This window comes from Calypte anna, chromosome Z (genome assembly GCF_003957555.1).
Source record: "Calypte anna isolate BGI_N300 chromosome Z, bCalAnn1_v1.p, whole genome shotgun sequence".
Classification (NCBI taxonomy): domain Eukaryota; kingdom Metazoa; phylum Chordata; class Aves; order Apodiformes; family Trochilidae; genus Calypte; species Calypte anna.
In genome coordinates this window covers 32,535,634-32,679,812 of record NC_044274.1, presented here as the reverse complement: position 1 = coordinate 32,679,812, position 144,179 = coordinate 32,535,634, and the positions used below count along the sequence as shown (strand labels likewise).

At 37.7% G+C, this 144,179-nt stretch overlaps 1 protein-coding gene across 1 annotated transcript; it reads left to right on the top strand.

Annotated features, from left to right (window-relative positions):
• The first annotated feature begins 31,669 nt into the window (after positions 1-31,669).
• Positions 31,670-92,110, top strand: LRRC2 (leucine rich repeat containing 2). Its single transcript, XM_008505759.2, has 9 exons — positions 31,670-31,779; positions 38,546-38,688; positions 52,250-52,460; positions 55,953-56,109; positions 63,388-63,524; positions 84,806-84,951; positions 87,143-87,298; positions 89,002-89,138; positions 90,539-92,110. The coding sequence occupies exons 2-9, from the start codon at positions 38,564-38,566 to the stop codon at positions 90,586-90,588; spliced, it is 1,119 nt and encodes a 372-aa protein (XP_008503981.1). The 5' UTR covers positions 31,670-31,779; positions 38,546-38,563; the 3' UTR covers positions 90,589-92,110.
• The last annotated feature ends 52,069 nt before the right edge of the window (positions 92,111-144,179 follow it).

Below are 144,179 nucleotides of genomic sequence, written 5' to 3'. Positions count from 1 at the left end.
TATCTGTCCTATCCCTTCTTTATCTCTCTCTATCTCTCTCTGTCTCCACCTGAGCCGACCCCACTCTGGGGAGCTCTGTCCATTTCCACTGTGTGGGTGTAGCAATGTACCCACTCGATACTTGGTTTGTCCTCCACATCTAGGGAGCCAAGACCACTTTGTGAGAGGTGACAGTGCTGCATCCACCTCATGGGTGGCGACAGATACATAGAAAGAAATGGGAAAAAAATGTACACCTGACAAAGAAGAGTCTTGAGAAACCAAGATGGCAAAACCTGTGTGCTACGTACAGTACTGTTACATAGAATTAGTATCGTTTATTTGTCTGTTTTAGGTAAGTGGTGCTCAGACCACATAGGGCAATGCTAGCATGGGTGGTATTAATTCTACAGGCCTGTTTTTACCACAGGATTCTTCTGTGCTTCCATGAAGTTTTGAGAATATATGTTTGCTGGCGTGATGCTATTGTGTGACAACAGGGAGTGAATGTGAGCTTTACATTGCCTGTAAGGAGTGTTCAATCTGAGCATGAAACAACTCTATCCAACACATTAGTGAAACGTGAACTGTTATACAGCCTCCTGGCATCTACTCCCTGCATGTGAATTTGTACCAAAAACAAGGAAAGAAGATGCGTAAAAGATTTTGCAGAAGAGCTTATTTTTCAGTCTGATCACTTTCTCTCATCTAGTTTGCAGCATAGCCTCCCAAACATGTAAGGAGAATGTCTGAAAGAAAGATTGCTGTGGAGACTGGAGGAAAGAGAAGAGGTAATGGAAATATTGTAAGTTGTTATTGCTCCTGAAAGTGGACTTGAACCTTTGCTAGGAACTAAAGGACAGAAAAAAACCAGAAAGGCTCTTTTTTAAAAAAAAATTACAAAGATTTAAAAAACCCTCAGTTGATTATATTGTTTTAAATGCAAAATCCTGTATATCTGACTGTGTGTTTTACTCTGTTAGAAAATGTCCATTCCTGAGTGTCTATTTAGCCAAAAGAAGACTCATTTTTGGATGAAAAGTAAAATAATATTAAAATGCTCTGTTTGTATGCCAGGTTGGATGTCTGGGCTTGCATAGAGGTAGCCTCAGGCAACAGTTCTGCAAGTCTCACAATGAGGATTCAACCCTGTAATTATGGCTAGTGGAAATGTTGACAAACTTGAACAGGCCTGATGTTCACATGAAGTGCTGTGGTAATGTACCATTTTGACAGAGTATTGTTCAGGAACAGGGACTCACCTTCAAAAAAGTGAAATAACTTGACAGTTGTAGCCCTCAGCTGGGTTTGGATTCCTATTTTTTTTTGTGATTTAGCCTGAGGAGTGGACTTGGATTTTCACAAAAACTTAATTTTGGTGTCCTCACCAAAAGTCTCTTAGCTACTTTTGAAGTCCATCTCTGTTAATCTCATTCTGCCTTCCTCTGGGTTTTGTGTCTTGAAGATTTTCTGTCAATTAAAAAAGAGAAATAACTGCCTTGGCTCTTCCCTGATGCAAAGCAGGAATATGTTTGACATCTCAACATTTGCAGGACAAGGAGTCAGTTTTCTGCTCACCTCTGTCTAGAATGTAATTATGGCAGTTTTAATACCCTTAGTTTTACCTCTTATTGTTGATCTGTTTATTGACCCATGTCTGCTAGTTATTCTGTAAACACTGGCAAAGACACTGGTAGAAAATATCAGTTATTAGGTGGCGTAGTTTTTTTCTTTTTCAAAGGAGAAGGAAAGGAAGTTCTCAATGTTTCTACAGCACAAATCCAAACTCCTTCCATTCATTTCACAGTCCATAGCAAAACCTTTGCCTTCCATTTGGTAACAAAAATTTTCTAACTCTATTCTCCTATTCAAATTGGCTACAAAAAAATCTGCTGTGGACTAAAAAGTGAGAACCATTGTGGCATAAAGTCAAAAAATGTTATATGTCCATTTTCAAGTCAGAATGTAGGAAAAAGTCTAGCAAAAGACATGGCATTGACTGGAATTATTTCCATAATGTGTTTTGTTGTTGTTTTTGTTGTTGTTTTGTTGTGTTTTTTTTCAGTTATCACAATTGTTAGCTACATTGCTGAATGGCTACAGAAATCAGGGTTGGAAAGGGAGTAAGATATAGTCACTTAGACTGTGGGCTTACATCTGATGAGAATTTTTTGCCACATCTAGGCCATTTCTGACTGCCATTTCTGATATCAAAGCATGTCTGGCATCCAGGGCATACATAGCAGAGTACTTAGATTTGTTCTGTTTAAGATTGTTTTGTGCATAATCAAGTGGGTTACAGGAAGATTGTCTTCGACAAGCACCTTGGCAGATTGTTTCTTCTGCATGAGGAAAAATAATCACCTAGCTCTATTTTCATTTACTTTCTTTGTGGTTGTTAAAACTAGTGATCATGATTTTACTCTGCAGGTGTATGCAGTCATGACAGACACTTGATACTTAAGAGTTCTTTTAAAGGGTTACTCCAAGTCAGCTCCTCCCACAGAGTCTAACTGGTGGTATAGGAGACTTTTAATTTTTTATCTCATTTTATTCTGATAAAAATGATACCTGATAAAAATGCAGACAAAAGGTATTATATCATTAATAGCTGGCAATACCATGTCAACCTGCTCATATTTATGTTGGAAGGGAAGAGCTTTGATACAAGCAGTGTGTTGCAGTCACAATGAGCCAAACAGAAAGAGGCCAGGTCACACCCAGGGACATTATTTCCAGGAATAGTCTTTTTTGATCTTAGTTTGAGGTTGCTTCCAGTTCTTTTGTCTAATTCGTAAGTGCAGATATGGGAGAGAGGCAAAGTGTAGTGCAACACTGCAGTATTATTTAGCAGCTGTGCATGAAGAAGGACAAGGTTGTGTCCTCTTTGTGCTGGGGCTACATCTGGCCCTGATTTTGGGCAAAGTCAAGAATGATGCCTCAGCTGTGAATTGTGGGACAGTTACAGACACCAGTCCAATGTGTGCTTGGAGTCATTGTAGCTCAGGTTTTCACTCACTGTACGAGGGCATGAAAAATTCTGAAAATAAAACAAGTCTTTGAACTTTTTTTCTGAAACCACATGATAAAATGTAGAATGAAAATGAAAAACAACAGAAGCTGTCAGGAAACGTAAGTGATGATATTTGGTTGGATGTTTAGAAAAAGAGTTTAAAGAAAAGCCTACAGGCAACGGAATGAAATCTAATCTGTTTCCTTCTGCAGCACCTCTGGATTGGAATGTAATCTCTATTAGGGCTATATTATTTTCCAGGGGTGGAGTCTTATAACTAGCTCTTGTTATTTTGTTTATTTTGCAACTACTAGGCCTCTTTTTTCCCACCATGAAAGAGCTCCCAGTTGTGTGTTTTGGTGAGTGTGCATGCACATAATCTCACGGAGTTTTAATGTTATTAAACTTCTAAAATTTTAACATCCAGGTTCAGTTCACATTTGCATCTGGATATTTGGAAAGGGGTGGGGGAAAAAGCTTCCTTGAAGTTAGGGCTTCTTATTTTACAGTTTTTTTCCTTTTGAAAATGTTGTTTAGACACAAAATATGACAGACAGCCTGAGGATAGGGGGAAGAAGGAAATTTAACTATCTTGTTAGAAATATGAAAAGCTTCTGTTTGAATCGCATCATGCAATTTCACTTCCATAGTCTATAGATTACTTTGAGGTTGTGGTTTTGTTTTGCTCTTCCAGTATATAAAGAAAACAAACTACAAAGTCTTGGAACTTCTTCAAGACTAGTTTTTTTTGGGTTTGTGGGTTTTTTTGTTGGTTTTTTTTTTTCCTAAGCAAATGTGTTTGGGACAAGTAGTGAACACTGGCTCCAGAACAAAGCAGGGTTTGGTTTGTAGTGGCCTTTCATTCTTGCCCCTTCAGCTCCTGGGCTACTTTTCATAAGTGACAGTCTGAGCTGAGAGGGAGACTAGGATGAATACGAAGAGGACAAAAGCAGGAGACAAGCTGCTCTTTGCATATCTTGTAAATGCCTTTCTTAGCCCTTAAGCCTGGTCTGTCCTGCCAAATCTTATCTTTCGACTTGTCTTTTATTGAAATGACCTACATGCCATACTTGGGTGCTCAGTGTTAAAACCTGAATTAAACTGGCTGCCAGGTTCTCCATCCATGCAGTTCTATACAGCCAGTGTTTTGTAAAGCATTTTACTCTAAGCCATGATTTCCTTGAAAGTGGGAACATCAAAAATTTTAGGGCTGATTAATTATATTTTCTTTTCCGAGATTAAATAGATATAAAATTGACATTGCCTTGGATAATTTAGTACTTACTGTAAGATACAGGCAGACTATATGTAAACTACAACGTAAACATTATGGAATTGCAAATTATTATTTTTTTCTCCAAGGAGAAGTGAACTTCATACTCACTGCAAAATCAGAACAAGTATCTATGTGATTGCTGTGAAACAGCTACCATGTGATTACATGTTACGCTGCTCTTAGGGCTCCACACATCCTAGTGTGGGAAATCACATCAGATAACCATTGTGAGCATAAAATGTCTGGGACACACTAGCTGGTCTGTGTGGAAGGTATATAGAATAAAAGTTCCCTGTATCATATACAGGTAAAGGATAATGGATTTGAGTTTGTGTGTGTCAAGGATTTCCGTACCTCACAGAATCCTGTCAGTTCAATTGCACCAGCTGGGGTAGTTATGAAATATTCAACAAAATTCTCAAAGCCTGCAGCACTAGTTTTGCCCCTCACAGACAAAGGTTCTGCTTGAGTATCTCTTCTAGCTGAACATTACCCCAGAAACTCATCTGTTGGGGTTGCCACACCAGCTCCTGCTTGAGCCTGAGCTGCTGCCTTGCCTAGTGGAAGGTCTAAGATTCCCTTGATGCAGTGAAACAGTTGAAGGGCTTTCTGTTAAATGCTTGTAGAAACAACAAAGTCTGTGTTAACAATGTGAAAGGATCACTGGATCTGGGGTGTGCCAGGGCGACATCAAGGTGAAGAAGCTGTAAGGTTATTAAAAGGTTATTAAAAGCCACAGAAGAGAAAAATGTCCGTTTTCCACTTTCCTTTCTTGACAGTTTGAAGGCAATGATTTGTTCCTATTTGTCTCTGTAAGAGTAGGATGAGACACTGTATGACTGTGAGGCAAAAAGAAAAATAACTCACCTTTTAAAGGCTAGAGAGTACTGAGGGACTTTAATACTCTTCTGCTTAATTAGATCCTGTAAGTGACACATACAGCTTAGATGTTCAGAGTACTTTTGTATCTTACCCTGCTTGTGTCTCATGAGCTGCCAGATTCAATGCAATTGGTCTGTGGGACTTCAGTTCACTTTCTATATGAATATTTTATTGATAAGAGTTTTTATACTACAGTTTTAGACGGTAGATTATTGAAGACATGTATTCCAGCCCAAGGCAATTTAAAATCATGTCTCCTAGATCTGGTGAGCATGAACTATATGCTGTAAGGCTAAATTCACAGCAGAGAGTAGGTCTAAACTGATAAACTACTCTTTTGAAGCTATGTCCGAGGTATCAAAAAGCCCCACTTGGGCTTATAGAGATCAGGAGGCATAAATCTGTACTTCTTGTGCAGGGACAAATATTTGCATTTTTTATCTCTTCTTTGTCTCTGTAAATCAGAAATAAATCTGCAAATAGATACTGATTGCTCAGATATTTGCTTTGAAAATGAGTGCACTAACACCAGAGTACAAGATAGTGTAACTCTAGTTTCTCTCTAGTCTGGTACCCTTTTGTGCTGGCACAGCTTCAGTAACAGCAATAAAAGATGCCCTTGCTGATACCTCAGCTTTAATATGGTCTTTACAGTACTCAGCTTGGGATTGAGAGAGATGAAAAGGAGTTGCTCAAACTGAAAAACAGATTTTCTACTTCTAGATGAGCAGCTGTTTGTATAAAGATGGATATCAGCTCAGAATCAGAATATTTTTTTTAATTCAGTAAACTGAAGAGCTATTATGAGTTGATTCCTTGTTGTGCACTTGTTTTAGCTATGCACACGAAGGGATTGAGAACATAATTGAAACTTGATTTAGGTAGTTTCGTCTATGAATAATGATAAGGAAATCAACAGCAGGTAACCTACCTTATGGATTATAACTCTTCTTTACATGTTTAATTTTTCATATTCAGTATTTAATGCCAGCATGTGTGTATCCATAATATTGTTGTATATTAATCTTCCTAGAAAAGAGCCTATCTTCAACAAAACAGAATATCTCTAGTCAGTTAACATATTCCATGGTCTCAACTGCCTTGGTTGACTTCTGTAGAAATTATTTGGTGTCAAAGAGTGGAAAAGATGTGGAATGACCATCCTTATACCCATGCATCTGCTGAAATCTATCTGAATACAACTGAATACAAATGCTGTTTTGGTCTTTGATGAAAAAAATCAGCAAAAAGCTTTTGCAGAGATCTTTCTCCTCTTTGCTTTAGGTCAAAACCCACTTTTTTTTTTTTTTTTTTAAGGTTTAAGTAAATATGCTTTATAATATTCCACTAGCACTTTAAGAAATTTGCTTTCTCTATTGTTTTACATATACAGACTTACTCGGGCAAAATCTTCTTGTGGCTAGATCACATTGTTCTTATCCTGTCTAAGAAAACTGAAATTCTGAATTTCTCATTTATTCATTTTGGTGGATTTTGTGAATATCTTACATGGAAGTAAATTCTTGGGCTGTTTATGAGATATAAAAAAGCACTGTAACTAATAGAAATTTTTTAATATATAAAGACTCATATTCTCCTTTTTTGTTTGTGTCTGGCCTGAATACTGAAATTAATGTCATCTGTCTGGATTCACTATGCCAGCTTTATAGCTCCAATCTCTGAAAAACTAATTAGAAGGATGAAGTAGACAACCACTTTATTAACTGTAACTATCTTATATTTATATGTGTTGAAGGAAATGTTGGTTGAAGTGGAATTCAGCATTTGAGTCTTTTTCATTTTCAGTTCATTGCCCGAAGGAGAAGAGCTGAATGCATGATGATAGGATATGTGTGATAGTTGCAAAATTCAGGAGACACAAAGGACGAGAAGGCAGTTTAAGCTGGAAAAGTTAGTCTTTATCTACCAAGTATTAAAAAAAAAATAAATTGTCACTATGCACCTTTCACAGTCCTTGAAAGGTATTTAAAGAGCTGTGAAATCATCAGGCACAATCAACACGGATTCACAAAGAGAAAGTCCTGTTTAACAAATTCTTCTACAAAAAAAGTCATTCATCTAGTTAATGAAAGGAAGGCTGTGGCTGTCATTTGTAAGGACCTTTGTAAGACTTTTGATACTTCCCTTCAATGCATCTTTCTGAACAAGTTGTCCAGTCATAAGATGAACAGGTACATGGTGCACTGAGTGAAGAACTGACTGAAAAGCAGAGCTCAAAGGATTGTAATGAATGGGGCTACATATTGCTGGTCTGTCAGGGCTCAATTCTGAGGTCCATTCTGTTTGTGTTTATCAACAGTCTGGATGCAGAAGTGACAGGTTTCCTAGAGATGTTGTCAATGTCCTGTGTTTGTCAGTGCCTCAAAAAGAGGCCTTTGGACAATGCCCTTAACAACATACTTTCACTTTTGTCAGCTCTGAATTGGTCAGGCAGTTGGACTTGTTGATCATTGTAGGCCCCTTCCAACTGGAACAGTTCTATCCTAAATAAATGACTGTGAAAGCTGCTGAATAGAATGAAGCCAAAGAGTGGCTTTCTGACATTGCAGCTTCTGGAAGGTGTTGCATCTTTGGAAACCATTGCTGTATTGATCACTGCCAATGCTTTCTCTTGCACGATTTCAGCAACCATCCCTTCGTGGGCTCGTGACATTTGTGCTCTGGATTGTGACCACTCGGGTCTTGAAGACCTCCAGTCTCAGGGATCCCACAACCTGTCTGGAAAACCCATGCCTGTGCTTCATGATCCTCACAGGGATTTTACTTTTGATTCCATATCTCCAGCCTGAAGCTCTCCAGTTTCAGGAGATGCCGTCATCTCTCACCTTCCCACCAGGCAGTGATGGAATAAGCCTGTCCTCATCCCCTTAGTCAGATGCCTTAGAAAGATGCCTTTCTCTTAGTCACTGGTGTGTGATGTGAAGTGCCCCAGTGCCTTTCTCTGCTCTTTGCTGAACCAGCCCCACAGACCCTCCTTGTCTTCCCTGGGTCCCACTGGTTTGTTGACCTCTCTCCTGTTCGCAACCCCAAAGTGGGCATAGTGCCTGGAGAAGGACTGCTGGGTGGTGAGCAGAGGGATTCAACCTTGTGCTTTCTGGGCAAGGGACAAAGGTAGAAGACTCCCCAGAAGGAGCCAGGTGCTGTCTGTGACTCCACCATGGGAGAGAGTAAGGGGACACAGATCATGGCTACCATGATTATGGTTATGATTACGATTATGATTATGATGGAGCATGCCATCACTCTGTCATTATTTGCCATCTACCAGGCAGGAAGTGCTCACTGTCACCCATGAGTTCCAACATGCTTGGGACACCTCAATGCTGGGCTGCTGAAGGAGTGCCCAGGCATCCTGTGGGTGGCCTCCAGCCCCTGAATAGAATGAACTATTTCCAGAACCATCCAGTACAGTCCTCTGTCCACCAGAGGCTGGAGGAGATGTTCACAGACACAAAGCTGCCAGACCAGGTGCTAGAGGTTTCCATGCAGCCACCCCTCTGCACCTGTTGCAATCCTTATGGAGCAAGAAAAGACTGAGGATGAGCCAGGGGAGACTGTGACTGGGCCATCCACTTCCAGACAGGGCAGTGAATTGTCTCCTGTGGGGACATAGTGACCTTCAGAGGAGGGTGGGCAGCTCTGAGGACTCTCCAGCCAACAGGAGACTAATACTGTGTCCCTGACCCTGGAGTGTATGTTGGGAAATAGCCAAACCAGGACTTGGCCATCAGCTGGGATGTGCAGCAGCCTGCTCCTCTGGTCCAATTATCCAATAAAATAAATGTATGAAAACTGCAGAGAAAGCAGGGAATGTCTCAATGTTACTAACACTTCAGGTCACAATGCTATTCTTGCTCTTTTTTTCTGAAATGCATGTGATGTTAATGCTGATGGGCCTCCCTGGAGATGAGTGCTTCCTAGCTTCAGGCCTGTGTCCCTGCAGCTGATCCTGGGGCAGATGTTTCCAGATAGAGCATTCTCCAGAACCAGCCATTTCATCTCTCATCAGCCTAGTTTCATCCTCTTCTTTCCCTCACCCTCTGATGGTCTAGCCTAAATTTTTAAGTGTTTTCTTGTTGCAATCACTTTGGTGAGGGGTGTGATTTCCTGGTATAAATCCTTGTATCAGTGTGCACATACACTGCAGTAAAGATACCTCATAGCATAGGATTTCCCAGGAACAATTATAAAGCTTTTTTGTTTACTGTTTTAATATGATCTGCCTTATGTCACTTGTACTCCTTTAGCCTACCAGCCTAGGTAACACATGAATAATAACAAATTCATTAATATGGCATCTCTTTCAAATCTAAAAAATGAATTATAATGGCTCTTATAAGAAGAACTGCTTTTTCAGAAAGCCTGGACCAATTCATAAGGAGGTATTTAGAGTGATAGAACTTACAAAACCTCAGCATATATTCCTTTTTCTCATTCTGGAAGAAAAGATGAATGGGAGGGAAAGCCTTCTCTCTGTTTACAAAATAAATAATACATTGCTGTGAGCTTTAAAAAAATACTTCCAGTCTTAAAAAGGTCAAGCAAACAATTTATACTAAGTCTTCACCTCTGCATTAGCAGTTCAAGGTGATCAGTCAGTCTCTTCAAGCAGGCAATTAACTCATAAGATTGATGGTATTGTCTGTAGGACAGTCTTGGAAAAGGTGCCACTCATTAACAGAAAAAATTGTAATTACCCATTAGAAAGAAAAATAACCCCATAAAAAATTATTACATAGCATGTAATTCATCTACAATGAAAAAATGAGGATGTTGAAGACAGTAGCCAAGGTTTGCAGAGAGGGGGTTAAGTTTAAACATATGGGGAAAAACTTGTCACAAACTGTCCCGTGAGCTTGCAGCCTGGCACCAGCTCCTGCTGTGCACAGCAGGCGTTTCCCGTCCAGGCCATAGCTTATACTCACAAGACACAGAAGATCACAAGACACACTCACAAGATCGGAATTTCTCCCAATCCCTCCTTGAGGAACACCTATTACCTCTGGTTTTGTCAAGAGGATATAGATTCATCCTGAAAAGGGATTGAAAAAAGTCCACAAAACCAACAAAAATGCAGTCACAGAGTCAATATTAAAGATGCTGTTCCTGACTTTTGCTAGCAAGAAAACTCACCCCAAAACCCCAAGTAAGCACACAAAAACCTACCAAAGCACTGTGAAGATTTTTCTTAGAAGTGCGGAAGAGAGAAAAATATACTGCAGGTGTAATCACACCAGCGAAATGCTCCTTTTTTTTTACACCTTAAGTGTCAGCAAAATCTGTACTTGTATTCCGAGCTACCCCAGTAGAGAGAAAAAGCAACACAAAATCCATGGTGTTGGTCAGAGTTGCAGTGGAAAAGTTGATAGATAACTGCTGAAGGTAATTTTGTATTGATGGTAAAACTCACAGGTCAAAGTGAGGAATGTCTGATAGAGTTTTTTCCATTAGACCTGTAGTACCAAAGTCCCTGTCAGCACTGTGCTGCTGTTGGATGTCTTCGCAGTCACTTATTAATTCTTATAATATCGGAGTTTTATTGTCTTACAGTTTCTAGGTGTTTGTGGTTAATATCTGTCTCTGTGATACTTTCTGGAGAAGAATAAAGAGAAGTGAGCTTTGGCCCAGACTTTGGCTTTGAAGTTATTTTTGTTCTGTTCAGACTTGGGACTCACAAAGGTTAGATTTGGTTTTAGGTATTAGCTGGCATTCCTCCAAGTTTTGGTCTAGTTTATCAAAACATAATGAAGACCCTTAAGAGATGCATCATAGTGAGAACTTCCTGCTACAGCTATGTCTCCTGGAAGAAATCTCTTAAGGAAGACTTACCATCACCCTTTCCCTGGAAGCTGCTTTTCTTTGGTTTAAATCAGTGATGCTATTAGTAATTGGGTTATTTCAAGTCTCAGTGTTCAGTGCAAGGTTGCCTGTAGTACACTGGTGCTGTTTTCTTCTTTCATCTACTGCCATTCAACATCTGGAAGTTGAGTCTGAACCTATAGTGGTATCTGTGTGCCTCTGTGTCAGTGTGTCTGCTCCTTTTTCATATGCATCCACTAAAAAAAAAAGGAACAACTGGAGATACAATGCACCATAGTATTTTACAGGTTTTGGCCTACTTTATCCTTTAACCTACTTTGGGGGTAACCCAAAGGCATTCACAAGTCATAATTTTCCTCCTGAACTGAAGAACAATTAATGCCTAATCATCAAAGAGAATCTGGACCTAATTTTCCATATGATGCAGACAGGTTATTGAACTTTTCAGCTCACCTGCTCAAAAGATTGAGTCTGATATCTATTAATGGGGAGTGGTAGTTTCTTTTTAATATACCTCAACTTTTCTGTTACGAACACCAGAATTGCAAGTGAGCAACCCCCAGTGGTGCTTATGTGTGCAAGGTGAGATAACTGAACAGCTCAGGAAAGGGCCACAAAGCATGGTCATATAGACAGCCCGTTCCACCAGGTAAGGTGCCTGTACCTAACATTTTGGTTTAGGCCCCATTTTTAATTTAAAGCTTCACTTGACTGCTTTAAACAGAAGACTGATTTCATAGACAGATTTTCAGTGTTTCACAGCAGCAGTTTATTAGCCTATTTAGATGGTATCTATGCTGATAGTGAGAGTAAAAAATAGAAGGGAAACTGGGAGAGAAAGAGAAGTCAAGAAACTCAAAAGCTTCTTAAAACTTTGGTATGTTTTTTTTATGACAGCACCATAAATAAGGGTTATATTGTCCCACAAGTTAATAAAGCCAGCTAATGTGAGGAAATCCTGTAAAGACAGCCATGTATTAGCACATATTGAATAAGGCTAGTGCCTAGATAATACAAAATTATTAGCAAATGTTATACATTTCTCTAGTGATACCTTGTCACAGACTAACTGTATCTCTTGAGACAACTGTGCTTGCAATAAAACTAATATTCCTTAATTAAAAAGACCTGTAGGTTGCATTTTCCAGATTTTTACTGATGACATTAAGTGTAAACCTCTTTCAGTAATTAAATTTCCCTCAGGCTCCTAGTTTAACAGCCATTGCTCTAGGGTAGGTGTAGTGTTTTCTTCAAAAGTATGCATCATTCTGGAGCTACTTTGTCTCTGAATTTTAGTTTCACAGCTTTAAAATAATGACAAATTTTTGATTTATGACTCATTTATCTTTTTTGCCTGATACACATTATCATTGTCCCACCAGTGGTGGGATTTGTTTCTACTCTCTTAATATTGGACCTGTCTTTATGGGATCTCCATGTTTTTTGTAGACCGAGGAGATGGTCTACAGCATAAATGTGAAATGTGCTAATTTGCAGGCAATCCCTTCAATCAGTAGTTTAGGGATCTGTTGGAATTTGGGGATCAGAGTGCTTCCACAATAGATATTTTTAGCTATATTTTGCCATTGCTTTGATGGATACAAAGGCTGGCCATCCTATAGCTCTGCAGCAGAAGGGAATTTGTTTTTCATGGAAAACTACAGCCTATTAACAATTGTGACCACAAGTTATTGCCCATTACATCTGATCTTAGAAGAGACTGCCTGTGTACACACAAGGAAAAATCTGAATCATTGAACTATGCAGATCAGGGCCACACTGAGATAAAAATCAACCATGTTTTAAATTCTGCAGATCAGCAAAAATGTTCAGCAAGTGTCATGCTTTAAAAATGCTTTTGTATAGAAGACATTATTAAAACACAAGATAGGTATCAACTCTTCAAGGAGTAACGGGAAAAATGAGACTCTAAAGATTTTTTTTTTTAATTAAAAGTGCAAACATTTTACTTCTAGTAAGAGGTTAACGATTTAAGGGAGGGTCTGGGAAAAATATTATCATCTTTGTTTTGCCTTGAAGTACAGAAATTGAGGTAGATAAAATAGCAGGTTATAACACAATTAAATTTGTGATTCTTCCATTGCTGTTGTCTGACCATAGAAAAAGACATGTAAATGCTGGGAAGTCTAAAATAAGAGACTAAGTGATACTCGAATAACTGGCAGAAATAGTGAAAGGAAAACTTATAAGGTGCAAGGAATAATCACCTCAGTTATCTGGAGAACAGTCATAAGAAAAGACACCTACTTGCTTGGTAAAAAGGGTTTAATAACTAGTTATTGGAACAATTTAAATGGATACTGCATTACTTAATTTTTTATTTTAACTTTTGAGTTAGTCACCAAAACTAATGTCATGCTGTAGAGTCTTTCCTAAAAAGACATTCTGTTTTACTTTGCAGTGATGGAGAGGAAAAAACCCCCACAACAACAGCTCTTAAAATATTCTTTTCATTTCAAGTAGGATAATTTGGAGAATGAGAGACATAACATGAAGAGAGACATGTCTATATGAAAAATCTATAGATATTTAAGGGAACAAATATATTATCTGTATATCTGCAAATCCCCTCCCTGCTTTTTCTCACACAGAAGCGTGAAGATCCCTGGATAGTGACTTGAGGGCTAGTGAGAGGTGGATTGATTTGTCTTCCATGGTGGTGGAAGATTCCTGCAGGCACAGAAAAGCACAGCTTTATAAGGAAGATCTCCGTTCAGTTCACGGGAATGCTAGAACAGCCGAGAGAAGCTGATATTGCAAGTTAGATTCTGAAACCATTTCTGTTAAAATAGTAAAACCCAACTCTGAAATCTCATTTGTGACGCCAAAGACAAATTGAAATGTTCTGGTCTGCATGTAGGGCAGAGCAGAAGCACTGTGAAAAAGACACAGTTGTATTCTGTTGGTAACATCCTGAGAAAGTATTTTCCTAATCCTCCATCCTTACTTTCCTTTGCAAGCGTAAATCAAAAGGAGGAATTTCAGCAGAGAACATGCACATTTTCTTCTATTCAGAAACCTTTTCAACCCTTTGGAATGCATTTCTGGCGGGCACTCAGGAGCACGAAATTTGAAAGGAGCTGTGAATAGCTCCTAATAGTTGCATTCAGAAGAGAGAAACTAGTGGAAGCTAGAAAAGCTAGAGCAGCAGTTTGTTCTTTACCTAGTAGGCAGAAGTCAGATTTTTGGACTTCAGGGTGGCTTATTGAAATAATCTTTTTTAAAACTGATTTTTCCTTTTTTTCGTGGTGTTTAAAAGGTTTTTAAAAATTTAACTGAGATCTGTGATTTAGCATTTTCCCCCTCAACTAGAGTTGCCTTCTGGTATGAGGTTTTTCTGAGATGCTTTTAGAAATGTTTGGTGTCCTAGTCTGATGCTTATGTCAGACAGTTTCTGCAACCTAAAAATTCAGGACCCTGCTTAGTGATAAAAAGCATACTATATATATGCTGTCTCAGCCTCTGAAGCTAATTTTTCTTACCATGGTCATCTTGAAATACGTGTGATCATATGCTGAGTCCTACAAACACTGATACAGAGAGGAGTTAGTTTCTTTCTATCGTGGCTAACAGTGTCACAGCCTCTGTTAAGCATAGAAAAATACAGTGCTCTTAAAATGAGCCTCTAGGTAAACCAGTAGAACATGGACAAGTTTTAAAAATTTCATTTATGTTTTTCATTTTTGAGTCACAGTATCAGCCACAGAAGAGTTCAAGACATTCACAAAGAACTGCCCAAGATACAAGTTCTTCATTTTTACAGAAAAGTTTAACAAATTTAACAGCTTCCTGTGAAATTTTGTTAAAAGCAGTGTTATACTGCTAAATCCTGCCTTCACTTATGCACAAAGGGATTTTACATCTGCCACCATCAGAGAATTATAGCAATGTACCTTCAACCATACTGAAATAGAATGAACTAAGAAAACAAAAGAAAGAGATTTTTAAACAAAGAAATATTGGAAATGTCTGTTGTACAAGGACTACATTGCTTTTAGGTATTTTTCATCCTGTCCTGAGCCACAGGGCAGGACAATCAGATGACCTTTTGATGTTCTGCCTTCCCTGTTTTTTTATAGCTCTGTAGTTGCTTGATATTCTCTGAGCAGAAGCCAAGAAACAGGATTGTCCTTCAGTACTATTTTTTCCTCATATTACTTCCTAACACAGATTAAAGTCAGGGTGAAAGGAGAAAATGGCCCTGTAAAACCATTTTTAGTAAAAAATCATCCCAGTCTGTAGTGCTTGGGGAGATATATTAATTTATTGCCAGCTTCACTTTGGCAAGGGTAGTGAGAAAAGTTGTATTTTTTTCAAGTAAGAGTGCACATAAAAAATGGTTTTGAAGTTATAACTTTGGGATATTACCAAATTTTAAAAATATAATTAATAGGCTAAAGTTGGTTCCCCTGTTCTCCCTACAAAACCAAGTCTCTTGTAATACAGAAGAAGGTTATTTTCAAAGCACAGCATGTACAGTTCATTTCCCACACAACTTGTAATTTTAAAAAAATATTTGCTTTAAGTGATTGGAAAGGAGGCTCTTTGAAACAGCAAGCTGTTCTTGGTTTCCAGTGTGAAACACTTCTAACAACTTCAAGTAGAGACTGGTGTATACATAGCAAGGTTACACATTTGAAGTGTCATAAGTATTAGTCCTCTTTTATTGTAGGTTTTCTAAAGTGAGAAAACTTACAAGAAGCAGAAACACTTTACTAGAAGAATGATCCCAGAAATCCTGAGCACTTATATTAGAATGATTTTGAAAGAGCAGGTCATCTACGTTAGGGATTAAAGCAAAGCAAGTATGGCGATCAAAGAAAACTTAAGAAATTAAATACAAATGGACCACTTAGTTGTTTAATAACCAGTGGAGGAGGAACGGTATATGCTCACAGACAACTAGTAGAAGAGGGAGAGATAATAGTCACTAAGGTAGTTAATGTGAATTATTCAGCCATGTTACCACAATTCCTGTGGCAGAAAGATTGCATCAGTGCATATTTCTCAATTTTTGGATAGCATACAAACTTACAATCTGTGAGGCCAAGGATGTGATGTGCCTTTGAAAATATACTTGTTCCATTAATTGACACCAGGAAGAATCCAAAATATCTCAGGTGTATTTGTATTTGAAAGCAACTGCCTCTGTCCAGTAGTGTGGATGTCTTCTGTTGTGCTCCTGCTTTTAAAAAATGAAACTAAACTAATAGAGAAGAAAAAAAAAAAAAAAAAAAAAGAAAAAAAAAGTTAACTATTTTCAAATCTTCCCTAGCATTCTGACAATGAAATTTTTTTTCTAGTTGCCAGTCCCAGCTCCATTGTGTCAGAGAGCAAAAGCAGAACCTAAACAAAGCTAAGACACAAAAGGGTGGTAAGTAGGGGTGTGAAGTCTAAGTTGTGATATAGGTGGAGGAACCCCTCAAAGCAGGTATATATACGATTTAAAAAAATATAGTCAAAATAAGTTCAAGTGAACTAAATTCAGACCACTGGAAAAACAGTAAAATATTTTCTCTTCAGATAGTAAAAAAAACCTGTCAGAAACAATGACAGCTATAAAGAGGCTCTTGACCTTTCCTGGTCTAGTCAGGAGGCTCTTACTCATTGTTCTGTAGTCTTTCAAAACCAAGGAAGAAATATCAACATATTCTGTTATCAAGTCCCTGTAGCCACTGCATAACATTGTCTGTTTCAAGAACAGATCATTGTGAGAAGTTCAAGCAGCTTACTATGTTTTGTCCTGTAAGACTTAAAAGCTATTACTTCTACTTTTCTACTTTTCTGCAAGACAGTCAATAAGCAATTGAAAGGCAATTATCACCTGTTTTCCCCAAATCCCACCGTGACTATCTCCACTAAAGCTCACCTGAGTGAACATATGTCACAGTAGATACAGGGTGCCCGTGCCTATTTCTGCCATGTACTGTCCCAGTACTGCATGCATTCTGCAGCAGGTATTGGAGGCAGATGAGATTTCACTGGTTTATGTGTGATGGGGATTTATTTATATCTGTGCATTCAGAATCATGCTAGGAACATTCTGGAAAACCATCAGGTAGTGCAGAAAAATTTTCTGTGAACGAAGAAAACCCACTGCAGTACATTTAGGAGAATATCTAATTAAAAACTGAAACACTGCATCAGTGAATTGAATGATTTCTCATTTATAAAAGAATTCCTAATTACACTGTCTAGGATATTTGAAAGTGGTTGAGAAGACAATTCTGAAAATCCATCCAATTCCTTCCTTCCCAAATAAGGGCTATGGCCATTATTGTTTTGTAGTACTGGCTAGCAAACAGTAATTATTATTTAAATGATTTAGTATTTAATATATGAGTTTGATTTAAAAATGAATGAGTAATAATATGTATCTTAATAAAATTATTTAATTTTAATTATTAATATACTTATAATTATTTAATATTAAATATTAAATAGAACCTGGCTGCTACAAACTAGCATGTCTTCAGTCCTGTCAAAACATCAAGAAATCACAATATCCATAGGTAGTCTTAAGGATCTGCCAAGCCAATACAGAATCAAAAGCCTTGCATTGTGAATCCTGTCTTCTGTGCAGGTAGGTGCCTATCTCAAGGAAATTTGCACCTGTGAAGTTTAAATCTGAACAAACCATCAGGTGAATCATGCAGGTGTCCATGGCTCTTTAACTTAAGTAATTAAAGCTAATAGGGCACTGAAAATTATACATAAATTGTCTTGTCAAAGGGCCCAGACCTTTGAAAGAAGTACTGTGAGAACAGCCATTTATGCACTCATTTTGCAACAGAAGGGCACAACACAGGGTGAACATGATGGAGAATAAAGGGCTAGAAGTGGTATTTCCATTAAGGAAATATTACCATTTCATATGGGGGCTAATAATTAGCCAGTTCCACTACTCTTGAAATTATTGGCACACCCTTGGGTAACTATTGTTGCTGTTTTACATACACCATCATCTGCAGCTATTTGGGATGGCTTTCACAGAAATTGTGCAGTATCCTGGGCACACAACAGAATAATTATACTGCAGTATATGGAAAAACAAGAACCTCTTTTTCTCATGTGCAGAATTATGTGAGCAGAGTGCAAAATAACTTGCTATGTAAATTGGAAAAATGGGACCTTAAAGGCTAAGTATAAATAGATTATTACTAAAATTTTACTCTGGGCTACCGACATTCCTTGTATGCTTATGCATTTACCTGGTTTTAATATAAAGGAAAAAGAGAAATGGACAGGAAGAGCTAGCAATATCTCTTTCAGAATGTACTGAGAAATATCTTCAAGTCCTAAACTCCCTTGTAGCACTTCAGTAGTTTTTTTCTTACTTTCTTTTCCTAGTTTCAGCTTCTTGGTGTTAAATTGAACTGGCAGTGTTACAGGCCATTTAATTCAATTCTTGCAGAGCTGCAAAAGTGTGAAGCTGCCAATGAAGAGTCAATGAGGAGGCAGTAATAGCAATTATCAATTCCTCTGAAAAAATGCCCAGAGTTTTCCAGATTTGTGAACCTTTCTAGGTTTGATTGAAAAGGGATTTATGTTGTTATTATTATTATTTTTTAAATTTGGGTATGAATAAAAGGCCCAGCTTGTGTGGGCTTGTAAGTTACAACCCTTCAGACAGGTTTGCACTTGAATGCACTTAATTTTTGTATTATGAACTATGATTTCAAACAACTAAATCAGTTTTTTACTTGACTTATTCATACTACCTTGCACGTTGTTCACGTCATTTCACCTTTGTTCCAGAACTGGAAGAGGCTATTCTTCTACAGTGAAGCCAGCATGTTGGTTATGACATTGCTCATATTGAAAATACAGTAGGTCCCTGGTGTACAAAGGACTGCAGAGATTTTTTCTTCGCTTTGTATTGCTTGCTATTGATGTGATGCAGTTCTTTCTAGATTAGGCAGGGCACACCATGCTGTTATACAGGGAGTATATAAGATGGTCCTGTCCAGCTGACCAGTGATCAGCTTGTAGTCACTGGCTGATCATGGACTCCCATCCTTTGAGACAGAAAATATGTTGAACAGAAGGTAAAAAAATATCATTGTTGAGCCTGTGACTTGAATTGGCTCAGCTGATACCAGGTTGAGTTTTTCTTGGTCAAAAGCAGGGAAGGTGGGAAGGGGATTTGGAAAAGGACAGAATGGGAAGCATGGCTTGTGTTGCTGTCAGCAAGCTCAGTCAGCTCACCACCAGCCGAGCTATCCCATTGTCCGGGGGCACAGTTGGCTAAATAAATAAACATGAAATGTTGAATCATAAAAAATGGGTCAGAAATATCACAGCCTCTCCTATCTGCAAAGCGATGATAATCTACGATTATTAAGATCCCCCACTGAGAATGTCAGCTCAAGGACAACAGTATTTTTCTTATGGGTCATATCTGAAAAGATATATTGCCATTTTACATTATCCTGATAGGCATTAAAAAATGGGTGTGTTCTGATCTCACTGGAACTATGTAAGTTAGATTTCCAACTATGTAAACTGGAATATAATAAGCAATGTTTTTCTCTGAATGTTTTCTGTCTTTTTTAGGAAACGATTTATATAGGGTGCCATGAATTAATCAAATATATAATAACTTAGGGATCCTGCAAATCTACATCTTGCCAGGATATGAATCCAGGCAAAACACTATGTCAGTAAACATATGCTGATTTTCTTATTTGGGTAACTGTAAATACACAAATTTAATTCCTAGGAAGTAATTAGGACACATAGTGTTAAGTAATACTGAGTTATATATATAGTGAAGTAACATGATTCCAGGGAATAAAGTGAATTCTTTCTCTTCCAATAATGTGCTAAACATTTATGACCTAAACCAAAACTAACAGTCTTTTTTCACCTTCCATCGCTGCTTCCTTTTTTAAGAAAAGTAGTTTCACACCATTCTGAACCATTCTGAGCTGCTACTGATGGGGCAAACATCCTCCTGCCTTTTTTTCTTTCCATTCTCAGCTGAGCAGCCCAGTTGTACTGGTATGTGTTAGATCCAGAAACCCTATACAGAACTCATTTGTTTCTCAGAAAGCTATTTACACATTTTTATGGAAAAGTTTTCTTCTGAATTAGGAAGTTGACACAGAGGATAGATGATAGCCAGAGACAGCACAAGGTAAATTGTGGGAGTGCCCAGATGGGAGAAGGGAAGAAACTAGGACTTAGGATCCGCAACTCATTCACTCCTAATGAAGTCATGCCTTAAACCCTGCATTCAGACTTTGAGTATATGTCATCATAAAGAAATAGGGCCTGCAGACACCTGCATATGTCACTCAGGCTTTAGGCCTGCATTGAGAAGCTGCTGTGGGGTATACTGTTCTGTTCCATAACAGATCATTGAAGACGCAGGAAAAAGTGAATTTGGCTCCCAAAATTCAGCACTAGTAAATTACTAGTCCTGGGACCAGGAACAAATAGGGAAATAATAGTTCACAAGGTATGCTACAGATACATTGGTCAGAAATCACTTAGAGCAAAGCAAACTTAAAACAAATCCTTCCAATGTCGGCTATTTAGCTGATGATCACTGCAGAGGATAAGCACATCACAACAGGTGGTTCTCACTGGCCTTTGCTGGAACTTGTTTAAGATATGGTTGTCCACACTTAAGTCAAACCTACTAATACTTATAGTTGAGTCAGTATTAGAAATATAGAATTTAAACACCTATGCGCAGTCGCCTCACAGATGCCAAAAAATATTTGGGGCTTTTTTGAAGACCCCAAAATTTGCTCAGTAGGGTTAAGGCATTAGCTCTCTTGTCAGAAGTGCAAATGAATTGTTTTTGTTTATCCTGGACTGTGCTGAGGCTTCAGTTACCCAAAAGCTGAGGTAAATTGGCTTTGCCATGGTCCTCTTTACCTAGAGTTGTGCTTGTGTGGGACACCTGCTTTCTGCAGCTGCTCACTTGAGACTGAGGTTTGCCAGGTGGGGAGCTAACTAGACAGAAAGTAACACTGTAAAGAGATGAATTTTTTTTCTCCAGATGCCTTAGCTCCCCAAAATTGCTATCTCTGGAACAATGCAAGTATTAGTGCCAGCAGAAGAGAAGGGTGGAGGTACATGTCCAGACCAGAGAAAAAGGTAAAATGACTGAGGCAGGGCTGGTAGATTTTTTTTCTTTTTCTGGAAGGTTTTATCACAACTTCTTTGACTTCTGTCTTGTATTAAGGGATGCACATAGTCCTCCTCTAGGGAACCATTGAAAAAGTGCCTTTTCACCTTTTAAAAAAAACGTTTATTTTTTATTTTATTCTTTTATTCTATTTTATATCTTCTTCATTATTTGCTTGTAATACAGGTCTCAAATCTGTGAAATAAAGTCTTCCATTTAGCCTTATCAGAGCTAATGAAAACCAAGTTAAAACAATTTACCTGACAGTCGATGATGGTCAGAAAACAACATATTAGATCCCTTTCTTTTTTGGCACCCACTGCTTGTGGGTACAGGGTAAAATGCTGCTTAAGTATTTTTTTCTCTTTGCGTACAGAGAAATGTGGGTTTGTTTAATTGTTTTGTTTTCTACACAGTTTATATTTTCCCTAGTTATTTTAGTCCCATGTTGTTTGATAATTATTGCAGAGTTAAGGTATCTGAAAGAGATATCCTTAACTCAGTTCATGTGAGTCAGTGATGTGCAAGCCTCTGAACATGCCAGCAGTCTGTCCCAGCATAAAATGACCAAGTAATTACAGGCAGGACACAAGGAGGGGACTCCTCACCTTCAAATAGATGAGATGCTGGAACCTCTTTTTCAATAACACTGGTGGATTTTGATTAGCTGGTTAAAAACACCATCTGATTGGTGTTTGCAGACCAAATTCAGAAGGTCCTGGGGCTTAAAAGACCTTCTTAAAAGATGTTTTCATCATGGTTGCTATATACACAGAACTGCTTGAATAATGCCTCCTCTTTTTGGGTTATTTGGTATTTCTTGTCATTTTTATATGCTTTTTTGAATATATGTATTAGACACCTGTAATTTTGTTGCTGCAGATCATAATGTCTTACAGTTCTAATATAGTAGTACATTATATGTTGTTTGAAATATTAAAAACATAGCAAAATATTTCCAATAAAATATTACCTGATTTTAAACTTTCTGTGAAATTATTGCCAGCTGTACTTATGAATTAATTGTATTAGGATCTTTTCCACCTCAGACATTTATCTATAAATCTTTAATACAGCTATTAAAGCTGTGCTAAAGGTTGAGTTTATTAAAACTTCCCTTCCAAATCAAAATGACGAAGTTTGGACTTAATGGGATAGTTCATTTAAACAAATTAAACGCTATTTAAACTGCTTTTAAAAAATCATTACATTCTCCTAGGTTAATTATTTTAAAATTATTTAATCTGTATGAATTGACCAGACAGAGCAAGGGTCCTTCATCCTTTCTTACAATTCATCATCTTCTGTGGTAAACTGCTTTTTCTCTACCTGTAATTACCTTCTGTAATTGCCACTGCCCCTTCTTTTAATGTTTATGTGACAGATTGAAGGATAATATATATTTAGTGGTTGTAGATTATTTGCTTCTGTTGACAACACAAAACTCAGCTGCTTAAAGCTGTATTGTTAATGGATAGCACTGCCATTAGTGCACTGCTAGGACAGAACTGACTAATGTGGAGCTTGCATCTGCATGGCTGGTGAGATCTTCAGATATATTTTCCATCTGGAGAGTATGGCACACAGATAGTGGTGGGTCTGAGTGGGAACAGTAATAATTACTACATCTGACTGGGCAGGGGAACCCAGAAAAGGGTGCTAGGACCAGTGCCCGTAGTCATCCTTGAACCAAAGCACCTGCCAAGCCAAATCCTTGTTCTTCCGCAGCTGAGTGATGGGACTCTTGGAATTGGGTGTCACCTCCACCCAGGGGTGTACTGTTCCCAGAGTTCTTCAGGCCCTCATCTCTCGATGGCATGGGAATACATATCTTGTGGCTTTTGGCCATGTGAAGATTTACAGGCTACATGGTAAACAAACTTGGTGACTGTCCTTGCAGAACACAGTCTCTTTTGCCAGAAGCTGTACTCCATTCCTTCTAAATATCTGATTCAATGGCATCCACCTTCTGTTAACTACCCCCTGGAGTCTTGGGTACAAGAGATGCCTGACTCTCTGGATGAATTACCTTATAAATATTAATGTGTTCTAAGAATGTTCATAAAATTAAAACTGCTTCTTACCCACCTCTAGGATTCAATTACTATTTTTTAAATTTGTATTTATTTATTTATTTATTTATTCCTTTTAAGTTAAAACCCAGTGCTCTGTACGAATTAGAATCCCTAACAACCCATCAGACTGGAACAATTAAGTTATTTCTCTTCCTTTCAGAGTTCTTCTTGAAGTGTTCATAGCTTCAATATTAGCATGATATCGTTTGAGGCTGAACTTCCATTCAGTGGGATTTCATTCAGCTTTCTCTGTAGTATAGAGCAGAAAATAAATCACAAAGAGAAGGTCTACAGAATTTGCTTAACTCTGATGGTACAAGAGCTAGCTTTTAATCATGACTAAACTGAGCTTTATTGAACTGATTTGAGCTAGCTTCTTATGTCTCATTTTGAAGCTAGAAATCATGTTTGTCTGATGGCCCTCTTGTCTGGGATGCAAGCACAGGAAATTCACCTGAACAGTTGTTTTCATATTTACTAGGTCATGGGAGTGTCATATAAATTTCATCAATACTCGGCTGCATGACCCTGCATTGAGAAGTTACTCAGCAATTTTTTCATGGTGCTTATCTGAAATTAGTTCTGTTGGAAAAGATCATGCCCAGATTGCCACTTCCTCTGCTAAGAGATTATAAATATGGATCAAAACTCCCTTTGGGTCTATTTTACCTATACATTTATGCTAAGAATTTAACAAAAGCTCAAAAACATTGTGTAGGTAGGGAAGAGGTGGCTGGCTGCATATGAACAAGAAACAAGTTTTAGAAACTCTCCAGGTAATTTTTAGTATTTAAGCCACCAGTGTTACATCTTCTTTGTAATATACTCTGTCTTCTGGCTCATGAGTAGTCCAAGAGGTGGCTCCCGAGTCAGCAAAACATTAAAAATACCTGGGGTTTATGTAAATTGGACTTGGTGCTAATCAATCTCAAAATACTGTCTGCAAACATTCTTCAAAATGCCTTCATTGTCTGCTCTTAAACCAGCACAGCTGGTGGGAGGCAGTCTATAGATGGCATAGCAGTGTTTGCCAGCCTGTTGGGTAATCTTTGGTCATGAGTCAGAATCCCGAAGTACATTGTGAATCTTCAGTTCCACTTCCTTTGATTAACTAGACATCAGAATGGCAATAAGAAATCAAATTACACCCTTTTCCCTCTAAAGACAGGCGGGGGCACCTGGCACCCCAGGGCAGATTTGTTTTCTGATGTCTCAGCTTTTCCTCACTTGCTGACCTGACACATGTGACAGCCTCATAATTTGTCATTAGGAAGCTAAAATGACCTTTTGTCTGATTTTTAAATATTATTTGGTGTTGCTGTTCCTTCATTTAAGTTTATTGCCCTGGGGGTAGAGGCTGTGCAAATGCAGAAATGAAGTCTTTATTTTCCTACTTGCTTTTTTGTCTTCTTGTGACAAATAGTTGCAAGCATGAGGCATTTTAAAAATGCTTACAAGGCATGCTGGCTACACAAAAACATTAACTATCATAGATTGCTTATTAGAAAACTTTCTACCTTACTAGCAATAGATCATGGATTAAAAATATGTTTCTTCATTAGATGACAGAGATAGCCTCTCTCTCTTTTCTGTCTCTAGCTAGTACTTATATATGGTGTTCCTCCAGCAAAATTACTGCTTGTAGTGTAGTAATAGAGACATAGATCTCTTTGTACTGTATATTGTACAGTGGGACTACAATTTGGTCTTCTGGGACAAGGCAGTCATGTCAGAACAGTACATGTTCTAATAATGTATTCTTGCATGTATTCTGCAAAATGGAGTGCCAAAGCAAATTTATTTTCAAGGCTCTGTGTGATACATATAAATAAAGGAAAAAGCATATATTTGTATTCATCTCTCTGCAGCAGTATTGGTGAGGGCAGAAATTCCTCAGGAGTCAATGTTGACGAGCCAGGTGTCCTTATAATTTGGACAGTAGATGGCACCATTTGCTTCATTCCTAAAAAGATCCCGTTGCTATGGTTTTGTAATGCATCAGGTCATAGCTGGCTCAGAGTAGGAAAATTTCTTCGATTTTCTTCAGCATACCACAGTAGAGTGAAAAGGGGCATGAGTCCTAATCTGTAGTGATCTACAGTGTGATACTGTCTTTACAGGGCCAGCAAGTTGCCTGGTCCTCTCTGACATACTACCTGAATAGGGTGCCATGGCAGGGTATTTCATTTAATAGTTCAGTGATCTGTTTGCCCCTGTACTCTGGGTGGACAAAAGCAACCCTGAAGGGAGTTGAGTTTTCCTGTGTTTCCCCTTCTTCTTCTAAGTTTAACTGTCCCTGGAAAACAATGGGGTTTATACCCCTCAATAGTGCCCTTTTATACCTTAATGAAGATATGTGCCTCTGCAAAGAGCTTGTGCTGCTTCACTGACTTGCTTAGGGTGGATGGATAGCTATGGTCCTCTCCCTTTAATGACACATCTAATGAAACTGTCTATTGAGCCTGGTTCCTACCAAAGAACCTCCTGTTCTCAGCAATTGTTCACCAATCAAAAGTAACATTCATCTCATTTCTGTTCATTCTTACCAGTAGGCTACTTTGCCTGTAATTTGTTGAACAATTAAATGCAATAAGAGAATAATATATAACATGCCTGCTATTGTGCTCAGAAAGCCCTTTTTAAATGAAGTGATTCAGTTCAAATCAAGTACAAGAGTAAACAGCTATAAAGGTGACTGAAGTTGAGTAAAACTGGGCTTTCATTTACATCTTTGTGCATCTTTCACATTAAGACATAATAATCAAATGATAAAATTGAGATTATTATTGCTACTGACATGGTTTAATCTTGGGATCCCTCGTAAACTTGTTAATGACCTGCTGGGAAGAAGTCATGCAGTTATAGATCTTTTTTCTGCTCAAAGAGGCTGGCAAAGTCTGTGGAGCCTTATACAGATCTTGATTTTAAGTACTATATTTCTTGCTCGCAGTGTCTGCAGAATCCTTAACATACTCATAGGCATTTTTTCTGTCATAATTTTAAGGTCCTTGCCCATTTACTGGAAGGCCATTTAATTCTGGATAAACAACCTCAATGAGCTGAAATTGTTTTAAAAACATTCATGAAATGGCAGAGACAACTCTATACATACCTTGTAGTTCTTTGAGAGTTGTTAATCCCAGATCATTTGGGAGCTGTAACTCTGGCAGATTTGCCTACGATATCAACAGGATCCCTGATGAAGTCACTAAACAGCAACAAGCTTTTTATCAACCTCACAAAAAACCCTATAAACTGAACCATAAACCAAGCCTACTGAAGTACTTGTGATTTTCTGTGAGTTAATGTCTGCACAAGAGGTGGGACAGTGAGATGGCGTGACTCACAGCCCAGAAGTACAAACATTGCCTGAGACCTTGCCCATCACACTAGTGCTTGCAGCACATTTCAGAACAATTGTCTCTTGTCTGTAGCTCTGTCAGAAGTTTGATTTATGGATTCTTCAGTATTGTTGCTGTTATTCTGAGAGAGCTGGCAGATGTTATTTTCAGGCCACTCTCCACCATCTTTGAGATGTTATGGAGGTCAGGAGAGGAGCCTGAGGACTGGAAAAGGGCTAATGTCACTCCAGTTTTCAAAAAGGGCAAGAAGGAGGACCCAGGTAATGACAGGCTGGTTAGTCTCACCTCTGTCCCTGGTAAGGTGTTGGAAAAAATAATTCTGAACATCATCACAAAACAGGTGAAAGCAAAGAATGTAATTGGGAAGAGTCAGCATGGATTCACTCAAGGGAAATCAAGCTTGACCAACTTCATCAAGGAAACTCAAGAAGTGTGGGCTAGATGAGTGGGCAGTGAGGTAGATTGAGAGCTGGCTGTGTGACAGAACACAGATCAGTGATCAATGGAACAGGGTAGAGTTGGAGGCTGGTAACCAGTGGTGTCCCCCAGAGGTCAGTACTCAATCCAGTTTTGTTCAGCATGTTCATCAATGATGTGGACAAGGGGACAGAGTGTATCCTCAACAAGTTTGCTGATGATAAAAAGCTTAGAGGGGTGGCTGACACTATGGAGAGCTTTGCTTCTATCCAGCATGGGCAGAGAAGAACCTGATGAGGTCTAACAGGAGCAAGTGTAGGGTCCTGCACCTGGGGATGAAGAACCCCAAGTACCAATATAGGTTAGGGGTGGACCTGCTGGAAAGCAATATGGAGAAGAAGGATCAGGTGTACTGATAGATAGTAGATAATCCTTGAGCCAGCAGTGTGCCCTTGCTGCCAGGAAGGCCACTGGAATCCTGGGTTGTATAAAGAAGAGTGTGGCCAGTAGGCTGAGGGAGGTCATTGTTCCCCTCTACTCTGTCCTGGTGAGGCCACAGTTGGAACAGTTCATCCAGTTCTGGGCTCCCCAGTTCAAGAGAGACAGGGAACTACTGGAAAAAGTCCAGTGGAGAGCAACAAAGATGACTGGGGGATTGGAGCATCTCTTATGAGGAAAGGCTGAGAGAGCCAGGACTCTTTAGTCTGGAGAAGGCTGAGAGGAGACCTTATCAATGTATAGAAGTATCTAATGGGTGGGTGCAAGGAAGATGGAGATGGACTCTTCTCAGTAGTTCCCAGTGACAGGACAAACGGCAATGGGCACAAGCTGGAGCACAGGAAGTTTCATTTAAACATAGGAAAAAACTTTTTTACTATAAGGGTGACAAGGCACTGGCACAGGCTTCCCAGGGAGGTTGTGGTGTCCCCTTCTCTGTAGGGATTCAAAACCCACCTGCATGCAGTCCTGTGTAATGTGCTCTAGGTGATCCTGCATTAGTGGGAGAGTTGGACTAGATGATCTCTAGAGGTCTTTTTCAACTGATAATTCTATGATTCTGTGTTTCTAGAGCTATGACAGCTCTTGACTGAAGGCCACATGGATAGCATGAAAACAAAGCCACAAGCTGAAGTGGACACTTTGCTCAGCTTCTGATAAATTATGATAGCAAGTTATATCTGCTCTTTAGCCTTACTTTTTGTAAGTCTTCTCTTAGATTTTGCTTTGTTGTGCTTGTGGTAAATATGTCTCTAAAAACTGTTCATTTCCATGTGTTTCCTTTCAGTGGGTGTTTCAATGACAGCTATGCTAAATTAACTTCTGTTAGAAGGAAGTCTTTCTTTTCTGAAGTGTCTGAAGACCCACCCATACTTGAGCCTGCATTATCCAGATGATCACCTGAATGTCTGAAGTCTGACCTTTGTTCAGTTGCATATTATTATCCATAGCAGAACAATCAACGAAGAGAGAACAGAAAAATAAGCATATCTATTGCAATTGTATGTCTATACCAATAATTTATTCAGTAATTGTGTTGGTACTAACTTTGTTGCCTTTACTTTGCAAGTTTTCTATAAAGTTTTCTGGCAGACCAGAAGAGATTGTTTAAGCAGAACGACTGTGGTAGAGGTAGAGCAAAAGTGGAAAAAATATATATCCCTTGGTTTATTTGTTAATATTCAACTCTAGGTTACCTCAGTCAGAATATCTGAATTGTGGATTTATCGGTATCGTGTGTAGAGGATGAACTGTCTTAGGATAGTAGCAGGATTAGATCAATACAGTGATTCATGACCAAAGGCTGTGTTGTTTTCAGGGAGAGCTCATCACTGGAAGCAATATAGCTGCTGTCTCATGGAGCAGCTTGTTTCACACTGTGACAGCTGGGGTATTTTTACATGTTGTTTCCAAGACTGGGATGCCAGGGGTTTCAATGCAGGCTCCATCTACATTTGGCAATAGCTCCAGGCTGGTGAGGCTGATAAGCTCCAACAGCCAAAATGGACCTGTCCCTTGATGAAATGACTTTTTTGGTACCGCTTCCCATGCCTTGGTCTTCATCCAGGAAGCTGATTCAGTGGACTGCAGTGTCAAGTGAGTACATAGGCCCTGGCTGGTCTACTGAGTCAACTGGATGAGGAGCATTTCCCAGGGGAGCATTGCAGCAGGTGTGCAGTGCCATTTCTGTGACTCTGCTGAGGCCATTTTGGCCAGATTAACACTGTCACTGTGCATTGGGATGCAGTATGTAGTATGTATGCAAAGAATACCTTTGAGAGAATTAGCCTTCTGTCAACCAAACATAGCTCAGATTTGTTCAAGCCTGCCAATAAGTTTGACTGGATGCAAACAAGCCTTCTGTTTGCTCAATGGCCTATGCTGTCTACTGTTCCCTTGATTGTGGTGTTATCCGTACCATACAAGCTTTTCCCACTGCTTGTTAATATAGCAGCTCCCCTGTTAATTCCAAGTGTGGATTGTGTTTTGACTGGATTTGTACAACCTTGGATGCAAGATACTCATTGAATGAAGATGGTTTTGGATACACTTTTAGACATTAACTTATCTTAGGAAATTTTCTTTTTCCTAAGGCTTTTTTTTGGTGTGTGTAAAGTACACTGATAGACACCTCTAAAAAAATTATCTATTCTGTTTCTCTGTGTCTTCTCAGTCACTTTTATACCTTCTCAAAAGTTCTCATACCCTTCCTAAGTTGTTCTTCCTTTATTGGTGTCTTCACAGGACAGACTTTTCTTTTTCTTTTTAAGTGATATCTATCTCACAATTTTTTTTTCTTTTTTTTCTTTTTTTTTCTTTTTCTCATTCCCTTCACAGCACACATCCCAAGTCTCTCCATCTTGTGGATAGGCTGTGGTTCTAATTTGAAGACTGGCTGATCTATGACTCATTAGGTAGGGTCAAGGAAGTAACTGCAAGGTCAGCTTTCTGTTGCTTAAACACTTCTCAGTATTTCAAGATTTAAAGAGCACAAGAACTATTGCATGCCTTAGCCAAATATCAAAGCCTGTACAGAAACCGATCATCAAGAAACAGTGAGATGGAGATTCCATATTTCTTAATATTTTTATTGCTAATGAAGGATTATTTCATGTTACTGTGTTCAGAGCAAAACTAAAGCAACAGTCTTCTAAACCATGTACAAAGAAGGCAGAAATAAGGTATGTGTTTTTGATGACACAAAAGATGTATTTTTTCCATTCTAAAGTACTAATTTCACTGTCAGCTCTTGTAGCTTAAGTCTGCTATGAATTACCTGCTACAGGAAACCCAGGTAACTATTTGGCAAAACTGTGTATGTTGGAGGGGCAGACATATCAAACAATAAAAATATCTGAGACCAGTCAGATGTGGTAGTGGTGATGAACACACTTTTTACTACTGATGTTTGTGAGCAATAAGGTGACCAAACAGTAAGGACTTTTGATGCAGATCCTTCAGGCATGTGACCATACTTCAAAACAGTCATCATCAAAAAAGATCAAAGTGAAATTGCTATCTCCTTCAGGCTTGAAGACACAGTTAAAAATTTAAATCCACATCTTATGGTTTTCCTTCTTTTCCTCTTCCATTGATAACCAATTTGGTAGGATTTCAGTGAGGGCACTGGAAATAGAGCAATGTAAAATGAGTATATGAAGTCTCAGCCAAGCCCAGCTGCTGTAATTAATGCTCATAGTTACTGGCAGTTATGAGTGACAAACAAAAATAGCTGAAAAATGCCATTTCATTTATATCAGAAAATTAAGTAGAATTTTAATTGAAAAACTTTTTTTAAAGAAAATTAAAACAAAAGCAGTTTTTGGACAGGTTTCCAGTGAAAAACTATTTTTTTGGAAACATTGAACCCAAGATCTTGCATTAAACCCACTTTCTTTCTCTGGTTAGGTGTAAATCAGTAATTTTTAAACAAAGAATGATTTTCTAATGAGTAATGAATGGACTTATTTAATCAAAGCTACAACCAGAAAATTTTAGGCATTCATGCTAAATTGTCAGGGTCCCCAGGGCCCTGCCCTCATCTGCTCTCACCTCATCCTCTCTCATCCTTCCTCTGGCCCAAGGCCTTCCCCATCTGCCCATGGCCCAGGACACCACATCAGCCCCCTGGGGTCATAAGAGGGGGTGGTCTGAAGCAGGGATGGTCTGCGGTTCCCCCTTACCAGGCCATGGGGCAGTACTAACATCAAGCAGGAATACTGCCATCAGTCCCAAGATGTGGGGATAAAAAGTGATCCACCATCAGCAAGTGAGAGCAGAATTTGCTGCAAATCAGTCACTCATGGCAACTGCATTGTGAGCGTGTGTGTGCATATTTTTCTATTTATTTCTCACCCTTGCATGGACCTGGGGAGGAAGAGATAGTCTATACAAGAGGAAGCGTACTATGTTTATTTTTTTAATCTTCTAGCCCTTTTCTGAGAAAAATGCAGAAGCGTGAGTAATACTAGCTATGTCACACTTTCTTGGTGTAAATGAGATGCTGCCCTGGTGTTGTTGTTTCTCATCCCATGTTGAGTCATGCAGTGTAGATACTTTATCCTGCCTGTGTCTCTGCTGTTAGACTGCAGATCATGTTATCACTTTATAAATATAGCATATTAGTACATTTGGAAGTCTAGTCACGCTGAGGGGTTCAAACAGGTCTGGCTGTCCATGAGCTATGCTGCTGCTATAAACAGCCTCAGAGTCCCAAATTGAATAACCACAGAACACATTCAGGAGCACTGGACACTCGTGTTCTCTAGTAGTAGGTAAGTGACAGTTTTGCTGATTATTACATTTCTCCAGATACGTGGGGTCAAGGTGGCAAGTGGTAGTGAAAGTGAGAAGTCATTATCTGGTCTTGGTTGCTGCTACCTTGTTGTGGATTTTTAAATGCTAATGTAGGTGGAAAAAGTAGCTGAAACACCAAGCTTTAGTTCCAAGTGATGTGTTTGCTGGAAACCTTTAAATATAGTGAGAGTCATCCCGTATATTTGTTCCTCTAAATAGATTTACACCTGTGACAAATCCAAACTTTATAATTTTAGAAAGCTTTCCAGTCTTACTCCATGACTTAGTTGTAATAAGCTCTTGCTATTACATCTCAAGGACATATGCTGCTGTGGGAACGATTTTCAATTAAAAAATGGTTGGAGAGGTTGGTCATTTATCTTTTTGTCTGTCAAGATTTAGAGTGGAATTTAAAAAGAGTTATAGAACATCATCTTCTGAAGACCACTTACAGCTAACCTAAATGGTATAGGAAAACTAGCCTGCTAAATCTTTTGTGAACAAAGCCTATAATTTAAAGCCAAATATTGCCATTATTGTTGTTGTTGTTGCTACTGTAAGTATTTATATGCTGTCTGTCTCTGACATGTTGCTTAAAGATACCTACCAACTCTCTTTTTCTCGATAGTAGCTAACTGAGCACCATTTCCAGGATCAGTGATGAATAGTTATACACATTAGCCAGACAGGGAGATCCTACCAGAGAGTTTCATCCACTTTGCTCTTCTCAGACAGAAGATGGGAGTGGAGAACTAACTCTAAGGAGGATATCCATGCCAGATCTGTCTCCTCTCCACAGTCATGAGAAGCTTTTCTGGGAAAGGCAAAAACCACAGCTGTGGTGAGGGAAGAAAACTAATAAAACATAGATGCCACCTCATGACCGTGTGGTGGGGTTTAGAGCATTTGAGCCAAAGTAATTTGCCTGCTGAAGTAGCTGAAAGCTGCATCTTCTCTTGTTTATCTAAATTGTCTGCTGTATCTTCTTAAATACCATAATTTGACTATTTAGTAACTGGATATGAGCACTTTACATTTTACTCATGATATGAACAAATTATCTTGAATCTAACACTGGAGTATACTAAGAGGCTTGATGCCATAGGTCAGACATGTTTTTTGTTCTGCAAGAGGAAGATGGAAGGTGATAGGACTAGATTTTTAGATAAATACATTGAAAATTGGATGTTTAGGAGCAAAAGGAAGTTGTCAAAACTTTGAGGGTCTTTGGCTAGCCTCAGTTAGGACAGAGAGACTAAAATAACATTTATGATGCTGTCATCCACATAGATAACTTCAGAGGCTGGACCTAGTATTCAAAATATAACAGTAGCCTGACTTCTTGGGGATGGTCCAGGTGCACCAGCCTTAAGACAAATGAGAATAAGTGTCGGAAACTTTATGCTAAAAAAAGCAAGTCTGAGAAACCTGAGACTGTAATTTTATGCTTAGTTAAGATAATCTAACTCTATATGAAAACCTCAGTGTTTTCTTTAATGGCAGTGAGTGCAATTTTATTTGCCATGGGTCTTTATATGAGTAATTAAGTAGGGTCACTCCAATCAATTTTTAGCACATGCTTTGGTTTTCCCAGGACTCTGCTGTCTGACACCTAAGACAATTTTTTCAGTTGCTGACCATGGTTACATCCATAGATTTAACCACCTTTAAAAATATGTAATACACTTTTCAACTTGCTCTTGTTTCTTTGACAAGAAACAACTTTAAAATACATGTCCATTTCGAATATATCAGCCCACTCCCAGTCTTATGAGAATTAGGCCTCTCTCCCACCCAGCTTACACCCAGCTAAAAAAAAAAAAAAAAAAAAAAAATTTATGTCACAGATGCACAGACTTCAGTCCAGTATTTCATTAGCTACATTGTCAGTGGAAGAATCACTTTGAATAATTAATCAGCTCACTGAAGTGCTGGGGGAATACATCTGTAACAAATCCCCTTGCATATGTAACATCTATCATGCTTGATGACAAACATATTAGTGCTACAAGAGTTGAGGAAGTATAAGGAATATTGTAATTCAGCTGCTAATTAATCCATAATTAAAGACCTAATTAATGAATAACCTTATGAAAAATTGTCTAAAAACCTTGATGTGAAGACTGCAGTGGTAAAGAGGAATCTTGTTTGTGAGACTGCTTAATTTACATTTAGAATACAAACTGATTAATGAAAACTGTCAATAAGATACTGTGCTGCATCATTAGACAATTAGAAATATGCACCTAAAAATGTGTGGAAAGCAAACTCAGCCTTTGCATGACTGTATTCATATATATTTTTAATTTTGTGATGTTCGTAGTTATTTCAACCAGAAGTATAAGCTCAGGTTAAAAAAAGCTAGAAAAGAAATATTTTCTTTCTTATGTCTAGTATGCAATCAATGCAAAGTTATTTATTAGTGTGTGAGAGAAGCTAATGTTAGGTTTTGTTCTTAAAAGGTTCTTTTATGAAATAACTAAAGCAGAAAAGTCCAAAAGATTTTGATTCATCAGAGCATCCAGGATTAAGCCCTGCGATATACAAAGATGCTAATTTCTGAAATTAACTTCAGTGGAAGCTGAAATAATTAATAGCTTGAAAGTGTCACTGTCTGTCTGTGCCTGTTTATCTAGGAGCTGGCTGGCTGAGACTGTGCTCTTGAGAGAGCAGAGGGAAATATTTTGAACTCCCAAAACATCTGGGCTCGTATCCAGGTGTCAGGACTGTTTTCTCTAGCCCTGGATCAGCTTGTTCCTTTCCTCTTCTATTTATTTCATGGTGCAGCTGCATTTGCTGCATCGCTGTGGACCCAGGCCTTCAATGGGGGAATGGCTGTGATCCACAGTTTGGGTGTCCCATCTCGGGTACTCTCCAGGACCCAGCTGTCACATACATGCATGTATGAACTGAACCACAATCTCATTTGGATCCCTGATGTGAAACTGACTGTCAAAACTGCACATTCAGCAAGCCTAGTGACAGATAAACCAGCCAAATTAACAGTTAGGATAATTCCCCACTGGTGTAGAGCAACAGGGGATTGTGAGTGGCACAATCAAGACTAGGAAGGGAGAAGCATCTTCCCACTTTGCAGTCCCCTCCCACTTGCTGAGTGGCACAAAGACACACTACCCCACTTTCAAGCTGTGCACAGTTAGCACAATATAGTTGTATACTACGAACATTGTCACAATTTCTGTTGCTCTTTCAATCACAGCGTGTTTCTGTAATTTAATCTTTCCTTCATCACAAAAAATGTGTTCAATTGCTATCCAAATGTCAAGCTTCCTTTGAATTATTTAAAAACTTGTGAGATAAATGACTTGATAATTCTGAAGCACAGTGTGAACAGGCTTATTTCCTAGGAAATTAGTTGCAGGATTGGTAGGAAATATGCTCACCCACATTTTCCCCAATGAAATCCTGTCAGTAATATTAATAAAATGCAGTAGGTATCCCACAGTGATTAGCTAAAAGAAAAAGGACCCAAGTGAACAAGGCTGTTAAACAAACTGGAGAAACAAAATATTAATAATTTGGTAATTCATGTAAAGCAGCAACTGAAATTATGCTCAATGCTGTTGTGGGCAGCCAGGCCCCATATGAACTCAGGTGTCCAGTAAGAAAGACTTGTACTACCTGCATCTGCAGTATCAAAACTATGTTGTCTGTCCTGCAGGCTCAGGAGAAGACACAGATCTTGATGTACAAAATACACAGTCCACAGGGAAGTTTTGGGCTGCATCTCATCATCGGGAAAATGGTACCATCCAAACTCTGTGAAATCTATGTTGCGTCATTATGCTTAATATTCATGTCCATTTAAAAAAATATAATATGGGTTAAATCAACAGGACTGTTGAGGTTATTGGGTGACCTTCCTGTAATTTTAGATAGCAACACATTTTCATGTTTGCCTTGATGAATATTTCTAAAGCCTTAGTCACCTGGATTAGTCACGCCTTAGTCACATCAGGATTTCTGGTGTTGCTCCTTCTGAAGAGATTAGTCCTGAGGAGTCACGATTGATGCCTTTCACCTCCTACCCAAGTTTCTCCTCTGCTTGCTTTTTACTATTAAAGTAGTAAATTTTTTTACTGTTATTTAAAGTATTAAAGAAAACCCATGATGCACAGCAGCCTAATCCAGTATGTGGATAAAAGCTGTATGAACTTTTCCAAACTGTGTGTCCAATAAATCAGTGTATCAATAAAGAATAGATCATTTAACCTGAAAGACACAAAGGTAAGGAACAAGTCAAGGGAAGAAAACACTTCCACAGTTTATTCAGATTTTGTGTTGATTAAGGCCATCTAGTTCCAACAAAGGTCAAGTGTCCAGCTGCCACTTCACTGTCAGTTATTTGGCTCCTGCAATAGCCCTTCTATCTAAACACGTTGCTATGAATAGGTCTATTAAAACAAATTAGATCCTTCAAGGTGACTGCTGGTTTGAAGCCTCTGTGAGGGAGTGGTCACTGGGTTTCTTGATCTGGGGAGCAGAGTAATTTTATGTGGTGAATAGTTCCTTGAAAATTATTAGTGAATATGCTTTAGAAAGATGCAGCTGATTATAGATAAGCCTTTCCACTGAGAGTAAGGTCACCATTCTCATTACACTGATATTAATGGAGTTTTGACTCAGCTGTTGTCAGCAGTAGGTTCTAGATAGGTAGAGAACTATTTTTGCCGCATTGGTGAGTGATAAAAGATAAAAAAGCAATGGGAGCAACTTTATGAACAGAACAGGCAGCAGTTTATATAAACATTCTAAGATACAGAAGGCTATGTAATAGAAAAATATTGTCTCTGACCAGCTCCTATACTGGTATTTAGAAGTATTTGTGAAAATGTTTCTTACTGAGACAATAGGTAATGTGGACATGTAGAAACCTTTCCTCTTGATCTACCTAAACATAGTCTTTTCTAGTCCATGCTGCACATTTTCCGGAGGACATGGGCATTTCACTGGCTCAGAAATAATTATTACTTTTTGTGTTACATATTACAGAGATGTATAGGTGAAAATAAGTAAAAGAGAAAAGTGATAGTTATGCAGTTCCAAGAGGAAAAATGAAGATTGGAGAATAATTTCATCTTCCTCCTCAATAATACAACAGAAGGGCAGATAATAAATAGCTGCAACTGAAGGATGTAGAGCTTGGAGAAAACTTTCAAAGAAAGGGAAGAAGAAAAAGTAATAGATACAATCTTGAAAACACCCAATGAAGGAAGCACTGGTCATATTTCAAGATTGCTTTTGAAATGATCAGTAAATAGTCCACCAGGGTTGTCTTCTGTCCTTTACTTATTTGAAGATTATGAATGGTATAATAAATGTGGTACCTAATGAAACCTCAAAAAAAGTTTAAATAACTTATTTTCCCTTTTTTTTTTTTCAGTTTTATTTTCATAAAAGCAAGACTTTTTAAAAAGCTTACAGCTCATATTTTATAAAACTTACTTTCAGTGGTCAAGCTCAAGTGTCATGCGTGCTAAAGGCAGTAAGAGATTTGTCATGGAATTGAGCAGGGAAAACACTCCTGCAAGACACATTTCTGTGGTTTTAATGCAATGTGGAAAGCATGGTAAATTAAAATCCAGATCATCCTGATTCTTAACTGCACAGGATCTAATACATTGATACTAAGCCTTTGATTGTTGGAATGTAATTCCTCACATACTTTATCACTACTGTAGGTAAGTTTTCTTTGCTACAGGGCTGATCACAAAATCACAGAATGCTAAGGGTTGGAAGAGCCCACTTAGTCCAACCCAGCTGCCAAAGCAGGGTCACCTAGGGCATGCCACACAGGAACACATTCAGGCAGGTTTTGAAAGTCTCTAGAGAAGGAGACTCCACAACCTCTCTGGGCAGTCTGTTCCAGTGCTCCATCATCCTCATTGTGAAAAAGATTTTTCTTATGTTTACATGGAACCTCCTATACTCCAACTTGCACTCGTTATGCCTTGTCCTGTCATTGGTCAACACTGAGAAGAGCCTGCTCTCATCTTCCTGACACTCACCCTTATCATATTTGTAAACATTAATGAGGTTGCCCCTCAGTCTTCTCCAAACTAAAGAGACCCAGATCCCTCAGCCTTTCTTCATAAGGGAAATGTTCCATTTCTTTAATCATCTGTGTGACTCTGCACTGGACTCTCTCAGGCAGTTCCCTGTCCTTCTTGAGCTGAGTCTTTCAATGCCTTTCATGCTGTTCACTTATGTGAACACTGAAAATTACCAAATTCCACTGGAACAAGATAACTTGGATGCATAAAGATCAATACATGAGAACCCAAGATTAAGTACTTATGCATGATTTACAACAAGTAAATTCTTTATGAGCTCTCTTCTTACTAATGTAACTAATACATGCATTGTTACAAATAAAAAGTCTTTACGGTTATTTCCATCAGTGTTACTTAATCAAATTGATATTTCTTTGCAACAATCTCCTAATCTTGGAAAGTGAAGAAAAAGTTCAAGGAGTAAAAAAATGTCAACATTTTGCTGTTGCCATATATTTTCTGTAGAAGTCAACTGTATGCCATACATTTATTGGCTACTGCCAGCACAAAGCCCTAGACAAATTAAATAAGATGGGAAGCATAGTATGATAACATTTCTTATGACTTAATTTTTGCTTTTGCAGATAAGTTTATTGAAACATGATTACATAGTTCCTTATTCTTTTCATTATTACATTCCTGAAGTGTTTATGATGTCTTGTTCTTGCAGGAGAACCTTAATATCAGTATGGGGCATCAGGTGGTAATATTTGACTTTTCTCTCATAAGAGGACTGTGGGAAACTCGAGTTAAGAAGAATAAAGAACGGCAGAGGAAAGAGAAAGAAAGATTAGAAAAAAGCTCATTGGAGAAGTAAGCCAACTTTTCTGCTGTTCATTTCAACAGAATCCATTATTAGTATCAATTAACAGTGTCATCTACTAAATGTTACTATATGATTCAGATTTTATTTTTGGGGTGATTTATTATCTCTTTTCCTCAGATGACTGTAAGATCCATGCAGAACAAACTGCTTGTATTTCATTAGCCACTGCTCTTTCCTATGTCAGTTGTGATTTACTAATGGTGTATTTTACTTGTCTGGTGTATAGATTTAATTTGAAGAGCAATATAATGCATTTTATACCTTTCAATTCTTTATATGCTATAAAAAACTTTCCTTTTTTGTGGAATTCATGAAAACATGCTAATAAAATTCATTAGTAAGAAATTCTTTAGGTCTTTTTGTTGAATTGACAGGAAAAACAAAAGGAATTAAATAAAAAAAAAGGTGGACAAAATTGCTTCTTGAATAGGAGAGAGAGAGGATAGAATATAGAAATTATCAGAGGATTTCTTTTCTTGTTCACATATTACAAAGACTCTTGATTATAATGCTTACATCCACTAATCATATTATTGTTTTATTATATTTAATTTATGGTTTCTTTAAGCAATATTTTGGTTTCTATATGTTCCTTCCCATTACAGACAGTGAAATTTTATATTGTACTGGTAATATCCTTCTCTTCAAAACATCCATAGTCACAATCTTGGTTCTCTTGTCTCTACACAAACCCTGCATTACAAGTCATAATCCTAACAAACAAAATCTTGTCTTTTAAGTTAAAATCTTTAGCAAGGAGTTTATTTCTTGAATGTGAGTGATCAATATTTCGTCCAATGAAATTAATAGCAAATTTCTTGTCCATTTGTAGAATGTGTAAAGATGGTAGCATAGTGGTCAAGATCAGAAAAATACTAATGATAAAATGAAAAACTCAGCTAGAAGAAAAATCTTCTCTTTTATGAGGTGTGCAGTGACCACTGCCTTTGGGTCCTTAGGTCCAAAAGATCAGATCACAAGTTATTTCTTAGTTGCTTTTCAGTGGTTCCAAAAGCTGGTCCAGAAACTTGACAAGATTTTGCTTGAAAGCATAGATAAAACTGTAAATGTAATTAAATGCTTAGTAGAAATAATATTTCCCTATAGAAACACATTTCATTATTTTAGGGAGTGTTGTGTGTTACCAAATTCTGCTATTTTCCTCAGAGACTAAAATTTTACCACTGCCAGTCACTTCCACTGAAATTGATACAAGTACTTAATGTCAAATCACAGTAGGAAAGCATTTTTGCAAATTCTCGTAACAAACAATTGTCATACCAAAAAGACATTCAAAGAAAGCGTTTTCTGAACTGAGTATATTTACTTTAGCCAACAGCCAGAGTGAGTTCCCAAATAGTTTTGAAGTTAATGGTTTCTCTGCAAATATACGTGTGTAACAAACGAGTTTGGTTTGGAATATGGCCTGCTGAGGCTGCTTTCCTTTTTCTTTTTTACTTCATGTGGGGTCAGTAAGCAGTCACATGTAAGATATTTCTCTTTTTTGGCTGAAGATTTTCTAAGAGTTAACACCTCACAAATTATTGCAAAGCTTGGGCTATATTTGCATTAATGATGAGGTCTGGTAAAGATCAATGGAATTTACAGTTCTAGAACATACTTTTAAGAAACTGGCCAGTGAGAGCAGATTCTGGAGATCAGCCTGCTGAGAATATCGTGAGAGAATCATGTCTGGCTCTGAGATACTTGTATCAGGTCATTTTGGATAGAATTAATTCAGTTCGCTTTCTACTTTGGTTTTGTGGGACTGTGGGAGTACTGCAGTTTAAGGAACCCCTGCTTGTGGTGGGCACATAAAAACCAGCACCTGAATATAAAAAAGAAACAGTCCAGTGCTGTGTAAAAGTAATTTCATTTTGTGTCATGTCCTTTGTCTCATCAGGAAAACCCATTCTAAATCTCCCATGAAACACAAACTGTTACAAAAAATGTACACAGTTCCATAGTTGACCACATATTTATGAAAGTCTGTATTATGGAAAGAAGTTCATGTTTACAGTACTGTTTTATATTTGATCTTTTAATTCTGGTTTTGGTGAACAATCTTGCATCTTGATATTCTGAGTGCTGGCAAACAAGCTTGATGCAATATAATTTTCCTCATTATTTTTTCCTTTCTACTTTTCCTTTTTGTTGGAAAGGGAATGAGCCTGATAGTTAACAGTTAGATTTTTTTCTGAAGAACTGCAACATGTTTGTCTTCTGTGTGAAGAGCAAGTAAGGTAAAAATTGAAGGCTGACAAATTAAGCATAGAAGTCAGGAAATGCCAGGGCTGTTTGCCCTGACTAGCTATATGTGCTGTGAAATGGAACAACCTTCCATGTCCACCAATCAAACATGCAGCAAAGATGGAAGTTTATTCAGTCACCTCTTCCAGTATGTCTCTTCTCCAAAATTTTCCTCTCAAAGTCTGGCTAACTAAACTTGTATATATCACTTTGCTGAGCTATGTACTTCCTGAACATTAAAAGTGAAAAGAAAACTTACACCCTACAGATGAAAAATACCTTTCTCCTGAGAGTTTGTATGTTTGTTTAATAAAATAATTTGTAACTAAGTTTTTCTGAGGATTATTTTATTTCTCCCACTCAATGCCCAATTCAGAACTTTTTCTAAGCAAGAACTAAACTCAAGATGGGAGTCCTTAACCTCTAACACAAATTATAGCCAGCAAGTCAAAAGTAGATCTGTAGCATTAATAAACATTTCAGTTATTTGCTTTTGTTCCTAAGCATTTAATATAATGCACATAGGTGTGCTGTAAGATAAAATCTGCTGCTTAGCCTCAATTCTTAATAACCCATGGAAAATCCAAGCAGAGGGTACTGAAATTAAATAAGTCCAATTCAATTTGAAGAAAATGTTACATCCCCATGAGGAATATTAGTCTGGGCTGAGCTCCAGTTTAACTGTGCTGCTCTTAAAAAATACCATAGGATTATTTACTTATCCTGTGTGGCTGGTGACTCTGATTTAAACATCATCCAGGAGTACCAGATGGTGTGGCAATGTAGTATCGTGGCTATTTCTGCTGTACTTGTTTAGAGAAAACAGTGCCATCAAAGGAAACATCCTTTACATAAGAAACAGCATTTCCTCAAGACTGCTCAATCAGATGTTGAGCATCACGAAACTGCTTATGGAAGAATCCTTCAAAGTAACTTGAATGTCTCTGAAATCCTTAGTAATGCAAACTTGTTGTTTTCCAAGCTGGTTCCTTCTTCAAAGGGTTCAACTATTGAATTTATTGTGCAGTAATTCTTTGCATCAGGTTGATTAGATTTGTTGTTTTGCAGGAGACTAAATTGCCAAGTAAGAAAATCCCATATCCTCAGAAGGAAATTTTTATAGTAAATATTTTTATTATATGTTGTTAAATCTCTTTTCTACAGATATACTCCAATAGTGAAATAATGTTTGGGGAATGATTAACTGACGATAAGCTCAGAACTAATCAAAATGGAAATACTTGAAAATTCCATTTCCCTGGTGATCCAGTTTCATATCTATAGTGTATTACCTTGAAAGCTTCCTGAAAAACAGCAATGTATTGGGAAATAACTTGCCAGAATTAATGTTTCCTCTATACCATTTACAGTTTGCTTTAGTGACAGGTGTACTTTTGTGTTAGAGATACAAAGGTATGAAAAATAACATTTTTTTTGACCAATATAAGCAGCATTCAATCAGCCTTTTTAAAAATTATTTCAACAATTTTTTCCATGATTAAACTGGAAATACTGGAATAGCTAGAGGGGTTGGAATCTTATATCTCACCTGGGACTTATTATTATCTAGAAATTTCACTTTTTTTTTTTGTTTAAACTCCCACCTAAATTATGCTTTCCTAGCCTAACACCTACTTTTTGAATACTGAAAATGTCAGTTGATTCCTTAATATGACAGCAACTGTTTGATTAAACTTTGGAGGAAGATCAAAATATTTTATTGCTGAAAAGTAATAAAAAAATAAACTTCAGGAGGGCTACAATTTTGTAATCAACTTATTTGTTCTTCATATGTGTTCCTGGAATATCAGGAGCCTTTAAGGTGCCAAGACCAGAAATATAATGTACCTAAAGGTAAATTACTATTATATTTAAAGGTTTGTGTCGATTTCCTTGTTTATTTGCTTGCTGCATTGGTTTAGATGACTTTCCTGTCTTTCCTTATGATTCATTCAATAGACTACAGATACCACATAGAATCATAGAATGTTAAGGGTTGGAAGGGACCTCCAGAGATCATCAAGTTCAGCTCTTTCCCACTAAACCAGGATCATGTAGAGGACAGTACACAGAAATGCATCCAAGTGCGTTTTGAAAGTCTACAAAGGAGACTCCACAACCTCTCTGGGCTGCTGGTTCCAATGCTCCATCACCCTCACAGTAAAGAAGTTTCTCTTCATAGAATCATAGAATTTTCAGGCTTTGAAGAGACCTTTAAGATCATCCAGTTCCAATCCCCCTGCCATGGGCAGGGACACCTCCCACTGGATCAGGTTGCTCAGAGCCCTGTCCAGCCTGGCCTTAAAAACTTCCAGGAATGGTGCCACCTCTCTGGGCAACCTGTTCCAGTGCTTCACCACCCTTATGGTTAAGAATTTATTTCCAACATCTAATCTAAGTCTACCCTCTTCTAGTTTGAATCCATTCCCCCTAGCCCTATCACCACCTGACATCCTATAAAGTCCCTCACCAGCTTTCTTATAGACTCCCTTCAGATAGTGGAAGGCTGCAATAAAGTCTCCTCAGAGCCTTCTCCTCTCCAGACTGAATAACCCCAACTCTCTCAGTCTGGCTTTGTAGGAGAGGTGCTCCTGCCCTCTGACCATCCTCATGGCCATTCTCTGGACACCCTCCAGCATGTCCATGTCCCTCCTGTGAAAGGGGCTCCAGAACTGGATGCAGTACTCCAGGTGGGGTCTCAGGAGAGCAGAGTAGAGGGGAAGAATCACTTCCCTGGACCTGCTGGCCATGCTTCTTTTGATGTAGCCAATGATCTGGTTGGCTTTCTGGGCTACAAGTGTACACTACACTGATGGCTTGTGTCGAACTTCTCATCCACCAGCACCCCCAAGTCCTTTTCGTCAGGGCTGCTCTCAAGCAGTCACTGCCTAGCCTATTCAGTGCTTGGGATTGCCTCAACCCAGATGCAGGACCTTGCACTTGGTCTTCATGAGTTGAACTTCATGAGGCTGGCATGGACCCACCTTTCCAGTCTGTTAAGGTCCCTCTGGATGGCATCCCTTCCCTCCAATGTGTAAGCTGCACCACACACAGTGGTGTCAACAGTGAACTCGCTGAAGGTGCTCTCAGTGCCACTGTCCGTGTCACCAACAAAGATGTTAAACGGGACCAGTCCAAATATTGATCCTTCAGGGACTCCACTTGTCACTGGCCTCCACTTGGACATGAATGCATTGACAGCCACTCTTTGGATGAGGCCATCAAGCCAGTTCTTAATCCACTGAGTGGTTCATCAATCAAACCCATATTTTACCACATGACATCCCCAGACTATCATGTGGGACTGTGTTAAAGGCTTTGCTCAGGTCCAGAGAAATGATGTTGCTTGCTCTTCCCTTGTCTATGGATGTTGTGACCTTTTCATAAGAGGCCAGAAGGTTTGTCAGGAATGATTTGCCCTTGGTGAATCTGTGTTTAGATCAATCAATCAGACCCAATCAACTCTTCATTACTCTTCATAATTATTCTGCTCCAGCAGTGCCTCCGGAAGCATCTGCTCCATGATCTTACTGGGAACAGAAGTGACACTGACCAGCCTATAATTCCCTGAATCCTCCTCCTTTCCTTTTTGAAAATGAGGTTAGGTTTCTCCTTTTCCAGCCAGTGTGGTCTTCACCAGACTGCCATGACTTTTGGCAGTTTATAATAGACAGCAGTTTAGAAAACACATCTGTCAGTTCTGTTAGTACCAGTGAGTCCCATGGACTTGTACACTGTCAGGTTCTTCAGATGGTCATGAATCTGATCTTCACTTTTCTCAAGGATAAACAGCCCCTGTTCTCTCAATTGTTCTTCATAGCAGAGATGTTCAAGTCTCTCAATCATTCTCATAGCTCTCTGTTGGACACACTTCAGTAGTTTCCTCTCTCTATTGAACTGGGGAGCCCAAAACTGGATGCACTATTCTAGGTGTGGTCTCACCAGGGCAGAATAGAAAGGCAGGAGAACCTCCCTTGATCTTCTGGACTCACTTTTCCTGATGCACCTTGGGATACCATTGGCCCTCTTGACTACAAGGGCAGATCATCGACCAGCAGAGAATTTACTGTCCACTAGGACTCCAAGATCTTTCTCCATGGAGCTGCTTTCCAGCAGGATGCCCCCTAATCTGTACTGGTGGTTGGTGTTATCCCTACCCAGGTGCAGGACTCTACGCTTGCCCTTATTGAAATTAATGATGTTGACCTTTGCCCAACTCTCCAGCCTGTCCAGATCTTGTTGGATAGCAGCCACACCTTCTGTGTATCAGCCACCCCTCCCAGATTTGTATCATTAGAAAACTTGCTGAGGTTACACTTCATCCCCTCATCCAGGTCATTGTTGAATACTGAACAAAACTGGACCCCGTACTGATCCCTGGGTAACACCACTGGCCTCTCACCTCTAGCTTGACTTTGTGACAATGAACACAACCCTCTGGGATCTGTCTTGAGCCAGTTACCAATGTGCATCACATTCCAATTGTCTGTTACATATTTCTTGAGTTTTGTTATTAGGATGTTATGTTTTGACCATGTCAAAGGCTTTATTGACATCAAGGTATATAACATCCACTGCTCTCCCTTCATCTACCCATTTGGTCATTCCTTTGTAGAAGGACATCAGGCTGATCAAACAAGATTTCACCTTAGTATATCCATCTTGACTACTACTGATAGCATTTCCTTTCAAGTAGTTAGAGATGGCCTCCAGAATGAGCTGTTCCATCATGTTTCCAAGGATGGAGGTGAGGTTGACTGGTCTGTTGTTGCCTGGGACTTCCTTCTTGCCCTTTTTGAAGACTGGAGTGACACTGGCTTTCTTCCAGTCCACAGGCACCTCTCCCATTCTCCATGATTTTTCAAAAGTAGCATCAGCCAGCTCTCTCAGCACATGTGGATGCATCCCAGGGGGGCCCATGGATTTGTGTGTTTTCAGTTTATCCAAGCGATCTCTAAACCAATCCATGCTGAGCAGTGGAGAGTCTTCCTCCTTCTAGTTATGGCCCCTTACTTCTAGTGACTGGTTTTCCTGAGGACTGGTTTTTTTATTAAGACTGAGGCAAAATCTTTTTCTCTTTGATGTATTTGAAGAAACTCTTCTTATTTTCTTTCACTTCCCTATCCAGAGGAAGTTCCACCACATATATGGTAGAAATTCCACTTCATTTGAGGGCTGCCACCAAAGGAAGACTTAAGATGTTACTCATTTTCATAAAGACACTTTAAGAAGTATTATCATCTCAGTTTTTGAACAATAACAGGGTTGAGTGACAACTGTGTAACAGACTACATTACTTTGGCTTGATCTCAATTGTAACCTGCAATTTGCCACTTGGGAATCTTTGCTTAATGATAACAACTTCATACAAGTCACACCTCCACAACAGGAAGGCTCCTATTCATTCATTTGTTTAGTGCGTATCCCAAGGACACAAGCTGGGATTTTAAATTGTTAAACTCTCTGTATTTAGGATCTATCAGGCTTTTATGAATAAAATTGTTCTGTACAAAATTACGAGTGTTTGTTGCTCCATCATTAACTCACTTTCCATCTCTTCAAAATGTTCTTCTACATGGTACTTAGCCTGGTGACCATTAAGTAGGCATTCTTCAAAAGCTTAACAGAGTGTGTTGCTGTCATTTAATGTTTAAGTAAAGCAGATATTTGACACAGGATTTCCTCATCAATGCATGATATTAGTGTTAAATTTCTAACCAGATTTAATTGACAAACACAAGAAGAACAAACCAGGGCCCAAAGGCAGTTGGTCTAGGAAGGATTTAGTCCCACCAGTGTGCTCTGTTTGTTTCCTGAAATGTCTGTATGCTAATGCACGCAGCATGGGGAATAAGCAAGAAGAGTTAGAGGTCAGTGTACGGGCTAAGGGTTATGATCTGGTAGCGATAACAGAGACATGGTGGGATAGGTCACATGACTGGAATGTGGCCATGGATGGTTATGTGCTTTTTCGGAAAGATAGGGTGGGGAAGCGAGGTGGTGGAGTTGCTCTTTATGTGAGAGAGCAACTAGAATGTGTTGAGTTTTGTGCAGGGGCTGATGAGGGGCAAGTTGAAAGTCTGTGGGTAAGAATTAAGGGGCAGGCTGGTGTGGGTGACACAGTTGTGGGGGTCTACTACAGACCTCCTGATCAAGGCGAAGAGGTTGATGAGGCCTTCTACAGGCAGCTGAAAGCAGCCTCACAACTTCAGTCCCTAGTCCTCATGGGGGATTTTAACTACCCTGATATCTGCTGGTTGACTCACACAGCCAGCCTTTCACAGTCTAGGAGGTTCCTCCAGTGCATTGATGATAACTTCTTAATGCAGATGGTGGACAAGCCGACTAGAAGAGGAGCGCTGCTGGATCTTATACTAACCAACAAGGAGGGCCTTGTCGAAGAAGTGGTGGTCAATGGCAGCCTTGGCTGCAGTGATCATGAGATGGTAGAGTTCAGGATCCTGTGTGGAAGGAACAGAATACCCAGTAGGACCAAAACCCTGGACTTCCACAGGGCAAACTTTGGCCTCCTCAATCAACTGTTAAGAGAAATCCCATGGGACAGGGTGTTAGAAGATAAAGGGGCTCAAGATAGCTGGTCAATATTCAACGACCACTATTTGCAAGCACAGGATCAGAGCATCCCTATGGTTAGGAAATCTAGTAAGGGAGCTAGGAGACCAGCATGGTTAAAAAAGGAACTGCTGGGAAAACTTAAGTGGAAAAGGAAAATCTACAGATCATGGAAGGGGGGGCTGGTCACTTGGGAGGAATACAGGACTGTCGTCAGAGGATGTAGGGAGGCAATTAGGAAAGCTAAGGCCTCCTTGGAACTTAACCTTGCAAGTCAGGTTAAGGATAATAGAAAGGGCTTTTTCAAATACATAGCTAGTAAAACTAACGCTAGAGGCAATATTGGCCCACTAAGGGATGAGATGGGAGCCCTGGTGACAGAGGATATAAAGAAGGCAGAGGTGCTGAACGCCTTCTTTGCCTCTGTCTTTACTCCTGCAGGGTTTCCACATGAGCTCCAGATTCATTTAGCCCCAGAAGTAGTCAAGATAGATAAGGAATTTGATGTAGTAGATGAGGATTGGGTTAGGGATCAGCTGAGTAATCTGGACATCCATAAGTCGATGGGTCCCGATGGAATGCATCCAAGGGTGCTGAGGGAGCTGGCGGAGGTCATTGCTAGGCCACTCTCCATCATCTTCAGTAAGTCATGGGTAACAGGAGAGGTGCCTGAGGACTGGAGGATAGCAAATGTCACTCCAGTCTACAAGAAGGGCAAGAAGGAGGACCCGGGTAACTATAGACCGGTCAGCCTCACCTCCATCCCTGGAAAGGTGATGGAACAACTTGTTCTTGTCACTATCTCCAGGCATATCAAGGACATGGGGGTCATCAAGAGCAGTCAGCATGGTTTTATCAAGGGTAAATCATGTTTGACTAACCTCATAGCCTTCTATGAGGAAATTACTAGGTGGATAGATGATGGAAGAGCGGTAGATGTGGTTTATCTTGATTTCAGTAAAGCATTTGACACCGTCTCTCACAGCATCCTTGTAGATAAGTTGACCAAGTATGGGTTTGGTGATCAGGTAGTGAGGTGGATCAGGAACTGGTTGAAAGGAAGGAGTCAGAGAGTTGTAGTCAATGGGGCAGAATCTGGTTGGAGGTGTGTGACTAGTGGAGTCCCTCAGGGGTCGGTACTGGGACCGGTGTTGTTCAATATCTTCATCAACGACTTGGATGAAGGTATAGAGTGTACCCTCAGCAAGTTTGCTGATGACACTAAGCTGGGAGGAGTGGCTGACACACCGGAAGGCCGTGCTGCCATTCAGAGAGACTTAGACAGGCTGGAGAGTTGGGCAGAGAGAAACATGATGAAGTTCAACAAGGGGAAGTGTAGAGTTTTGCATTTGGGGAAGAACAACACAATGTCCCAGTATAGGTTGGGGGCTGACCTGCTGGAGAGCAGTGTAGGTGAAAGAGACCTGGGGGTCCTGGTAGACAAGAGGATGACCATGAGCCAGCAATGTGCCCTTGTGGCCAAGAAGGCCAATGGCATCCTGGGGTGCATTAGAAAGGGTGTGATTAGTAGGTCAAGAGAGGTTCTCCTCCCCCTCTATTCTGCATTGGTGAGGCCGCACCTGGAGTATTGTGTCCAGTTCTGGGCCCCTCAGTTCAAGAAGGACAGGGAAGTGCTTGAAAGAGTCCAGCGCAGAGCTACTAAGATGATTAAGGGAGTGGAACATCTCCCTTATGAGGAAAGGCTGAGGGAGCTGGGTCTCTTTAGTTTGGAGAAAAGGAGACTGAGGGGTGACCTCATCAATGTTTTCAAATATGTAAGGAGTGAGTGTCAGGGAGATGGAGTTAGGCTTTTCTCAGTGATGACCAGTGATAGGACAAGGGGTAATGGGTGTAAATTGGAGCATAGGAGGTTCAAGTTGAATATTCGAAAAAATTTTTTTACTGTAAGGGTGACAGAGCCCTGGAACAGGCTGCCCAGGGGGGTCGTGGAGTCTCCTTCACTGGAGACATTCAAAACCCGCTTGGACACGTTCCTGCACGATGTACTCTAGGTGGCCCTGCTCTGGAAGGGGGGTTTGGACTAGATGATCTTTCGAGGTCCCTTCTAACCCCTAGGATTCTATGATTCTATGATTCTATGATTCTATAATTACTAATGTCTGTTTGAGGTCAGTATTTCACTGATTGAGATGTTAAAGCTGTTTGTTATGTGCATTTTCTTTTTATTTGGCTAACAATGTATCATGACGTCTTGAGATTTGAGTTTTGTATGTGCTATCAGTAAAGTGGCAGAGAGCAATTAATCCTCACATCTTTAATGGAGCTCCCTTCTTGCCATTTGCTCTGTTCCTTGTTGTGAGAGAGTAAAATTATGTACCTTAGACATCTTCTCTCATGTTCCTGGGGTCTACCTGACAGAGCCAGCACTGAGATGCAGTAGAGCGACTCAGTGTCTTACTTTTTTAATAAAAATTTAGACTTTTTGACCTCTTCTTATCATTTGTTAAGTTTCTAGTAGTCTGATAATTTATGAGGGGAAAAAGTAATTTTTGTACGTGAGTGATGAGCACCGAATAAAAAAAAATTTTTTTGAGACAAACTTTCTCAGTTCATTGAATTACACGCAGATATAAAATATTTATTGCTTTGGTATAAAAAGAAAAATTCTGTAGAAATTAGAGGGCAGTAATGCAGTTTCACAGAGGGATAGGGAAGCTGTGAGGACTGGAGGAGGATTTGAGTAACAGCACTACAACTGTGCTAAGAAAAGATAGAATTAGAAGGTTTTAGAAAAAAACCCAAAACTACAGTGCCTGCCTTTTTAGGTTTAAAGTTTAATGTTTTATTTCTTTGGAATTCAATTAATTTTGTTTTTCCTCTGCCCACTTCACCTCACATAGTAACAAAGAGATTTTACAGCTCATTAGCTGTACTGTTAGATTAGTTTTGGAAACAAGATGAGCAGGTGGATTGGGTCTGTTTATGGTTTTTGTTTGTTTTTTTTTTTATATAGAATATGAAAGTATTGTTTTCCAACTTTTTCTAGTGATCTCTTGTTATTGCATTGTGTGTTTTTTGTTCCTTAGTGGTCTCTGGAGTTCAAATGGCAGATTGAGTAGACAAGATCAACAGTAAAAATTAAACTAGCTCATGTGTCAAAGCACCTGAAAGAGGTGTTTCAACTTTCCTGTCTGCTAATATGGAAAATTCTGTCATCTACATGCTTCCAGGCTGTAGGAATACCCTTTGGTAGGGCTGCTTAGGTGTCTCTCCCTCTGTAACCAGAAGTATCAGATGCAGCATGTTGAAGTATAACAAAATGATGTAAGGAGCTCTGGCAGCCCTAACCTATTTTCTTGCCTTTGGTATATCAAGTAACTTCAGAAAAGACATTTTGAGGTGTTTTGTGGTGGTGGTGTACCCTTTCTTGACTGTACTGTTTCAGTAGCTGAATGTGAGCTGAATGTGGTGGTTTTTTTGCCTGTCTGTCCAGTATTTTCTTCCCTATTAATTTGCATGTCACATCTTGTTGTTGTGTAAAACCAATCTATAATTAGACACTGAGATATTTACACAAAATACATAAATTTTCATTTTCACGCCTCTTCTATTGACACTTTAAATTTCAGAAAGTCTTCCATTTGACTACTTCTTGTACCTAAATGTGTAACTGATTTCTTGCACGTCGCTTAAAAACAAGCATTCTGTTTTGTGTGTCATAGCTTTAACATCTTAGCATTTTAGAGAAAGTACTTACCTGGAAATATGTGTATAGGTTTTCTTACTTCCTACTTGAAATTTAAAACTTGCATCAGATTTTCTTTTTAGGACATGACATTTTCTTCTTTCTCTGGGAAGGAACATTTTCTTGATGTTTGTGACCTTCTTCACCTACCAGTTTTCTTCCAGTCTTAAGCATGAAATTTCTGCCCAAAAGAGATTACTTAAATGAATCTTGTATACCACCAGAATCTAGAATTCAAAGTATAGAGATCAGATTAGGGTGCAAGGAGCTCTACAGAGTTTTATTTAATATAAGGAAGTCTTGCTTCAGTTAATCAACCTGTTCCTTAATTGACTAAGCTGAAACAAATCTCTCTTAAATTAAAGCATATGCTTTTGGCAATGCTTAATTATGGCAAATTGAATTTGCACCTAAAATTGTATGGGTAAAAGCTTGCTCTGGAGGTGAGCCTAAAGTTACACTGAAATTGAGTCTGAAAATTAGTTGGCATGCAATAACTTCAACCTTTATCTCCACCTTCTCAAAAAATATTGGAAGATAATGTGTAAAAAATTAAAATATATCATCACACTTGAACAAAAAAGGGGAGGGAAAAGGGAGTATTTCTAACTTTTCACTTCCTAAAATGACTCTTTTTCAACTGGAAAGTTTTGTGTGTGTCAGAAAGTCTTACGAATATGTTCTGTGAGAACATATTTCCTAATTTATTGAAATAAAAGGCATCACTTATGCTGTTTTTTGTCTTCCTTCCTTCCTTCCTTCCTTCCTTCCTTCCTTCCTTCCTTCCTTCCTTCCTTCCTTCCTTCCTGCCTGCCTGCCTGCCTGCCTGCCTGCCTGCCTTCCTGCCTTCCTGCCTTCCTTCCTGCCTTCCTTCCTGCCTTCCTTCCTGCCTTCCTTCCTGCCTTCCTGCCTTCCTGCCTTCCTTCCTTTCCTCAAAACATCAGTTTCATGATTATACTTACTTGTACAATTAAGACTTATTTGCCATTTCACGTGACCCCTTTTTGGCACTATTTCAGGATAAAACAGGAATGGAACTTCGTATTAGAGTGCCAGAAGAAAGGCATTCCTCAATCAAAATACCTCAAGAATGGCTTTGTAGACACCAATGAGAAGATCTTTGACAGTTATGGAAAGACTCCTCCTGTCCAGAAAAGGCGTGCTTTGTTAGATGAAGCAAATAAGGAAAAAAACAAGTTTATTTTTCAGCTTTCTGGAGAGCAGTGGACGGTAAATATAACAGAAGATGTTTTATTGTTTGGGTAGCGTAGCACCATAGCTTTTAATTCCACAAAAATTCTTTTGCCACTGTGTATGCTATTGGTGCTTTTTCACACAGTGCAAAAAGCATTTCCTATTTTACTGTGAAGTAGTGGGTTAGTTTTCAAATATGATTATTTTAAATTCTCTAATGATACTTGTAATTTAGCCCTCTGAAATATTTTGATATTAGAAATTATATCGCAATAAGGTATCTTCCTCTGACATTCCCAATGGATGAAAGAAGATGAAAATAATATTCATCTTTGTTGTCTTGTGGATGTCTTCCACTACTCAGAGATGTGTCCCCTGCTCTAATGGTATGATAACAATTTTCTGAAGCTCTGTTCAAATGAAGATTAATATTAGCATCAGTCCACAGTGGTCTTGCTGAAAAAAAACCCCATTTTTTACTTGAAGTTGTGTTTTATATGTAATAGATGTTTGAAAATGAGCTCTCAATTAATTCTGTTTTCAAATTCTGCAAAAGGTGGATCAGAGATGGTGTGAAGATTACTAGAGGTGTTACAGCTTTGACTGAAATGTGGTTTGAATGTACACTACTTTATTAATGAGAAAGTGAAACTAGGATTTTTACCTTTATTTAGTTTATAATTTTGAAATAATTTTTTGATATTTTAATTACAAAAAAATGCAAGTTAAATGTTAACCAAGTGGCTAAACTTTACTAAAACAATTATTTTGATCCACCTGAATCACTTATTTGTCTCAGATTTGATCTTGAATATGAAGACATTTTCCAGTTTTGGGTTTTTTTCCTGGCTTTAGTCCTTTTCTGAATGAACATAAAGTTGATGAAATTTTAGAAAGATAGAAAGCCCTGGTTCCCATCCTTCTTTAGTAAGGACGCTGCTTCTTCAGCTGATGTCAACCATTCATGGGATAGTACTGAGTGCTTGAGAGATATTATGCTTTATCTTTCAAGAAGCTTGGATATTTCTAATGATGTTAAATCTGTATAGTTTTTTATTGCATACTTTCCTATTCTGTAAACTTTTTAGGTATGTTAGGAGACAAAAAAGGAAAATTACAGCTCCTTAGACACTGACTTAATAGCAAACGGCAAATACTTTCATCAGGGAGGAGAGATCTGCATGTTGCTTATTCTTTTCTGTCAAACCTTTAACATTTTGTTTTGTCAGCTTGAACAAGGCTTTATATTAGGAGGTAAAATCAAACATAAGTAATTTGCTCTGTTTTTCATAGAATTTAATTTCAGTTTGACATGCTGATTATTTTTAAGATATGTCAGTGTTCTTTTATGTGCATTGTAGTGCCATGAGCAGTATTCTCCATATCATATGTTCACTGTGACCATCTCATACATTCACTGAACCTCCTAAATTATTTTAAAAATTTGAACTCTACTTGATAAAGTTATAAAGGAAGTGTATTTCTCCTTAGTGTAAAAATATCATTAAAATTTTACTGGTTATAAAAATCATATAATGTTTTAAAAATTTTTTAAATTTTAATCTTGAATGCTGCTTCTAAACCAAAAAATGAATCAGAAATGACACTCTCTTCCCTTATTACTCTCTCACAAAAATGTGCACCTAGGTAAAATTAATTTGCAGACTATTACAACCAAAGATTCACAAGATAGAAATTTGAATGTTAAAAGATCTCTTGTCATGTGGCAATTTTCTCGGAGATGTCTGTATGTTCTGTAGCTGGAACCTGTCATGTCATTTGCAGTTTAGTTTTCCTAATGAGTTCATGAGTTGAAGGTCTGGAAAATAAAGGAGAAATAGGAGATGGGATTGCCTATGCAGTTATACAAGCACACAACCAGCTTGGTTTGCTGCTGTCTGGCCACTTGCTGTTGTCAGCAGCAGACAGCACAACCCTGGGAAGTGTCCATTTGGGAACTGGCTGCTGAATTTACTCTGTCTTTTGCTTTCAGCTGATAAGTATTTCTATTATGTTTCCCCTTTCCTCTCATCAGCAAAGCTGTAATATATCCTCTAGACAGTTGATAGCTAAATCTGAGTAGGTTGCTGGTATGAATTACAGATTAAATTTTGAGAAATGGGCTTGCTTCTGGGTTGTTGTTTTCTCTTTCTGGACACCATGAAGTTAAGTCTAACAGAGTAAGCCCCAGTCCGTGTAAGGATTTTTTAAGATCAAAGCAAGTGGCTTTACCACAAACCTTCCCATAGGTCCCAATGCAAAGGCTCTCACTGGATACTTCAGCGGCTAATGAACTGAGTCTACAAATAAAATAATTATGCTATTTGAAATATTGCAGTCAATTTCAATGGTAGCTTGTATTGGGCACTGACCAGTGCCTAGGCTATCTAGATGGCAAAAACATAGACATGGTACAAAGATGTTATTATCTTATATTCCATGTCCATACAGCATAACAGTAAATCTGGTCCACTGATTGAGTATGAGGCTAAAAATGAAATGAATAAAACACTCCAGCATATAATGGCATAGCTTGGACAATTATTTTGAAAATCACCTGGACAATGCTCTCTGGAAAATCACCTTGAATCTCTTTCTGAGAACCTTTGTAAGGGAAAAAATCCTAGTAGGAAGAACAAACATCCAGTGTATCCTTGATTAGAATTAGATATTTTAATTTAGCTAAGAGTCAAGTAGCACTATTCCTAGTTCAGAAGTTAAGAATTAATAGAAAGCAAAATGCGTTACTCTTGTTAATGTCTTGGGGGATCTATGTAATCTAGAAGGAAAAAACATGGGTTATGTCAATGTCATATGTATAAAAAATAGTGATTCTTACTGTATTGTATTCTTAATGCAGAGGAACCAAATTTAGAAGTTATAAAAGTAAAGGAAAAAAGATTACATAATATTTTTTATGGAGCAAAGTTAGTGATAACACTTCATCCAAGTTATTTGAAAAAGAAACTTTCAGAAGGGATATGTGTGCAACTTATCCAAAATATTTCTATTTCTTGGACTGTGTTTTATCTTCACAATTTTGAAATGTTGGCAGGTATTAAGAATGTACTCACACCTTTTTTTCTTTTTTTTTAATGTAGCAAACCCTAGTTATTCTCCATACATCCACTCCTTCTGTTCCCATGTTGCTTTTTACTCCATTTTGATGTGTGAAATAAAGCACTGAAATGTGTTTTAAAAAAAAAACAAACTCTAGCTGGGAAAAACAGGTATTATAGACAAGACCACACAGATAGAGTGATTCAGATAGGTTTCAGATTTAAAACAAAATGATTGCATTAGCAGTTAAAAAATGATGATATGGTGACAGACATTTGCAATGGTCCTCAAAAATAAATACCTACTATGAGGATTCGACAAATTGCTGTTTTACATGAAGATAATTAAGGCAAAGTGTTAAGATTTAAAGATTTGGCCAGGGAATATTTTTTCCCTGTATTTAGATACACGGTGGAAAAGAACTCTAATGTTATGCTTTATATTTATCTGTTCTTATTTCATTAAAAGGAATTTCCAGATTCTCTGAAAGAACAGACCTATCTGAAAGAATGGCATGTGAACAATACATCGATACAAACCATTCCAGGCTACATTGCATTATTTCAAGATCTGAGAGTACTGGAACTGTCAAAAAATCAAATCAACCATCTTCCAGTGGAAATTGGTAAGTTGTTTCAAGATATTCAGCTATCTGTACTTACATGGTTTAAATATATTTTATGGGAATGAGCATCTATGCATATTCTTATTAATTTACTGATAACTGACTTCACACTTGTTTCCTGTGAACCATTATGTCTAAATTTTTACAGTTCTCTGACTTTAACTATACTTACTGAATTGTATGCATTACCATGTGTATAGCATGGATAAAATATGGTAAAAAAATGACACATTTTTGTTATCAGATTATGAGGCATTTATTGACTGTATTCAAGTAGATGGAGAGTTCTTTTGCAACCATGTTTTACTTTCCTTAAAGGTTAAAAAAAATAGAAGTATTGCAGAATTGTAAACCTCAAACAAGGCAAACTGAAACATAAATTGTAGTAGAATGGAGCAATATAAAAAGTTGCATGAAATCCACCTTTTGAATTTTATGAGTACAGGAATGTTCCCCATTTAATAAAGCTCTATAACCAACATGACAATTGAGTTTTTAGAGAAAAAAATTCTTAAGTTACATACCTTCGCTACTTTAAGCTTCATAACAAAAATTTTAGTCTTTGCCTCTCCTATGTTTTCTGATCTTACAATATAAAAAGTTTGTTTGAAAGTCTGTAATGGTTTGAGAGAGATTTGCTGGTTTTAGAAGGAAGAGTGTTGCTGTAAACAGTGGTATATTTGAGAGTTAAAGATACTGAGTTCACTATAAGGCCCCTGTAGCCAAGTCCATGAGCCTAGGTGTACTAATTTCTCAGCTGTTATTTTTAAATGTAATGCAAAGCTTCCCCAATCACTGGTGTGCCTTATGTACACTAAGAGCTAACAGCTGGGAAAAAAAAAAAAAAAGAATAAAATCACCAGCTCTATAGTTATCATAGGGTCAACGAGGAAAAACACCAAAATAGAGAGCATCCTGATACCTAGTAATTCTTGCTAGACATCCTTGCCCATTTCTACTGTATTGGTAGAGTAACAATAGTGCTTCTGATTTTTTTTACTAACATATTTTACACAGAAAACTTCCCATTGACTGAGATATATTTCAACCTGTCAGCTAGTATACTAACAAATCATAAAGAAGACACAAGTAGGAGATAATAGGTATAAACACTGTTTTGCCAGCACATTGTGAAACTCAGATAGTTGAGTGAGTTTCATGTACATACACCTACAAAATAGTGTGGTTACCTCAGACCATTACACATAAGTTTTTATGTGTTCATTGCTTAACAATTGAGACAGGTAATTGCTAAGAAATTTTTTCTTTATTCTTGTAATAGTGTGCATCACTGCTGAAAATAATTCCCAAGAAAAAAGTGATTATGAATGCTAATAATGCCTTTTTCAGAATTAAGGCCCAAACCCATTGTTCTAGCGTAACCAATTCAGCTATATCACACCTTTCTTTGGAAATTAGTTTCAATTGCTTCAAGTAGCAATTGCTGTTCTTTCAATTGTGCTTAGATGATGTGATTTCTGTTCAGCAGTAACTTTAATGTTATTCCCATTTATTGACTTTCCCTCCACCATGCTCATCCCTCTAGCTTATACCCACAATATTAATTTCTTCCTTTCAGTGTTTTTTATGGATTTTTTATGTAACTGACTGGAAGGGCAAGTGAGTTTTAGAAAACTGCTGTAGGTCCTGCCTCAGACTCAATGTTATAGCACTCAACATCCTCCTCTTAACAGTGAAATATTGTTGAGAATTTTTTTTATTCAAGATTCGTTAAGTGAGAGTGGGCGTGACTGTGCTAAACAATCATGTGTAGAAACCTGGATATGAACATTTACTTTTGCGATACTGCATAACCAAATTAACAAGTTTGGTTATCTGTAGATAGTTTTTGTATAAAAAATTCTTCATCATAGCAGTAATTCTAGCTTATCTATACAGATAGGCTGTACAAAGATTTGATAATATAATTTAAAAGGAAATAGTAAAAAAAAAGCCACTCTGGGCTTTTTTTGTTGTTGTTCAATTAAACTGAGCAGTTAAGCACTTTTTCTAGAACTACAGGTTATGTCCTGTGTTGACAAACTACATACTAGTAATTCAATGGAGCTGCCATTGTTGTTATGACATAAATTGCAGAGAACTGTTTATCTTAATTTTTATAATGCTCTTTTGTTGAGGAGATATGTGAGGAGGTATATTTGCTATGCTATTCTTTCTATGCTTTTCTTTTAATGTACTATATGCCTACAGATATCTACACTAATGTGTATTGGAAATGCTTATTATTTTCAAATTTTGAAATAAAATGTGTTATTGTGAAAGGTCTTGGGTAATCTGAAGTCTTTGGATTCTTCAGTATGAGTCCTCTCAGACTTTAGTTAACTAGCTGCTTTTCACAGGGAAAATAATCAGTATGGATTTGGTTTGGGAATTCTGTCTAAGCAAGGAGTAAGGACTGGGTGCTAACTCAGAAAACAAGGTCTCTAGAAAGGTTCAGTTCTAAGGTATTCATCATTTTCTGTTGTATTTACAAAACAAGAGCAAACAGGCAAATATCACAGCTGAAACATACTTCAGAGTAAAAGTTGGCAGTGAAATTTATGCTGTTCAGTCTTTAATCTTCAGATGGAATTGGAACCAAGTTTAGAACAACAAATCATCCAGCAGAGTCTAAACTGATGATCCATGTTGGGACTACTGTTGATTCTCACAAGAAGGCTTTAGAGATGTGAAAGAGCAGTGGATGATAAGGATATTTTCACTGAAAAAAAGTATTGCTGCAGTGGCAGTCTCTGGACTAAAATATCTGCAGGAATTGAAGTTCATGTTCCTGATGTTCATGTTTGACTCGCTTTGGAAGGGAATGCTCTACTCTGACTCAGAGAAAAGAAAGACTTAAATCCATTTGCAGATATTACAGGACACTCTGGGCGAAAATCACCTGTGCACCTCAACAGATCAAATTTGAATTAGAAGATAGATGGGATTACTTCTGATTTTTTTTTTTTTTTTTTGAGTAGCAAATATTTTAATGGGAAACAGATAAAAATAAAAATTGTTGTCTGTCTTAGAGCTGTGAGGTTAGGTTTTTCCAGGAATAATAAAAAATGATTAGGAGGCATGTAACTGGTGGATTTCTTTGACAGTGTCTTCTGAGTGAGTTTGAAATTCTGTCTCTAGATGCATGGTTACAGAACAGTCTATATGTATCAGTAAGTGCTAGTACATTACTAGTTGTTATAACTAAAAGTACCCAAATGACTGCGTTCCCAGATCAGCATAGTAATTAGCGAACTGCATTTTCAAGTGATCTCAAAGTTTTTGTGCTGGTATCAGATAGCTGTATCAGGACTTTCTGTCCCATAAATAATTAATTAAAAATCTCAAAGAGCTGTTAATAAAATCTTTGTATCTCATTATGTTCTCTCACATCTCTGAAATGCCGAATATTTAAGAGGAAAATAATTGTGCTTTTGAGACATATTTTAATAAGAAATCTCAGGGATTTTTTTGGGTCTTTTTTCTACTTCACAGTATAAAATTCCATTTGTCCGTGCCATTAATCCAGGTTCCTAGAACTCAGAGGGGAACACTATAAAGCATACAGTTTTCAATTTTGTATTACTTCTAGACATCTGAAATAGCTCTTGCTATTAAGATTCCTGGTGTGCTGATGTGGGAGTTTCCAAGAATCTTAGTTTAAATGAAGTCTAGTTTTGAGGAGTTTCAGACTCATTGCTTACCCTTGCTATTTATTTACTATTGAAAGCTATCATTCCAATAGCTCAATCTTGTATACAACTGAAGAAAATTTTGATTAGATTTCCAATTTGAAGGGGAAGTATTAAAAACCTCTGATGCAAATTTTAAGTTTGCCAATTGCTTTAAGGCTAGTTGCTCAAAAGATAATTTGCTCATACTGGAAGAGTTGGTAAGCTCCTCGAAATTTAATCCTTGGTTACTTCATAAAAAAGTACACAATTGTACTTATTGGACCAACCAGAGAGGAAACAATATTTTTATTACTCTGGTTAAGCTATCAAAAAGGCAGTATTATATGAAAAGGTAATGAAAATATTCTACTTTAATTAATTTCAACATCATTGGGTCTTGCAGATTCCAGTATCTTATTAAGCTGAGTTTCTTGAAAGCATTTAACGAGTGTCATTGGTTACTAATCTCAAACTGTGAGCACTACCATGGAAACTATTCATTACATAAATTATTTTTGCCAGAAGACTCATACGTATTGACATTTTGTGTTATTTAACTACATTACATTATATTGTTATCACCAAACTTTGCAGTTTATTTCTCAACTTCCTTATGCAAAAAGTCTTTAGAAAGTCTTCATCCTTTCTTTACTTGGATGTTTTAAACAGAAGTTTTAAAAAAATAAGTTTATTCTTTAACTGTTACTTGTAAGCTTGAACAGCAAAATCTCCTTTCAGATGAATCAAAGGCAACATCAGAGATTCAACAGAGGAGGCTGGAAATACAAGACAGTTTGTCTTGAACAGTAGGAAGCTGCTATCAGATTTTTGTAGATCAGTGAAAATCTTTGCATTTTACTCATTTATACAAACAGATCTGTATTTGCATTAAATTGGGCCTTTGTAATCTCATATGTATTTTACCTCTGACACCTTGTTAGGAACACTAACGTAGGTTTATCTAAATAGTGAAGTTGCATAATTAGTATGTATTATTAGCATGCTAGACTGTGCATCAGAAATTATAGAGTTTAATTACTCCTTTAAATTTTTTAAGAAGTAATGAATTAAAAATTTAAACCAGGAAGAAATGCTGTCTTAGGCAAGAACTGTGGCACTGCAGATCCCAGGGAAGCTGTGTATTTCATTACTGATCCTACTGCTTCTCCTTGGAAAACAGACATGTTTTAGCTGTTTAACTCCCTAATTTGCATTTTTTTTAGAACTGAAAATTCAGTGCCATTAAGCATAGTTAACAAACTTGTTGTAACAATAATGGTTTTATTATTACTACTTTGAACTGAGAATTGTTCTTGAATATTACTTAAAGGAATTGGTGAAAAAGTAGGTATTACACAGAACTGCAAGTTTACTCCCTATAGGCAGACCTCAGTAAATCGTATCCCACACATCTGTTTTTGTCCTGAGTTTGTTATCAGAATAAATGCAGTTGCAAGACTCATGTTTTTCCAAGTAATTTTTGTAACCTTAGCCACAGCAATTACTGGAAATTGACTACACTTCTGTCAGATTAGAGAAAGGTTATATTTGAGAATACAAAATATCTTGCATCTTCTAATTGCTTTTTCATACCTGCAAGGTGGGACAAGCTATATTGTGAACATTGACACATATATTAGAGATTACGAAAGGAGAAAAAAATCTTGAAAAGCATGGTTTTGTAAGGCACAAAAATCAGAAATTGCAGTTGACATTGTCTCTATCACTCTTCCCAAAAATACTGTTAAATTTTTTGTAATGTTTTTATTGTAAGAATTCTATTCCGTGTCTCCTTGGGTGATGCATGAGAAGAGTTAGACAAGAAGATGACTAGGATGTCACTTAGTTGGACAGGAGATGCATTGTCTACATTAGTTCTTAAGCTACTATTTGAACTGAGAGGTAGAAATTTCAGTGGGTGAAAAGTTAGTAAATACATTTGTTGTGGGTTAACATTTACAGGCACCTAAACCTCATGCAGCTTACTCAGCCTGCTGAATTCTCTTTGAATATCCCACAGCAGAATGAGGACAGAATTGGAAGGGAAAAAGTGGGAAACCTAATGCATTAAGATGAAGACAGTTTAGTAAGTGAATAAAAACAGACAAGCAGACAAGCAAACAAACAAGTCAGGCAAAAGCTCACCATCAGTTGACCAGTGCCCAGTCAGTCCCTGAGCAACAACCACCCTGGATAAATCCTCCCCATTGCTGCCCACCCACTCCCATCTTTTACTGATGAACATGCTATTGTATATATTCCCCTGACCCCTGTCATCATCTTGCCTACCCCAAGGTAAGTCACTGGGGCAGCAAAGGGAGAAGCAGAGGTGGCTTTCATGCTGTATCAGCTCTGTTCAGCAACAGCAAAAGCACTGGTGTTTTATCACCATTGTTTGGTCACAAATCAAAACTATAGCAGAGTACAGACTGCTATGAAGAAAATTCATTCCAGTCCAGACAGACTCAGTACTGTATCTTGCTGCCAAAACGAATGACAAAACATTCCAAATAAGTAGTTTCTTTTTCATTCCAAGGGGTTTTGCTCTGCTTCACTGAGGGGTTAATTGAACAAGAAATTAATTTGTGATCCTGTGATTCTCTATTGTATTTTAAAACATTTCTGCTTTAGTGGTTGTTGTGTTGCAACAAGATGTAAGTTGACGCTCGTGCCACTTGGTGTGTGGCAAATTTTCATTTGTCTACATCATGAAAATAAACTTGCTGAGGCTTCATCATGGGTAGGCTAAATTTTTATAATTTTATGGGCTTAAAAATCCAGAAATAAGTTTGTTCACACATTTACACCGTTATGTTGTTCTCATTACTCTCTTGTCACCAGGCCTGGTGAGCAGGACATTTATGTACTGCCAAAACAATGCCTGTTTCAGTCTCACAGAAAGTGGTCCTTCTGATATTTTAACAAAAAGAGCACTCTACAATGAAGATTACACAATGTTTTAACCAAAGAAACACAAAGTACCTCATCACTAAATGTAGCCTAGGACATTATAAGTGCCTTAAAATTAAGCTGGCGAAGTTGATATGTTTCAATAAAGAAAATAGTGAAACAAATGCACACATTAATAACCTTTTATAATCAAAATTATGTTATGATGGACGCCAAAGACAGAATTCTTGATTCAGTAAGTTTAGTAGGAGTTAATCCCAATTCATTGTTAATTTGTTAATTCCAAATTAACAGGTTCTATAGCAAATACTCCAATGATAGTCATCTAGTAAGCAAGCTTTCTAAAGTGCCCTAATATAAAGCCCACTTCTCCATTTCTAACTGAGGTTATTAGGTATTTTACCACTGATGGTAGAATCAAGGTTTTTCCAAGTCTTTGGTCCATCCTTTCAAAATTTTATCAAACCATGTTTGATTATGGGAAGCCCATATGAGTGCAACACAGTACTTTTACCCCTCCCAAGGTCAGTGATCATTGCAAAAAAATATTAATTAATCTTACCCATTCTCACATTAAGGAGATTTTTCTTCTCTAAACTAAGTATGTGTTTTAAATTTGCTTTCTCCCCTTATCATTTACTTTTTATTATATAGGTTTTTTAGTACACTGATTTTAATTATTTTTCCCTCACAGGATGCTTAAAAAACCTGAAAGTGCTCAATGTGAGTTTTAATAACCTGAGTTCAGTCCCTCCAGAACTGGGTGACTGTGAGAATCTGGAAAAGCTGGATTTATCTGGAAATATGGAAATAACAGAGCTCCCATTTGAAGTAAGAAAACAAGCTGTTTCTTCCATCCTTTTTATTTGGATTATAAGGTATTTTATCACAGTCTTAAAATATTTTCTTAACAGATAAAATGGGACTCCTTGCAGCTTTTAGCAGTAATGTTCTAGTAGTAATATCACTGAAAATGCCTTAACAGCACTTAAATGGAACAAAGCTTCTTTGTTTTGGCTTTCAAACAACTAAATTTGGTTTGCATTTATTCTGACATATGAAGGAGGACATGATCCCAATGGGCATTTGACTAGTTTTGATAAGAAGAGGGTTGCAGATAACTATTTTCTGTGAAAGTAAAGTGCATCTTGGCAGCCAAATTCACACACTAATCTTCATTTGTTCCCAGTGCCTGTTTTCCTTTCAAAAGAGTATGGAGAGGTCTATAAACAACACTGCATGTTGCTGTGAGCGTAAATATCTCTCTGAAAGGGATATTATATGTGAGGCATCACATGAATATATAATGAAGATTGAGGAAAGGACTCCCAGGCATGCATCAACATTGTTTCTTGTGTTAGATGCACAACTGCACTCTGCCACTGTTGCTCTGAAACTTACTGTTCATAAAGAAATTAAACCAATGGCTGGTGCCTCTCTAGTTTCATATGCCACCAGTGTGTTGCAGGTTCTTAATATCTTGATTCCTGGCTGATGAAGAAGGACCCGGGAAACTACAGGCCCGTCAGCCTGACCTCAGTGCCTGGCAGGGTCATGGAACAGATCATCCTCAGTGCAATCACACAGCACCTGCAGGACGGGCAAGGGATCAGACCCAGCCAGCACGGGTTTAGGAAGGGCAGATCCTGTCTGACCAACCTGATCTCCTTTTATGATCAGGTGACCCGTCTGGTGGATGAGGGGAAGGCGGTGGATGTGGTCTACCTGGATTTCAGCAAAGCCTTTGACACCGTCCCCCATAGCATTCTCCTGAAAAAGCTGTCAGCCCACAGCTTGGACAGGAGCACCCTGTGCTGGGTTAGGAACTGGCTGGAGGGCCGGGCCCAGAGAGTGGTGGTGAACGGGGCTGCATCCAGTTGGCGGCCGGTCACTAGTGGTGTCCCCCAGGGATCAGTATTGGGCCCAGTTCTGTTTAATATCTTTATTGACGACTTAGACGAAGGGATTGAGTCCATCATCAGCAAGTTCGCAGATGACACCAAGCTGGGAGGAAGTGTGGACCAACTCGAAGGCAGGAGGGCTCTGCAGAGGGACCTGGACAGACTGGAGAGTTGGGCCGATTCCAACGGGATGAGGTTCAACACGGCCAAGTGCCGGGTCCTGCACTTTGGCCACAACAACCCCATGCAGTGCTACAGGCTGGGGACAGAGTGGCTGGAGAGCAGCCAGGCGGAAAGGGACCTGGGAGTCTGCATCGACAAGAGACTGAACATGAGCCAGCAGTGTGCCCAGGTGGCCAAGAAGGCCAATGGCATCCTGGCCTGTATCAAAAACAGCGTCACCAGCAGGTCCAGGGAGGTGATTCTTCCCCTGTACTCAGCGCTGGTTAGGCCACACCTTGAGTACTGTGTTCAGTTCTGGGCCCCTCAGTTTAAGAAGGATGTAGAGGTCCTGGAGCAGGTCCAAAGGAGGGCAACCAGGCTGGTGAAGGGACTCGAGCACAGGCCCTATGAGGAGAGGCTGAGAGAGCTGGGACTGTTCAGCCTGAAGAAGAGGAGGCTCAGGGGAGACCTCATTGCTGTCTACAACTACCTGAAAGGAGGCTGTAGCGAGGTGGGAACTAGACTCTTTTCACAGACGACCTTCAACAAGACAAGAGGACACAGTCTTAAGTTGTGCCAGGGGAGGTTTAGGTTAGATATTAGAAAGAATTTCTTCACGGAGAGGGTGATTAGGCTATGGAATGGACTGCCCGGTGAGGTGGTAGATTCTCCGTCCCTGGAGACATTTAAAAAAAGACTGGATGTGGCACTCAGTGCCATGGTCTAGCAACTGCTCCGGTCGGTCAAGGGTTGGACTAGATGATCTCTGAGGTCCCTTCCAACCCGGCTAATTCTATGATTCTATGATTCTATGAGTGGGTGGAGCTTTAGGGAGAAACTTCATGCTCTTTATTGATTCCTACTTTTTCTCTAAACGTGTAACAGGTGATTTAAAGGCAAAGTTGCAGTGGGATAAAGTCATGTGGAACCTGGTTTAGCCATGCTTGTGTTCTGTTCTGAAGAAACACAAACAGCAATTAAACTCTGCTTCTGACTTTTCCCTGTAAGGTAGTTTATCTGAAATCAATTATTAAGGAATTATGTGAAGGAAATGGAAACAAAGGGTGAACATTAGCTTTTCATCATAAGTAAACACTGTTATAAACTCCTCCAGAAAACAAAGATAGGGTATAAGCCAGATAAAACTTATTGGTAAAAAAAGAACCATAGTGAAATCAGAAAATAGATCCTGAACAGGCAATAGAATTGATCAAAAGCATCTAGGAAAAGTAATTATTTTCAAACATGTGGACAAGTATAGTGAATTTAGCTCCAATCTTTGTTACATTAAAATCAATTAATATATTCCCAGTTGTTTATAAATGCCTTGTAGTGTAAAGGCATATCTATGTCTACACTTTGTGTGTACCCTTTGCATGTAAGCTAAACTGTGAATGGAAGTCTTTCCAGGGCTGAGTCCTAAAATTCCATCATTTCTCTTGGAAAGCTTGAAAATTTTGTTCCCTTCTGGCAGTCTCTTATCCAGTGGGACTGAAAGCCACTAGAACACAGTGTAGTCTACTGAGTAATGGTTCATTTACAATCTACAGAAATAAATTTGTAGCTGTGTGAATGACTTTATATAACAGCCAAAACTGGAAGGAACATCTTGTCAGCAATAGTCTAAAATGTCAAAAATTGAAATACTGGCATTTTCTATTATGTTTCCTTGTTTTTCTGGAGGCCAGCCCTTAATTTATACTTGCAGTGACCTGGGAGGCAGGGTATACAAAACTCCTCTTCAGTTTATAAAATTAGTTTCCCAGAATCAACATTTCAAGGGCAACTTTGGAAGCTGAACATAAAATTTAGGGAACACATTTGTCAAATGATTTAAAATGCTGCAAAGTGTTTGGCTTTTACTGCATTCAATTTACCTGATGTCATTCAGAGCAATTGCATCAGTATCTGATGTTTGGTTCTCAGATGGGCAAAAAGCAGAAGTTGCTGGTAGGTAACTATTTAATGAATTAAAATATTGAGTTAGTCTGAACAATCTAAAAGGGGAAAACAGAAAGTCACTGTGAAGTGTTGTGTTGGCCTAGCCTGTACCAGCAGCTGAATGTCCACTCATTTGCTCAGTCCCTCCCCCTCAGCATGACATCAGGAGGAAGAAAGGAGAGAAAACTCATGGGATGAGACAAAAGACAAGAAGATGTTTACCGTTTACTGCTGTAGGTAAACCAGACTGTATGTGGGGAGACTAATTTAATATTTCCCTATGTAAATTTGGGTAGTGAGAAACAAAGATATTAAATGAACATCTTTCTTTCCACCCCTCTCAAAGTCAACTTTGCTCCTTCACTCCAGACTCCTCTATGAGTTCTGAGGCTAGGTACCTCTAGCTGTTTGTCCTATTCCACATTTTAACTCTACTCCATCATGGATTGTCCGTCGGCTTCTCCAGCATTATCTAACTGCAACCGTGTGGGTCTTCCATAAGCCATGGTGTGGAGATCTTCTCCACCATGGAACTCCTCCTCATCATCATTCATGGAGACTGTTAATACCACTGCTCTTTCTCTTTTTATTCTCTCCTACTTTGATGGTTTTTCACCTTTCCTAAAAAAATTTTTTCAAGCTGCACGTTGCATTTGGCTGAGGGACTTGGATGTGTCCTGTGATGTGTTCATTGGTGTCTGCTTGAATTAACTCTGTCTGGTATGAGGCAGCTCCTCATCTCTTCCTACAGAGGCCAACTTGCAGCTCACATGCTGCCAGCATCTTGTTGTGGACACCAAATACAGGACTTATGTTTACAAGTTACACAGATTAGATCAACTACTACGTAAAACAGTTACTGCTAACATCTATGAATCCAATGAAATGCTGACAGGGGTTGGTCGTCAGTCTCCTTTGCTGCATGTTCCATAAACTGAAGAGTGCAATTGAGCAAGTAGCATGTCAGCTCTGTTTGGTAGATGAATGGTATGCCTTTATGACATGATGAAAAAAAGAGAGAAAACTTGGCAACTGATACACAAAATAATGTAGAGAGTTGCTAAAAATGTTTTCTGATTATCATCTTTTAGGAAGATCGATTTTTTTTTCATTTTGCAATCCTTAGAAGTTTCTTCTGGGAAAGTTAAAGAAATGCATAAGAACAGCAACAGTAGTTTCCTGTGTAAAACAAACCTGAAAGAAATAAAGGCACTTCAGCAAAGTAGAAATGATCAAAGTCTAATTGTACCTTGGTTTTGTACATAGGATAATGGCCAGACACTCAGTGATAACATGTATGAAAATACATGCAAAGAGTTTGATAACATGCCTGTAATTCAGTCAAGAATTTTTGACAGACCCATAAATGTTTATGAGATCATCAGAACTTTGAGGCTGAATAACATCTTCAGGAACCAGTCTTCCTGTTCCCTATGTATCCATTTTCTTTATGACAGGAGCAAAAATCCCAGAATAACCTGAAGCTTTTAGTTTACTTGGTTATTTAGTTGAGAACATTTATTTAGAAGAACAGCAGGGTTTTTGTTTGATATTTTTTGTTTTTATTTTTTTTCTCTAAATACACACAAAATATTACATTATGAGGTAATTCAGGGGGAGAAATCTGAATGCTATGGAGAACAAAACCATGTGACTGTAATTGCAGAAGTGGTAGAAGGTTTATTACATAAAACCAAACAGTGCCACCAGATACCATTTTGAAAAAGTTTCTAATTTGTGCAGACAGATAACATATATATCTATAATTTTTTTCTGTCGTAATGTTTCTGCTCCTGTATTTGTTAGTCAGACAAATAAGTTCACAGACTATTATGGTGTTAGTTCCTTTAATTTTTTTTGAAAAAAAGGAAACTTCAGGAAAGACAAGGTGCTAAGCAGCTTTATTTTGTACTACATTGCAAGTAAAGGAGAATTGTTAAATAGGTTTCCAGCATGTATGCTGACTATACTTCTTGCCTTCTTAATCTACAAATTTCATTTTTAATTCAGCTGTTTTAAGCTGAAATAGGTTATGATTGGGATGGTCCAGCACATCTGAAGTCCTTTGGACCTTCGTTCTCTAATAGATTGAATATCTGGTACCCACATTTTTCATTGTGTGGGAAAAAATATAACCCAAATCATATCTTTCTTACTGGTCTAATGAGGTCTGTTTCATGGATTGTCTGTATCAGTCTACTAGGAACATTGATATGTGGTATCTGGACTTTTGTCAGAATTTCTATTTGGGTGTGCTTTGGAGCCATGCTCTTTAGTGACACATTTTGTGCCATAGCATCAGGAGGCAAGCACACTGATCACTTGTTAGTTCATTTACTGTAGAAGGCTTTTCCCCTGTTTTTGAAGACCACTTGCAGCATGCTGTAAATCACCTCTCTGAATCTCAAAGTGAGATAATCTCATGCTCCATTAAAAAAATAAATACGATTTTTTACTTTACAAAGGTTTAGAATTTTATATCATTCCATAATATGCCTAAGGAAGAGCAAACTGGTTCAATGCCTGTTTTAAAACTTACTTTTATCTCTTCTACTGTTGGATGTCCATCACTTTTAGATATTGAAATGTTCTTTTTAATGTCCATACTAGATGAGTATTAGTTGCCAAGTAAGCCCTTTGGAAAGAATACTTATGAATCTGCAGTTGAATTCAAATCCATTATGGACAAATTTTTAAGTGAAGAATGTCCATCTCTGGACATCATTGAAAGTATAAATTGAAATAAAATGTAAATGTTAGAGAGGGCAACCTATGTGGCATTACATTTATGCAGTCAGTTTCTAATAGATACTTCTAGACCTCAGTAACCAGGCTCAGCACGGGAAGGTGCTCTGTGAAGTTTAGTTCTCAATCTTCTCTGAGATGATACATATAGCATATGTATCACTATAGCTTGTAAGACTCCTTTGTGAAGGTGAATTTGTTCCTCTAGGTAATATGTTCAGGAGAGGCATGGCTTGTATGCTACTGTGTTAGTCCCTCACCTAGCATAGTGAGATTATACTGGATACCATATATATGGAGCTCTAGAGAGAAGGAAAAGGATGAATAAGTGAATTTTGTTTTTGAACTTTTTGTACCTTCTCTGTGAATTTAAGAACAAGTATGATGCTGCTATTTGTATTTTAACTGTTGGAGAGAGTTCCTATTGCTGTTTGCATAAATGTTATGCAATTAATTGGCTTTTCTAGAAATATAAATGGCATTATAAATGTGTTTTCTGAAATAAGTTTTCTTAAAAAGACCTGCTCTGGCCTTATTTTGTGGTGTACTTACTTCAAAAGGTATTGCTTTCTACAGTTATTTACTGAATCACTTAATTAACATTTACTGTGAGTGGCAGAATACCTGCTTTGTGCTGATATTTCAGAGATAAAACTTTGCTATTTTGAGGACCAATTCTTCTTCCATACTATAAACTACTGCTAATAATCCTATAACAACCAGCAGTATATATATATATATGTGACTTGGAAGAAGTTTAATGAGATGAGAGGGAAGAAATTCTCATTTTCTGCTCTCTAAAGTCTGGGATGGCACATGGTGTCAGTCACAGGACAGGAAAGTCACTCCAGACTGACAGCAGCAAGAAAGAAATAGAGATAGATGTCTCTGTAATGATAATAAATGTAAAGAGGTTTTGCAGAGCCATTTTGCTTTGAGCAGTGTTCAGTACCACATCTGAACAGTCCCAGCAAGTGATCTGAAATGTTTTCTGTATTCTGTGTGGGATCTGGGTAGTGCAAAGTGAAGGAATGAGATAGAGTTTGGCATATGAAGTCATACTCAGTCAAAGAAAAAGTATAGGTATTATGCATGCTTTCCATATTGATCCTTTATAAACTGATCCTTGAAGTTCAGAGAATTGTCAAGGGTATGCTTTCTGTCTGTTTTAGCACACTGTTTTCAATAGGTCAATTATAAGCTTGTTTTGTGTTTCTGATGCATGGAAAGTTTCAGCTAAGTCCTGATATAAGTAAGTCCTGGGGAGATCTGAAAATCATAAAATCATAGAATAGTTTGAGTTGGGAGGGACATATAAAGGTCATATAGTCCAATCCCTGTGCCATGGACATCTTCCACTGCACAAAGTTGTTCAGAGCCCCATTCAGCTCACCTTGATTGTGTCTAGGGATGGGGTATCTACAAACTCTGGTAAACTCATTCCAATTTTTTACCATCCTCTTGTGAAAAAAAAAAAAAAAGTCTTTATATATAGTTTAAATCTACCCTTTGTTACTTAAAAAGAATTACCCTTGTCTTATCTGTATAGGTCTCTCTGAAAAGTCTGCTGCCGTCATTCTTATAAACCTCTTTAGCACTGAAAGGCTGCAATAGTTTTTCCCTGGAGCCTTCTCATCTCTAGGCTTATCAACCCCAATAGTCTCAGCCTCCCCTCATGGGACAGGAGTTCAATCCTCTGATCATTTCTGTGGCCCTTCTCTGGACCCAGTCCAACAGGGCCATGTGTTTCCTGTGCTGAGGACTCCAGAGCTGAACCCAGCTCTCCGGGTGGGCTCTCAGAGGAGTAGAGCAAAAGGGATGAATTAATTCCCTTGAGCTGCTGGCCACACTTTTTTGTTGCATGGGTATGGTTGGTTTTCTTGGCTGCCAGTAAACAATGCCAGTTTTTCATCCACCTGTACTCCCAAGATCTTCTCCACAGAGCTGCTCTCACCCCCTTCATCCCCAGCCTGTACTGCTATTAAGGATTGTCCAGACCTATGTGCAGAACCTTACACTGGGCCTCATCAGACTTGAGCTTGCTGAGGTCCCTCTGGATATTCTCCTGTCCCTCAATCATGTCAACCACACTACTGAGCTCGCTGTCATCTGTAAACTTGCTGAGTGTACACTTGATCCCACTGTCTCTATGTCCCTAATGAAGATATTAAAACAGTGCTGGTCCTAATATGGTCCCCTGAGGGACACCACTCATCCCATCCATCACCACTCTTCCCCATCTATCAAAAAATACATCCATCAAATCTTTAAGTCTCTAGTTAAGAGAGAAGGGTGTTGTGGGGAACTGTGTCAAAAGCTTTACAGAAGTCCAGAGACATGACACACAGAGATCTTCCCCCAACCAATGATGTAGACACTCCATCATAGAAGGGCACTTGGTTGGTCAGGCAGGACTTGCCCTTGATAAAGCCATGCTGGCTCTGTTGAATCACCTCCCTCCATGTCCTCCATGTGCTTTAGCATGTCTTCTAGAAGGATCTGTTTCATGATCCTCCCAGGCATTGAAGTGAGGCTGACAGGTCACTAGCTCCCAGTTTTTCTCTTTCTAGCCTTTTTAAAAATTGGTGCAATGTTTCCCTTTTTCCAGACACCAGGGACTTCACCTGACTGCCATGACTTTTAAAAATCACTTAGAGTGGCCTGGCAACTGCTTCAGCCAGTTCCCTCTGGGATCTGGGAAGTATCTCATCAGGTCCCGTAGGTTTATGAAAGTTCATGTTCCCTGGGTGGTCATGAACCTGATCTTCTTTTACTAGGGAAGACGGAAGCAAAAAAGTTGTTGACTACCTCAGCCTTTTTTCATCCACTCTTACCAGCTTGCCAGTCATATTCATCAGAGTGGCAGTGATTCCTTTGACCTTTTTTTTTCTGGCTGACATACCTGTAGAAGCCTTTATTACTCTCTGCATCCCTTACCAAGTTCAGCTCCAGCCACACCTTGGCCTTCCTGACCCCATCCTTACACAAGTGGACAGTATCCCTATTCTTTCCGAGGATACTTGTCTCTGCTCCTGCTGCCTGTGCAGTTCCTTCTTGCCCTTTGGTCTGACCAATAAGTCTCAACTCATCCAGGCCAGTCTCTTGACTTCCTTGCCTGATTTTTTACACCTGGAGATCAAGAACTCTTGTGCGCTATGGAAAATGTCCAAAAAGATCTGCCTGCTCTGTTCTGCTGCTTTTGCCCTGTTATAGGGAATATAATAATAATGCCCCTGCTCCTTTTGCAGGGAATATAATAATAATTAGTTGTCTCTTACATTTCTTAGTAATGTTTGCATGTATGCCCATAAAAAACAAAATATGATATAATTAGTGATTTGTTACATTCTAACCATTAGTCTGGTAAAATTTTCAAACACAGCAGTATCCAGAATAGGCATACATGATTTTTATACATTGATTCAATTTCAAAGGTGTTATGAAATGGATATTTAATAGCTGGAATGTTTTCAGACTCTTTTGTTCTAGTTCTGTTTGTCAACCAGTCCTATTCAGCAGAGTAAAATATTTAGCAGGAAGACCAGAGATAGAAGCTCTTTGCAGGTGTGAAAAGACTTCAAACATGGCCCCACTGGGCATTCCGATGTAATTTTGTCTTTGTGTTCTGTGGTTCATTCCTCCCAAATCCTTTGCTAGGTTTACATGCAGGACATGAACAGTCTCAGTAGAAGTGTTAAATGAACACTTCCAAATCTGCTTTTTTCCCTTGCAAATTTTTTAAATGTATGTAATGATTATAATATGAAAAACACATTTGAGGAAAGTAGAGGAGATTAATTTCCATGGGCTTTTGCTAGCTGGACACGAGAGTAATGCACCCTTAACTCCTTTTTCCTTTCAATGGAATTACAAAGGACCTGTAAAATTTTCACCTTGTAGGATTTTTGGAGGTTACAAGGGAGTCAAATACTGGAATTTTTAAAAACTGAATTTTATTTCTATGGAGTTTTGGGGACAAAAAAGTGGAAAGGAATGGTGAACTAAAGGGTTTAACTTGGTATGGAGAAGACAGCAGCATTAAGCTAACCTCTTGTGAAATGCTCCGGTTTAAATCACTGGCAAAATTCCAGTTGACTTTAATCAGACCAGCATTTCTGTAAGTACATTTCACAGTCTCAGAAATGTTTTTCCAATTGCTTGTCATGAGCACGTTTTTGTTAAACAGGATTGTCTTGCCCTTCTCTACTTCTTTACACAGTATTTGTGTTCTCTGAATGAGCTTAGTGCTCATGACAAGCTGCTTTCTGGCACAGTTGGCCAAAGTGCTGTCAATCCATGCAAAGCAACAGCTGCTTTATGAAACTGGTAGAAGCTGAAACATCAAACATAGCAGGAGGGGTGTGAAACCCAAAAGAGCAGGTGCAAAGGTGTTAGGTGACAGAGGAGATTCATGGAGGCTTTATTGATGCAGGACCTCTCATAAATATTCTAATTGACAAGGGGCTAAAGAAAGCCATGGGTCTATGTTAGGAAACAGTATTATGCAGTTAGGTACAGAAAGATGTCAGTTGATCTATGTCTTGACACTGTCCTTCCAAAGTCTACTAATTAATAGACCATCACTTAAAAAACCCCTCTACTATCAGGGCAAGTCAGCAGCTAATAATAACAACCCACTTCACTGGAGAACTGATCCATGCAGAAAAACAAGCTCTGGTGCCAATGACCTTTCCTTTACATTTCATAAATTCAATAAAAGTAGCATCACCTCTCATGGTCTGATTGTTTTTGGTTTTTTTTTTTTATATAGTAGGGAATGACAGAGAAGCAGTCTTAACATAGAATGCAAGACTTAACAAGGACCATACAGGTACAATGTGAACACTACAACATTGCTATGTTTTTACAAAAAACATGAATCCCATAGTAAAAGAATTCAGTGATAGCAATAAATATTTAGTACTGTTCCTGCCCTGTTTTCTCTGAAAACAATTCAAAATCCCAGAGTCCAACAATTAAACAGACTTTCAAAATCCCCTTTATTTATCATCTGTACATCAGTGAGACAATCTCGGATTTTATGTAACTACTGAACAAAAGTTGAGACAAGAACATATAGAAAGAACCATCATATTTAAATGTTACCTAAAAGAACATCATCTCTAGTGCCCACATATATGGTTTGATGAGAGTTAGAAAGGTGTTGTAGTTGAAGAGCGAGAGGTATTTGTTATTCCATAATGTCCAGCTAATGAGAGGTATTATTTAGTCTGTAAGAAGAATAAAGTTTTAAAGTTTAACTGAAGGTAATTAATTTAATTTATTATTGAATATACTCCTGTCAGCTGCTAACTAATTAAAGCAGTTAATTCAACAGTCCTTCACAGCTGTAAACAACACTGACAGTGATTTTTATTCATCATCATTGATCAGTGGGAAAGGCATAGCGACAATACCCAGCCCTATCTATTGAAAGCAGGTATCATCCTGTTTTGCTTTTTTTTTTTTTTTTTTGTGTCTTACGTAGAGTTCATGCAGTGCTAGAGTTCTCTGCTCTAGCAGTGCTGGACAAAACAGTGTAGAATTTTCGCCCACCATGAAGTGAAAGTGATGCTGAAGATGTAAGGAAATTCAGTGGATGAGAGGGCCCAGTGGTTCCTGTTTTTATTATTGAAGAGGTGCCAGCTCACAAATTCGGGCCTCTGTCATGCATCTGAACTGCAGCACAAAGCATGATGAGTTTCAGGTTAAGAAATTAATGGCTGGATAACTCAAAACAAATTTTAAAAAAAACAGGTGTCTCTTTACTTGCTGCTTAGGCAATCTGACTAATTCATATTTGTGGCTTGTCATAGAAGTGATTGCTACCATGGAGTTTAGGAGTGGGTAATTTTATGGTTAATAAAAACACAGCTTGTAAAGGTTGGAGTGACTTCATGCTTTATAGTGTAAACATAGCTTTGTAGAAATAAAATTTCCCAACTCCTGCTTATCTTATACCTTATAAAATTTATCCTTGTAGGTTTTTTTCTTACTGTGTGTTTTTAATTTATTTTGTTTGCTTCACCATCATCTGTGTTACTCTAGCCACATCAGCCACATCAACCAATTGCTTTCTGGCCTACTCTGAGTTGATGCTGTTAATCCTGGTCTACCAAATTCCTAGATGCAAAATTTGAGACTGCACCAGTTGACATGGTCAGTGTGGATACTGGGTATATATATGGTCAATACCTACTTATGTGTAGATTTTATGTGAAGAATTTTTATGGTAGTAAGACATAAGTTTCCCTGACTATACCTAATATATGATACATGATTATGTGGCTACTGGACTGGGGAGATTATTCATGGGTAGGCTGCTACAGAGAACTATGACTCCTAGCTGCAGTCCTGTCATGTGGTATACACTGGCTGCCAAGCTTTTTTGAGGCTATTATTTTGTCTCATCTTGAAATACAGAGTTCAGCAGTTCAAAGTTATATCTGATCTATGTGATCATGTTGGCAGAGAGGCTGCAATGACTTAGAAGATAAATGTGACAGGATCACAGGTGGGTATCACCATTTCATGGTTTACTGTTGTTTTCCGTCTTTGTTGCTGGTGTTTGGTTTATTTTTGGCTGGCTCCAGGTCTACAGGATTCTATACACAAAATGGTCTTTGAAATGCTGGTTAGAGACATTAAAAAAGTTGACTAGACTCAAGGACCTAAAATGATGCTTCAGAATTGTAGAATGATGGAGTACATTTTTTTTTATTAAAACATGGAAGAAATTAGGAAATTATACAAAATATAGAGCAACTTAAATCCTCACTAATTACCATAATAAAAGAAACTCTTTATAAGTGCATCAGACTTTTCTTGATACATACCTGGACTGACCCTTAGGGTGTCAAAATTAGAAATCAGGAATCCTGGATTATATATTCTCTGACATATTTATTGACCTTGGTAAGTGACTTCTTGCCAATAAGTTTCTCTTCTCCCGTCTGCTTATCCTGGCAATTCATGATACTAAAACTGCAGAGGAGACATCTCTCAATATCTGTTTTTACAGCATAGCATCAGAGAGCTTTATTTGTAGGTCTGCATTGTCTGGCAGTCATGACCATACACTGCTAAGTCAACTTTCATCAGTTTTCATCTTTGAGATCCCAATAAACAAGTCTTCAATATACACCTACTAGAAAACGAGTGAGCTGTTTGTGACATGTTCTGAGGGTGAAAAAATCTGAACCATGGTTACTTGAACTGTTCAATAAAAATAGACGTTTTCATTATTAGTGTAAATGCCAAGTTCCTTTGGATTTTGCGAAGTTCCTACACTGAAAAACATGTAATTGTTGAAATTCTATTGGTATAGAAATTCTAATGGTATAGAAATTTCATTTTTTCAGGAAGTGCAATGCTTTTTTGTTATGTTGTTGATGTGTTGTGAAAAAAGAGTCACCATGAATTTACCATTTCTTGCTCAACTCTTCTAATTCTTACAGTCTTTCCAAAGCTTGATTTTGGTCTTTCATAACTACCGAAAAACAAATAATTAACAGAAATAATAAAGTCCTCCCATTCTGTTAATGACTGTTCTTACTTTCTGAATACCATCTACTGTTGCACTTTTTCTTGAAAAAAATTGACAAGAAATATGGTGCTTTGTATCTAGGTGGACAATTATTTTATTTGTTGGCAAGTAATTTTAGTTTTAATCATTGTTTATCACATTACATATACACCCAACTATTTAGTCACTTTTTTTGAACATTAATGCATACTGAACACAAGACTTTCACAGAATTATATACAGTCACTTTCTTAATCTATACATCTTTTCCCAGGGTTCAGTCAGTTTAAGAAGTGGGTGTACTTAATCTTCTGGTATTATCTTGTACTTCTCCATATTAGATTGTATTTGAAGTTGTAAATCTTGACAGTTTTAGATGTATGTTGCTAATAATGAATGTTACTTCTTCTAAGTATTTGTTCAGCAATCATAATTTCCTTTGTTATATTTATGTTTCTGTATGCTCATAGTATTTCATAGGGATTAGTAAAATGTTACGTTAGCAGAAAATTTTAGCAAGCATTGCACATGATACATACAAATATGCAGAAGTTTTTTGGTGCAAAATTAGTAGAGGAAAACATATCTCCAACAGAAATGTGTAACAAAACAAAGAAAAGTTGTTGTACACAATCTGAAAGGGACTGGGTAGCAAAATACTTGTTTGGAAGATATAGGACTTTGATATAGGATGTAGAAGAAAATGTGTATCATCTTACCCTGTTTCAGTACCATTAAACCTGATTCTACAAAATTTACCTTTTGAGTAGGTATGCATGGGCAGGCCAGATGACTGATTCTGTTAAATATCTTTTTCTTCTTTGTGAGAAACAGAACAAAATTTATCAATTCAGGGAACATTATGGACCAAGGCCTCAGCTGTATTTGTTTCTATCTCTTTCCAAGATACTCTAAGTTGGTGGAAGTGCTTCTGACATAATTTCTGACTAGACACTTGCCTGAAATACCTATATATAGCTTTTTGGAACCTGGACAGATGTTTTCTATCATGGCAATTTTTATTTATTTATTTTTAAAAAAAGTTTCAACAAGCACTTCATTAGTTCATAAGGAAAGGAAAAAACTAAACTAAACGAACTCCGAACAACAAGCAAACAAGAAAAAAAACTTTTTTTTTTTCTATAAAAAAACAGGTGACTTTTATAGGCTTGCTTTTTTCTCATCCATGAGGCAATACCAAAGATATTTTCCAGTATCTGAAGTGAGCCTACAAGAAAGCTGGGGTAGGGCTTCTTGCATGGGTGTGTAGTGAGGGGACAAGGGGAAACAGTTTCAGACTTGAAGACGGGAGATTTAGGCTAGACATTAGGAAAAAATTCTTTCCTGTGAGAGCGGTGAGATGCTAAAAAAGGTTTCCCAAGGAAGTTGTGGCTGCCCCCTCCCTGAAAGTGTTCAAGGCCAGGTTGGATGGGGCCCTGAGCAGCCTGATCTAGTGGGAGGTGTCTCTGACTATGCAGAGGGGCTGGAACTAGGTGTTCTTTAAGGCCATTATATGATTACATGAAAAAGCACATGTCTGTGTGGTATTACTGGGGAGCTTCAGTGTGTCCGATGTCTGTGCCACGTGTCTGAAAACTTTTCTTGTAAAATGAGTCATGAAAGCCCAGCTTCATTACAAGCTTTCATAAGTAACTACATGAACAGGTATTCACATACGTTTTTGTTAGTAGAAACTTAGTAAGAGAAGTAATAATGTAATACCTTAAATTACTTGGGCATGCTCAGGTTATGTGAACACAACCTGGATAGAGTACTGTAAAATAATAATGAAGCACTAAAAACTGGAAGAAATCATCGTCTTGTGATCCTTGTTGCAACAACAAGTTCTTAGTGACTAAATGCCTATTCATGCAAAAAACCTGTCCATTGTTTGTAACACATATGTGCCATTCCTCGGCTTTCTTGTCAAGATCAGGAAAAGATCTCGCCATATCTGAATCTTTTAGTGATATTAGCTGTATTTCCAATTTTTACATGTTTGTATCAGAGTGAGACATGAAACCTCCTTGAAATATTGTTATGTTATGGAAAAAATATAATCCTTTGTGATTATGACCTCAGAATTTTCCTGCTAGTTAGGTTACAACCTAATAGAAAGTATATGTAAAAAAACCCCAACAAATACCACAGTGGCCAAGAATCTTGTGCATTTGTGTTTTTGGTGAAATTACTCTGTGCCAAAGCAAAAAGAAGCTCTACCATTTCTGTTTGAAAAGCAAAAAAAAACCCATGGAGATATTTATTTCTAGTATCATAGGAAGTAGCCTGCAAACTTTCAGATGTCTGCTGCTGAAGTCAGAATTTCTTTTTACCCTCAATATTCTGTCTCCAAGTTGCATTCACAAACATGATGATTTCTGGTTGAAGTTCCATGAAATTATTGTTTCCAGGTTTATCAAACTACATCTGTTCATTCTGATGTAGAAAAATGTTGTCATGGTCATCACCACATGTATGGATAAGTGATTTCATCATCAGTGATCAACATGGTGCTACTATAATAGGTCAGAGCCATAAGACCATTTTCTTAGTTTCACCTGAAAGCACAGGTTTTTTTGTTTATTTTTCTTTGTCAGTACTATCTTGGTAGATGGTTGTCTTATATCATCTCTTCAAATATCCTTAATACATTTTCCTTTCAAATAAAAGGTACTATTTTATTGATGTCAAATGAAACCATCATCCAATGAGCTATTTTTAATGTCATCTTTATAGTATCTTTTTTTGAGGTGCTACCGAATAAAATTTCCTTCCTTTTTGGGTATTTTCTCCTTGCCCAATTTTGGCAAATAGTGATTTACTCAGGGTTTCAGAATTAATAGACAGTTTTTAATATCAGAAGAATAGCTTCCCAGGCTAGTGTATCATCATGGCAAAACAGAATTATTGTATGTGTTCAAATTGTAATTAAGGTGGCCCCATTTGAATAGTGCCTCTTCAATTACTGTTGCAACTTGGAGCAGAAATTTTTTGCTTTGTCTCTATGCTGTTGTGAAAGCAAGCACTTTTGGTCATCTCTTGGGGAAAGAACAGAGTGTATTTTAAAAGATTCTTTCGGTATTTCCAAAAGACACTTCTTATCCAGACATTCCAGAGAGGTCAGTTAATGCTTGTGTGCTACTGACATTGCTACTTGTCTTCTTCTAATGGTTTTAGTTAAAGCATATGAAGAATATGCAACCAAATGAGGTGCTGGTGTTGATGAAAAACCTATTAGTGACTTTTGGGAAAGCCTAGTTTTCCCTTCTAATGTGTCTCTTTAGTTTACAAGTTTTTGAGATTTGAAGAGGAGACAACTATATGATGACAAAGTGCAACATTATATGCAGACTTGTGTATAGCTGCAGCAGCAATACTATGAAAATTTAATTTAACTAATCCACATACATGTTTTGAGACAGCAGACTTATTTTGCCTTTATGCCAGGAAATAATTAATCTTACTTAACTTCATGCATGTGACTCATGAAGTTTAAACACATGATCCGCATTCTTGGGGATTTTAACTGTGTTAAGATAGTCCTGCTCTTATTGATGTGTGGTTCTTCAGTCACCTGTGAATAATCAGGTACCTGATATATTTGTGAATGTTGTGTATGCAACCAGCTTTCTTATTTTCAGACCTTATGAAAGGCTTGTCTATGCAAAAAACTGCTCTAATAAAAAACAAAGTTCCTTTCTATGAACTTTTTATGTTTAGATCATTATAACTATTATTACCCTGTTAGACTTTAAACATTAGGTGTTTGAATGATGGCAGTGCTCCATAGGCGAATAATGCTGAACTTTTAACTCAAGTAAAGAGTTTAGCATCATAATAACAATGTCTATTTGTGGATTAACTCTGTGAAAGATTTAGCATTTTAGCATTGCAAAACGAGAATAATGACATTTGAGTGAAAACTTGCTTTCACAGACATTTCTTGGATTTAGCTTATCATCACCCAATGAAGTGCTGCTTGAAGTCATGCATTTTAATGCTTCAGAGGGTTTTGTCATAAAACGTTTGAACGAGTACCGTGTTACTAAGAAGCTGGGCTGACTGTTAAATGCCTTTGCATCCTCAGGTTTTAGAGTCCAGTTTGGAAGTCCAGCGGTGGGCTGGGTTACAAATAAACAAGTGTATCTTCATGAAATATATCCTCTGCCTCTAAAGATTCCTTTAATCAGTGCTTTTATCAAAAAATGTCAATGAGATAACATTAAAGGCTACACTTGAAACTCTGTGAAAGAAAAACTATTTGATTTGAATGCATGAGATAGAAGTGGACAACTGTGCAGTTTGCACTGAGGGTGCTCCTTTTTCATATATACCATACAGTTTTCAGCAAGCTAATGAGATGTTAAGTGACAATCTGTGCATTTTGGAAGACAACATACAGGACAACCTGATCCTAGTGAAGTATAAATTTTCTTTGAATGCATTGAGTGTGAAATTGGCAAAGGCTCAGTTGCAATGTATTAATGGACGTTTCCAGGTTAATCTTCTCTATGTTTTGCCATACACTAACTTTGATGGGATGCCTTCTCTCTCACAGAATATTTACATATAATTGAAAATTACAGTATTTTTGAGGTAAGGCTTGATATGACTTTACATCTATTCATAAGTTGGTGCTGAGTAGTAGGCAACTCATTATAAATTTACCTGCAACATTATTGATAAATATCTCATGGCAAAAAGCAGAACAGAAATGAAAACACTCATTAAACAAATAACTTCGTCAGACCAGGACACGATGTCCTTCTCTTTCACCTGAAGGTTTAATTGTCAGGGGGAAAGAGAAGCAGCGAAGTTCTACAGTATTATTTGGAATATTTATATGAACAAAATTACTAGGATAAGCAAAATACGGCAGCTAGCAAATAGAAATTATAACAGTGATTAAATGTAAGGATCACAGAAGGTGGATTGAGGTAACTAGGCTGCCAAATACAGCTATATTTTAAAGTGGAACTTGCATAAAGCCTTTATATTGATTGGTTCAAAATCATGTAATAGAGGAAAATAAAAAAATCAATAAGAATCCAAAATAAATTATAATGTAAAAATTATAAGCTAGCCATGCTTTTTTGAAAATGAAATGTGAAAAAAGATTCAAAAAATCTATCAGTTCTTCAAGAAGAAACAAAATATACAAGGTTTTCTTCAGAAACATAGAGATGCCATAATTTCCAATGCATTATATATTATAGATGTTTGTTGGTAACACATCAGAGACAGATTTAATACTGCATTTGGTTCCAAAATACTACATAAAATGGACAAGTTTTATAAAATATTACCCTGAAAGAGCAAGTACTGAGGGTTTGCAGCTTACATAATATAATCAGGGCTCCATATATTCTGTGTCATACTGAACTAAACTTTATATCATAAGAGTCCACGGCCTTATATTCTAGTGAATTTTTATGGGAGTACAAACTGATCTAAACAAGTATTAAAACAATTTATTTTCAATACTACATGAAAAATGGCAGAAACATCTTTGCTTACAAAAAATACTACTGCTATATTAATATTGCTTTTAATATTTAACATAATAAAGCACTTTGAGGAAAACATGTAAAACTGGTTTCTGCTGTTTAAGAAATACCATTTTGCCACCTAGTATTAAAGCTACCAAGTTGTTTAAGTATGCTAGGCAATTTCATGTGAAAGAAAAGTGTTTAGGAATTTGGAATAAGAGTGATGTCTGCATATATTAAAATAATCTGCCACTCCATTTTTACAGACTGTGGGTTTTCTTCTTTGGGTATGGACTTGGATGGCATTTAAGCCTATGGGATATTATTTGAATATTCTGCCTGCCTTGGTTTAATATGGTTCCTCTTGTAGAGAGTTTGCTGAAATAAATGTATCAGCTGTGTTGAAAATTGTTCTGAGTGAGGAAAAATATGAAATATTTGCTTGGGACTTGGAACTGTGACAATAATTTGAAACCACCAAGTAAACACAGTGTAAAGGTTACAACAGTTTTCTCTGTTCTCTCACTGCAACAATCTATAAGAGTCACTCTGCTTTTCTTGTTCTAGTGGAGGTTCCCTTTTTCTTGGAAAAAAAACAAACAACTGACCTGGAACATTTAAGAACGTTTGACTTTTTCTTGGAAAAAAACCAAACAACTGACCTGGAACATTATAGAAAAGAATGTTCATTGCTAGTCTTCAGTTCTCAAAATAACAAAATTATTTGGAAGTGAGAAGCATCAGAATGAAGAGTGTGCTTGCCTGTTCTGAATCAGGAGTGCAGTTTCCACAGTAATGCCTCATCAAAGTTGTTAGAATGAAGTTGTGGGCAGATTTCAAAATTTTATCTTTCACTTAAGAAACCATGAGCCTCTAATGTGTTTTTTATAGAGAAGCTTAATTGTGTTGTCATTTGTAATACAATAACATCAGTAAGTTTTCCTGAAAAGATTTCCTCAAATTTAAAGGTCTGGCAGCAATATGAGGTTATATCTAGAAAAAACAAAACCCCACCCCAGTCCTGTCCTCCCTGCCTCACCCTCCACCAAAAAAAAAAAAAAAAAAAAAAAAAAAGAAAAGAAAAAAAAAGGTACAAAAATCCCAAATCAGGCTGTGGCACAGCACCAAACTGTGAATGTGAGCACTTCAAGTGGCAGTGGCCAAATTAAGATGAAAAGCTGGTGGTTATACAATATGTCAACATGTAGAAATTTGGCTATAAAATGTAGCAAAACAGGATTTGAATCTTAGTAAATAATTAAAAAAAAAAGCCTTTTCAAGGATTTAGAATTTTTAAAATTATTTTCTAATTTTTATTGCAATATATGTCATTGCTTGCATTTCGGTCACCTTGAAAGTGGAAAACACATTTAGTTTGGAGATTTTGATTCTAATTATTTTCTACATAGTAAGAAACCTTCAGGCAAAGAACCAATTAAGTTTTTTTGCTATTTTCTTTTTTGTATCAGGGTCTATAGAACTATATTGTAACGGTGACATATAAGTAGAACAGCAGAGAAATAATTTACATTCTAAAGTACTTTTCTTTGGTTAACATTTATACTCCTTTAACATTCACTTTAGTTAACTGCATGGTTTTATTCACACTGATATTGTGAATAATTGATTCAGTATTCAGAGAGCTTTATGTAACAAACTTACCTTTTTTAACAGGTACATTTTACATTTATAGTTAGCCTTCATTGTGCTAAAGGTTTATTACTTAAAATACGTAATTCTTTTGAAAACTATACAAATAAAAAGCTCCGGCATAACATATTATTTATTCCATCTGGATTATTATGGAAGATGTATTTTTGAAGCTCTTTGAAAAATGTGCCAGATTTTCTGCTGGATTAAACTGTCAGTTTCATGTTCTGGGTGTCTCTTAGCAACACACTCTCATTGAGTAATAGAGTTATAGCAAAAGAAGTTTACATTTTTTTCTTATGGGAATTTTAAAAACTCTGATTTTGAGAATAGCCACCTGGCATCTTTTATTTGCCAAAACTATCTTCTGTCACTTCAGAGCTTAGTTCACATGTAACCCAGAAAGGAACCAAGTCATTGTTAAGTTTCAGCCTCACTGAGATCTGAAACTTTGGATTTTTTAGAATGAAAAATTCATTTAATACCATGACTGTATTGATGAACATTTTGGGAAATAGTTATTTCTGATACCCTTTTTTCCTATAAAATGATGACTAAGAGGTAAGACTAGAAAAAGATGAGTTAAAAAATCATGAAGTACATATTTTTTCCAAGCTTTTTGAGAAGAATAAGAATATATGTTGAATGAAATGTCTTCTTGTACTTGCAAAATATAACTAAAATAAAGCTTCTTTTTAGCTCAGTAACCTGAAACAAGTCACGGTTATGGACATGTCAGCAAACAAGTTCTATTCTATTCCAATCTGTGTTCTCCGGATGTCTAATTTGCAGTGGTTGGATGTTAGCAGCAACAACCTGAAAGAGCTCCCAGAAGATATAGACAGGTAAATGATGTTTTAATTAATTGATAGTCTCATGAATTATAAAGTAAATCTAGAAAATAACAGGTTTTCAAGGGACACAATTAATGAAAAACCACATGAAAATTTCACATTGGGAAATATATCAGATAATTTTGTGTGTAAACTTTACTGTTATTATTACGGATTAGGTCAGAGAACAGAAACAGTATTTTCTATCTCATTGATGGCAGATTGCAAACTCAGCACCTCTACAGTACAGTTCACTAATTATATTTTGTTTTGTATTCATAATAATTTTTCATTACACCTAGGCATTATTATTTGGGAAGTTCATGGCTAATACTTTACCCCATTTCTAGCAAAGGTGAATTACCATATGGAATTGGCAGCAGTGTCTTTCTGGAAGGTAGATGGGGTAGAGAGAAAGATGAACAAAAGTGTATGTAAATTTCTGAAAGAGCCTTGCAGATTTTGGCAGGATAGCAGAATAATATTGGTAAGATTAAAAAAAACAAAACAAAACACAACAAACAAAGAAACAAAAACCAACCAACCAAACAAAAAAACCAAAAGAAAAAAACCCAACAAAACAAAACAGAAAACAACTGGCAGTCCATCGTTTCTGTTCAGAAATATATGTGTGTGCACACATGCACTCACTCTATCAATTTAGGAATCCATTAGAACAAGTTTTAAAAAAATCTTTCTGATCCCTTTAATGGGATTTAAAAGCCTGAGAAAGCACTTTTTACTCTCTCTGGAGTCCTATTTTCACTTGTACAAAACTTTACTTAGCCATAAGTAAACCAGAACGTATAATTAAAGTTCATTAGATAAAAATGTGGATTTTTTTATTGCTTTGAGAAAAGAGATCCCCGAGGAAAAAGAAACCTCACAGAAAACTCATTCAACCCTAAATTTCACAAAATTTTGTTTTTGCAAGAAGACTTTTCTGGGACACTGTGTAATCATTGATTTCTCTGACAGCAGGGCTGAATTTATATTTAATTTGTATTAGTAATTCACATGCTCTAACCATAAGAGCATAAATCTGCATTTTTTTTTCTGTGGTATCTGAGCAGAGATTTTATTAACTTCAAAAAGCTTCTAAGAAGGTATTTCTCTTTGAGGGAAGCTAACTCACTCAACTTAAGGATATTTTTCCCCCTGTAACCTATATATATTTCTCCACCTCCAAAATATTCCTTTTCTAGATTTCAGCATTTCCATTTTGTAACGAGGTGCCAGCCTTGATACTAAACCACCATTATCAGACACGTCAAGAAAAGGCTTTCTTTGGTTGGCTTATCTCTTTCATGTGCATTATGAAGACTAGAATATGTCATGTGCTTCCAGTAAGCTGATACTCTTATTCAGACCCAGTTTCAATGTCTGCAGTGGCAAAGAGTCTTAGTCAGCTGTGTGTTGAATAAAAAAAAAATGAGCTGCAAGTAAACTTCATTGCTTGATATTTTTCCCTGAATTCAAACCAAAAATACTGGTTGATAAGCAGTAGCCTACTATGATGTTTTAGGAATGGACCTTTCTGGTCAAATGCGACAAACATGTTTCATCAGTGTGGTATGCTTTTTGTCTTTTACCTGCGCCAAGGAATAAGTGCTCATCCAGAAATTACTATTGTATTAGAAAAGGCTAGTGGAAATAAAGCAAAAGAAGCCTTCCTCCATAAAACATTGTAATCAAATTGATTTCAGTGGGACAGCTTGCAAGAACTATATGACCAGGAGCTGATCTTTTTCTTGGTCCCCATAGTACTAATTACTAGTGAAAAACAATAGGTAGGAATATACTGCCTAGCATGACATAGCTAGCTCATAGAAATCAGCATATGGGCATATGAGGTGTGAGTTCATGCCCCTTATTTCTCACTAGTTCCAGGATACACATGGTAAAGTTTTATATCATATTCTGCCACCATCTTCTGTATGAAAGCACGGTAATTTTTTGGAACCTTTTTTCTTGGGCATGCTTATGAGTAACTGTCAGATATGTGCTATTAATATCTATAATATTGAATCATAACTGGAGATGTCCCTTAAAGTTGATGACAATTTGTGAAAACTGAAAGCCAAAGATATTGCATGTAATTTTTTCTATTACACAAGATTAATCCGTACTGGTCTTTTGGATAGGTGCTGTAGTCTAGTGTTCTAGATATTTAAAGTTATCTTAATCTTTTACATTTTTACAGGTTAGATCAACTTCAGACCCTTCTCCTACAGAAAAACAGGCTGACTTATCTTCCACGAGCTCTGGTCAATATGACAAAGCTCAGTTTGCTTGTAGTCAGTGGTGATGACCTGACTGAGATACCCACAGATGTGTGTGAGTCAACCACAGGTTTGAAGTAAGTAAAAGTGAGAGAAGAAGGAATATGTTTCTAAGAGGATAAGGTGTTTCTTCTGCACCCAGGAGAAATATTTTCACAGGCATCAGGTTCTACCATACCTGACTGTATGTCTGAAATTCTGACCCAATTTATATCAGAGCCTTAAGAAGACACTGGAGAAATAGGAAAATGCAGAGAAGCTTTCTGCTTTTTGAAAAATCTGCAAGAGATTTTTGTCTGCAGGGCCCCTACATCTTAGATCTGTATGCCTAAACTGCTGTTCTTATGCAGAGCTGGTCATAGTTGCTCTATGTGGAGTTACAAAGTAGTATGGAAGTAAGGTGTTGATAAGCTCAGTGATGTCAAAAACATGCTGCTGGGAGTGGGAGACATGGCTGGCTAAAAGTTTAAGTAGTGTAAGATGAGTTTGGTAGAGCATATATTTTTATTTTGAAACAGCACTTTGTAGCTGGTGATGGGATAAGACTAAAAGGCCTTTTAGTCTGCATTTAAAATTATCTTACATTTCTGCTGATGGTGTTCAGGCCTTTGATAATGAAACCATTTGACATCCTATACAGCATCTGTCTGGGATGGAGTTAACTCTCCCCGTAACACCCCTAATAGTGTTGGGCTTTGTATTTGTAGCTAGAAAGATGCTTATAACACAAAAATGCTTTTGAATATGTTTGAGCAGTGCTCCCATAACCCTCCCACAAAAAGACCAATAGGCTGAGGAGGAGAAAGAAGTTGGGAGGGGTCATAGCTAGGATGGATGACTGAAACTGACCAGAGGGATCTTCCACAGCATTTGTTGTCATGGTAGCAATAAAAGGTGAGAAGGGAGGTGGGGTTTGTTTGTGTCTGGATATTGCCTGCTGATGAGAAGTAGAGATTGTCTTTTTTTTTTTTCTTCTTTCTTTCCACAAATGTTTTTTGCTTTTCTTCATTAAGATGTCTTTATCTCAACCTATTAATTTTTCCTCCCATATTCTCTATGTGTCCTGCTGAGGGGGGAGTGTAAGAGCTGCTTGGTGGGCACCTGGCCAAGTAAGGTTAACTGACCACAGACTCAAAGCAATTAATAACATTTTATAAATTCATATGATTTGTCAGAACATTAGTTCCTTTGAAAGTAACAATTTCATTGATTTTTTCCTCCTTCTTGGAGAAAAAAAAATCTCATAATCAGAGAGTCACAGAATGTTGCACAATCAAGTCTTTTATGTAGCCATGTAGGTTTTTGTCTGCAAAGTGTAGTTTTAGGAAATTTGCAAAAAATGCCACAATGCAAATCCATTATGCATTATAAAAGAGAAGTAACATAGCAACAACTGAAAAAATTGACATAAATATTGTTGGCTAAGTGCTTTTGGCAAAATTCCAGGTTGCTAGACAATATTCTTAGGATGGAGTTCATACTGCTCAGAAACAAATATGACATTAAAACGTAATTTGTTAGAAGTCCCATAATAAAGAAATATACCTGTTATTGCAAATGATTTATTTAGAGATGAAGAGATGAATCCAATCATTTTTATATGGAAAGTGTAGTATAGAAAAGGTGCCATGCTAACAATGCCTTAATGCAAAAACTGAGCTAATGTTCTTTATGTTTCCCCTTCTGGATGAAGTAGCAATTTATAGAATGTCATTAAAGTTGACCAGTGATGCACAGAAGCCTATTTCACATATTCACGTCTTTATATTTTTTTTTTCAGATTCATAAGTCTCAAGGACAGCCCAGTTGAGACTATTGTATGTGAAGACACTGAAGAAATTATAGAAAGTCAACGTGAACGGGAACAGATTGAGAAACAGTTTATGAAAGCATACATTGAAGACCTAAAGGAGAGAGGTAAGTGTTAACTCACAGTAAACTTCCTGCTATCTTGGATAAAAGTACACACATTGGGAACTGTAATTTTTTAAGAGAACAAGCAATATATCCCTAAGCTGTAATTCTCTGTTATGATATTAAATAAAATTTAAAAATGCAAATGTCAAACATGCTTTTTTAAAACTTTGAGCCCTAACTAAAACACTTGATACTGAAAATATGTATACAAAATTAATGGTGTGTTTGATACATGCATTAACATTTAAACTGAATGGTAATGCATACAATGTTTATCATTGTTCTCCAGATTTACTTAAATCTCTTTGGATTAGCATTATAGATTTTTAATTACTTCAGAAGTGCTTCTTTACCTTGAAAAAACCACCTTGAATATATGAAATGCTTGTTGAACTGATAGAACACTCTTTAACAGTGTATTTCTATCAATGTAGCAATCTTTCTATCACAGCATTAGTATCACTGCTTTTGTCTTTATTGCACAGTGTCTGACAGTTTACATATTACCTTATTTTGCTATTCTATCTTATATTTACTGTAGTAAAGTAATTGTCTTTCTCTTGAATCATCTTTAGCAAAATGTGTTAGGAAAAGGAAAACGTTCTCTGAGCCAAAATAGCCTATAGAATTTGTTTAAATTTCAAGAGTTTGTGTGTAGAATGAGTTTTTAAAGAGTGAATCTTATGGTATCTTTTCATTCCTTGCATTACATGTAAGTGTTTTGTATATTGGCCCTACAAGACCTAGTAGAAGAATAACATAAAAGAAGTAACATAAAAATCTTCCAATACTGGACTATTGTTCTTTGAAGTCCTTCAGCTGAAATCTTTCAAGCTGTACAATTCTAAAGTGAAGTCTGCTATGAATGTCTATTATATTCTTACAACAGTAAAAACAATGGCTAAAATGGAGAGTAGGAATGAAGGAAAACCTGAGATCATAATTAGGCTACAGGGATTGCCATGAAATATGTAGTGCTGGAGTTGTATGTAGATACTTGTGAAATGCAGATAATGGCTGAAAGGATGCTTGAAATCTACATTTGACCTTGCCAAGCACAGGCCAGCTTTGTACTCCTTTGAGGCAATGCACCTCAGAGATACTTTTCCTTGCCTTCCTAGACAAAATTTTTCTCTGCTTTTTATGATGCGGTTGGACCCTGAACCCCTCTTGGATTTCCTCTTTCCAAACTCTAGTGCTATAGATTATGTCAATAGCAGCTTTTGAATAGCAGACTGAAGAAGGAATAACTTCTTTATAATATGAGCCAACTGAATTTCTGGAAGATAGTACAGAGACCACTTGTACCTTTGAAATAAAATCAAACCTAGGTGTTTCTAGCAAAGTTCTCCATTTATTTGTGCTGAAGTCTGAGGCGTATTTTTTTCCTTTTCTCACAGATTCCGTTCCTTCCTACACTACGAAAGTATTATTCAGTCTTCAGCTCTGAAGATCAAAAATCTCCAAATCACTAGCAAATATCTAAATAACATTATTTATGTCCACCTGAATAGAAAACACTGGAAACAATAGACAGCCAGAAGCACTTCAAAATCACCATGAGTTTTTCTTCTTTGTTCATGTAGCTGCTTCCAGTAACAACAGATAAAACAAGGAGCAGTAGAGCCTTCGTAAGATGCGTTTTCACATTTTAAATCAACATACTTTCAAGTCCACAGCAACAGCCACTACATATAGACCTGCTGGAAGTAAATATTCACTGTAATAAAATGGGGAAAGATTACCGTAGAATGTTTATAATTTAGAATGTGACCTGTTGTACTCTTAAGACCAAATAGCACATTTATTTCTTTGCAATGTCTAAAGTGCAAACATGCACATAGTGGTTTGCATTTACTTCTTTTCTTCAAGAAAATTGTCCTCCTCAGGACCTCTAGTTTAGTCTCAACAGATTTAGATATAGAAACCTTAGCAATAGTCTAAACTATTACCTGTTTGCAAATTCAAGTACCACAGTGACTGAACATCGTGTTAGGAAGTTTTAGAATACAGCAGTATACCAAAGAGGATTTTAAGGACTGAGCAGCATGAGAAAACAATATCATCACAATGATGCTAAAGGTCTTCCACCAATGGTTTCAGAATATAAGACTTTGTGGGCACTTATTAAAATTTTCCAACTTGTATTAATTTGCTGGATAAAAAGTTATGATGCTTGCTATTTAATAATCTGTCTATAAATAATTATGTAAGTGTATATACTGTAGAGTTTCAGAAATCTAGTTTCAAATGTATTTTTTTGTTAAATAAACCAGTATTTTTTGATTTAAAAAGATTTAAAACTTTTGGAACTTAGACTTTACTACTAGACTTGAATTACAGAATGCAAACATTCCTGAGCTTGGGAATGCATTTAGGGAAATTGATGTTTGCATCTTGCTTTTTCATTATAGATGAGCTATGTACAGTTCTTGGGGTGGAGTGTCAGTTAAGCCAGTCATATTTAAAAAGCAAAGCAATAGGGGATATTGTTCTAAAAAATTTCATATAAAAACTACTGCTTCTGACACTGTCTTTCCTTTTTAAATTTTTAGCATTTAGCATTCATTCTTTTGACATGAGACAATTTTTTAATATTATGTGTTATTTATTCCAGTTACACTACTCTCCAAAATTAAATCCTCTTGAGTTGCTCTCTAGGTTTTAATGCTGATTGTAAACAAGTCCTGGAACAAGAAGACAGTTGCAAAAAACTCCAAGAAAACTTAACATAAATCCAAACCAGAATAGTGAAATGACTACATTGTGTTTGTTTGTTTTTTTTATTTTTAATTTTTTTAATTTTTTAATTATTATTATGAAGATATTGAAAATTTGTAAAACAGTGGAAATCAAAGTGGTCTTACAGAAAACAGGCTAGCTGAAGATACCCTAACTTTATTTTAGTGAACTTATAAATTTGGTTGACTAGGTATTGATATCAATGTAATAAACTTCTATAAGATATTAGATATGGCATTGCTTGAAATCTGTTTCAGGAGTTCTGTTGTGGTCTAACATGCTCCATGGAAAATCGTAGGAATTGTAATCACAATTTCAGTATTTTGGGAGTGGAGATGTCCATTATGGGAGTTTGACTTTAGAAAAAAACAGTGGGTGCAAACATATTTAACTAAACAAAGGTTTGCAGTGCAAATTCTAGGGTAAAAAAGTAGTCATTTAACACTGCTTCTAGTCTTACTTGAAAGATGTTGTTCACAGATAAAAGCGATGCAGATAAATAGGGGAACATTCAGAAAAAAAACAATAGCATAAACAGAAAGCATTTTTAAAGTCTGTTGAACAGTAAGTAAGTTTGTTTGCTTGTTGGTGTTTGCCAATGAGCAATCACAGTCTAGAAACAGGATTTTTTTATTGCAGTTTATGAATCTCAGGAAGAAGACTAAAATTTAAATTCACAGATTTGAGCCAGAAACAAAAGGCCTGTTTTTCAGAGTAATCATGGGACAAATCAGAAAACACCAATAAACTTGCAGTCACTAACAATGTGTCCAGATCAACATTTTCTTTAAAAAATGCTGTAGCAATTAAACCATGTATGGTTTAATGGAAACTGCAAAAGTGAGTAAGATAAGTTTTTATTTTCTTCTTTTTCCTTGTTCTGCATTGTTTTGACCTTTTTTTAAGTATGGAAAAGTATAAGCTAGGAATATTAACTTATAATCAAAGCAAATAACTCAAAATTTATTCACGAGTTCTTATATATACACCAATCATGTATCAGATGTTGGTTTAAGATTTGTGTTTAACACCATAGGAAGAAAAATGATAAACAGTGCTTTTTTCTTGATGATGTAACTTGATTTCAATAGCTGTTAGGAACTTGTCATCACCCAAACATTGGGGTGTGGCACTGTCACATCTCAAAAGCGAGGACAGCTCCCCAGATGTGGGGGCCAAACAAAATGTCACATCCCATGGAGTGGACACAGGTTGGGTTCGCCAGAGTGGGGGTCAACACAGGAAGATTCAGACTGGACTCCCTCAGAGAAGAGCCTGGGTGTGGCTGGGCCCAATCCTTCTCCTCCTCTAATTAATTTACTTTTAACTACCCATTCAGTGAGATTAACTCTGGGAATTCTCTGAGCAGTACTCAGGAGTAAGATTATTACCCAGGAGGTTTGTACAAAAACACAACTTCACTGAAAAGTGAGTAAGACTATAAAGCATGTGAAATTACTACTAGCAGAATTATAAAGGAAGGTACGTTCAAAGCAATGGTTTACAATTTAGCAAAACTTAAGAGGGTTGTCAAAAGAACAGGTTACAACTAACAAAGCTTAACGAAGCAACAGGGAGTAAAACTTAACAAAGTTAGAAACTATATTACCCTCATGTGTTGAGATAAGGTTAGAGACACAGGGAGAGAGAGAGAGAGAGAGAGAGAAAGAGAAAGAGAAAAAGAGAAAGAGAAAGAGAAAGAAGAGGTAGAGATGATATCACAGCCCTTGGATCCAGTGTTGATCTTGGTAGGAAGTTGTGATCCTTGGATGGCGGGCACGCATCCAGCATTTCAAGTGTGCCTCTTTTATGCTGCCCGACCCCACCATTTTGGGGGGAGAGCGTTGGCATGTCTTGCAAAGCCAGGTGTTCAGACGGGATGACATAGCAATAACTCTTATTTCTACACATGCACCCTCTCCAGTGGCCTTACCCGGGGCACACACAAGATGTCACTCTGCCTCCGCAGGGTGCAGGTTGCCTGTCCCTGTCCCTTACGGAATAAGGACAGTGTCCTGCCTGTCAGGGTGGCCATCAAACACAGCTCCCCTTGCAAGGACAGTGTTCAGCTTATCGGGATGACCACTAAAGGAGGGGCTGGTCCTGTCAGAATAGGGCCCTGCTTAGCAGGATGGTTACCCAAATGAGGGTCTCTCCTTGAGAGAACAGAGTCCAGATGGCTATCGAATGAGGCCTCCACCTGAGCACAATGTACACTTTGTCAGGGAGGCTTTTTTGAGACAAATATTTTTGGGGGGATTCTACAGAGCTGATGCATGAATTATTTTTGTTCAGACTAACTCCTACTTCTTAGAGCACAGGAAAAGATTGGAAAGTGGTGGTTTAGGTTTTTTTGGTTGGTTGGTTCGTTGTTTTTTTATTTATTATTTTGAGGCCTTATTTTAATGAATCCCAATAAATGGAAGAACTGTAACCCGGCATAACTCTGGTTATGTACCTCTTGGATAATTTGTCTATATATTAAACAGGAAGTCTCCCATAATTTCAATAGCTGAATCTGATACTTGGGCTGATTCCAGCTGTGACTACATGCTATCCAATAGTTCACTTTCTTCTTCATTTCATTGATCCATTAACAGGTATGGGTGTTGTGTAGTGTAAATAAAGAACCCTCATGGTGTTTTCATTATGTGTTGACTGGCATTAATATGAAAGGATCATTACCACCTCTTACCTGTCCCTGGAATTTTCTGCTTTCTTTTTGCCAACTGCAACATAACTTGTTGAAGTTCAGCAAAATCTTGGTAAATATACCTTCCATATCTAAAAGCAATTACCTCTTAAACATATTGCCTCTGCTATGTTCAGAGCTTCTATTTTCCATTAATCCTTCCAGCCTTTTCCTACAAGCAAGTGACATTTATAAAATAATTATATTAGCTGTCAAAACATGGTGAATAGATCTGTAAGGAAATATATCAGTTCAGAGAACTAAAATAAGTTTTAGGCTATACAAGAGCAATGTTTGAATCCAGATTTACATAGACGACATGACATTTTCTTTTTCATTAGTTACCCAGGGCCAGAAAAGTTGAGTCTGACTCAGTCTTTGGCCCTGTGTGTTCTGTAATGACATAAAAGAATATGCTTAGAAAAAACAATGTGTTATACTATAGGAACTTAATGTGACCAATACTTGTGGTGCTCCTCTGAGCTACTGAGTTGCTGCCTGCAGCTGAGACATGCCAAATATTTTGTGTGAACTCTAGTTGCAGAATTTCACGCAGAGGAACACCACAAAATATTTCTTTCAGACTTCCTACACTTTCTTTTTCTCTAACTCCCTTATATATGTAATAACTGAAAAATCAAAAGTTCATATTAGAAATCTTTTCCCAAATTAAAGAAAATACCAATGTGTAGGTCTCAAAAGCTTGTTGGTCACCTGATACTGACAATCTGCTAAACAAAGTTGTTCCTGAATCAGTTGTGGTAATCAGCTTTTGGCACATTCTATGTGTTCAGCAAATAGTGTATGCTGTTTCTCTTAACAGAGAAATGAGAGGTTCTATTTATAGAACCTGAGAGGTTTTATTTATACCTCTTTTGTCTTCTGACTGTCTGCTATTTGATGGCCTAGGTAAGATACTAAGTTAACACTCTGATATCTGTTACCTAGGCACTCCTTGTTTTGTTAAAAATATTTTTCATATTTCATCCTAAAGCATTTCATCTCAGCTCCTGCTCCTCAGTCTTGCAGCTGTGAAACAGGTTTACTTTGCTCAAAACTGAGGAGGAGACAGGTATGCTTTTGAGCAAAGCAACCAGAATGAATAAATGAACCACAGAGGATAACCTGGAGGAAATAGCGAGTAACAGTGATAGGCAGCTCTCTGCTGCAGGATATTAAGGCAGTCACCTGCCAACTTGACCTGTTATCCAAAGGATTTGACTGCTTCCTGGAGTCAGGGATCCAGGATGTCACAGAGATGCTAATAAAGCTTGTCCCCACTCTCTACTGTGCTCTGCGCTTCTCCGATGTGGGCATGTATTACCAGGGACAATCTCATCAACATAAAAAGTAATTACAGAGTTCTATGGATTTGTCCAGGTTTGGGCTAGGAAAAAGGTGGTTTTCTGTCTTGTACTTTTGCTTTCAGCTAGGTCTCTTGTAAGTGGCTGCACTTGCTGAAATTATCAGCAAGTTTCTCAGTCAGTGTCTGCTTCTGGGACTGATAACGGTTGATGTTTGTAGTTACTGCTAGAGACTGATGTGCAGAACCAAGACCACTGCTCAGTACTGGAGAACAGTTTGCCCTCCGGAAGGAGAGAAGGAGTAAAAAAGCTACACCTGAAACCCTCCTTTGGTGAGGAATGGACAAGATAGATGGCCAAAATTGACCAGAGTATTCCATCCCATACACGTCATACTCAGTATAAATTTGAAGGATCACAAGGATCAAACCCTTTTCCTGCTTCCTCTTCCTGACCTCTCCCTGTTTGCTTCGGCATCCTGGGAGTATTGAAGGTGGTCCTGACCTGTGCCAGCCTGAATCTGTGTGTTCCTGCCTTCAGCTCCCAACTGCTGCCGACTCCAGGAGTCCAGCCTGGATTTTCCCAGGGCTGCCCTGCAGCTGTCATGGTGACATGAGAGTTATTGGGGGAAAGGAGGGAGGAATGTGGTATGAATTTTCCTGTATGTTTGTATATATTTAGTAATTTTTTTTCTTTTTAGCATTACTGTTTTGTTTAAGCTGTGTAGTTTAGTTTCCAACCCATAAGTCTCTCTCCCTTATTCTCTCTCCTTTCTTTATTAGGGAGGAGAGGGGGATTAATAGAGAGAATCTGTTATTTGGTTTAATTGTCAGGCCAGTGTTAAACCATGACAGGGTTACAGTCAGAGTTATGGTGAGCCAGCCAGGAGTCACTGTCAGTATTGTTAATGAAGATATTAAACAACGCTAGTCCCAATATGGACCCGTAAGATCAGGAAATATTTGAGCAAACTGGATGTACTGCAGTACACGGGCACAGTTGGCATGCAGCCATGAGTACTGGGGGAGATGGTAGATGTCATTGCAAAGCCACTCTCAGTAATCTTCTATCAGTCATGGTGTCTCAGATAAATGACTTAAGAATGCTGAAGAGCAAATGTTTTCATATTCAAAAAAAGAAGAAGGTGGACCTAGAGAACCAGTCAGCCTCACCTTGATCTCTGAAATGTCTTGGAGCAGCTAGTCCGTGAAACCATTTATTGGCACACCAAGGACAAGAAAATAATCAGGAGCTGTCAACATGTCAACTTCAGCAAGTAGAAGTAATGCTTAACCAACATGATAAACTTCTATATGGAAACATTTGGCTTTGTATGTAATGAAAAAGGAGTGGATATTGTCTACATGAACTTCGGTAAAGTCTTTGACATTGTCTCCCATAAGATCGCCATAGTCAAGCTGTTGATGTATGGGCTGGATGTATAGGCAGGTCAACTGAAAACTGGCTGAATGACCAGGCCCAGAGGGTGGTGATCAACTACATAAGTCTGACTGGAGGCCAGTAACCTGTGGAGTACCCCAGGGGTCAATAGTGGGTCTCATCCTGTTTAACATCTTCATTAATTATCTGGAATGAAAGGGCAGAGAGTTTCCTCAGCAAGTTTGATGGTGACACAAAACTGTGAGGAATGGCTGATACACTAGAGGATCATGATGCTATCCATAAGGATTTCAATAAGCTGGATAAATGGTCTGACAGAAACCTCATGGAGTTTAACAAGGGAAACTATGAAGTTTAGCATGGGAGTCAACAGCCCCATGCATCAGTACAGACTGGGGGATGCCAAGCTGGAAAACCACCCTGGGGGTGCTGATAGACATGAAGTTGATTATGAGTCAGCAATGTTCCCTTGCTTTCTTGTGGCTCCTAATGGCATCCTGGGCTGCATTAAGAGGAATCTTGCCAGCAGGTAGAGGGAGATGATCCTTTCCCTCTCCTTGCTGCTAGTGAGGTCACACCTGGAGTACTTTGTCCAAGTCCAGGCATCTCATTAGAAGGCAGAAATGGACATGCTAGAAACAGTTCAACGAAGGGACAGTAATATCATTAAGGAACTGGAGCATCTCTTCCATGACACAAGGCTGAGAGAGCTAGGAGTGTTCAGTGTGGAGAAGAGAAGACTTAGGGGGATCTTACCAATATATATAAATACCTCCAAGAAGATGCAGTTTAGTCTCTTGACTGCATTTAAAACCCAATATGAAACCTGAAGAGCACTGACAGGCTCAGATCAGTAAGTAAGTATCTTCAAATATAAAAGACTAACTAAAGGGAAGAATAATTTCAGAGAAAATCTCTGAAGACACTAGTAAGATATCCTTGCCAGCATTTGAAACCATTTTTTTTCATGGTTGTGTCAGCATACTTAGCTCTTCCTATTGCTTTTGGCCCCCTTAGGGAACTGATGTGTTTTAAGTTTTTTGTGGGTTATTTTTCATTCACGTTAGATCCTCACTCTCTTTCACTGTATCTACTGTCACAGTGGAGATTAGGAAAACATTTTCTTTGATAAGAAACCTCATCATTACTTTTGAAAAAATGTTGACCAGACTACAGCCTTGTTGCCTTGTTGCATTAGCAACAAAGTTGTGAAGAGTAGCTTACCTACTTAGACCTGGCTCCTGACAGTGTGTGTGGTATATTTAAAATCAATGTACCAGATACACATAGAAAGTGCCACTGTGAACTATAAAGACTAGCAATTGTAATTGTGAACTCTGTAAAATGGGAATTTGAATAAACTCTAGAAATCAAAATGTCAGGCATTTGTCAGTACCATCTGTGGTACTTCAGTAAATATTGCATTTTATGTGCAGTCTTCTAGGAACTGTAATCTGCCTCCCATACTCTGTGTAGTTCCCTGTTTCAAAAGCTTTCATATCTGGTTGATTGCTCTACTTCTTTTCCTCAAAAGCTCACAATGAATTTTTTATGACTTATTTAAAAAACATATAGACAGAAAAATACAAGAAGCAAGAAATACAAGAATACAAGAAAATCCAAGGCAGACTAACCCCTATCTGAGCAATAATAGCTCTGAACAGAACTCAATGGTCATCCCTAATCTAATTTCAGAGGGAGATAAATTCTGGAGCAGTTTTCCATTGGCACTTTGAATTTAATCCAAATGATTTTGTAGATTATATATATAGGAAACTGGTGAATATTCTTGTGTTCTTAATATTTTCTTGGGTAAGCTAAAGGCTTTAATTATGAATCATCACTCAGCTGACTCGAAGGAAAAACTTGTATGTATACTGTATGCACATTCAAATCATGGTTTAATGTGTTACCACAATTCAGAGTGCAAGAATTACTTTTTTTAAGATCCTCTAGGTTTATGGGATTTTCTCCCGGTTTATTTTCTAAATCTCTAGGAGCCAATATGATTTATTTGCAGGACAAATTATGTGATTGGAGAGGGAAGCTTGAGGCTTTGGGAGAGTAAAAGTCCAAGAAGGTTATAAACCAGAGATATTTCTCATGGTCTTTCTTAGTGAAATGAGTAATCTGTTATCTGGAAGGTTTATCCTTACACTTCAGTATTTTGGAAAGGCTTTAATTTAAGGTTTAAATTTTTATTAATATGCCATAATGGGTCTGACTTTTCAAAGTTTTCACTTTTTTTTTTTTTTTTTTTTTTTTCTTCTTCTTTGTGGTCAGCTGTTTTTTTACATGGCTGTAAATGTTAAAGACATGATACATGATAGAGGAGTTCCAGAATGTATTACGGTATTAGAAATTTACATCTTTATCCAGAACTATCTTTTAATTTCAAAATGTAGAGCAACTTCTAACAACTGTATTTGGAGCTGTTTACTTACTCAGTCTTTTTGTGTATAATTTCCTTAGGCAAGTGGGAAAAGTTGTTCAATCTTTATTCTGATAGAGGAATAGAAATTCTTGCTAGAATCTTGAAAAATACTGGAAAGCTGTTGAACCTATGAGTTATTGTTATTAATGTTACAATATATTAAATAGATATATTATTCCATGTCCAAATGGTTCTCAGCCCATACAGAAATATCTTTTAAAAGCTTTTATTTTAAAAGATATACTGAAATTTGGATGTGAGTTATACACTTCTTTACTCCCTAAACTTGCACTAGCTAAGTTGTCAGTTTTTTAATTAGAAATGCATAATTTTTCTAGCTCTTCATCTTCATGTCTTATACAGGTGTTCCCAAATGTGAGCACATTTTTTATTTTTCTGACCTAGTAGCAGAGCTTATTTTTACAAAAACACGGTAATAATGGAACCAAAGCAGGTTGGTTCCTTAATGAAGGATAGATGAGCAACTGTGTTTGTTTTGACTGTTTCAGTCAAGGTCAGTCTAACACCTTTATGAGATATGTTTTTTCCCTGTTTTAACTTTTTGGCATGCCCTACCCTACACTGCACCCTTATTAAATTATTCCTTGTGTATTACATACCTTTAAAATACACCTGAATTTTAAAAAAATAAAATAAAATAAAATAAAAATTGAGTTGCTTAATTTTTTTTTTTCATCTCTGACTTGCAGCAGTAGCTGCATTTCAAAAACAAAACCTGAGATATAACTATTTGTTAAACAACTCCCTGGACAAATGCTTTGTGTTCATCCTGAGCAGAAGGATCATTTTAGAAGCCTGTGTCCAGGCGCAGCAACAGCTGTGGCAAAAATGTAAAGTGCAGCCAGCAAATTAAAACCTGGTTTTATTTTGCTATTTCTTTAGGTGAAATTTGAACATTTGTTGCCAAGTAAAAAAGACTGACTAGCTTGCAAAGGTGCTGCAATGCAGAGGCAATGCAAGCCATAGGAACTGTGCAGTTTTGAGAAGGTGCTAGGCAAGGTTCTTTCCTTGAAACTATGCTTTCGTAATAACATGGTTTGTCTCTTTCTTGCAAAAGAAGCTGCTATCTGCTCTAAACTCCACACTAATCACAAAACACTTTTATTACCTTATCAGTGGTCTATAGAAAAAAAAGGTATGCCCCCAAGCATGTATCAGCTTTGCTTTCCAAGGTTTCAGACAGACATTTATCCCAAAAGACTTGGCTACCCCTTCTACTTTGTGTCACTTCAAGATACAAATTAGTCAACTATCCTTCAACATTTCTTTCCATTAAGGAGCACCACAGTCTGGGCAGCAGCATGGCAATATCTTCCACTTTAATTTAAAGCCCTGTCATACACTAAATGCAGAAAGGATTAGAAGGGAAGGCACTCGTCATTGAGGTGATTAGTCTGATTCCATATGATTAATACCTCAGAAATTCGTGTCACTCTTTGCCAATGGAGAAGATTTCTCAAAACCTACTTTGGCTTCTGAAGTTACAGCAAAAATTTTCAGGAAAATTACCTACACTCATATACAATAATTTATTTTTTCTTTCACAAGACTTTAACAAGTGTCAAGTCTTTAGAGTAAACACTTATCTGTATTTTAATGTCTCTCCAGATTACTTTAGTTAAAGAAAATAACATGAATTTTATGTTCACATAGCTTTTTCAAATCATGTGTTTGCAGTAGAAATTCTGAAGGAAGAAAATTACATCAGTGAGTACACTGTAGCAATGAAATTGATTGAAAGGGGTTGTTTGGCAACATAAATAAGTTTAAGGTATCTAGAAGAGACATCCATCACTGCGGAAGAGACTGTCAAATGAACTGTGTGGGTGGATAAGTAGGGCTTTTCTTTTCCCTTAGAGTTTTTGTAGAAAGTGACGAAATTAAAAAGTGTAAATTCACAGTATCATGGTTATATTGCATGCAATTGATCAAATGATTTTGAACACTCTGGAGGAGGGACAAATATTTCACTTTCCCTGTAGCCTGTGTATTTTCTGTTACTGTTTCCTTCAGGGCTGTGAGTCAATGTCTTTAGATTCATAAGATGAAAATCATGCAGCTTTTAGGGTTTTCATGGTTTCATAGTAACTGTAACTTCTAATGTAAGTAGTTTGTGTCTGATTTGTAGCCAAACTATCATGTAGACCTCACTGTCCAAAAATGTATGCCCTCAGTTTTGAGGGTTTTTTTTTGTTTGTTTTGTTTTTTTTTTGTTTTTGGCTTCTGTTGAGTGCTTTGCACTGTTGAAGGCATCTTTTGTGAGAAAATTGGAAATATCATTCTTCATGACTTTTCTTCCAATAGGTTTCTGAAGCTTGCTGATTTAATTTCAAAACTGAGAACTGTTTTTAAAAATGTTTTTAAACATGTTTTAAAACTGTTTTTAAAAACCTCCTCTCCCCTACTCCAGTTACCTGGAAAATGTCTCAGAAAATATAGCATGATAGTAAAAAGGCAGAGGAATACAGTGTGCTAATTACTATAACTTTCATGTAATATAGGATATATCCTGACTTGTGTCATGCCTGTATAAAGTTCACAAGGTTGTTATATTGCTTTCCTTGACAAAAAAAAATGCCAAAAGATTAATATTATCTTTGTTTCAGGCATACCATTAAAACCAGCTTTTTTATTTTTGGGTTTTTTTCCCTAAATTTACAGCTGTCAGTATTTTTGGCTGGTTTAGAAATCTTATCATTTTTTCATAATATTTGTGATGTTGAAAACAGTTCTTCCTCACAAATTACAATTTGATTACATATTATCAATGTATTGATACATTTGGTGAAGAGCTCTGCAGATATGTGTATATATATATATAAAGCAGTAAGATAATTATAGAATCATGCCATCATAGAATGTTTTGGGTTAGAAGAGAAAAAAGGACAATGTAGTTCCAAACCCCTGCATAGGCAAGGCCGCCTACCACTACTCAGAACCTTATCCAACCTGGATAGACAAACTGTGTCACTGTCACTGTCAAGACATCCTTCTAAATCTCTAATCTAAATCTCACATCTAGCTTAATGCCATTCCCCCTTGTGTTATTCACTACCTGTCCTGGTTAAAAGTCCCTCCTCAGCTTTCCTGTAGTCCTCCTGGAGGTATTGGAAGGCCACTATAAGGTCTTCCCAGAGCCTCCTTTTTGCCAGGCTGTCATCATTTGAACATGGGAACTAAAGAAGGGGGGCTTTTGGACTCTAGGAGGGGTGGAACACAAAGGGAGGAGTCTATTCCCTCTATTTCTATTTGCCTATATTCTAGGAAGATCAGGAAGGCCAGGCAGCTTCTCCTCTTTTTCTTTCTGCTTGCTGCGCCGCTGTTCCCCTCCACTTCTTTACCCTTAGCTCACCACATTCTCATCAGAGCCCATATCTACTGGGTTGTATATATATGTATATTTGTATATATTTGTATATATTAGTATTTGTTAGTTTATCCCTTATGTTGTTACCTTTCCCCTGTGCTACTAAATCTGTATGCAATTGTTTTGAGTTTCCAACTTAAAAAAAATCTTTGTTCCCCTTTTATATTCTCTTCTTATATGGGAGAATAGAGAGTAATTCTGTCTTTAGTTTTGTGTTCTGTCCAAACTGCTAAGCCATAACACAGGCTGAACAAGCCCAACTCTCTCAACCTGACTTCACAGGAGAGGTGCTCCAACCCCCTAGTCATCTTTGTAGCCCTCCTTTAGACATGAACACCATATTTTTCTTATGCTGGGGGCTCCAGAACTGGACACAGTACTCCAGATGGAATCTCATGAGGGTTGAGTCGAGGAAGAGAATCATCTCCCTCATCCTACTGACCACAATTCTTTTGGTGCAACCCAGTATATGGTTTGCTTTCTGGTCTGCAGGTGCACATTGCTGGCTTATGTTGAGCTTCTCATCAACCATCACCCCCAAGTCCTTTTCTTAAGGGTTCTTCTCAGTCCATTCTCCACCCAGCCTATCTGTACTCAGGATTGCCCTGGCACAGGTGCAGAAACTTCTACTTGGCCTTGTTGAACTTCATGCAGTTTGAATGACCCCAGCTGACGAGCCTGTTAAGGTCCCTTTGGTAGGCATCTCGTCCGTTCAGTGTGTCAAACAGTTTGATACCATCAGTAAACTTGCTGAGGGTGCTCTCCACTCCACTGTTCATGTCACCAGCAATGATGTTAAACAGTATTGGTCTGAGTACCCACCCGAAAGAAACTCCACTTGAGAATGGTATCCATTTTGACAATAGGGTATTTACCACAAATTATTGAGTGCAACCAGCCAGCAAGGTCTTTATCCAATGCATGATCTACCCAACAAATCTTCAGTAACAAAACTAAACAAAAAGTTGTTACTAAAATGCTATGTGGGACAGTGTTGAATACTTTGCACAGCTCCAGATAGATGATGTCAGTTTCTCTCTCCATTTCTTCCCATTGTAAATCAAATTCACCAAATTCATCAGGCAGGGTTTTCCCTCAGTGAAACTACAGTGAATTACTAACCACTTCTTTATTTTCCATGTGCCTTAGAAGATCTTTCAGGAGGATCTGCTCCATGATCTTGCCAGGCACAGATGTGAGACTGATTTGCCTGGGTGGATAGGGACAGAAAAAGTGCTCTATTTATCTGTAGCTGCTGTTTTCTGCTTTTTATGGCTACTGGAAGTATTTACTTTTCAGTGGTTTTGCAAACCAATATAGATTTGTGTTCCAAATGATTTTTGTTTTGATTTGTTTTGTTTAAAAAAAATCCTCTGAAATGTCATTCCAACCTGAAAAGTGCTTAAGAGAATGTGCTTATGAAGTTTGAACTTTATTTTCCACATTCCTCATTGTATTTCTGGGCATCAGAACTTGGTCTTAACTGAGTGTTGAATAAGTTGACTGCTCATTGAACAGTTTGAAAGATTTTCCATTCATGACATCTTTAGCATTTTAAAAGTTGCTTTTGAAATACTTAAAAATCACCCAGTTTTATAGTTTTCTAATAATTTATGAATATGTTATGTCACATATTGGTATACATATTTTTAATAATATTTTGCCATTTTTGAGGGAAGATTGATATGTCTTAAAAAATTTATTTGTCAGCTTGCCTTCTGATAGAACTTTTATCAAAATCAGTGAATGCATCTTTTCCTTGGTTAAGCAGAATGTAAAATACCATAACCACTTGGTACATGGACAGAATTCAACAGACACAAAATCTATTTTTTTAATGTTCTTCTCACTCCTTTTGCATCTTTGATAAGTGTTATCAGTTTTATTATTTTAATTTTTATCTCCTGCGCTCCTTATTACTACAATAACATATTTATTCTTTAAGTTGGAAGCAATATGTGATTTTAAGCATCTCCTGGTCACACATTGCTGTATTTTCTTAGCAAAGGTTTGTTTTTTACTGCATGTTATTTTTGCAAAATAATTGAGATTGTGCTGTTCTGTACAGTGTCAGGTGGATAGAATTTAACTTCAACAATAAGCTGCAATACATGTTTCATATGATTAATATCAATTTTTATAATAATTTGTAATTACAGAGGAAGGTTCCAAAAGTAAAATATTTGTTTTCAAGAAACACCAGAGTGTTTAAAAAATTGACTGAAGTGCATCTTATGTTGTGTTTGTTTTGCTTTTTTTTCTAGATGACCTCTCTTGTTTTTGTGTCATGGGCAGTATGGTATTTTGACTGTCATAGCATAGGCATATCCGTCCAGGACTGCTTTCCTCATGACTAATATTTTAACACTTACACTTTCTCTTGCAAATTGGCATGTTCCAACTGAAAATTGCAGGAGCTCTTTACCTTACCCTTTTCTAAAGTTTATATATTATCAGTGTTCTTAAATGTTGTTGTCTTATTCTGATGAGAAATTTCCTTCTCTGATTATTTTTTTCCAGTGAAAATTTGGTTCTCTACCAAGGTGGACCTTAAATAGTTTTTTTTTTTCCTGTCCTTGTTTGTAATTCTCTAATGAATACTGGCAGCAAATTTTTTCCATCTTAAACTGTACTCATTTTCTCTGATAAAATCTTTTGCTCTCGCTTCATGGTATTTGCACTGATCCTCAGAGCTTTACTCTGTGTGACTGTTCTGAATAAGGGTTTTGTTTGTTTGTTTGTTCATTTGTTTCATTAGTGACTAAAGTGGTATGTGGAATTACACATGTTTCAGCACTGTTGTGTGATGCAACGTTAATGTTTTGCCAGGTACCCAGAAAAGCATGTTGCTTTAATACGCACTGGTGCACTATCCTGCACTGGTGACTTACCATCGTGACACTGCTTACTGGCAAATCTGGATTGTTCTCATCATACTGAAATCACTGAAGAGAAGCCCCATGTCTCCATCCTCACCAATTCCTTACTTTACAGATCTTGTGTTAGCCTCCATTTTTTTCATTTCAGCTTCCCACAAGTACTTTGGTCATTAATTTGCAATTAAGCAAAATGACTGCTCATTTTGAAGGAGCTTTAGGAAGTTTTATGGAAAAAATAGGGATGCTATTGCAATGATTCCTAAAATGTTTTTCATGTTTAGTGCTTTCTCCTCATGGAATATTCTACCTTAAAACTAGTTTAAAAATTTAAAACTTGTTAAAAAGTTTTGAATTATTGTCAAAAGTAACTCCTTGTGCTTGTTTATAGAATTGTAAAGCACCTAAATGGCTAGTTTTATATGTTTCTCAAACCTTGAACATATGCATTCTCCCACCCCCAATGCAGGAAAAGGTTAAAATGAAACTTCTTATAATTCAGTTTAAGAATCTTTATTTATTTTGTGCATAGTCAAAGATAAATGTAGCTGTTTTATTAATCTCTTTGAATTATCCTGTTTTTTAAATTTTCAAAAACACTTTTCCCCAGGAAATAAAGTGGAAAGGAAGGGAAAAAAAACATTTTCAAGATTTTCCAGAGAATATATTGATTAGAGAAATTAATCATTAGAGAGGGAGTGCAGGAAATCATGTTAAATCAAAGAATGAGTGTGGTGTGTTGACCCCAGCCAGCAGTTGAACACCCACCCAGCTTCTCACTCACTCTTGCAGGTTGGAAGAAGGAAGGTCAGAAGATTTACAGATAGAGATAGTGGCTCTTAATTAAGAAAAGCCAAAAGCAGTGCATGCAAGGGAAAACAAGAAATTCATGCAGCCCTATGTCACATCCCACCAGGTGGGCAAACCAGAGAGATTCAGACTGGACTTCTTCACAGAGGAGAGGACCTGAGTTATGATTAGGTCTGGTTCTCCTCTCTAATCTCTCTCCCCCTGGCAGGGCAGTTAAGCCTTGGGTAGAGTTAACCTTTCTAACTGCCCCAGGAGTGGGGTTAACCCACCCTTAGATAACCTCTTTGAACAACCCATTCAGAGAGATTAAACTGTTGAATTCTTTTTGTGGTATTCTGATACCATTACCCAGGAAGCTTCTACAAAACACATTTTTACTTAAAATAGAGCAAGATTATACAGCTTGTAAAGAAACACACCAATATTACTCTCAAGGCAACATGTTCCAACTATGAGAACAATCTGCAAGAATTTAGCAACATTAGAAATGATCTTACCCTTCTGTGCCAAGAATAAGATTAGAAACAGAAAGAGAGAGAGAGAAATGAAGGAAGAGAGATTTGAAAACATATCACCACCCCTGGATGCAGCAATAATCAGCATGATGTTGTGGTCCTTGGGTGGCAGGCACATGTACCCAGTGTTTAGAGTGTGTACCTTTTATGCTACTTAGCCCTGCCTCTCCAGCTTTTTTACTTTGTGTTGGGTTTGGGAATGTTCTGGAAATCAGTTAGTGGGCATCGGGATTCAAGTGATCACTTGGCCCCCCCAACAAAGGTGACCAAACAGTGACTCTTATTTTGACACATGCATTTTTCCTTAGGTGTCAAAGTGGTTTTTCACAAGATGGAACTCTGCCTTTGCAGGACTCCTCTTGCTGGCCACTGTTCCTTATCAAATGAGGACTGTGTCCTGTTTATCAGTTTACCAAACTAGGAATTGCTCTGACAAGAACAGTCTTATTTATCAGAGTGCCTACTGAACAAGGGTCTTTCCTCATGAGAATATTCTTAAGAGGGCTTATTGAATGAGCATATCGGAGCACAATGTCCATTTTGTCATGGTGGCTGTTCTGAGACAATTATTAATATCAGGACGCTGTACCCTGTCAGATGCTGCTACCTGGGAAGTAAAACATCTGCAAGTGTAATAGTTGTTTGGCAAGAAAAAAGCCAGAAGCATAAAGGTTGCCCCTTTCTCCTTTCCCTGACTTTTATTGTGCAGCAAAGTGTCATATGGTGTAAGATAATTTGTATAGTTCAAGTTAGCTGTCTTGGCTCTTTTCTACTCCCAGACTTTTGACAGGGAAGAAGGGAGAACAGAAAACAAAGATAGCCTTAATGTTATGGAAGTGTGCACTGTTCAGCAACAGCCAAAATAGAACTCTGTTAGCAGCACTGTTTTAGCTACAAATACAGAGCCCAACACCCTAAGCATTGCAGAGTACAAAGTTAATTTCATCCTTGTCAGATCCAGTAAATGATAAATGCAAATACCATTTAGAAATGTTAATGTTATGGACTCTTATTGTTTCAGAATGCATTTTATTAGTCAGGCAAATATTAGATTTTTTTTTTTAATTATTATTAAAAATAACATGAACATGCATTGCAATTTTCCACTTCTCAGAAGTTCATCAGTTTTTTACTCCTTTGTTTTGTTAAAATCAGCTTCGTTATTTTTCTGGAAGCTGATATCAAAAAGGAAATGGAAATATTTCTTTGAAAATGCAACATCTAAATGTTGGTAAAGTAGTACAGAAATCTCAGTTAATGTAAGCAATTCTGTAGCTTTCACCTCGCATTTGTCTTTCTCTACCCTTTGCATTGTTTGTAATTTAGGTTTACAGTGTTCTGTTTTTTTTTCTTTTTCTTTTTCTTTGAGGTAATTTTTTTCCCTCTTTCTGTCTCTTTCCAAATGCTAACACACTTCTTTTCTCAAGTCCTTCCTTCCTGCCCCTTTGGCAGTAAGCAGTCATTTTGGGGCATCTGCAATGTCTGTGCCTGCACAGAGAATATTGCATAGTTCATTACAACTAAACTTTCTTCTTTGTCTAATAAAGGTTAATGTTATTTTTGCTTTACGTCAAAAGGCTGAGGGCTTTTACTTTTATTTAATCAACACTGAAATTTTCATCAGCTCTTCTTCCTCAGATACCAGATGAGTTTGTACTCTGTACAGCTAACCTATTTATATAAATCTGATAAACAGAAGCTTCTGTACTAGATGTACAACAAACAGATAATTCCCATTATAATTATGACACTCAGGAAGAGCTCTTATAAATGTAGTAATGATCTTGAGCTAACATTTGATAAAAATAGATTGTTAGGAAAGATCTAAATAATCTTTTGTCCCTCTGTTTTCACCAAAGAAAAACTTCTCATAAAGCATTTCAGACACTGCTGAAATACTCCTTGTAGTATAGAGACCCACAAGTCATGCCTAATGCACACATGGAGCTGTGCACTGCACTTGTGAGACTGACTCTTTTCATCCACAACTTCCCTGGGTAAGCTGTTCCTGTGTCTTACCACCCTCATGGTAAAGAATTTCCTTCTAATATCTAATCTATATCTCCCCTCTTCATGTTTTAAACCTTTTCCCCTTGTTCCCTTGCTACACGACGATGGTACAAGTCCTACCCTAGTTTTCTTATAGGCCCCCTTCTGATATTCAGTCTCATCTCCAAGCTGAACAGCACCAACTTGCTCAGTCTTTCTTCATAGGAGAGGTACTATAGCTCTGATAATTTTCATGGGTCTCCTCTGGACACTCTCAAGGAGCTCTATGTCCTTCTTATGTTGGGGACTCCAGAGCTGGACACAGTACTCCAGGTGAAGTCTCACAAGAGCAGATTAGAAAGGGAGAATCACCTCCCTTGGCTGGCTGTCTATGCTTCTTTTGGTGCAGCCCAGGACAAAATTGGATATTTGGACTGCAAGCATGATTGATGGCTCATGTTAAGCTTCTAGTCGACTGCCACCCCCAAATATTTCTCTTCAGGGCTGCTTTCTGTCTGTGTTTGTGCATGGGATTGCCTCAACCCAAGTGGATAATCTTGCACCTGGCCTTGTTGAACTTCATGTAGTTTTCATGAACCCACTTCTTGAGCCTTCCAATATCCCTCTGAATGGCATCCCTTCCCTCCAGCATGTTGAATTCACCACACAGTTTGGTGTCATCAGCAAACTTGTAGTGCGTGCAACTCAGTTCCACTGTCCATGTTATTGACAAAGATGTTAAGTAGCAGTGACCTGAGTACTGACCCTTGAGGAGCACCACTCATATGTCTCCATTTTGACATTGAGCCATTGATCACAACTCTTTGGGTGTTACCATCCAGAAAGTTTCTTATCCAATGAGTGGTCCATCCATCTAATCCATATCATTCCAGTTTAGAGGCCAGAATGTTGTGTAGGACAGTGTCAAATGCTTTGCACAAGTCCAGGTAGGTGCTGTCTGTTGCTCTGCCTTTGTCCACCGAGGCTGCGATCCCATTCTAAAAGGCCACCAAATTAGTCAGGCAGGAGTTGTCCTTAGTGAAGCTTTGTTGGCTGTCACCAATCATTCCTTTGTTATCCACATGCCTTAGCAGAGCCTTAAGGAGAATCTGCAGGCCTATTGTGCTTTCCCTCCTTTCTTTTGTTTTAATGAAAGGATACTGTGATGCAGGTAAAAATAATATATCTTTTAGACTTTCTTTTCATGCATTTGTGAAACCTGAAGTCAAACTGAATGGGCCAAATATGTATCTGCTGTAGTAGGATAAAGATTATTCCAGAAGGCATTACTAAAGTAATCAGTCAATCCCATCTGCTGAATAAAGTTTTAGCCCAAATATCTGCCACTAAGCCCATGTAGTACACGTCCTGTGAATGCTGGTGCACAGCACAAGCAGAAAACTGGGGAGACCAGGGTGCTGTCAGCACTTGAAGCTGCAATTGTATCAGTCAGGTCTCTATAACATCAGAGGTAATATCAATTCTGAACCATGCTTTGTGCTACTAAGGTAGGTGAAAATTTTCTTTAATTCTTTATGAGTTTTTTTCCCTGTCCTCATCTTTTTGATTACACAGCTCACTGACTTGGTCTACCAGAGCTCTGTTTCTAGCGCTGCAACTTGGTAGCTGTGCTTTAATCAGTGAAGATGTGCAGGCCTTCAGCAGCTGAAGACTGGTACTTCATTCTTATGTGTAGAATGAAATTTTTTGTAGTATTCATATTTCTGTAAACTTAGACTCGGAATGCTGAATCTATTCTCTTCAATTACTCCATGTTTTCTGTTTAAATCCAGTTGATACTGAAAGGTTTTCCTCTCAAGTACCTTGATACTCTCCAACCAGACCTTGGTGTCTGTGGATTGGGAGTTTATTGCAAAGACTAGGAAAATGAGACCTGTTAAATGAAGGTAGTCCTTATTTGTTAAATCTTCCTCCTTCTTAAAGTAAAAATAAATGCTTTCCAAGATCTTATCATGTACTGACTCCCCACTTCTATGAGGCTTCTTTACCTGTTATTTCATTTGGTTCTTTTAATTTGGTGCAATTATATACCATTAGCAGCAGCAGTAGATTTCCATTACAGTGAATTGGACAGGATATCACTGTTGTTATTATGCCTTCCACATGCACAATTTTTCCACTTAGTTTAAATTTTGAGCAGAGATAGAGATTTGTAGATAGGTTGTAAGATGGCTTATCTTAATAGGTTAATAAATAGTTAAGTTAGTTTATCAGATAAGTTAATATGTTGTTTTAAACTATCACCTGGTATCTCCCCTGTTTAGGGTCTACGTAGGAGGTATACCAAAAACATGGCTTAAATGTAGTTACAAAATCAAAGCATTTTTTGTTTCTTTCTTTAGTTTCAACTTTGGTTGAAAGTTAGATCCTTTTTCATGAAATTTCCAATGAACCAGAAAAAGGTTAATGTGTTATGACAAAATTCAAGTTAGATAAGAGTATAACACAGAAACTTGAAAAGCTTAATTCTTTGTATAAAGAAGACCAAGGTTCTGTTTATTTCACTCCCCCCTCCTTTTCTGAATGCATTCAACTGTAATAATCAAAGAAAATTTGTTTTGTTGTTGATTCTAACATATAGCTTCACTATTTCTCTACCATCTCCTGCTGTGTCTTCACTTAACAGGAATATCAGAAGGTTAAAAAAGAAGTACTTGAGAGAAAAGGTTTTACTCATGACATGAAAATAAGGAACCACTAAATCAGTACAGGATGCATAATACTGCTGAGAACAAGAAGTGGAAGATAGAGAGGATGTGATTCTAAGGGCCACAGACATTATGAAACTGGCCAAGAGCACAATGCAGTAGCTTATTTCAAGAGCATAAGGCAGCACGGTGCTTTCTCAAGAGTCTTTGAATTAAACAATGAACTGTTAAGCCATGAAGCTTTCTAAAAAGCTCAGTGTTGTAGAGAAACTACTTCTGAAAAGTCATGATGGCTAAACACTTATTTAGCTTGTCAGGACTTCTGTCAAATGTAAAACGCATGTATTTCTGGCAATTTTATTTCATCAATAGTGAATTAATTACCAACCTCAAATGGCAATTATTTACAATAAAGAAGTATGTGTTTGATTTTCCCTCTTCTCTTAAAAACTGCAGGAAATCTGAAATGTTTTCCCTAGTTCTCTTTTCATACAGAATCCACTTACAGATCACAACCTGCTGTAGGACTTTGAACCTCTCTCAGAGAGTCAAGTTCTGGAGGTACCTAATTTGATTGCTGCCCAGTGATCTTTCTTAAGCTTCAGCAAGGGTACACATTTCAGTTATGGTACCCTAGAGGGGTATTCTATACTGGACACTGACTATTTTCAGGAAACTACCTGTGGAATCTGTTTGGTTTTATTATAAACATTACTTTCTTGAAGCTTTTCCAGACTTGATGGTGACTTGGATTTTGCAATCTAAAAAATGACCTAGCAAATAAATGTTTTGTCTCCTTTTGTTCATTCCACAAGCTTTCAGTTCTCAGTAGAGCTAAACTTTATATTTCCATTTCCTTGCCATTAGTCCAAACTTCCCATTCAATGCAGATTGGAAGAATTTCTTGGGAAAAATCAAGCCAGCAAAAGGAACAACCCCAAAATGGAAAGCCTGAAGTAACTGTGAAATCTGTTTCCAGACAATTGGTAGAAGTAGGGTGCTTTGCAAATATAATCAGTGAAGCAAATCTGTAGTTCATTGTTCCTGTTTTACAGGCTGAAAGCTTCAAGAAGAGATGAGACATTTAATGGGAAAGATTAAGCTAGAAGATACAGTGAAAAAGCAACAAGAAAAAAAAAAGGAAAAAATGTGGAAATTCTACAAAAGAGAGTTTGACAACAAAAGAGGAAGATCCACTGTTGTCAACGTCCGTATCTGCAGCAAACCTAGAACAGACTATGGAAGTAAGGCTAAACTGTATCACTCAGACTCCTGTGGCAGTTTCAGGAAAGGCATGATTCTACTTGTAGTCTTTCCTTTTCCTGTTTATGATCATATGCTAGATGTGGCCTTCACCTTTTGAACAATGGCGAGAGGGAAAAGGAAGACAATAAAATGATCCTTTGTACTTCTGCTTCTTTTGGAAAGGACACAAGAAAACACTTGCCATGTTCCTTGTGAAGACTAAATTGTCTGATTAATTTGCTTTAAAATTACTTACCATAGGCCTTAAAATTGCCTGATACAGAACAAACAACTCACCAAAAGGATTTTTTTTTACTGCAAATGACGCTGCAAAAAAATGACTTTTTTTTTTTTTAACTATATATTTCGATGTGTACATGTATAACTCGGACAAATTCTACTTTGTGTTAAAAATTGATGTAGTTTAGAAGAAAAGAGAAGGATCTGGGGAGACATTATAGCAGCCTTTCAGTTCTTAAAGGGGTGCTATAGGAAAGATGGGAAGGGAATTCTGTATTAGAGAGTCTAGTAACAGGATGAGGTGTAGCACCTTCATGCTGAAAGAGGGTTGATTTAGGTTGGATATTTGGAAGAAATTCTTGTCTGTGAGGGTGGTGAGACACTTGCACAGGGAAGCTGTGAATACCCCCTCGCTGGAAGTTTTCAGGGCCAGAATAGATGAGGCTCTGAACAATGTGGTCTAGTCGTATGTGTCTCTGCCCATGCAGGGAGATTGAAACTAGATGATCTTCAACATTCTTTCCAGCCAAAATCACTCTGTTATTCAAAGATTCTTATTCGGACTTACTAACCTGTATGTGATGTAGAACAAGTCAAGATTAAGTACACAACTCATAATTCTCTGTTCTAGAAGAACTGATGTCTAACAAAACCCAAAAAACCAAAAAAAAAACAAACAAAAGAGTTAAAAAAGCAATGAGGAATATCTTTGCCACTTCTATACTGTGTCAGCTGGGGAAACCCAAAGCAACAATTTCAAACACAGATAATGTTATTTGTCATCCCATATTGTCTGTTTGAGCTTATTGTAGGTTTCAGTTACTGTGTAGTAATTTCTGGAATTTTATTTAATTGACTTCTCAGTCAAACAGCATTCAGATATGCTATCTCCAAAACAGCCAAAATAAAAAACCAACCTGATGTATAGTATGCTAGTATGATTTTATGTACATTGTGTCCAAATGCACTTGACTAGTGTTGGCTTTTTGGAAGTTATTTTTGAGTAGACAATGTCAGCTTCACCAGTCATATCTCCTCAAACAATGCATTAATTAATATACATAAAGTACATTGTACCTTCAGTTATGAACTGACAAAAACACCAGGAATACAGTTATGTTTTCAGCAGAGCTGGAGTCAATTTTTCTTTTTAATTTTTCCTCTAGTAACTTGATGTAAAAATAAATGAAAGAAAATAAAATTTAATTGGTTCATGGAATATTTGGCCATACTGAAATGCCATGTGCTGGCATGACTTCTAATTTAGCAGCAGTGTAGTCTAGTCTAGTTAGTATTTGTGCTCTGTGATGCTGACCTGTGGAACAGGAAAAATTTCTGTATCCTCACAGATGCAACACTAACCTGTAGTTTGGTTATAAATGAAAACCAAACAGAGCTGCCAAGTCATCAGTTTGTCTGTGGGCAGGTCACACTGTTGGCTGTAGAAGAAGCAAGATTTTAGAATTCTGAAAGTCTTTATTTTTTTTTTTTTTTTTAATTTGGAGAAAATTTCTGAAACAGACAATTTCCTTTCAGACTGATCACACCTGAATATATTTCTAAGAATTTTCAAAAGACATAAAAAAATAATTTACCTATCCTTGTCTTCACTCTGTTGTCTTCAGTTGGCAGTTCATCATCAGAATTTACCCTTACCTCTTGACTTGTTCTTACAACTGAAGAACTGGGGACAAAGGTTTCCAGAAAGCTGTCCATTCTTTGTAAACATCTGGAAAACAGAGTGGCATTGACACAAAAAAATTAATATGCCCTCCCTAAACTCTGTCTTCTTCATGTTTTATCACGCTCAAATCAGCTGGAAAACATAAAGCAATTCTATCTACCTTGTCTCAAATTTCTAATAAAAATAGAGGAAAAATAAAAAGATATATATTATATATACTATATATACTATATATAGTATATATATATGAATATACATACATATATATATGTTATAAAATATATATATTTTAATATAATATAATTTTTTAATGTCCCTGAAGGGTTTAAATGAAACTTGTGATTGTGTGATGCTTTCCAAATTATAGCAACACAGTAAAGGATTTTATGAATCAAAATGTTTGTTGTTTTGAAAGGAAAGGCTTTTGTTTGGGAGTCCTAAGGTGTATAGCAGATGGTACTGAACAGTATTTATAGATGATATTCACAACAGAAAATAAAAAGCCTAAAGATTATATTGACAGGTTGCACTGAAGGGAAAATTCTAAGTGAAAGATACAGGACTATAGGAACAGGCTGAAGTATGATGAAAAAAAACAACAAACAAACAACTAGACTAGATGGGCACATTGATGGACACTTGTTAACTGGTTTTTCATTAATTTTAACCTTATATTCAATATGTCACCTAACAAATGTGAAAAGTGGGGCAGTTGCTGTGCTTGTTATTATACAGGACTGGCTACCATTAATCTTTCCATCCTACTGATGAAGCATGAGTAGGAAAATCAAATGAATGTTTTTGGCTATTAAAATGAATGGGGTTTTTTATTATTTTGTGTGATTTAAGGCTGTGGACTGAAAAAAGCAACATTATAGGTTAATGAACCATTTACCTTTTATTTTTTCTATGTTTAACTTGAACTCTGTCAATTAAAAAAAACAAAACCAAAAACCACAAAGTACTTTAAGTAATACCCCTTTTCAGTGTTCTTAAAAATTAAATACACAACAGCCGGACTGTGTCTAGCAGTGCTGCAACTGTACATAGTACGCTGTCTAACAGGTATATATTTAACCTTATGATCTCTCTTGAAGATGACAGTCTTAAATTTGACTCCTATAGGCTTCCCCTCACCAGCTGCTGTTATAATGTTGTTAATTCACATTAAAAGTAATAATGCAGAGATAATTCTTTTTTCAAATATCATTGATTTACAATAAATTGCATTGAAAGCTTTTTTTCCCCTTTATTTACTTTTTTTGTCTAAAAGTCTTTCCTGTCTCAAAATTTTTGATAGTCATTCACTATGGACTGTGAAAAATTTCTATGAAAGAAAGTGATGTTTATTAAGCAACTTTCTTCAAAGCAATTCCAGGAGCTAAACTGCTGGTTATTGTGACCCATATTTATTTATGTTCTAGAACTAAAAAAGCAACGTCACATTTTCAGGGCCAAGAAGGAGAGTCTGTAGCTCTGAAGCAAAGGAAGGTGGTCAGCTTTCCATTGGCACGCTGAGTGTTGCACCTCTTAGCTATTTTCTTACAAAACTTAGGTGATTATTGTTTCACTTTTGTTGGGCTTTTTTTCTAAGGATGTCCATCTTTTAGTTGGCCAGTTTCTCCAATAATGGAACTGAAGTAATGTATATGAATCTGAGCATTTCTAAAGTGGAATCATGGTTGTCAAAATATCTTCAGAGAAATCATTTGGATCGCATTCCTTATGCTGTTCTGCTGGCAGGCACAGCTGTACTACTCAATTATCTTTTATCTATGTGTTTATAGTTGGCAAGAGTTTGCACTGCTAGCCATTAAGCTACAGGGCACTAAATGGGTTAAGATGTTTTGTAGGATGTGTTCTAAGATGATCCTGGAATTGAGAGTGAGTCTATAAACATTTTTACAGGTCATGTAAATATTTATGAGGCAAGTATTATGATCATCCTTGGTAAAACTGGCCAAGGTTAGCAGGGAGTGCAGATATTTGGTAAAAGATTCCACTTCTGTACAAAATTCTCTATATCAAGTAGTGATTTTTTTCATGAAAATTGAGGGCTACAGATTTTAATTTCCCTGTAGACATCTTGTATATGTTTACTGAAGGTGCAAACATGTAAAACTTGTCTCATAGGATACATTCATACCTTCCATGACATAGTACTGTGATAATGATGTGCCATTCTGCCTTGTAGAAGAGGAAGTTGTTTAGAGATTTGGTCAGTCTTTTTCTTTTCCTTAGCATCACCCCCATGACAAAATGTCCTTAAAAGAATGTTGTCCAAGTGACCTATGTTTCTTGTAGCAGGCTGACTTTATTGGTTAGTTTTTATGGAAGCTTGCTCAGTGGGAAGCTAGTTTCCAGATGCCAGTCCTTCAGGTGGCACAAGTCTGCACAGCTGAGAAAGAAGGTTTTCTCAGATCTGAAGGAATACGAAATATATTTCCTGAATGGTGTAAAGAAGTCTTTGCAAGCCCAGGAGATCCAGGTAAAATGTGCTTGTGCATTGGGCACATACAATATTCTGTATTAGTAGCCCTGACCTGTTTGGATCAGAGTTACACCTAGAACTTTTTTTTCTTTAGGCCAACAAAATTCATATTAGACAGAAGACAAAAAACAAAAGAAAACTTGGAATAGTATGGATTCTTGCAGTTTTGATCACTGACTGTCAAATCATTTATGCAAATTACTGCAGCTTCCTTGGGAGGGACAGTGGAGAAGGAAGTACTGAGGTCTTCTCCCTGGGATCCAGTGACATTGATGCATGGGAATGATTCTAAACTGCACCAGGGGAGGTTCAAACTGGACATTAGGAAGCATTTTTTTACCAAAAGTATGGTCAAACACCTCGACAGTCTTCCTTGAGCTGCCGTAGTCAGCTCTAGACATAGGCTAGAGTCAATGCCTGTTGGTTCTTTAAAAACAGGCATTAGGACAATGCTCCTAGCAAAGTGCTTTAACTTTAATCCAGTCCTTAAGTGATCAGGTAGTTGGACTGGATTATCATAGTAGGTCTCTTTCAACTGGAACTGTTACATTTTATTCTAAAGAAGTGATTGTGAAAGCTGATGAACAGGATGAAACTAGAAAGTTTCAGGAGATGCCATTGTTTCTCACTCCACCACCAACCAGTATTGGAAAGAGCCTGTCCTCACCTCCTTGAGGCCTTTTCTGTAGGAACTGGGGTGTGCTGTGAGATGCCCAAGTGCCTTCTTTACTCTATGCTGAACCTGCTCCAGCCCCACATCTTTTAACTATCTTTTTTTGATGATCTAGGTGAGGGGGTTGAGTGCTTTCTCAGTCAGTTTTCAGATGACATCAAGTTGGGTGAGAGTGTTGATCTGTTTGAGAATGTGAAGGCTCTGCAAAGGTGTCTGGACAGATTGAATGGATAAGATGTAGGAGATTTAACAACTGTAGGAGATTTAACAGGGAGAAGTGCTGGGTCCTGCATTTCAGTCACAATAACCTCAAGTAATGTTGCAAGCTTGGGGAAGAGTGGCTGGAAAGCTGCCCAATAGAAAAGAATGAGAACACCTTGAGTACTGTGATCAGTTCTGGGCCTCTCACTACAAAAAAGACATTGAGCTACTGCAACAAGTTCAGAGAAGAGCAGCCAAGATAGTGAAGGGGCTGGAGCACAAGTGCTATAAAGACAAGCTCAGGTAATTGGGAATTTTTAGTTTGGAGAAAGGTACACTGAGAGGACACCATATAGCTCTCAATAACTACATGATAGGAGGTTGTAGTGAGGTGAGTGTTGTCTCCTCTCCTCTCCTCTCCTCTCCTCTCCTCTCCTCTCCTCTCCTCTCCTCTCCTCTCCTCTCCTCTCCTCTCCTCTCCTCTCCTCTCCTCTCCTCTCCTCTCCTCTCCTCTCCTCTCCTCTCCTCTCCTCTCCTCTCCTCTCCTCTCCTCTCCTCTCCTCTCCTCTCCTCTCCTCTCCTCTCCTCTCCTCTCCTCTCCTCTCCTCTCCTCTCCTCTCCTCTCCTCTCCTCTCCTCTCCTCTCCTCTCCTCTCCTCTCCTCTCCTCTCCTCTCCTCTCCTCTCCTCTCCTCTCCTCTCCTCTCCTCTCCTCTCCTCTCCTCTCCTCTCCTCTCCTCTCCTCTCCTCTCCTCTCCTCTCCTCTCCTCTCCTCTCCTCTCCTCCATAAGTAGATATTTATTTTTGAAAATGACATCTATTGAATCTTTGAGATTTGTGAGTAAAATTGGAAAGAAAACAGCTTGGGTTTTTTTTAATATTTTTTTTTAATATTTGAGAAAGCTTTATTCAGCTGCTCAGCCTGACATTGTACTACACTTCATATAAAAAAAAGCAAAGTTGTCATATTCATTTTAGAAAAGGCTAGCAAGAGTGACGTTGATATTTACAGCTCCATAAGGTGAAGCACTATCTAACTCTTCATAATGCCATATTTACCAGACCAGTGTTGCTGTCTAATAAGATTGTAGTTGGCACATTTGATAATGACATGTCGAACTCTCATAATTGACTGACAGCAAGACAGGAGAACCTGGTCAGAAAGAGAAATTTTCATTATTTCCCCTTGTGTCCATCTCTTCAAAGACTGAAAAAAATATTTCATTGGCAAATTTGATGCAGAAATGGCTGTCATTTATCTTCTCTGGACATGATGTAAAGCCACCAGAGGCTCCCTCTGTAAGCACGTATTATGAGTCTAATCATGTGGCCCAAAGTTAAACAGCAATGCTCTGTAATAGATGTGTAGAGCAAATGTCAAGCTCTTTCACAAGTGTGTTCTGTCTGCTGCTACTGCAGTTTTTCTGTTCTGCGGCTCAAGCTCCTGTGCAGCACATTAAAAATATGGACCAGAAAATATAGTCTTTAACATAAAGAACTTGTGCTACAAATTGAGTTTCTGTCAGTAAGAAATAATAGTTCTAAACAAAATGTAAACAGTAAATTCTTCTGGATTTATTGCAACTTATTTATTATTATTTATTATTTATTATTATTTAAGTAATAATATCGATTTTTTTATTGCACTGAAATACCTGAGTGCAGCCCAGACTCAAGCTCTGCAGTTTCTGTTTGCTCTGTTTAAAATGTATCAGACTTATTTTCATCAGCAAAATCTCATCAACAGACCCCCCTCTTTCGTCAGGAGTAAAAAGATAAAATGTTAATGATCCTGATAAGCCGCCAGAGAGCTAATGCAAATTGGTAGCAAATACAAAAATTCCAGGAAACCTGAATACAAAAGGAAGACCTGCAGCTACCAATCTGCAACCTCTGGCAATAACTGATGAGAAGGAAAATTTTACTATAAAAATTCAGAGGAAAAAGGTGAAAATCAGCAGCACGAAAAGAGCCTAAATAAAGAGAAGCGAAGCAGAAGCGAAGCAGCAAAAAAGCCAGCAGCAGAACAAGAAGTGAAAACAGATACGGAAAGGAGCAGAGCACCAGAGAGCAACCCCACCGGTGACTTCAAGGAGACAGCGATCCCGGCTGTGAGGAGGGTGAAAAGAATGCTAATTGCTCTCTTTCTTTTCTTAATAGCCCTGTCCCTGGGGTGATTAATTTGCTTAGAAACCTGCTTTCCCTCTGTTTCTCTCCCACTATTAACTCCCTCTAAGACTCCTTTCAACATGGTGTCATTTTCCCTGAAATAAACCGTTCTAATTCGTTCAAACCATAAAGCTGGTTACTTCTGCAGTTCGTAGGACCTATATGGGCAGTGGCTAATATTTCCTAACAAACAAAATATACAATATTAATAATCATGGACCATGACCTAAGACCCATTTCTTAATACTCTAACTGGCATGGAAAACATAACAGAATCATCATAGAATGGTTTGGATTGGAAGAGACATTAAAGATCATCTGGTTCCAATCCCTCTGCAGTGGGCAGGAGCATGGGCCACTAAACCCATCCAACCTGATTCTGAACATGTCCAGGTAAGGTGCATCTACAGCTTCTCTGGACAATATGTTCAAGTGTATCACCACCTTCACACTAAAGAATTTCTTCCTAATATCCAGTCTAAATATACCTGCTTTCTTCTTGAAACCATTACCCATCATAGTATTGCCACATGCCCTTTTAAAAAGCCTCTCTCCAGCTTTCCTGTGAGGTTTTCTTCAGGTACTGGTATGACACAAGATGCTCTCCCCAGAGGCTTCTTTTCTTCAATGGAGTTGAACAATGCCAACTCCAACTCAGCCTGTTTTTATAGGAGAGGGGTTCTAGCCCTCTGTTCATCATGAGGTTGTCATGGGTCCACTTCTCAGACCTGCTAAGGTCCCTCTGGATGGCCAGACCATATGGCTTGGAGTCACTGGCAACTTGCTGAGGTCGCACTCCTTTCCACCATCCACGTCTATGACAAAGACGTTAACCAGTCCCAGTACTGAACCTACAGGAATGCCACTCATCACAGGTCTCCCTTTGGAAGTCAAACCTTTGACCACAACCCTTTGAGTAGGACCACCCATCAAGTTCTTTATCCACTGAGTTGTCCACTGATCAAATACATGAGTTTCCAAAAGTTTACAAGAATTGTGATTTACATTAGAAACTGATCTTCCTTAGTCTAATTTGTGTGTAAAAGTTTACATGAAGCTTATTCTTTCTGCCCATTTTCAGACTTCCTGGAGTCTCATTGTATTTCAGGTACTCATCAGCCTGCTTCAGAAAGCATTAAAATCCCCTGATCTGTAAGATCTTAAAGATAGCAGTGGCTTTTGGATTTATATTACTTTAAAACTTCTGACATCCATAGGTCATTTATTGCCTTTGGGGGAAAGGAGTAAAAGTAATATAAGTATATTCTAATTTCATCTTAGAAATGGGCATGACACAACTGGTTTCAGCAAGCATGGTGTTCTGAGTAATGTCTTTTGCTGTTCAGACAAGTTATTTAATTGAACCTGTTCTTTCTAGTGAAAGGGTGTCATCTGAGGATGATCAGAAGAGATCTTATTTTCTGTGAGGACTATTATGATAAAAATGTGCCTTAGTAAGTGATGGTGTTGTTGAGAAAAAATTGTCATAAGTCTATAAATAATGTAATTGTTGTAATCCTATGAATGGTAGGATCAATGTGTCTGATCTTGACATGATTTCTAACTGTTTAAAGAAAATTCAACCTTGAGACACACCCTGGAAAAAAGTATGTGACAACTATTATGACTATGGTGTTTTTTTGGAGGTTTTTTTTGTTGTTAGTGTTTTGTTTTGGGTTTGTTTTTTGTTTCTGTTTTTGCTTTTGTTTGTTTGTTTTTGTCTGTTATGATAGAAGCAGAACCATTGTTTTGGGGAATTTTAAAAAGGATACTAAAGGATACTTGTGGTCTTGTACACTTACATCTATTTTTGTTCAGTTAAAAAATAGATTCTTATAGCTTATGGGGTTTTATTTGTAAAACATAAAAAAGTTTAAAAAACACATTATATAATTTTAAACAATTATATTCCTGTGGACTTGGCAAATTTTTTTGGCTGTTAAGTATAAATGTCTTTTTCTGTTCTAGTATTCCTACTGAAATATGCTTTGCTAAAGATATGTAAGAAGATGTGATTTTGATCTCTTATTTTTAGTTAAAATTATGTTTATATTCCTAGCTTCCAATTCCAAAATCCAACAGTGATTTTTCTTCTATCTGTGATACCTCATCCAATTATCTCTGCTTCTATCACTAATTATCTAATTATCCTGAAAGCTCAATCACTCAGCAAATCAATATTCTGTCTGCAATTACCAGTGCTACAAGGTATGGTACCTCATACATAAACATTAATTTTTGAATTGTGAATCTAGTTTATATTATTTTCTGCTTCTGTAAGTGGCCATTGTTTTTTTCCCCGTATTCATTTATCAGTTGATACATACATTTATATGCATGTCAAAACATAAAATATATGCCAGTAATAGATTGTCTAATGTTCATGTCGACAGAATGTATCACTTGTAAATGGTCAGCTAAGATTTTTCAGCTTCTTAAGTTTTCTTCCTTCCATAAATGTAAGATGCCTTCCAATTTATCATAAATTCTTTAAAAGATTGTTTCCTGGATTTTATAGGTTGGCTGAACTCTTAAGGATTTGATACTTGTTTAATACAGATAGCTTTTTACCTGAGCAACTCTGGGAATTTAGAAAGGATCCAGTTTATATGTTGGCATGGGAAAGCCTTATTTATATATAAAGTATGGTTTGTAAAGCCATACAGTTAAATTAATGCTGTTCTTTTCTCTGACTTCAAGCAAGCTGCTCATTAATAGCTCTCTACTGCAGTTATTTTTTATTTCTGAAGATTAGCTTCTAGTATCACCGGAACTCATTTTTCTTACTTTGGTGATGAGCAGAAGTTATTCTATAGTGATTTTTATCTCATGTTGCACAGCTGATCAGTATTAGAAATGATCTCCCTGAAAAGCTAGAGCCTGGCTTTTTCTAGTGCCAGTAACCTTTGTTTCTAGCCTTTGTTTTAATACATTGTAACATTTTGTTTCCTTTATGACAAAACACTTTGTTTTAGAAGTTCTAACTTATGGGCATTATCTGATCACTTATGTCCTGCATGACATCCTAGTCTATAAATTGGAAAGGTATTAAATGGATAGGCCACTCCGTATGTAAGTAATTGGCTGGATGGTCACATTTAAGAGTTGTGGTCAATGGCTTGATGTCCAAATAGAGAAGAGTGACAAGTATTAAGTTCCTCAAGGGTTGGTACTGGATCTGGTGCCGTAGGATATAGGTACAGTGGAACTGAGTGCATTCTCAGCAAGTTTGTTGAAGAAACCAAGCCATGTGATGTGCTTGGCACAGTGGTGGGAATGGATACCATCCAGAGAGACCCTAACAGGCTTGAGGTGTGGGACCATGGCAATCTCATGAAGTACAACAAGGCCAAGTACAAGGTCCTATACATCAGTTGGGTCAATTTCAAGCACAAATACAAGTCAGGAGGAGAGTGGACAGAGAACTTGGACTGAGGAAAAGGACTTGGGGGTGAGAAGCTCAAAATGAGATGGCAATATGCACCTGCAGACCAGAAAGCCAACCATATTCTGGGATGCATCAAAAGAAGTGTGGTCAGCAGGCTAAAGGAAGTGATTCTCTCCCTCTCCTCCACTCTCATGGGACCCCACCTGCAGTACTATGCCCAGTTCTGGAGCCCTGCTTGCCACACTCTTCTTTATACAACCCAGAATTCCATTGGCCCTCTTGGCAACAAGGGCACACTGCTGGCTCATGGGTAATCTACTGTCTATCAGGACACCCAGATCCTTCTCCTCCAAATTGCTTTCCAGCAGGTCCACCCCTAATATTGGTACTATATTGGTACTTGGGGTTCTTCCTCCCCAGGTGCAGGACACTACATTTGCTCCTGTTGGACCAGGTTCTTCTCTGCCCAGCTCTCCAGCCTGTCCAGGCCATGACACACCTCCCAGTTTTCTATCATCAGAGAACTTGCTGAGGATACACTTTGTCCCCTCATCCAGGTCACTGATGATCACATTGAACAAGACCTGATTGAGTACTGACCCCTGGGGGACACTGCAGGTCAGAGGCCTCTGACTCAACCCTGTTCCATTGATCACCACCCTCTGAGTTCTGTCACACAGCCAGCTCTCAATCCACCTCACTGTACACTCATCTAGCCCACACTTCTTGAGTTTCCTAATGAGGATGCTATGGGAGACAACATCAAAAGCCTTGATGAAGTCAAGGTAGATAACATCCACCTCTCTCCCCTCATCTTGTCAGTCAACAACAATGTAACAGAAGGCAATCAGGTTGGTCAAGCATAACTTCCCTTGTGTGAATCCATGCTGACTTCTCCCATTGATGTTCTTTGCTTTCACATATTTTGTGATGACATCCAGAGTGATTTTTCCCAACACCTCACCAGGGACAGAGGTGAGACTAATCAGCTTGTAGTTCCCTAGGTCCTCCTTCTTGCCCTTTTTGAAGACTGGAGTGACATTAGCCATCCACTAGTCCTCAGACACCTCTCTTGTTCTCCATGACCCCTCAAAGATGATGGAGAGTGGCTTAGCAATAACATCTGCCAGCTCTCTCAGAACTTGGGCATGCATCCTACCAGGGCTCATGAATTTATAGACATCCAGTTTGGCTAAGTGGTCTCTAACCTGGTCCTACTCTACTGAAGGAAAAATCTTCCTCTCTCCAGTCTTTATCTCTTGCCTCCAGGGTTTGGGATTCAAGAGGTTAGGCTTTTTCAATGAAGACTGAAGGACAGAATGCATTCAATGACTCTGCCTTCCCTGTGCTTTTGGCCACTATGGCACCTGCCTTATTCATCAGCAGCCCTACTTTCCCTTATTATTTCTTTTTTTTATTGATGTACTGGAAGAAACCCTTCTTGTTCTCCTTGATATTCCTTGCCACCTTTGTTCCAGGTGGAACTTAGCTTTTCTTGTTGCATCCGTGCATTCTCTGACTACATTTCCTATATTCCTTCTAGGTGGCCAGTTCACTTTTCGACATTCTATACATTTTCTTCTTCCCTTTAATTTTTTCCAGAAGACCCTTACTCATCTACGCATGTCTCCTACCTCCTCTGCTTGATTTCTTCCTCAAAGGGGTGCACTGGTCTTGAGCTTGGAGCAAGCGGTGTTTGAAAGTTGCCCAGCTCTCATTAGTATCCATATCTTCCTCAATGGAATTCCTCCATTGAGGAGGCTAAACTTTACATTCTTGAAATCCAGGGCTGAAACCTTATTTCTCTACTTGCAAAGAAAATTATAAACTCCACCAATCTGTGGTCACTACAGTCAAGGTTGACTTCACATCAACCTTCACATCCCTCAAAAGACCCTCTTTTTTTACTAATACCAGATCCAGCAGTGCACTTCCCCTCATTGGTTCCTCAACCACCTGCATGAGAAAGTTTAATTCAGAGCTCAGTAGGAACCTCCTGGACTATGCATTTCTCACTGTGTTGCCTTTCCAGGAAATATCTGGTTGATTAAAATTCCCCATGAGAACCAGGGCCTGTGATCACGAGGCTTCTTTCAGCTGCCTGTAAAAGGCTTCATCAACCTCCTCATTAGGTGACCTGTAGAATAAACCCACCACAGTGTCACTCATCCTCAAAATCTGTTTAGCTGCCTGGTTGACCCTCTAGGGCAAACCTAAAGAATTGAAAAGCAGCTCTTCCAGCAGAGAGGGGGAACATGCTAGGAATGGTTTCCTGAGACTTTGTGTCCAGTTTAGTGGTCAGGGCAAAACAAAACCCAGGGAACAGAGTTTCTTTCTGTTAATCCCCTTCACCCTCCCAAGGTAAAGTAAAAGGGGAATAAGGAAGAGAGATTTAAATGTTGGAAGTTAAAACTAGAACAGGCTTACTGGAGCAGGGCCTTCAATGTTTGTTGATGTATCTGGAAGTCCCTTCCCAGCAACAGATGGAGTGAGATCCTGCAGAGCATGTGGGGATCTGTTGACAAAGAGCAAGAGACACTCTCTAAGATATCTGGGCAAAGGAAAGCAGGAAGGAGGATGAAAACACAAAGGGACAGACTTCCCTTCTTCCTGACTTTTACAGAGGATGTCAGGAAATGGGGCAAGATACTGACAGCTTCCTGTTCCAACCCTGGATCCCTCAGGGTCCTAAACAACACCTTCCCTCTGGGTACCCATGGTACCTCTTGGTACTGCTAATTTAGCCTGTTCTCAAGCCATAACACTTCGTAATGTTGCACTTCAATGTATATCCAAAAGACAAACATGGGTGCATACACAGATTTCTAAATACAAACAGAAAAAGTGTTTTGAAAACCATGGGGAAGGTTCTCACACATTATCAAGAAAAATAAGCATTTTAATAAATATTTGATAAAATGCTATTATCTGCTAAATTGTTTAGCCATTTCCTCTCTGGAAATTGCTGATGTCTTTCCTTCTTAGATAATATTGTCCCCCCTATATTTTGATGTTTTAGCACTCCAACTGACAAAGGTATTATATGTATGGAGCAGGATAGAAATGTTCCTTGGGTATTATATGTACGGAGCAGGATAGAAATGTTCCTTGGACACAACTAAAATATTTTATTTCCAAGTGCTGCTAAAATGATCTAATGAAGTTAACCTGGTTGGTAAGCTATTCACTGATCAAGAGAATTAGCAGCTCCCAAGCATTATGGGTGTGTGAGTTGCTGCCATATTGGCATGCTTACAATAAGTACTTTTGGGCTTGTTTTCATGTGAGAGTATTAACCCACTTTTGTATGTTTGCTTGGAATGAGAAGTTATTACAATTATGAACTTGACAGGAATAATGAGACAAGTTCAGATTTTTTTGTTGGCACTATCACTTTAGTTTGAATAGTATAAAACACAGTAAAAGGAATTTAAAGAAGCAAGAGTCTATGGATTGAAAAATCTTTAATGAACTACTTAATATATGAAGAAGGCTAAAAAGTGCATTTCAACATTCAGATCCTGAGCCCATCCTATTGAACGTTTTAATGTTTTTTTGCCTTGATTTTCTGTAAGACTGCTCACTCCTATTCATTGCAAGCTTGCTATCCTATATAGGAAAAATGCAGTTAGAGACCTCTGTCTAGATGAAACTTTTTATTTTTAAAAAAATAATTTTTTTTGTGTGTGTGTTATTTTGATGCTTACAGCTCTATGTAACTGTAAAAGATTGCAAAATATATTTGTCAGGCAAGTCCTCCCTTCCTCCCTTTCTTCTCTTCCTTCCCTTCCTTCCCTTCATTCCCTTCCAGAACTTGCAACTGTAGTGCTTGAGTCTCAGGCCAGTTTTCATGTCTTTCTTCACTACCTGTAGTATTTTACAGAACAGCATTCCACATGTTTTAAAAAATGCTAGGAATCAGTGCCTGACCTCAGTGCCTGACCTGTAAGTTAGCATCATCAGTAAAATACTGATTGAAAAAGCAATCAGGATTGCTTTTGTTTTGTACCAGTTTTACTTATTTTTTCTTTATATCACAGATGAAATATTTGAACTCAGGTAAGTTTTATGCTACTAAATTCTAAATAGAAGCTGTTTTGCCATAAATACTATCCCAGTAGAAAACATGCAATATAAAGTAAATTTTTCTGTAAGCTGTCCTCTTATTTGAAGAATACTGAGAGGCATGGATATATGAGAGATATTTGACAACAGCTGAGTAAGCATATTCATGCAAGGATCCTCTCAAAAGCCTCTTGCAGTAAAGGCTTGATAATTTCTGTGACTTTTGCGATGAAGTTGTGATGTTCTATGCTTTGTTTTGGAAGCATCTGAAAACAGAAATCAGCTTGTGGTTCGTGACCTGGGAAAGGTTGTCCCCTCCTTACAGTGCTCACTTTGCAGACATAGCTGAGACACTGTTTTGATTCTCAAGGTGCTGGCATTTGTAATCTGACAAGCTGGGAGCAGGGAAGAATGCAAACAGAAGTGAAATGTTCTGTTAGATTTTCTCCTGATCATGTTTAACAGATATACAAGTTACTTACTTTCCTAAAGCAGTGTAGCTAGAAGTTTTGTTGCTGTAAGCTCTTGTTAATGTTTGCTGTAATTTCTAAATGCTTCATACAGATGTAATTGCTTTTCTTTCTCTGAGCTGAGGTTTCTTCTTAGGCACCTTGTGGTCACTTCTTTGCATTCCAGCACAGAGGGGTCCTGGCACTGCAGTACATATTCCAGTGCATTGCTCTGGCATCTGCACCTGCCTCAGCCAATGAACAGCCAACTTCTTTGTTAAGATTAACTTAGATTTTAAGGTGTAAAGAATATTAATGCTATTTTGAAACTCTGATTAGTTATATTAACCAATTCAAAGAAAGACATCAACTTCTTTGTGAGAAGGTCCATTAAGAGGAGGGGGTCCTGATGATGAGAAGTCAGCATCAGTAGAACAGAGCAGTAAACCTATCTTTGCAGACATAATTTACTCATGATTCAAGATCCCAGGGAGGGGTTTATTTTGCTGTTGCACAGAGCAAGGGTGGGGTTGTGGCAGTACTCAATTTATTTTATTTTACTTTTTATTAAATTATATTTTAGAAAGCTGCCTTGTCTATTCATTCACCCCAACTGAGCTGCCTTGGGATGAAGAAACTGTGTGAAAAAAAGCAGTTCCTGAGAGGAAGTTTCTTCAGTGCATGCTCTTGTGCATGTAGGTATGTATATATTTTTAGGAAAATAGAGAAATATATTAGGATTCCTTTTTTTGAGACAAGGAAGATAACTGTGAATATTCAAGGGTGTTGCACTACTGAAGGGAAGTTGCACAGGGTTTCTGTGAAGGGTGACTCAGAAGGGTAGAAATGATATGTCAGGGCAACAAGGCAAAGAAAAATAATCTTGGTTTGCTTACCCAGAGTCAGGAATATTAGCAGGACTTCTAGATTTGTTCTGAGGTGGGAGTTTTACCTGCTGTGGGCAAACCTGTTTTTTCAATCAGTGTTCATTATTGAGTGGGGATTTACAGACTGAGAAACATCTTGTTTTATGTGATGGTAGTGGCTTTACTCATTGTTACTAGCCTAATTTCATAAGGACCCCTCAGAACTGACTCTAATCCTTGTTGCTATTTGTCAGTGCTTGTCAGAAGGCCTACACTTACAGCATTGATTATTTATGATGTTCAAATGAATATTTAATCCCTTTTCATTAATTTCATTAGCTTTTCAATTCTTGTCCTCTGTGACCTGCTGTGTCAGTAACATTCAACAACTAATTACAGGTCACATTTTACACATATTTCTTTTAGTGGGTTTGTAAGGCACTGACTTCAATGTAACAGCATAATATGCTTTATCACAGTGTCTCTCCATACACAAATTGTTTGGTTTTTTGTTTGTTTTAGTTGCAGCTAGAACGCTGAAGTGTTGGAAAGTTTTAATTTATGCTGCTCACAGAGGAGACAAGGTGCTTTTTCTGATTTGATACGGTACTTCAATAGTTTGTTTTTTCCTCTCTAGTGTTCATAATTTGTGTACATCAGTGGTGAATTTCCATTTTGTTTGTTCACCTAACTTGGGCATGCCTGTCTCTGAAGTTCCTCAGCATTTTGGGATAAATCTAAATTGCAGTTTTCCACCTGCAGTTTCAATGAAATCTCACATTTCTCTGTTTCAAGACCTCTTGTAAGGTCACTGTGCTGTTAACATTCTACCATTGAAAAATATGTAATTTTATCCCTTTTCTTTTGTCTTCTGGTTTGATCTGGAATAACAGAATTTTGCATGTCATAGCCAAGAGGCTGTGTGTTTTTTTAACACATCTTGTGTGGAACTTGGACCAGAGATCCTTCTAAAATCTGACTAATTTGCTGGTCTGTCCTTGTTTTTGCTAAAGGTTGTAAAGAATTATAAGATGCAAAGGAAACTTTGAGAGCTTTTTTTGAAAGCTTATGCTTACCTCAGTCCCTTCAGGATCTATATGAGTCTCTGGTATTGATATGATACCTTCATGAGTTTTATGATACAGCTGGTATCACATGTTAAAGACACATTTGACTGATTTCTGACAGATTAAGAAAAGTTCTATTTGTGTTAATTCTGTCCTGGTGAACAGTATGTCAGAGACTAATGGTGATGTTCCAGTTTCTCTTGCATAAGTGAGGTGGCCAAGGAAGCCACCTGGAAAAGTTACTCCCTTTTATTACTGTTGTGGAGCTTGTATTTGTTATCTGTCAAATGTACCTTAAGAAAAGAAAAGATAAATTAGAGAATTTTTTTTTCAGTTAAAAAAAAAATAGTAGAAAAATCATCTTCAATTTCTTAATGCATTAAGATACATGACATTAAAAACTAGAATAATACATTTAAATGGCTAAAGTGTGAGTGTGTGAGAAGGAACACTCAAGTTGATAGCATGGTACGGATTGTGTATAAATGGGAGAGAAACACTATCAGTGGATAAATGAAATCTTTTAGCTATGAGATATCCATTGTGAAAGCAAAGAGGAGAAGAGGTGTTAAGATAAAGTTTAAAAATACAGTGATAATGAGAGATTGATAGTTTCTGAGACAACAGTGAGTTTAACAGAACAGGTCAGTGTTTATATGCAGGCAGAAAATCTAGGGTGTAGCTGGGAGCAATGAGAAAGTAATTGAAAATTGCATCCTGAATTGAAAAGCAGAAGTCTGCCTTTGTGCATGCAGAAAAGTACTGACATGCACATGGGAATGTAAGAAAAGACATTTTTCCAGGCAGCTGAATTTAGAAACTGCAAGCTTTTGAATCTGAAAAAAGGGAGAAATTACTCTTTTAGCCAAGGATGGAGTAGTAGTGTTCACATTTGGAGCGAATGAGATAGTAAGCATGGTTACATGCACTTTTTTTTGGAGGCTATAGGGATACATCAAAAAAGTTGAGGATGAAAATTAATGGGAAGGATATCCACATCTCAATGCTGGAACTTGGGAGGAGAATTGCCACTCTTGTCTGAAGAAAAAAATGCTTTAAGAGATTTGTCTGAGTTATAGGAACAGACTACAGTCTTATTTCTCATGGTAGCATTTTTTCTTTTTAAAACTGATTCAGATATACCTGTTGTATACAGCTATCTTTTGTATACTCTGGTACACATCCATGCAAATTACATAGGCATGGGCTTGGTGACAGTTTAGAGAAGATGTGGGGATGATGTACTTCTTTGAAATGGAGGTAAGAGAATATTCATCTCTTTACAGATTTAATGAGAGGTCATCTCTTTAGTTTTCAAAGCTCCCTTGCAATAAGTTACCCTTATTACTCTTGCATGTTCATTTTTACCTGATCAATTAATCCAGTCAAAACATTCCAGTGTACGTGCTGGCTCATTAGGCTGCTTGACCGCCACGCAGAAACTGTGAAGTATTAGGATGGGTTAATCATTGTTTATCTTTGTACAAAATGTGCTCATAAAGATTTGAGTAAGGGTTGATTTAAGATAAATCTCATAATGATTGAGGACAGAGAGTACTATTATCTCCATTATCTTCTGGGAGGATGTTTTTAATAACCAAAGATATATAAATGCCATATAAAGTAGATTTTAATTTACCTTTGGTAAAGAGTGACTTTTTTCTTAACTGGCTTTTGTGAGGAAAAAAAAACCAAAAAAACCCAGATGAAAAGTAGAAACAAAAAGCAATAGTTGCTTAAATGTTTTGGAAACCATTTTTTCTAACACGTACCTGCACAATTCATTAATTTCTTCCATTTGGTGTATTTGCACTTCGCAAACTTATCCTCTTTGCTGTTGAAAAATTTAGTTGGGGAAAAAAGGAGTCCAACATGTACTTTATTTCAGTGATTAAATTCTTTTCCCAGAGGTTGAGTTCACCTGAAGCTCTGAAAGAGTTCTTTGAATACCATGTCACTGAGCAATGAAAAATAGGTACTTTGTTCAAATATATTTTCAAACCATAGAATCACTTAGTTGAAAGCATCAAAGCTTTGTAATATCACTCCTGAGAAGGTGGATTGCTTGTTTGCCAAAGGTGTGGTCTTAAGCCAGTTTGCAGGTACTGTGAATGAAACCCCAAGATAGTGGTATCCCCCCCAGTCCAGTGTATTTGATAGATAATTAGGACAAGAATTAATAAAGGAGATGGCTGCTATATATTTGAATATTGAATATAAGAATATTGTCTCTATTTCCATAAAGCTGTCTCTATATCTTCTAAGAAGAAGAAATATGGAAATACAAAACCCTGATTCTTGAAAGACTTTTTGGGGTGTCACTGTCCTTCTCAATTTAATTTTCTGTTATATAAAATACTAATTGCAATGGGGTAAAATATGTCTGTTTTCATGCAGCCAATCTGTTTCATTGTCAGGGAGGATGTACAAGTTGCAGTTTTTCCATTAATGTAAAGGCAATCATGAAGAAAAATCAGAGATTCCATGTGTTGCAGCTGGATCTTCAGGACATTCTCTCATCTTACAGTCTCTTAAACACAAATCTCATGACCATCAGGCAAAGGCAATATTGGAATTCATACATCATATATTGTTTCTGACACCATTTTGTAACTGAAAGAGAAATCTTTTCTCTTTCCTTAGCTTTTCCTAAAATAAGGAAAGAAATCCTTTCCTTATTTAGCTTTTCCATATTTTTTTTCTTTATTTTTATTTAAAATAATGCATTTTTCAGCCTAAGACTTCTTTTTCTGCCATCAGAGAAGAATAAAATATTGTGCTAACCTCTAAATTTGGGTAATAATTCTGCTTGCAATGCTTTCTATTCTTTCTCTTTTCTTTTTACTGTGTTTGTCAGTTCTTACTTACCTAGGGAAAAAAAAGAAAAAATTTGAAGGTTTGAAAACAAACTTGCAATGATTGCAGATGGCAAATAAAGGATTGGAATTGTCTGTAGTGGCTTCAGTAGGATAGAATTTCTAGCATCTGTGAAATGTATTGAGTATGACAGACCCACGGCAATTAAGTGTAACATTTTTGGCTCAATAATCTTACAGTAACTGAACTTGGATATAAAATATACCTACCCTTAAAATGTTTTACTTTAAAAAGTGTCACAATACTTAATGTGACAGCATTTTATATGGTGAATTGTTGGAACTGGCAGCTGGCAAACAGAAGTTAAAAGTATAATTTCTAATTACAGAAAAACAGGTAGTTGCTTGAACTAAGCTATCTGGTCCGTCACTGAAATGCAGGCTTGGAGTTCTTCTCTCTACTCAACTCAGTGATTACCACATAGTGTGCAAACAAAATAGCATGTTTTGCTTTCCTATGAACGGTCAGGAAGGTACATAAATATACCTGTAAAATGATATAGGGCTTGTGATGTTCTACAGCCACTGTACTCTGTACTGTACTGTATTTTGTTTATACATCAAGCAGTCTTTATTTTAATTTAGTCTGTTCTATGAACAAGTGAAATAAAGTAGCTTTATTTAAAAACAACTGGTAAAAAAAAAATCTCAAATTTTTTAAAGCATTAAGTTAGATTAATTTGCATCCTGGTGCACCTTAGAAAATTAGAGATCTTAGTATCAATCAGTTTCAATAGGTTTTCAAACATTAATTTCTACAGTGACTAGTGTATAATAAAGATAGATAAAAAAATATGGGGAAAGTCAGTGATTAATCCATTTTACCAAAATGTGCAACATAGAATGCCTGATTTCAAGTTTGGAATTGTAGGTATTACTTACCTAGGTTTTCAGGCAGAGAAGATGAGAGAGAATCTATGGAGCCAGAAGGGTACAGATAGGCTAAGAGGAATCTTGTGTTTCTTCAGAGCAAGCTTTCACAGAAAATATATTGAAAAATTGACTGTGCCGTCAGCATCTTGGATTCTGGATTGACAGGAAGCTGAACATGAGCCAGCAGTGTGCCCAGGTGGCCAATAAGGCCAATGGCATCCTGGCCTGTATCCAGAACAGCGTGGCCAGCAGGTCCAAGGAAGTGATTCTGCCCCTGTACTCAGCGCTGGTGAGGCCACAGCTTGAGTCCTGTGTCCAGTTCTGGGCCCCTCAGTTTAGGAAGAATATCAAGGTCCAAAGGAGGGCAACTAGGCTGGTGAAGGGACTTGAGCACAAGTCCTATGAGGTGAGGCTGAGGGAATTGGGTCTGTTCAGCCTGGAGGGGGCTCAGGGGAGACCTCATCACTCTCTACAACTCCCTGAAAGGAGGTTGGAACCAGGTGGAGGTTGGTCCCTTTTCCCAGGCAACTCTCATCAAGACAAGTGTGCATGGTCTTAAGTTGTGCGGGGGAAGGTTTAGGTTGGATATTAGAAAGAATTTCTTTAAAGAGAGGGTGATCAGGCATTGGAATGGGCTGCCCTGGGAAGTAGTGGATTCTCCATCCCTGGAGATATTTAAAAAGAGACTGGATGTGGCACTCAGTGCCATAATCTGGTAACTGCAGCGGTAGTGGATCAAGGGTTGGACTTGGTGATCTCTGAGGTCCCTTCCAACCCAGCCAATTCCATGATCCTATGATTCTATGATCTGATTTTTTTTTTTTTCTTTAAGAATGAGTGCTTTTACCACACATGAAAAAATGTAACATCTTGTAATTAATATGGAAGATACTAAAAAAAATTTAAAAAGTAAAAGGATTGCTGAAGTAGCCATCTCCAGCCGTCAGCCATTAGCACTTAAGTTATTGCCATCTGAAAATAATTTACCCATGTTCTGGCAGCTGCTTTCCAGGAGATTGTTGTGAGACAAAGCTGAACCAGAAGAGGTTTTGCTCATCATGCTGTTAGTGTTATTAGTTTAAGAATAACCTCTCCCTTGTGTACCAGAAACAGTACCATCAAATAATGGAACAAGCTAAAGAGACACCACCAGCCAATTAGAGCTGGATGGGTCAGCAAGGTAAGGCATTTTGTTAATGAACCAGATTATTTTAAGATGTTTATGAGAACACTAAAGATGGTTACAATAAATCTTCAGAGAGTTAGAAATTGAAGTATGTGTTTTCCTGTATTTGCTAATGATGCTATACAAAAAGTAACAGTTAAATTTTACCACACAGTTTATCCATCCTTTTGTGTAGTTGTGAAAGGGAAAAGTTGTGAAAGAGGTCAAATTATCAGAATGGAAAAAATTCTAATTTTCATGTCAGACTTCTTATCCTACATTCCTACATGCTGCATTCTCTACTTGTTATGGTGTGGGCTTTTTTGTTTTTTTTCATGAATATAGAAGCCATCTGCTAAAACCACTGAACCTTTGTATACATCATTTAGAGATGCGACATATTTGTAATTGAAAGTTATGTGCTAAATTATGACAGCTTAATGTAGTTGAAGGCTGTCAAGGAAATTATTTTCACTTTTTTTGCAAATATCTTAATAGAAATTATACAGAAATGAAATCTAATATAAGGGACTGGTGGAGAAAAAGAGCAACTAAAAAAATATTTTTTAATTCCTTGCAGAATCCATTAAATGTCTAATATAATTGGGCTGCCATCATTAAATATTTTTAGATAATGTGGAACAGAATAGGCTTATTAGAACATTTATCACTGAATTAAGCCAATGTTTTATCAATTGCCTTAAACTTGGCAAAGAAATGAAGGCTGGTCTTGGTATGTAAGACTTGTGTACAAGATACAGAAATGAAATGCACTCACTTCAAGGTGATGTGGGGCTTTTTAGTGTCTCAGAGCTGCTCCAAAGCATCATCCCCTCTCTAGCTGGTGAAAGTCAACAGAGGTTCAAGAGGTGAATGTTACATCTGTTGTTAGTCAGAGAAGAGGTGCTGAAGTCCATGTTGATATATTTGAAAGTCTCAAATAACATCTATTATTACTATGATTTAGCAAAAACTGGTCTGTTTTTATCTCTCAGACTGGTTTATTTTAGTGTACTGTACTTAATGTAGAAAGGAGGATTAAAATGTTCCTTAAAACAGTGGTCTTTTCCCAGAATTAGAAGAAATTTTGGAAATTTGGGAAAACATATATAAAGATGCTCTGGGTTGTATTATAAAACAGTTTACTGACAGAATTGTGCAATCTTCTGTGGATGACATTTCCATGTTCAAAAGACTAAAGCATCTTTGTGTCTAGTGTCTTCCCATTTAAATTGCAGTTTAAGGGGCTTAAATGGTAACAGCAGTTTGCAGATATTTAGATTGAAATGAGTTGAGTAATTTAGCAGGTGTCTCCCAGCCAGCCAATTTTCTTCCCATGCCTATCTGTAATCTGTGCTTTATTATACTACATCAACCTAGCCTTTAGCTTCTCCTGACTATCAGCAAAGCGTTCAGCTACTTTTTGACATTTTTTTCCTCTTCTCTCTTACTCTTTCAGTACAGCTTAGGCAATTAGGGCACATCTTCATTTTCAGTGGAGTATGGAGATGCTCGTTAAAAAAAATACAAGACAGGAACATACTGAAAGTACAGACATGAAGCAGACAGTGGCAATCCAAGCCTTCCCATGAAACAGTGGCCCAGGAAGACTTTCTCCAGGGACAAGGATTTGTAGCTAGACTTGACTAAACCATGGTCTCTGTTCAGGCTTCCAGTAAGGGCACCAATTAATGTCAGTTATGATGGTCATTTTTTGACCATTAGGAAAATTCTGTAATGTCTCTCCGTAGTCATGGTGAGTACACTTCATAGCATAAAAAACAATTTTGTGTGGTCTTTTTGGTTGTATTAATTTTGTCTAAGGAAAAATAGTAGAGTTTTGGGGAGTATTGTGCAAGGGAACAAAATATTTTTGGTACATACACTCTCTGTTTTATTAAAACAAATATTTTATGACCTGTCACCTCAAACTTTCACCACTCTTTCCAGACAGACCTTAATTTTTGCTTAGGTCAGGTTTTTGTTTGTTTGTTTGTTTTTGTTTTTGTTTTTGTTTTTGTTTTGTTTGTTTTTGGTTTTTTTTTTTTTTTTTTTTTTAAGGATGCTCATCAGTTTCTTAAAGAACAAAGTACAGGACGATCTAATGAAAATGATAGAACTACAAGGGTCTGAGGCTTTCTTTTATACACTTTGAAAATAATAGTAGGAAGGTTTAAGGTTGTTAAACTCTGTTTCTAGACCACCATGAATAATAATAGAAATAATATGTCTAGGATTTTCAAGGAACCAATTTTAGAATGAGATTATTTTTTCTCAGAATTGATGTATAAATTATAAGCATGGAGCCAGAAGTTAAATGCAGGTTAACAAAAGGATGAACAGGAAGAGATTTAAGACTGAATTTGTTGAGCTGACGTTGACCCAATTACTGCTTTTTCTAAAGCTTTTAAGTAGGGAGATTCTTGCACTGGGTATATACAGCTTGAGTATTATCTGCTTCAATGTCTACTGGATATTTTTTGGGCTTTTAGTGGGAAGGTTTTTTCCCCAGCCTGCCTTATGATGCTATGGCTCTGTTAGATACAGGAAAACCTGCTCATGAAAGGCTACTAAACTTTCATATTCAGAAAAGAATATATCAGTTCAGGATTAAATACTTGTACTATAATTTTTGAAGGGGAGGAACTTTTAATAATTGCACTAGAACAAACCAGGTTTCTTTGTGATTTGCACAATCGAAATATCCTTAGGTCTCTTTTCCTTTCCCATCCACACCATGAAGTCCCTCAGAAAATGAGGATGTAAACTCTTATGATTTTTAATGATTATTTTGTTGCCTATTTATTGCCTAACAGCTCCTCCAGAACACTGTTGGAGTTCACAGTCCTGAAGGATGTAGAGTAAAATCAGGAACCTGAATTTTAGGAAAGAAAACTTCCAGCTGTTCAAGGAGTTAGTTAATAGGCCTTCCTTGAAAACGTCTCTCAGAGAAAAGGTAGCAGAACAGAGCAGGCAGATCTTTATGGATATTTCCATCTATAGAGCACGAGAGTTCTTGATCCCCAGGTGTAAAAAATCAGGCAAGGAAGTCAAGAGACTGGCCTGGATGAGTTGAGACTTATTGGTCAGACCAAAGGGCAAGAAGGAACTGCACAGGCAGCAGGAGCAGAGACAAGTATCCTCGGAAAGAATAGGGATACTGTCCACTTGTGTAAGGATGGGGTCAGGAAGGCCAAGGTGTGGCTGGAGCTGAACTTGGTAAGGGATGCAGAGAGTAATAAAGGCTTCTACAGGTATGTCAGCCAGAAAAAAAAAGGTCAAAGGAATCACTGCCACTCTGATGAATATGACTGGCAAGCTGGTAAGAGTGGATGAAAAAAGGCTGAGGTAGTCAACAACTTTTTTGCTTCCGTCTTCCCTAGTAAAAGAAGATCAGGTTCATGACCACCCAGGGAACATGAACTTTCATAAACCTACGGGACCTGATGAGATACTTCCCAGATCCCAGAGGGAACTGGCTGAAGCAGTTGCCAGGCCACTCTAAGTGATTTTTAAAAGTCATGGCAGTCAGGTGAAGTCCCTGGTGTCTGGAAAAAGGGAAACATTGCACCAATTTTTAAAAAGGCTAGAAAGAGAAAAACTGGGAGCTAGTGACCTGTCAGCCTCACTTCAATGCCTGGGAGGATCATGAAACAGATCCTTCTAGAAGACATGCTAAAGCACATGGAGGACATGGAGGGAGGTGATTCAACAGAGCCAGCATGGCTTTATCAAGGGCAAGTCCTGCCTGACCAACCAAGTGCCCTTCTATGATGGAGTGTCTACATCATTGGTTGGGGGAAGATCTCTGTGTGTCATGTCTCTGGACTTCTGTAAAGCTTTTGACACAGTTCCCCACAACACCCTTCTCTCTTAACTAGAGACTTAAAGATTTGATGGATGTATTTTTTGATAGATGGGGAAGAGAGGTGATGGATGGGATGAGTGGTGTCCTTCAGGGGGACCATATTAGGACCAGCACTGTTTTAATATCTTCACTAGGGACATAGAGACAGTTGGATCAAGTGTACACTCAGCAAGATTACAGATGACAGCAAGCTCAGTAGTGTGGTTGACATGACTGAGGGACAGGAGCCTATCAAGAGGGACCTCAGCAAGCTCAAGTCCAATGAGGTCCAATGTAAGGTTCTGCACATAGGTCTGGACAATCCTCAATAGCAGTACAGGCTGGGGACAAAGGGGGTGAGAGCAGCTCTGTGGAGAAGATCTTAGGAGTACAGGGGGATGAAAAACTGGCATTGTTTACTGGCAGCCAAGAAAACCAACCATACCCATGCAACAAAAAAGTGTGGCCAGCAGCTCAAGGGTCTTTAGAATTAGACAGGCCTCCTGCAATGGCCCAGTAATTGTGATCTGATGACAACTTTCTTTCTCAGTACTGAATGGAGAAGTGTTTGTGAAGGGATCTTCTGTTGGAATTCATCATAGTTGTGCTGGTCAGCTGGTAGATACAGTTCCTTTAAACCAAGGTCATAGCTCTTAGGAACTGAGGTGCTACATAGAGCTTAGATCTAGCTTAATTTCCATTGGCAGTTCAATTGATTCTTTGATATTTGCAAATGTATGTAACAAAGCAGGTAAAGTAGTGCCTATTTTTGAGTTGACCTCAGGAAATCCTGCTGAAGTATTATTAGCTGCATTTTTGAATCTAGTTTCATTCTTGCACCACTCTAAAGTGTGATGAATACTGAAACTCTGAAAAAAATATATCAAGAAAAGCTGAAATTATTGTGCCCTTGCCAGCCATGGCTCTTAAAACACTTAATATAGACTCAGCAATGGCCTTCTATTCTGAAAGGTATGTCACCAGTTTTGACTAAAGGTTCAGTCTTGTGGCCTTTGCTTCAGAAGAATAAAAAGTGTTGCATAAAAAAATAACCACTTTGATAAAGAAACACATAATTTCACTAGACAACAAGGATTCCAGTAGGCCTTAGCACCAAATGTCTGAGTGTAACTTCTGGTACAGTAGTGTCTCCTTTTAGTAAGAAGGAATTTTGAATCAGCTTTGAGTTTATTCATCTCTTTTATCAACACAGGTTTTGCTTTGTTATTATAAAGTCTTTTTACCATTTCATCCCTAGCACCATATCTAAGTGTTTTCTCTGTAAAGTGTATTCCCATCTTCAGCAATGTATTTGCTGATTTCATGACACTGTAGGTCAGCTGCCTCAACCTACATAATTTTCTTTTCTTTTTTCTGTACTATACTGTCTAACCATGAGTATGAAAATTTTTCCATATCATTTTTACTTCTTTTCTCTAAGCATGCCAAATGCATTTTTACTTCTGTAGCATTTCTTTTTTGTTCCCTTTTTCCATTCCAAATAACAAACTTTTTTGCTCTAATTTTCCTGTCTACTCATTCACCTCTCACACTGCTTCTAAGTATCAACAATCCATCTCAACACTCCTTTTCTTCTCCCTACAGTTTGCCTCATCTTTGCTTCTCCACTTCCCTCAACAAGATATCTGTGTTTTTAGGTGACCTGATGGATATCTTAACAACTAAAGAGATCACTCTTACAAGATTTACCTATTTTTCTCAATGAACTTGTTGATGAACAAAACTACCATAATACCAAGCTGTTCTTTTAGTATCTATGGCCTAAAAAGGTAACTCGTACAAAGCTTCTCCTCTGCATACTTCCTTAACCTCTCATTTGTTTCTGCAAATAGAAAAAATCACAGATACACAATTAAAATAGAAAGTCTTGTCTAAGAGCACTGTGTTTTGACAAAATCTAATTTGAATCAGTGGGCTTTCTTCTGTCAACTTCAGCGTATTTTGGATCAGGTCCCAGATGAGCTTTTTTTCCTCCAGTACTCTGAGAACTCAATTATGGATTTCCTAATGCTAAACCATGCTGGAAAGGGGAAGGGTTTACACTCCTGGAGCCTTCATTCCTGGTAACCATATGTCTTTCAAAAGCCATGTTCATCAATGGAAGAATGATGGAAATTCTCTCTGCTATACCTCTTTAATTACAAGAGCAAACATCCTCTCACTGTAGTCCTTCCAGAATCTAGGAGCAGTGTTAAATCCTTCTCTTGTGTAGCCAGAACTACCAGAAATTATCTCTGCCTTCCTGATCCAATACTCCCACCTCCCATGTAGGTGTTAATATTATTGCTATGCATTCTTTGATTGATTGTGCTCAGGACAGAGCACCTGAAGCAGCTCTGAAACTAGGAAGAGCCTTCTTGACTATTTCCCTTCAGAAAATATGTCTTTCTTTAAAGACTGCTGGATATTGCCTACTCACTGGCTCTTTTTAGAAGATGTACATGCTGACATTATATACATACTTAATACACCTGCAAATATGCACACATACATTTAAACATTTTTTTAAATGTATATGCACATGCACATACAGAGAATTACAAATTGTCATTTTCTTTTCAGCTTAACAGTAACAGAGGAAGAATTTCAAAAGAAGCAATTTGCTTTTTTTACCTGACAAAGTTGCTCTGCCTTTCATGTGTTTTAGTCATTCTCAAGCACTGACACCTCAAATCTTGTTTTGACAGCTGGAGAAACCATTTAATAAAGAATGCTATTGCCTGAAGCAGGGCTGTCAAAATATAAGTTTCAGATGAAAGTCTAAACTGGTGAGTAAGCACAGTAAATATAAGTGGAGTCATTGCACAAGTCTATCCTCTTCTTGGTCACCTGAGCAGGTAATTTTTCTTTATAGTTTTAACTGTTATGTCATGGGGAAAAATTACACCCCCTTCCTTCAACCTATCCTAGACTGGCATTCCTAGTTTCATAAAAGATGCTTAAATATTTGTGTAACTGCCTTCAGATCCTGATCTGGGAAAGCAATTAGCATTTTGATTTTAGGAAACATGAGAAAAACAGGTTACCTAGGCCCAATATAATGTTTGCAGGTATTCTGTGAAACATGCAGGAAGCAATGCGGTAAGTGTTCAAAAAGTCTGGGAAGTGCTTTTCTGGAAATTCTGGAGGCGCTGCATCTGTATGCATGACTGTTTCTGGGAATGGTGCCAGCATGCTAATCTCAGATGGGTGTAGATTGCACTGCTCACAGTATCCACATTTGACGAAGGCTCCTCAACTCACAGCCACTGCCAACAGGGTGGTTCCAAATAACCTTTGTGTGCATACCTAAAAGGTGAAGTAAGGTCATCTCTACACCCACTGCATGGCCTACCCAAGACAACTCACTGATTATGTCTTTCAGTGGCACAAGTATTTTCTGTTATTAATGTATCGTGTCAAAGCTAGAGAACTGGTTTTAGTCAGACAGTGAATCTGAAACATAGCAGCAGCTTCTTGTATAATCAGAGGAGAAAAAGTCTGTTTTCAAACAAAGCAATAAATGAAGCTGTGGGGTTTGTGCAAATGCCTTGGTCTCAGGCAACAGAGGTGTAATAGGATTCTGATCTCTTCTGTGTGTGAATTTCAGGCTCTAAAAAAGCACCATGTTACTTTAGCTTGGCAGTGCTAGGGTTCTCTTAGAGATGACAAAATGGCCTACTGAGGTAATAAAGACTGGTAATAAAAACCCTATCTTGCATTCTGTCCTGAGGAGAGACATTGAAAAGTGCTACTGGCTACATTACTTTCTTAATGGATTCATTCTTAGTTACTGTCAGAACAACATACTCCCAGTATATGAAGCAGAAGAAGAAAGACATTAGTGGAAATGAGAAAAAAAGCCTAAACAATTTTCCACCCTCCTAATCTTTGGCTCAATCCAGATTCAAATCTATCAAGGGAAAAGTCAGAGCAGCTTGGCATGTCTGCTTTAAGATAATCAAAAAGAGCAGGCCTTCAGGAGCTATAAGTACTACACCAGTTGCAGCTGTTTGAGCACTCTAATACAATGAGTAGAAGCCACATACACCAGTTGGAAATTATTTCCAAGATCCTTTATGCTGGAGACATGCTAGTGAGTCCTCACATAAGACTAGTTTTGAGGGGGGTTTTGTCCCTTGAACAAGAGAAGATGGTGGAGCAAAGTGTTAGAAACTAGCTCAGTCATTAATTTTCAGTGCAGAATTCAGTGGGGCAACAATAGGCAAGAGGTAAATCCAAGAGCATTCCTCATGCTTTATCATTTGTGATTGTAATATTTACCATAAAAATGCCACAGAGGTTGTCTCTCATAGATGGTAATTTATCACTCAACAATATTAGAAAATTGTAATTGATAGACCTGTTAGAAAGCTGCAGGATAATAAAAGTGATCTTTCTCAATGTCGTTTGTGATAAAATGTATTTGACACTTTATACATTTCATAAACTTAATTGCCATTTTAATCATGCTAGACATCTCTAATACAGACATTCTAAGTTGCCCTAAAACACAAGTTTAAAAGTTCTGTTCTACTAAGCAAGCCATCTGACATTTAAAAAGAAGGCTTTGTCAGTGCAGAGAGCAGAGTGCAGAGAGGCATGAGAAATCCTCATCAGTTGTGAATGGAACATAAAACATAATTGTCAACTTTCATAAAACTAGTTGATGAATAAAATGAGACCACTGAGTAGGTGTATGATAAAGGGAGGGTTTATGTGCCACAGAGAGAAGAGAAAAAACCCACCATTAATCCCCATTTTATGATGCAAAGTGTGTGTGTATCCAAAGGGTCTGGACTGGTGGACACAGCAGCTGTTTTCATATGTTTTCCATAGAGTGAAGAGAGTTTGGAGACTGGAATATTTGTGAACAAATGAAGTCTTGGCATAACCCTGGAGCAGAGGATGGATATTGTGGGTA

Excerpts from the sequence above, each read along its gene's own strand:
- LRRC2 (XM_008505759.2), top strand. The coding sequence starts at position 38,564 with ATGGGGCATCAGGTGGTAATATTTGACTTTTCTCTCATAAGAGGACTG. Across the intron at positions 63,525-84,805 it reads TAACAGAGCTCCCATTTGAA|CTCAGTAACCTGAAACAAGT; the intron begins GTAAGAAAACAA and ends GCTTCTTTTTAG. Across the intron at positions 89,139-90,538 it reads TGAAGACCTAAAGGAGAGAG|ATTCCGTTCCTTCCTACACT; the intron begins GTAAGTGTTAAC and ends CTTTTCTCACAG.